The sequence below is a fragment of the Hemitrygon akajei genome, chromosome 24, assembly GCF_048418815.1.
Source record: "Hemitrygon akajei chromosome 24, sHemAka1.3, whole genome shotgun sequence".
Taxonomy (NCBI): Eukaryota; Metazoa; Chordata; class Chondrichthyes; order Myliobatiformes; family Dasyatidae; genus Hemitrygon; species Hemitrygon akajei.
In genome coordinates, this window is record NC_133147.1 from 22,374,847 (window position 1) to 22,519,025 (window position 144,179).

At 43.1% G+C, this 144,179-nt stretch overlaps 1 protein-coding gene across 4 annotated transcripts; it reads right to left on the minus strand.

Annotated features, from left to right (window-relative positions):
• Positions 1–41,368: 41,368 nt before the first annotated feature.
• Positions 41,369–120,648, minus strand: LOC140715958 (scavenger receptor cysteine-rich domain-containing protein DMBT1-like). 4 transcript variants are annotated; one of them, XM_073028560.1, is made up of 15 exons: positions 120,550–120,648; positions 119,536–119,647; positions 113,059–113,094; positions 99,329–99,643; positions 76,710–77,024; positions 71,264–71,578; positions 69,260–69,574; positions 67,185–67,499; positions 65,181–65,495; positions 63,108–63,422; positions 61,035–61,349; positions 58,962–59,276; positions 56,675–56,989; positions 52,697–53,011; positions 41,369–42,304 (listed from the first exon to the last, which is right to left on the minus strand). In XM_073028560.1, exons 2-15 carry the CDS (start codon positions 119,564–119,566, stop codon positions 42,150–42,152), a joined length of 3,687 nt encoding a protein of 1,228 aa, XP_072884661.1. In that variant the 5' UTR covers positions 119,567–119,647; positions 120,550–120,648; the 3' UTR covers positions 41,369–42,149. The 4 variants fall into 4 exon arrangements, with proteins under 4 accessions (XP_072884661.1, XP_072884662.1, XP_072884663.1 ...); XM_073028561.1 differs by lacking the exon at positions 99,329–99,643; XM_073028562.1 differs by lacking the exon at positions 56,675–56,989.
• Positions 120,649–144,179: the final 23,531 nt, after the last annotated feature.

Consider the following 144,179-nt stretch of genomic DNA (forward strand, 5'->3'; position numbering starts at 1 on the left):
CACTGATAAAGTTGGTGCCAAGAGTTCTGCAGTGGAGAAAAGTGAATGGAATGAATAGTTTCAAACGCCGAAATAATTTTTAATACTTCTCGCGCCATGTTTATATGTTTTCAATAATTTCAATAGAAACAATTGATCAGGTTGTAACTGAAATTAGATGATTCTAAAATCTGGGTAGAATTTACATCGTACTTAATAATCTGCGAAAATAAATGTGCTCAGATATTAGATGAAAATAATTTAAGTGCTACTGACGACCGCGATTTTTCTTCTCAATTTGGTCGGAATGATCAATAAGCAAAATTAGTTCAGTATAGGCACTGACCAATGGTTTGTTTTGCAGTGGCAGCACAGTGCAATACATAAAAACTACTACAGATTACAATAGGAAATATATGATGAAATTCACTTTAAAAAGAAGTGTAAAATAGAAAAATATTAGAGGAAATAATTAATTGTGCGTCCATTGTCCGCTAAAATATCTGGTGACGGACATCATGAAACGTTGCGAAATCGTTGAATATTTATTTTCATGCTCCTGTCGTTCCACTTGCTGCTATGTCAGAAGAGAGACTGGGTGTGGGAGTGTCCCAAATAATGATGCAACCTTTTTGAAACATCGCCTTTTGAAGGTGTTCTCAATGCTACGAATGATAGTGCCCATGAAAGAGCTCGCTAGGGTTGCAACCATTGGCAACTATTTCTAATCCTCTGCAGTGGCTCCTTCATACAAAACGGTGATGCAAACATTTAAAATGTTCTCCACACTCAACGTCATTTGCATTATTGCAAGCAATTGTGTAACAAGTAACCTATGCCCATCATAATTTTATATACCTCTATCAAATCTCCGCTGATTCTGCAACGTTCCAGGGAATAAAGTCCTAACCTATTCAACCTTTCTCTGTAACTCAGTTTCTCAAGTCCCGGCAACATCCTTGTAAACCTTCTTTGCACTATTTCAAACATATTAATATCCTTCATGTAATCCGGTGACCAAAACTGAACACAATATTCCAAATTCCGCCTCACCAGTGCCTTATACAACCTGACTATAACATTCCAACTCATATACTCAATACTTTGATATGTAAAGGCGAATGTACCAAAAACTCTCTTTACTACGCTATCTACCTGTGACGCCACTTTTAGGGAATTTTTTTAACTGTATTCCTAGATCCCTCTTTTCTACTGCACTCCTCAGTGCCCTACCATTTACCTTGTATGCTCTATCTTGGTTTTTCCTTCCAAAGTGCTTGTCTGTATTAGACTCCATCTGCCAGTTTTTCAGCCCATTTTTTCACCTGGTCCAGACCCCTCTGCAAGCTTTGAAAACCTTCCTCACTGTCCACTACACCTCCCATCTTTGTATCATCAATCATTGTTGTTGATAGCGGAGCACAGATCAATGCCTTTCTCAATGGTGTTAAGGAGATGATGGCTGAGATCATTATGATCCTCTGTGTCGATATCACTCGCAATTTATCCTGGTCCTGTCAGTAGACGTTATGGCCGGGAAAGTGCACAAAATTCTCTATTGCATCAAATGACTAAGATAAATTCGTGTGTAACTTTAATTACCGATCCGCCCAATTCTTTACAGGTGTTTTACACCATAGAAAACATTCCTCATTACTCACTACATAGTGTGGGAATTCATCTGCACAAGACCGCAGAAAAATGCAGCGACTTCTGAACTTATACCAGTCTATCGGGGAAAACAGACTCCATTAAGTGGACTCTATCTAAAATTCCAACTACCAACATAATCATGGGCCACTGAGAACCATTTATTCTGTATTTTCATATATTCCATCCGACCGATGATATCAAAGCTAGAGAAAACGTATGGCAGACTAAAGGAAGCTGCTATGGTAGTGGTTTAAGGTTGTTGATCGGGGTTCTAATATCCTATAGACGAACGCTTGCTCGCTTAAGTTAGCAATACATGGCCTTGAACTTTATTTGTCAGTCCGCACTGCATTTACTTTCGATCTGTTACACTTTATTATGCATTTATTTTCTGATTTCCCTTCTTTGCTACAACGGTGTACGTGTGTATGGAATGCAACATCTCCATAGTATTTACCAGTTATAAATTGTTCTATCATCATTTCCCCTGTCCGTTAACAGAAAAACATATGCAAGAATATTATCTTCTAATGCTAATAAGCCTGTGGTACTTTCGTCTGATTGCACTCGCCGTCCAGAAATGATGACTTCATACATATGGCATGGTCCGGTCCGGAGACCGCATTCGGAGTCTTGATCTGGTCCGCGGACTCAGGACTCCGGGTCTTGCAGCCGTCCCTCCCGTCACCCTTAAGCCAATTAGGATCGCCTTGGTTTAATGAGGCACACCTGTTGCTTATTCAGCTGGCAGGTGTTTATAAGGGGTCCTGGGACAGAGCCTGGGTGGGGAGGGGGAGGAGGAGGGGGTCGGGGTCGGGGTCGGGGTCGGGGTCGGGGTCGTCCTGGTCCTGGTCCTGCTCTGGACCTGATACCCTGCTCGGAACCTGTTTGCCCTGGTTACCGGTTTGTCCCGTATGCGCTGATCCCGCTGCTCCGTCCGGTTCGCCTAGCTTGCGCAGGTCGCCCTGTTTCTGCGCTCCTACCCGTGCGTCATGTTTGTCCTGCTTGCGCTGTTCGCCCGGTCTCGTTCTGTTCCTCCCGGCTTGGAGTTCCCACCGCTCACCTACTAGTTCTGCCAGTCCGTTCCCATCGTCACCCTGGTCCTAATTCCCTTTTGTTCCCTTGCCCCGTCGGGCAGGTCAGACCAGATTGCCGGTGCCTGACGGGGGACTCTGACCCTTTCCCTGTCCCTCGCTTCCGACGGGTGGTACCTCGCAGCTGCCCAGGTTTCCCGCGTTTCGCCCAGGCCTCAGTGTCCATGCCTTGGAGGCGGCCCTGCCAAGGAGTCATGCGACCCGCCCATGAACTCCAAGACCCTGCCTCGCCATGAACTGCAAGACCCTGTCTCGCCATGAACTACGGGATCCCGCCTCGCATACCTGAACCCCAGCGTTACCCCTGCACGCCACGTCCCCCTAGCACGCCACGGTCTCCCCATCTTCATCTATCCTCTAGTTATTCCTGTCCTGCCCCTAGTACTTCAGTGCCTGCGTCCTGCACTTGGGTCCATTCCATGTCCCCCTGTGACATGCAGGAGTAAGAGCCTCTCTCTGTATTAGAAATATTGCTTAAGACGATCGAGGCCATATGATCAGACGATCCAACATCTACTGATCGCAACAATGCATTTCCTTTGTAGAACAAGAAACTGTAGGCGCTGTTTTGGCTAGCGACGAAACACGTAATGGCAGTTGTTTCTCCTTTCATATACACACCGGATTGGCGCTCGAAGTACAGACTAGCCGTTAGCCTTATTCCTGAAACAAATTAATATAATTTGTACAAAAATTTGTTGCAATATCTAAGAGCACTCCATCACATCTCAGAGGCCATCTGTGCATCTGCAGTCCCCAACCATTACCAGAAATGAAATTATTAAGCATAACCTCCAACATGTCTGTAACACCAGACAAGTGCGAGAGGAACATGGACTGTATTTCCTCGGCCCCAAGATCATTCTCACGACTGATACTGCCCTTTCAACGGCATTGTATTAATTTATCTAGCACACAGAACTACTGCTCAATTGAAGTATCGAGTAGCATATCTTCGGAGTGTAAGTGGGAACAGAAGTAACTGGGATAACCCACGAGATGAAAGCGAGAACGAGGAAAAGCTAACAATTAGCACTCGAAAATTGGAAAAGATGGTGGACTGTTGAATTGTACATCCGCAGTTCAAGTCACTGTTATACATGCAACGCATCATAACAGTTACTAATCTGCTCATGTCATAGAATGGAGAGGTTTTGGTAATTGACTGCAGAATGCAGCTGTCATATTATTTTGAATACTTGTTTTACAAGCGGGCGTTAGGAGCGGACCCGAGTGCAAGACACAGACACTGAGAGAGTTTCAACTGAAGTGTGTTTATTGAAAATTACTAGGAAGGCCAGGAATGAGGACAAAATGTCAATATGGACGTAAACGCTGGATAACAAACCGGTAAAACCTGGACCTGACTTGCACACGGACTTAACTTGGACTCAGGACATGGATCTTGACTCGGACTCGGGACTTGGATCTCGATTTGACTTGGAACTCGGACTTGACATGACTTGACTTATAACTCGGACTTGACTTGGCTTGAATTGAAACTCGGACTAGACCTGACTTGACTTGGAAGTCGGACTTCACTTGACTTGGAACTCGGACTTGGATGGACTGGAATACAGACCTGGACAATGAAGAAACAGAATACCCAACTCAGAGCAGCGGCACACAGCCGGCAGCTCAGCATGACACGAAAACGACTGAATTCGCTGAGCAACCACAGGCACCGAAGCAACTTAGAGTCCGCGATTCTCAGCGGCTCGGATGATACTCCAGACTTTTCGGCAGCCAGGAGCCTGAATCCGCCGGCCTGGCTTCCGGTAACAGGTTTTTGTTGACTGGCTTCTGGTGACGAGCTTCTTATTGTGAGTTTCGGATGACGGTCCAGCAAAAGAATAGCTGAATCCCGACAAAATCAAACCCTGAAGTGCAAGACCATCCAGACCAGCAAGGACTGCTACCGCTACCCACTGTACGCTAGGACCATTCCAGTTTGGAACATCCTGCCGCTACACATTAAATCTGCCGCTGATGGTAAAACTTTCAAGTCGCTGCTCTTAACCATCACAATTTAAATTACAACTGCATGCATGAGGGACTGCACGAATGGACAAGACAAGACAAGACAATCAAGGTGCCCAACAGAACACGGGGAAAATGAAATTACCGGAATGTGGAGTACACAGACCGGACCGGGAACTGGAATGCAGTTCCATGGACCGGACCTTGACAATGTGCCCTCTATGTGAACGGAAAGCAATTCATTACGTTGATCCAAAAACAATGAATGCAAAGTAGAAGTCGAGAGTTGGCAATTCGCTTCAGTTCGTGTAAGATACAATAAAATTAATTCATTCATTTTTCAGCTCAAGCTAGCGATGCCTGAAGCAAGGGCATAGCCAAACTCATTCATTTCTCAATCGCTAAAATATCAGTGTTTAGGCCTAAATGTTTAACTGTGTTATATAGTGACAGGGATGATACCTGTTATCTATATAAATATTGGGACCATGCATATCCTAGTCATAGTCCATGGTCTTTCAATTTCCTCTTTTACTCCATAATATTTCTGGTCTTTAACTTATTTATTACTATATGTTACATGACTCTACTGTGTTAATTACTGTAAATCTAAGAAATTCTCGTACCTAGATTCTACATACCTGAAGCTAGACCTTGCCATTAGTTTTAACTGCTACTTTAGGACGAGCGCAGAATGTACGAAATTAATAATGTCACTGCACACCTGCAGAGTGTTGTATACACAGCTAAGCACATTACGCAAACCAGCCTTCGACCCATGGACTCTGCCTGAAGTTCTTGCTGCCTTGGTAAAGCAACTCCCAGTATCAAAGAACGCATTCTCTTTTGACCCCTCCTATCAAACTGAAAATGCAATATCACAAGTCACATAAATCAAGGCTGAAAGGGTGTCTAGATCCCGCAGTTACAAGACTATCGAGCTCTTCGTTAGTACATGAAATGTAGACTTTTCTCCTCACAGAATACAACAATCTAGACTTACAACTTAATGTCTGTCTTTACTGCATTTGCGCTGGAACTGTAATACTTTATCCTGTATATTGTTACTATTTTCGCCTATTCTACCTCGATGAACTGCTATATTGAAATGAACTCCATGGAAAATATTCAAAACATTTTTGACAGAACGTAGTGTATGTGACGGAAGGAAACCAGTTCACTAATTTACCAAATTTTGCAATATATAGTTTTGTGTCGTGTTGTATTGTATGCGTTAAGCAGCACGGCATATTCAAAAGTTCATTCCAAAAGAAAGACATACTCTGGATTTTCGTGGCGTCACTAGGGAAAGACGTTATCCAACGTCCCTATAATTGCTGATCGTATAAACACGAATAATATTCTTCAGTTCTGTTGTTTACCACCGTGAATGAATTATTAAAATGTTGTTCTGTCATGTTTCTGGTTTTTTCTTCAAATTTCCAACGTAGGAGCCATTGGAGATGGTCATAGCCGTGAAGGCTCGGAGCATGGCAGGTAATATTGACTTCTTCTCTTTCCAGATATATCAGATAATTAGGGTTGAGCGAGAGTGTGGGAGGTGGTGGGCGATCTGAAATAATAAAAACACCACTGATGAAATTTGTGCAGTCATAATAAGCCCAAAGTGCGTACAATTAAAAGGAACAGTGTCTTCATTTGCATATATTTTTGATAGATGCACTGCTATACTACGTTGACAATGGGAATGTGAAGCAGAGTTGAAGTGGGTGGCAATCGGGAGATCCTGTCTGTTGTGCCGAACGGAGCGCTGGTGCTCGACGAAGCGATCCCCCAATCTGCGTTGTGTCTCACCAATGGAGAGGAGGCCGCACTGGGCAACCGGATGCAATAGAAGACCCCAACAGACTCACAAGTGAAGTGTTGCCTCACCTGGAAAGACTGTTTGGGGCCCTGAGTGGTGGTAAGAGAAGAGGTTTAGGGACAAGTGTAGCACTTACCCTTGTAGGGATAAGTGCCAGGTGGGTGATCCGTGGAGAGGGACGTGTGGACCAGTGAGTCACGGAGGGAACGATTCCTGTGGAAGGCGGAGAGGGGTAGAGAGGGAAAAATGTGATTCGCGGTGGGGTTCTGATTAAGGTAGCAGAATTTGCGAAGCATAACGTGCTGCATCCGGAGGCTGGTGGGGTGGTAGGTGAAGTCAAGCGGAACGCGGTCCCTGGTGTGGTGACGGGAATATAGGGTATGCGCCGAAGTGCAGGAAATAGAGGAGATGAGGGTGAGGGCACCATCTCCCGGTTTCCACCCACTTCAATCTGCTTCACCTTCCCATTCAGATATGTCCATACATTGGCTCCCTCTGCTGCCATGATGGGGCTAAACTCAGGTTGGAGGAGCAACATCTCATATACTGTCTGGGTGGTCTCCAGCACTTTGGAATAAACATTGAATTTTCCAACTTCCAGTGATTCCCTCCCCTCCCTTCTCTCATCCCAGTTTCACTCTGCTTCCTCTTCCAGCTGCCTATCACCTCCTTCATGGTTCCGCCTTCTACTACCCATAGTGCTTTCCCCTTACATCCCTTCTTCACCTTTCCTGCCTATCCCTTCACTGATTCTCCCCCTTCACCCCTTGACCATTCCTCTTACTGGTTTTTCACCTGGCACCTACCAGCCTTTTCCTTCCCACCCTCCCCCCACCTTCTTTATATGACCTCTGCCCCTTCCCTCTTCAGTCGTGACGAAGGGTCTCGGCACGAAACGCTGACTGCTCGTTTCCACGGATGCTGGCCGACCTGCTGAGTTCCTCCAGCGTGTTCTGCGTGTTGCTTGGACGCTAGCATCTGCAGAGAATTTTGCATATCTGATAAAGGCTGCCTTCTTATTCTCGTTCTTGTCCATACTATTCTTGACGTGAGCTGTTGAGTCAGGATAACCGACAGCAGTGATGATGGAGCATATTACTACGTCATATTCTGCAATTCATCACTGCTGAAGCTCAGGAATTAAATCACGCATTAGATATAATGCGAATCCTAGATGAAGACAGGACAATGTAGATTACAACGATAAGATTTCATAATACGACAGTGAAAATAAGCTCATCAGCGCCTTTACGTCCTGAGAAAGCTGAAGAAATTTGGCCTATCCACTAATTTTTATAGGTGCACCGTAGAAAGCATTCTTTTAGGGTGCATCACGACCAGATATGGAAGTTGTCCTGTCCAAGATCGGAAGAAGCTGCAGAAGATCGTGAACATTGTCCAACACATCCCACAAACCAATATTCCATCCTTGGACTCATTTACACCGCACGCTGTCGGAGCAGTGCTGCCAGGATAATCAAGGACACGACCCACCCAGACAATACACTTTTTGTCCCTCTTCCCTCCGGGAGAAGGTTCAGGAGCTTGAAGATTCTTACGGCCAGATTTGGAAACAGCATCTTTACAACTGTGATAAGACTGCTGAACAGATCCTGCCCCGGATCTGGGCCGTACCTTCCAAATATCCGGACCTGACTTGCACTACCTTACTTTCACTTTTCTGTTTTCCAATTATGATTTATAATTTAAATTTTTATTATATTTACTTCGATTTGTACTTCAAGAACGCGAAGAGCAGAATCAGATATCGCTGTGATGATTGTACGCTCTAGTATCAATTGTTTGGTGACAATAAAAGTAAAGTAAAATAGAAGCATGTGTGTAGTGTTTACGTTATATTAAATTAATAATTTAACAATAGATACTGATCATCCTTACATACTGAAGGTTCATAATCGCAATATACTTTACCGTGCATGACAATTCCAATCGTCATCACTCCGACAACAGAAAACTGTTATTGTAATTGTTTATTGAAATCACTGTAATCGTTCCACAACATTTCAGAAATTTGCATATTTACAGAGTTACTAAATTCTACGGAGAAGATATAGCAACTGAAATTGCCCTTATTTCATCACTTTCCCCTGTTATTTCAAACGAACCAACGGTCTTTGGTTCGAGTGCTGAGCAGACCAATTAAAGTGTACATGCGCAAGTACTGCGAAGAGCTTTTAAAACCAACTCACCATAAAAGAGGGGTGAGTCTAGCGGAGTCTGGTAGCTCACCGTGGGAGCAGTCGTCGTTGAAGTGCTCTGAGTCAGACTGGTAAGACGTGCTCTACAAGGCCTCAGCGAGAACAGTCGCAAGTAAGGTGAATGGGTAAGTCCATTGCTTGTTTCTTATTTCATTTTCCTTATTTACTTCTTGAGAGAATAGGGGATATTTCCGCAGAACCAGTTTTCTGTTCTGGTTGTCCAGAAGACCACTAGCCTCTCCAATGGCCCCGTTTGCACCTCCTTAGATACCGTGCTGAGGAACTGGAGGTAGAGCTCGATGACCTTCGGCTTGCAAGGGAAAGTGAAGAGGTGGTCGATAGCAGCTACAGGGAGATAGTCAGTCGAATGCTATAACAGGCAAATAAATAGGTGACTGTCAAGAGAGCGAAGAGAAAACTTCAAATAATTGAGAAACCCCTGCGGCCGTATCCTCCAGCAGTAAGTACTGCAGATTGTGTACTGTTTAGAGGGGGTGGGGTGCAAACTGCCTCGAGATTGCAATGCAGAAGTGCCCGTGGTACCGAGGCTGGCCTTGTGGCTAGGAAGGGTAGGGAATTAAAAACGATGACAACAGTAATAAGGGTTCAATAGCTTGGGGACAAATAGGCAATTCAGTGGGAGGAAAAGAAAAACAGAGCTGGTAATTTTCCTCACACGTGCTAGGGTCTGCGATGTTTCTCAACGCACCCAAAATACCTAGAAAAGACAGGGTGAGCAGGCAGAAGTCGTGGTTCATATTGATACCAAAGGCATTGGTAGAAACAGGGTGGAGGTCCTGAAAGCATAACACAGGCAGTTAGGAAGGAAGCTGAGAAGCAGGACCTCAACGGTAGTCATCTCGGGATTCCTCTCTGTACCATTCGACAATGAGGTTAGAAAGCGACTTATTTGGCTGACAATCTCGTGGCTGAAGCATTCCGGCAGTGTGCAGGGGTTCACATCAATACTTGATAATTGGGACCACTTCTGGGACACGTGTGAGCTGTACAAAAGGGGTGCGCTGCACATAAATCGGCGGGGGATGGGAGGGAAGTATTCTTGCGGGCAGGTTTACTGGAGCTGTTGGGAGTGGTTTAAACTATTATGGCAGGGGGACTGAAACCAGTGTGGTAAAGCTGATGATGAATCAGCATGTTTACAACTAGATGATGGGTATAACATGAATGTAAGGAAGTACAAAACAATAATTAGGTGTAAATGCAGACAAAACAAAGAGTTAAATGGTGCCACGCAGGAAAGATTCAAAAGGGTGAAGAATGCAGTCCTGAAAGTGCTGTATTTCAATGCGCATAGCAGATGGGTTGGTATGACGTTGTAGGTATCACTGAGTCGTGGCTGAAAGAAGGTCATAGTATCCATTATATCCTGTCATACTTTGCCATCAAAGGGTATAATCTGCATTGAAAGGGCAGTCTAGAAGACATAGGTGGTGGTGTGGTTCTTTTGGTAAGAGATGGATATACATCTTCAGAAAGAAGTGACATAGGGTCAGAGATGGTTGAATCTTTGTAGGTGAAGTTAGGGAGCTGCACAGATCAAAAAAAGAAAAAAAATGCGTATGATATATAGGCCTGCAAATATTAGTCATGATGTGAGGTTGAGTTTGGGATGAGGGAACGTAAATGGCTTATAATAACGTTAATGTCACAATTGTAATAATGGACTTCCAAAATGCAAGACGATTGGGAAAATCAGGTCGGTGTCGAATCGCACGAAGGGGTACTCGCGGAATGCCTACGAAATGGATTGTTAGTCACCTTGTGCTTCCGCCTACTCGGGAAAAGGGTATCTTGGATGGGATGTTATGCAATAGCCCAGCTCTTATTAGGGAGATTGATGTAGAAGAATATTTCGGAGGCCGTGATCTTAATATTATTAAATTCATATTGCAATTTGTGAGGGAAAAGTACAAATCACATGTATCAGTGTCGCAATGAATAAGGGGAATTACAAAAACATGAGAGATGAGCATGCCCAACTGGATTGGAGGGTTGGAGTGCCAAGGAGCAAGATTGGTATTTCAAAGGAAAAAGCTCGAGGCACTCTCAAAGGTCTTAAGGTGGATGTCACTACACCAGATGGTCTACATTCTATGTTCTGAGAGAAGTCCTGTAGAAATGTATGGTAGTGCATTTTGGTAACCGGAACAGTAGTGCGGAGTATATTCTAAATAGGGAAAATATTCAAAGATCAGAAAGGCTCTGAGGTCCACGTGCAGGACTCCACGAAAGTTAATTTACAGATTGAATCTGTAGTAAAGAAGGAAAATTCAATGTTTGCATTTATTTCAAGGGGAATATAACGTAAAATCAACGAGATAACGCTGAAGACGCAGAAAAGAAACTCGGATGGTAGTTTGCCTGCCAAGTGCCAGGGTCCGGGACGTTTCTGATTGCGTCCAAGGTATCCTGCGGTGGGAGGGAGAACAGCCTGAGGTCGTGGTACATATTGCTACCAATGACACAGGTAGGAAAAGGGACGTTGTCCTGAAAGAAGACTACAGGGAGTTGGGAAGGAATTTGAAAAGCAGGACCTCAAAGGTAGTAATCTCCGGATTACTGCTGGTGCCACGCGACAGTGAGAATAGGAATAGAATGAGGTGAGGATAAATGAAGGCTGAGGGATTGGAGCAGGGGGCAGGGATTCCGATTTCTGGATCATTGGGACCTCTTTTGGGGCGGGTGTGACCCGTACAAAAAGAACGGGTTGCACTTGAATCGCAGGGAGAGCAATATCCTGGCGGGCAGGTTTGATGGAGCTGTTGGGGAGGGTTTAAACTAGTTTGGCAGGAGGTTGGGAATCAGAATCTGAATGCAGGGATTAATCTAGAAGGACAAGGGCCTGATGTTAAGTGTTCTGAGTTGATGAGGAAAGACAGGCAGGGGACAGAACATAACTGTAGACAGTTAAAGGGTTTGAAATATGTCTATTTCAATGCTAGGAATATTAGGAACAAGGAGGATGAACTTAGAACATGGATTAGTACGTGGAATTACGATGTTGTGACCGTTACAGAAACTTGGCTGGAGGAAGCGCGGGATTGGATGATGCAGGTCCTGGGGATCAGGTGTTTTAAAAGAAACAGGATGGTAGGTAGAAAAGGGGGGAGTGGCATTGCTGGTCAGGGATAATATCACGGCTTTAGAAAGGAAGTGTCCACAGTCTGCAGAAGGAGTGTCCACGGAATCAGTCTGGGTGGAAGTCAGAAATAGGAAGGGATCAATCACTGTGCTGGGAGTAGTCTATAGGCCCCCAAGTAGCACTCTGGACACCGAGGAGCAGATAAGCAGATAAACAGGCAGATTTTAGAATGGTGCATAAATACATGGTAGTAGTTCTGGGTGATTTCAACTTCCCTCATTTTGATTGGTACCTCCTGTGTGCAAGGGGGATAGATGGGTCTGAATTTGCCAGGTGTGTTCAAGAAGGATTCCTGACACAGTATGTGGACCGGCCGACGAGAGGAGAGGCTATACCGGATCTAGTTCTGGATAATGAACCTGGTCAGGTGACTGACCTCTTGGTGGGGGAACATTTTGGTGAGAGTGACCTCAACTCCCTTAGCTTCAGCATAGCTACGGAAAGGGATTAAATCAGACAAAATGGTAAAATGCTTAACTGGGGAAGGGCTAACTTTGAAGGGATGAGGCAGGAACTAGCGAGAGTAAACTGGAAACAAATGTTCAAAGGGGAAAGCACCGAAGTAATGTGGGAGATGTTTAGGGACCACTTGTGCTGGGTTCAGGATAGGTTTGTCCCACTGAGGCAAGGAAAAAATGGTAGGAAAAGGGAACCGTGGCTGACGAAACATGTGAGGCAACTCGTCAAGAGGGAAAAAGCAAACATATGTTAGATATAAGAAGCAGGAAGTAGGAGGGGCTCATGAGAAAGATAGGATTGCCAGGAAAGAGCTAAAGAAAGGACTTAGGTGAGCTCGAGAGGGGCATGAGAAGGCCGTGGCATGTAAAATTAAGGAGAACCCCAAAGTGTTCGATGCGTATGTGAAGAATAGGAGGATGACGAGAACGAAGTTGGGACCGTTAAAGGATAAAGAGGGCAACATGTGCCTGGAAGCGGAGGAGGTTGGGGAGCTCCTAAATGAATACTTTGCTACAGTAGTCACAAGTGAAAAGGATTTAGATCAGGATGAGGTCGAAGTAGAGTGGGCCAGTGTGCTGGACAATGTGGAGTGTAAGGAAGAAGAAGTGCTGGATCTTCTTCAAAAAATTAAGATTGATAAATCCCCAGAGCCGGATATGATACACACCAGGTTGTTGTGGGAATTGAGAAAAGAGATCGCAGGAGCATTAGGTATGATCGTTGAATCCTCTTTGGCTGTAGGGGAAGTGCCGAAGGACTGAGGAATGACAAATGTAGTTCCCTTGTTTAAAAAAAGGTAATAGGGAGAATCCTGGGAACTATGGACCGGCGAGTCTTACGTCGGTGGCATGCAAACTGCTGGAAAGAATTCTTAAGGATAGGATCTACGAGCATTTGGAGAAGAACAGTCTACTCATGGATAGCCAACATGGCTTTGTGAAGGGAAGATCGTGCCTCACGAACCTGATAGAATTTTTTGAAGATGTGACAAAAGCAATTGATGAGGCTAAGGCAGTGGATGTGGTCTACATGGACTTCAGCAAAGCATTTGACAAGATCCCTCATGAGAGACTCATCCGGAAAGTTATGAGGCATAGGATCAGTGGAACCTTGGCTGTTTGGATAAAGAAAATGGCTTAAAAGAAGAAAGCAGAGGGTAGTTGTGGAAGGAAACTATTCTGACTAGAGGTCGGTGACTAGTGGTGTACCGCAGGGATCTGTCCTGGGACCCCTGCTATTTGTGATTTTTATAAATGATCTGGATGTAGATGCGGACGGATGGTGAGTAAGTTTGCGGATGACACGGAGATTGGAGGAGTTTTGGATGGAGCTGTAGCTGGTCAGAGTTTAGAAGAGGATATAGACAGGCTGCAGAGTTGGGCAGAAAAATGGCAGATGGAGTTTAATTCGGACAAGTGTGAGGTGATGCATTTTGGAAGGACAAACCGGAAGACTGAGTACAGGATTAATGGTCAGTTACTTAATAGTGTGAATGAACAAAGGGGCCTTAGGGTTCAAATCCATGCATCCCTCAAGGTCGCTGCACAGGTTGATAGGGTGTTAAGAAGGCCTATGGGACGTTAGGCTTCATTAACAGGGTGATTGAGTTCAGGAGTAAGAGTTCATGTTGCAACTCTACAAATCTCTGGTTTGACCGCATTTAGAGTATTGTGTTCAATTCTGGTCACCTCATTATAGGAAGGATTTGTAAGCTTTGGAGAGGGTGCAGAGGAGATTTATCAGGATGTTGCCTGGTTTGGAGAACAAGTCATATGAAGCAAGATAGACAGAGCTGGGACTTTTTTCTTTGGAGCGTAGAAAAATTAGTGAGGATTGATGGAGGTCTACAAGATTATGAGAGGCATAGATAGGGTGGTTAGATAGTATCTGTTTCCCAGGGCAGCCATAGCAAACATTAGAGCGCATATGTACAAAATTTAGGGAGGGATTTTTAGAGGAGACATCAGGGGTAAGTTTTTTAAAAAAGAGATGTAAGGAGGATTTTTTTAAAAATATAGCCAGCGAGTGGACCCCTGTTGAATTCTTTCTCACAGTCTGCGGTGGATGACAAGTCCGTGGTATATTTAAGGTGCATGTTGATGCTTTCAAGGCAGGTATATGGGGTTGAGTGTGTTTCGGAATCAGCCATGTTAGAATGGCGGAGGAGACTCGATGTGATGAATTCTACTCCTATATATTATACTTGTGTGGTTTTATGGACGTTTTGTTGGCTGTCAGCCAGTCCCAGGCTATAACCGAGCTCCGACAATGGGCAATCGAACAGCTTCCGTATGCACTATATAAGATTCACAGAATCGTCTTTACCCCGAAGAAACCATTGTGTTAACATTTCATGCAGTTGTTTTGTTTAGAAAATACTCTCTTTAGAATAAACATACTTCATCACTCTGGAGATTATACCTGATGATTTTCCAATCACTGGAGATGGCTTGATGGAATACAACGCTAAAAAGTGGATGTCTTACTAACCTCCGACACTTATTCGAATGTGATTGCTGATGGAAGAACGTATCAGTCGACCCGACTCCATTATCAGAAAGACACAAGCGTACTCTCCTTCGCTGTCAGCATTGACAGATGCTGTGGACCATCGGACGGAGATATTTATAAGGAGGGCCGCGTATGCAGGTCCCAAATTATTATCACATATCTCACGCATCCATCCAACAGTCTCTTTAAAATTCTCCATCAGGCAGGAGACTCCAACAAATGAAGGAAAGAACGGTTAGGATAGCAATAAAACTTCCTCCGTCAGGCTATTAAGCTTCTGAACTCCCTGCTGGATCTTATCCCAAGTATCTCTTGCTGATTTGTACTGTACCATACACTATTTAATTTATGCAGTTTACTTTGTTTATCTGTGCGTAATTCATTTGTATGGTGATATCCAACCTTGCCTACTGTTACAGACTCAGCAACAATAAATATATGAGTGAGGCAGGGTTTTTTATGACAAATAAAACATCTATTAAACACTGAAAAACAAACCCCCAAAAGTAAACAAACCACTAACGTAACCGAAAATCAGCTGTTGTGCAGCAGCTGAAACAGTTCTTAAAGTGAAGTTGCAAAAACAGTTCTTCAAAGTAGGGCTGCAAAACTTCAAAATGCTTACAGTCCATTAAAGGAGAGACATTTTCAGACGATTTAAATTCTCTTTCACGTCGTGTCGTTGCGATTCCCAGCCGAACTATACTTTTCCCACGGAGAATTTACGAAGATGGAAAATGAAATGGCTTAAAGGCACTGACCTCTCCTTGACAAAACTGTTCCCAATCCTTTCTGCTATTTCGCAGGGATTAACACAGGGACAGCCAACGAATTCCTTTCGAATGACGATCAAACAAGGTCGAACCTGTTTCACCGTCGAAATTGATTTTCCTCGATCTTTTAACTCCCGAACTCCGATCTTCTCTCTCCACTGATTTTTAACTAGCAGTATTATAAAGAAACTGCTGGCAATGACTTTTTAAACTTTAGGCATTAGATAAAACTCCATCTTTCAACTAAACTGCTTCGTAATATTGGACCACGCAGTGGCATGAAGTCGAAATGGCAAATCCAGCCACGAACTGCCCCTCCTCACAGGGAGGGTTCCTCCTTTTATACCCTGTAAATAAAACCTGTCACATGACCTCTACTGGCGGGAAAATAACGTCACTTCACCATCACAAGAACACTACCTTAAGTCCATTCTAGCTTCAACACCACTGTCACGTGTCACGGGTACGTAACACTACCTGCGTGTGAAGAGTTGTATGCCTGAAAAGTACTTCGCATGTCAATGGCTTAATTTATCGAAGGGTAATGCATCCTTTCTGACTAGGAAAGAGTCGGTTGGTTTCACTGAGTGTACACCAGGCTACATAAGAACAGTGGCGACATTAAACCTGATTCTGATTCTGGCTCTGGCTCGAGATCTGCAGCTGACCGTTACTGTTATTCGAACTACTTGGCTCGCTGAAGAACGTACCCAGCAACATGATACCGGGGTCCAAAAGGATACAAACCTTCTTTATAATTTGATAAGTGGGTAACAGTCAGGAGATAAGGGCAAGAAGCAGATTCTAGAGTGTACTCCTGTGGTTTCCCCCTTACAATAAGTACTCCTGTTTGAGTAGTGTTCGGGGGGACGTCCTACCTAGGGGAAGTTACAGTGTTCGCGCCCTGGCACAGAGTCTGTCCTGTGGCTCAGAAGGGTAGGGAAAGGAAGAGGATGGCAACAGTGATGGGAACTCTATAGTTGGGGGGTCTTAAAAGCGATTCTATGGATGCAGGAAAGAAACGAGGATAGTAGTTTGCCCCCCAGGTGCCAGTGTACGGGTTGATCCTGTTCGCCTCCAAGATACTTTAATGTAGGAAGGAGAACAGCCAGAATTCATGGTACATATTACTACCAACGACATATGTAGGAAAAAGGAGGAGGTCCTCACAACAGACTACAGGGAATTAGGAAGGGAGATGAGAAGTAATACCTCAAAGGTGGTAATCTCGGGATTACTGTCTGTGCCACGTGACAGTGAGTATAGGAATAGAATGAGGTGGAAGATAAATGCCTGTCTGAGGGAGCGGGGGCAGTGATTCAGATTTGTGGATCATTAAGAACTCTTCCTGGGCAGATATGACCTGTACAAAAGGGATGGGTTGCACTTGAATCCCAAGGCGACCAACATCCTGGCGAGGTGGTCTGCTAAGGGTTTTGAGGAGAAATTAAACTAGAGTTACTGGGGAATGGGAACCGAACTAAAGTGACAGAGAAATGGGAGATTGGCTCACAAATAGAGAAAGCTTTGAGACATTGCGAGAGGGAGGAAAGGCAGGCGATAGAGAAGGGACACGATCAGACCGCTGGTTTGAAATGTGTCTACTATAATGCGAGAGGTATTATGAATAAAGCGGTAGAGCTTAAAGTATGGATCAGCACTTGGAGCCATTACAGAGACTTGGATAGTGCAGGGGCAGGAAAGGCTACTACAATTGCCAGGCTTTAGATGTTTCAGAAAAAAAAGGAAGAGGGGGGCAATAGAGTTGGGGGCGTGGCACGATAGATCAGAGTTAGTGTCACGGTTGGAGAAAAGGAGAAAGTCTTGGAGGGGTTGCCTACGGAGTCACTGCGGGTGAGAGATAGGAATAGATCAGGATCAATAACTCTGCTGGGTGTTTTTATTACATATAGTGACAGGGATATCGGGGAGCAGATAGAAAGACAGATTCTGGAAAGGTGTAATAATAACAGAGTTGTTGTGGGAGATTTTAATTCCCCAAATATTGATTGGCATATCCCGAGAGTGAGGGGATTAGATGGGTTGGAGTTTGTCAGGTGTGTTCAGGTAGGTTTCTTGACACAATAAGTAGATAAGCCTAGAAGGAGAGAGGCTGTGCTTGATATGGTATTGGGAAACGAACCTGGTCAGGCGTCAGGTCTCTCAGTAGGAGATCATTTTGCAGATATTGGTCACAGTTCTATACCCGTTACGATAGCATTGGAGGGAAGTGAACAGATAAGTTAGGAAACAGTTTAATTGGATTAAGTGGAAATATGAGGCTATCAGGCAGGAACCTGGAATTATACATTGGAAACAGATATTCTCAGAAAAACGTATGGAAAAAACGTGACAAATGTTCAGGGCATATTTTCATGGGATTCTGCACAGGTACGTTCCAATGAGACAGGGAAAGGATGGTAGCATACAGGAACCGTGGTGTACAAAGTCTGTTGTAAATCTAGTAAAGAAGAAAAGAAGAACATACAAAAGGTTCAAAAGAACTAGGTAATGGTAGAGATCTGGAAGATTATAAGATTAGCAAAAGGAGTTTAAGAATCAAATTAAGTGAGCCAGAAGGAGCCATGAGAAGGCATTGACGGATAGGATTAAGGAAAACCCCAAGGCATTCTACAAGTATATGAAGAGCAAGAGGATAAGACGTGGAAGAATAGGACCAATCAAGTGTGACAGTGGAAAAGTGTTGGTGGAAACGGGGAAGAGAGCAGAGGTACTTAATGAATACTTTGCTTCAGTATTCACTGCAGAAAATGTCCTTGGCGATTGTACAGATGACATGCAGTGGACTATAAAGCTTAGGCGTCACAATATTAAGGAACAGGATGTGCTGGAGCTTACAGATATCATCAAGTTGTATAAGTCACCCGAACCGGACGGGATGTACCGCAGGCTACTGTGGGAAGCGAGGGAGCATTTGCTGAGCCTCTGGCGATGATCTTTGCATCATCAATAAGGACGGGAGAGGTTCCAGTGGATTGGTGGGTTGCGGATGTTGTCCCCTTATTCAAGAAATGGAGTAGGTATAGCCCAGGAAATTACAGACCTGTGAGACTTACTTTAGAGGTTGGCAAGTTGATGGGGAAGGCCCTGAGAGGCAGAATTTATGAACATTTGTAGAGGCACAATATGATTGGGAATAGTCAGCATGGCTTTGTGAAAGGAAGATCGTGCCTTACGAGCCTGATTGAATTTTTTGAGGATGTGACTAAACACATTGTTGATGGTAGAGCCCTACATGTAGTGTGTATGGATTTTAGCAAGATTTTGATAAGTTTCCCCTGGCAAGGCTTATTGAGATACTAAGGAGGCTTAGGATCCAAGGGGACATTGCTTTGTGTATCCTGCACTGGCTTACCCACAGAAATTAAAGAGTGTTCTAGACGGGCCATATTTTACATGGAGGCTGGTGACCAGTGGTGTGCCTCAAAATCTGTTCTGGGACCTCTGCTCGTTGTGATTTTTATAAATTTCCTGGATGAGAAAGTGGAGGGATGGGTTACTAAATACGCTGGTGACACAAAGGTTGGGGATGTTGTAGACAGTTTGGGGCGCTGTCAGAGGTTACAGGGGGACATTGATAGGACGCAAATCTGGGCAGAGAAGTAGCAGATTGATTTCAACCTGGAGAATTGTGAGGTGGTTCACTTTGGTAGGTCAAATATGATGTCAGAATATAGTATTAATGGTTCGACTCTTGGCAGTGTGGAGGATCTGAGGGATCTTGGGGTCCAAGTCCGTCGGATAATCAGAGTGCTGCGCAGTTTGACTGTGTGGTTAAGACAGTATTCGGTCCATTTGATGTCATAAATCATGGGCTGAGTTTAAGAGCCGAGAGGTAATGTTGCACCTATTTAGGACCATGGGCAGACGCCAGTTAGTGTATTGTCCTCATTACATGAAGGACGTGGAAAACAAATAAAGGGTGCAGAGGAGATTTTCAGGGCCGTTGCCTGGATTGGGGAGCATGCCTTATGAGAATAGCTTGAGTGAACTTTGCCTTTTCTCCTTGGAGCGTCGGGGGATGAGTGCTGCCTTGATAGAAGTGTACAAGATAATGAGAGGCATTGATCGTGTGGATAGATAGACGTTTTTTCCAAGGGCTGAAACGTCTAGTATGACAGTACATAGTTTTAAGGTGCTTGGAAGGAGGCATAGATTTTATGTAACGAGTAAGATTTTATGCAGAGAGTGGTGAGTGTCTGGAATGGGCTGCCGGCTTAGAAAAATAGAGGGTTATGGGTAAGCCTTGGTAGTTTTAAGTTTACGGCAGATTCGGCACAGTTTTGCGGGCTGAAGGCCTGTATTGTGCTGTAGGTTTTCCATGATTCTATGATTCTATAATAAATTAACGTGTCGTTGGTCACTACTGTTGTTGATGATTGGCATGGGGATCTTGAATAATTAGATTCGCCAAATGGAATTATGGTTTATAACCGTGAATCACAGTGATCGATGCTCCAGTAACGTATGTCGAGTAGGCGGGTCTCTTAACAATTCATGGCTGAGGAGAAGATTCTGAAAAGACAATAACGTAGGTATGTTTTTCGTGGATAAACTTTCTAAAATATAAACAACTTAAATACGCGAAGTTTTGTTGCTGCTGTTGTATTAAAATACCGCATCAAAGTTCGTCCAGTTTTTCCTGCCGTTGATTACTGCTGGGACTATGATTCGCCACCTCACATGTATAGAACTTTTTCAAATTTACCGATATCGCACCTAATTTTCGCAAGCTTTTCGGGAAGAAACGGGCTGCTTTAATCGTAATTGCAATCACTTATTGAGCACAGTACAGATCCTCTGAAAGAATAACACCGAAAAGTTTAAACTTCCTGACACGCTCGACTTCTGATGAGGACTGTTTTTGGACCTTCGATTTCATCCTCCTAAAGTTAATAATCAGCTGTTTGGTCTTGCTGACTTTGAGTTGTGTTGTTTTTCTGGTATCACTCACCAGGATTTCCACCTCCCTATTCATTACCTATGATTCCACGAACGATGTTACTGTCGTCAGTAAACATATATATATATATGACTTCATAACTGTGCTTAACCTCATATTCATAAGTATATATTTATTTTTATTTAATTCCCAGTGTCTTGAATTAAAGCTCCTTCAGAAGGGAACTTCTGGTCCAAAGTCATAGCTCCCTGAAAATAACAACACTGGTTGACAGAGTGCCAAAGAAGGAAAAAAAAACACTACCTCCGTTTATTGGCCGAGGAGATGAGTTTAAAAGTTATATAATCATGTTGTACTGTCATAAATCTCTAGGGAGACTGTATCCGGTATATTCCATTCAGCTAGTATAGGAAGGCTGGGGAGATTTTGCGATGGCTGGGGTATAGCTGCAGCAGATGCTTACCAGAAAGCTGCCTGGATTTAAGGGCATGTACTGTCAGAGAGAATGGAAAACACTGCGTTGTTTTCTCAGGAGCGGCGGAGATTCAGGTGAGATCCCGTAGCTATTTATAAAAGTATTTATAAAGCATAAAGAGAACAGACATCCAGTGTCTTCTTGTGGAGTTTTGAAATATCCAATATCAGAGGGCTTGCAATTAAGGCGAGACGAGGAAGATTATAAGCAGATGTGTGGGGTCAGGTCTTTGCGCAGAGACTTTTGGATACTGAAATATGCTGCATGGTGGTCGAGACAGCGAATGAAGCAAATACGACAGAGGCGTTCGAAAGCCTTTAGGATTAGCACTTAACAGTGTAGGAAATGAAAAGATATGAATATTCTGTATGCTAAAGGAAATTGTTTTGTTGAGTATTTGCTAACTAACTGAACTAGTCCGGTGGAACTCTGTTCTTGGTGCTGTATTAGACTGTGATCAATGTTCTAATACTACCAATCAGTCCATAAAAGAGCATGACAGAAATAAACCGAGAAACTAACCTGTGACTATAACACGAGCAGGTTAGCTCTAAGGAGAACGTATCCATCAACCAGATATTTGTGTCAGCAGAACGCAGGCGTAGACGCCGACTATGTTTTTGCTCACAAATTTTCATGATATAAGTGACATCTCGTCGGTATTCTTGGTGTTCACTGCTGTCGATGAGCGGGGCGCTGTCTATCGTTAACTGAAGCAGCCCAATTTCAACGGGATGTTCTGCAACGCACGTTATGTTGATTGTTTCCCCTGGCACATAGACCGCATGATCAGGACTGTTGTAGATTTTGGGTCCAGAGGGAGGATCTGAAACGAAAGATGTGCAGAAGTATTTTCATGAGTGCCCGTTCAAACGTGCGAAAAAAAGCATTCTCCCTCATCTGCTGCTGTATTAATTAATTAGTCGAAACACAGGTTTAGACTACATGTTCAAGTACCTACTGAACAAACAGCTGAAATTGAATTCAGCGATGCTTTAATCAGGAGTTGACGAAACATCGCTTTCCCTTTGCTCTTATGCATGCTGTGCATGGTGTCACGTGTAGACCACAGTGCAACTTTTTTTGCATTGAAGGTGAAAGTTCAAGGTGAATGTATATTTACTTAAAAACGCGTCAATATTGCTGTTTATACCCTGACTGTTATTTTCTACAAACATTTACAACAAAAACAAGGAACACAAGAAAGAGACGTTGCACAGAAAGGAAACCGTGTAGAAAGGAAATACTTAAAAGATGAGTTGTAAAGAGGGCTGATCGTGAGTCTGTACGTCGTTACATTCGTTCAGATTTGTGCCCATTACTCTTAACTACGCCATTAAAAGAGACATATGACTTTTGGGTAAAATCATCCGGAACCTGTTGATATGTGATCTATTCATAAATAGTTGTAAGTAAACAGTGAATTGAACGTAATTACGGAGTAAATTACCAGGCCAATTCCAGAGGTTTGCAGATTTGACTCTCTTTTTCGTGGAATTCAGAAGAATAAAGGGGACTTTGCGTTTAACGTTGAGTGGCCAGGAATATTTCTGTCTCGCAGGAAAATAACCTCTGCAAATCTCTGCATACATGGCTGGTAGTGACTTGTTCGTTAAATATTATAAACTGATCATAGATACATGATTGAAAAGTCGGAGGTCTGAGAACTTTGGGAGCTGAATGTGGAAACAGGCTTAAGGAAAGGATACAAGAAGCCTGACAGTATACAAATCTTATAAGGATATGACCTTGTAGCCTACGCCTGCTAGTATTTTCTTCAATTTCTGTGTGCTCCTCCTGTTTTTATTTTCCCATTGTGTCGCAGCTTTATAATAATCTTGTGAGAGCGCATTGGAAGTATTGGACTCAGTTGTTTTGGGTTTTGGTTCGGCAGGATTTTTCTCTCTCCTGTACACGCTAAGCTCAGAAGACAGTCATCTCCAGCTCTAAAATCAATGATTCATTCCCTGCTCTCGCATTTTCCTCAAAGCGTTCTTCGTACATTTTGCTCTGGTTCGGTGCAACATGAAATTTTCAGTCGGCGATGGTGCTGACGATGATGGTTTCTAAAGAGATGGAAAATCTAACAATCAGGGTCCACGAAAGCCTTACTATCCCTAGGATATTACATAAAATTACACGAAAGGGTAAAGTAGTAAATGTAATAAAACGTTCTCAATGTTAGAGTGTACATGGGGAAGATGTGTACAGAAAACATTTAACAACGGCAGGTTGGCTGGGCTGTTGTATTACCGGTTGTCATGTCGCTTTTGCTCTGATAACCTACTAGGGATCAATAATACCCAGCTGACCTGTGATCATTTTTTAAATAGATTGGCTTGCGAAGGAACGCAGTCATCGACCTGAGACCTGAGAAAGAGGTGTGGTTTTAGTTAGTTATTTAGTTCGCCTAAATAATTGTCGACTACGTGCGTCATAGGTTATACAGCTAGAACGAAGAAATGTTCAGCACTGGTGATGACATTCGGCGCATCATGCGCTGCACTCTTGATGTCCAATTATAGTAAAAGTCTTCCTTCTATTTATCGGTCATACCCTTCAAATCACTTTAAAGCCATCTCCTGAGCTAAACATATCTAGCATCTACTATATCTTCTAATAATCCATTCCAGGGACATACCACAAGTTACATTCTATCTCTCATATTCCACAAGAAACTGATATTTCCTTATCAATAGCCCAGGGAGTTTTCGGAATTTTTCACTTAAAACGTCAATGTTCGTTATGCTTATCTTCATATAAATTAGGAAACACGCTGCAACCTCCATATCGATTTGGCTTATCAACACTGACAAGGCAGGAACTTAATTAGAGCCATAAAATATCGACAGTGCTCCACTGAACAGACAGTTGGATTTTGGTTATCGCTGTACCTTTAGAATCATTTCCAAACTGCATCGTATTAAATGCGCTGATTTCTTTATCTCTTGCGAAATATTACAGTCCCGATGTGTTTGATTGACCTGCGACAAGTAGGCTAATAGGATGGCTGGAAGGCGAATGTATCCATTGACCTGAGACTTGAGTCATCGTGACGCACGTGTAGTTGCCTGGTGTGGAATTGCTCACGTGCCGAATGTGGGAAGTGAAGTCCCCTTGGTACCCGGTGCTGCTTATGAGAGTGACGGAGTCTTTTGACAACTGAAACTGGCCAAGAGCCTTAGGTCGCGCAGCCGTGCAATTGATAGTTACCGATTCTCCTGTCATATACACTGGGAACTCCGGAGTCAGTGAGATTTTGGGCTGAGGCGGAAGATCTGCAATGGTAAGTTCAAAGCGAATATTTACATAGATTCTTATGACGAAGGCAAATCATGCAATAACATAATTTAAATCCGCATAAACAGTCCTAAGCCTGAAGACAAAAGCTGGAGAGTTGGAAATGCGTTTAGAAGAAATCCAGAAAATCCTCAGACCGACAGAAAAGACCATCAAATCTACAACGACCAGATCCCTAGGAGAGCATGGATCGTCTAAGATGCGCTTCACCTGGGGAACATTTTAAAGACTGAACAAAGACAAGTACTCTGGCGAGCTGCTGTCATCAGTCTACGAAGCAATAGGGGTGACAGTTTATCCAGAAGAATAAGAAACACAATGCTACGCCACAATGTTATACGAATAAGTGTCAACTTCCATCTACCTAAACGCAATCAGCAGTTTACTTGATAGCGATAAAATTACCGCACGCAGGCGTTCGTTTCACTCATACTTCATCATATAATAATAGCGCCACCTATAATCAGGCTGCTATTTCCATGTTGCATTGGCTTTACGGTGAAGTGCATAAAGGAAAACGCATTAACATCTCTTCAATGAACAGATAGGTGTGTTGAAGATATCGTAGTACCATTATTGTATATCTCGTTAATGTACAACGTGCTATTTGTTGATCACAGGCTAAATAATACAGTTGCAATGCGTCTGAATGACCTGCGACAAGTACGCTTCAGGAGAGCTGGAAGGGGAATGTATTCCTCGACCGGAGTCCTGCGACATCATGACACACATGTAGTTGCCTGTATTGGACTTCCTCAGGTGCCGAATATTACAGGTGACCTCCGTTTGGTAAACACTGCTGTAAACAATGCAGCTGAGATTGATGGATTGCCCTCGCACATGCTCTGGGAACCCTGGCGTCAATGAGATTTACGTTTGACGTGGAAGATGTTAAGTTAAATGTTACAATAAACATTTTACATGAATCGAGGTTTACATAAACGCCAAGTATATTACAACGTATTTGAACTCCTACAATTGTAAAATAAGTACTGATAAACATAGTATCACGGTCGACTATTTTGCAACTAATTCACAATTAACATGCATATCAACAAATTTACTGGTTTAGTTGCTGTAGATAAAAATAATATAACTACGGTCTGTCGTTCCATATGTGCAGAATGTCATTAGGGGACGTAGTAACAGGAGGACGCTAAATTCTATAAACACAACTGAAACATTAATTGTAGATTTTAGGGGACTTTCTACAGATGTTTAAAAATAGAATGTATCTCTGGGTAACTTTCGGTTTGGAGAGGTAAAATCAGTTTGCAAGATGGAGTTTTTGATTCAGTGTTTCATAAATTGTACAGCAAGAACTTAGAAGAGTACGGCGTTGTTAAGACAATTCAGCACGTAATGCTGTTCCTCTTGATCTGTGTTCATAGAAATTGTCCGGTTCTTGTTTGTTGCCCAATTACCTTGTAGACATGTTTCTATCTAAAATCTCCTAACTCTGGTAACACAGTCCTGGCAGCTACCAAGCTTTCCATCTCTAACATTCAATCTCTCACATTCTATCAGACCGGAAAGTTATCGGAATTTTTCACGCAAACATCATCGACTATTTTGCTTTTCTACCGTAAGTTGGCATCAGGCTAATGCTTTCGCATTGTGTTGGTTGAGTGAGACGAAAAAGTGAGGAAGTGTATAAAGGCCGTAAATTATTATGGGTTTTCCAACGAACGGGACGAAGAGTTTTATCTATCTATCTATCTACCTATCTATCTATCTATCTATCTATCTATCTATCTATCTATCTATCTATCTATCTATCTATCTATCTATCTATCTATCTATCTATCTATCTATCTATCTGTTAATTAGTTTCTTGGTTTACTGTCATATAGCTAGGAATAGGCCTAACAGGACTTCGAGCTACGCCGCCGAACAACTCCCGATTTAATCTCAGCCTAATCACGGGACAATTTCAAATAACTAATTGACCTACCAACTGGTTCGATTTTGGACTGCCGATAAAGCGGAGCTCCCGGAGGGAACACATGCAGTCATGGGGAGAATTTAAAACTCCTAAAGATCCATTATGGGTATTCTTCTTCCTTGCCATTTTTGCCACATCACGATGATATTAAATGCGCCGATTTGTTTACCTTATACTATATGCTACATTCTCGGTATGTCAAACTGACCTGTGACAAGTACGCTCATTGGAGAGCTGGCAGGTGAATGGATTCAGAGACCGTAGATCTGCGAGATCATGACGCACGTATAGTTGCCTGCTTTGGACTGGCTCAGGTTTACAATATCATAGGTGAACTGCCTTTGGTTTGTTGTGTTGTTGATGAGAGTGACGGAGTCTTTTATCAACTGAAACTGACTAACTGTATCAGGGCGTGAAGCAGTGCAGACAATAGTGATGCATTCACCTTGCACATACACCGATTATTCCGGAGTAATGGAGATTTTCGGTTGAGGCGGAAGCTCTGAAACATAACATCACGGGAAACATTAACAGCAATCGTAATGTTAAAAGGTAAATACGAAATAACACAATTTAACTCTCCCAACTGTAAAATAAATGGTTATAAACATAACGTCGAGCCACATTGCTCTGCAGTTAATTCTCAGTCTCCATATATCTAACTAAATTCAAGATTTGTACTTATTGTGGACAAAAAAAGTATACTTCATGTAAGGGTAACAGTTTCATTCCTGCTCAAGATTGACAACTCTATTTCGAAAGAATTAACATCTGACAGTTATTGACTATATAAAATACTGGAAAGAATAAAACAAAGGAATGCCTATGCTGTAATATGCGGGAATTAATAGTGTTTGGAAGAACACAGCTGTATCTGTCGAGAGAAAAAAAATGTTTGATTTGCAACTGGACTGGATTTGCTTCTTTCATATACACAGTGATATATGATCAACTTTCAATAAATGGGAACCGTATTATTAGCACATAACATGTATAGAACCATGATAAATGATGGGGGGGGGGAGAAATAAGTACAGCCCAACATTATTGACTTATTGTAGTGTTCCAATTCAATGGACAAGATTCACATTTTGCCTCGGCATATTTATCAATAAGTAATTGACGGAATTATTGATCGGTTTTCTCCTCAGTTGTAATGCGTGCACTCGTTGCTGTCCTTTGGAGAAATCTTCTTACGACACACATCCAACAGCGCCAGCTTCCGCGTTTAGGCTCCCCGGAGTATGGAAAGCTTGCGCTGCGTCTTCAGTGATTTAATGAAAGTGTTTATTGCTGTTTGGTTCTCGATCTAGTTTGATACCGTGTCTCGATTCTTGCTTCGGATACTACAGCATCTGGGTTTAAGCCATCCTCGTCGAGGACGCTCGGCAGAAATCCAAACTTTATCAGGACCTGGAACTGCAGCATGTGGTGAAGTACTATCGCAGCAAGAAAACAAAGTAAGCCTTTTTGAATTTGTGGTTGCGTAATGTTGAAACCGACATTTCCTTTTCGGCTGCCATCCTGGATGGAAATGCTGCTTTGCTAAAGGGTAATAATTACTCTGTAGAATATTTAGAAAATAGAATTATGACAACAAACTAATCACTCATATTACTAATAGAAATTCGTCACAAACTGACGAGTGGCATTAGCAGTGGTTATCGTGTTTATACCTCTGTTGTACTTGCAACAGGACAATTTTGAAGGAAACTGCGGACAATTACAGGTCCCTACATTCATCGAAAAATTGCAGGCAGAATGTGATATTGGATAACAAGACCTTGAGGCTTTAGGAAGGATCTAGTAAGCTTAACACCTGAACATCAGATTACAAAACTATGAATGATGCTGTCAAGGAACCTTTTTAGGTACCAGTGGTAAAATCCTCAGAGTTCGTAGATCGTTGTAGGGGAAAAGGTCTGGATATAATTGACTTACGGAAAGGAGGTACCGCAGTTGTATTGCTGGACTGTGGTCCAGTGTGCATCAGTTGACAATGTTGAAGGAAAACACAAAATAAATGCTTGAATATTCTTTCATTGGGGCAACTTTGGTGCAAGCCAATGAATGCAAATTACGCCTTCTGCATCCGGAATCTGTAAGACCACGCGTGTATTAATGGACAGAAATCGATTACAAATGAGATTCGGCAAATCCATCAGCATCAGATTAAAAAAAAATGCATCACGTAGTCACTTATCAACAATGCCAAGTTAACTCCAGAGAGCAGAAAATGTTTGGTGTCATTCATTTTCCGCCGAGTATGACAGCTGACAATAATCATGAAATCATGATGCTGACATGTACAACGCGTCATTAGGCGTTATGAGCACATGAACATTACAGTGGTTCTCTGAACACGAGTTTTCGGTTCTTTAACTTGAGACCGTAGCTTACGTCCATGTTTGTTCTTCGTCAACAATGATCGGCTACGCCTTATGGGCTGTGACATGACCAGTTATTCTTTTTTTGTGAACTGCACATTCGTTCCATTCCTTTGTTGCGGCCATAACGTTTCGGCAAATATGTGTTCCAGCCACCAGCAGGGCGAGAATGAAAGCTGAGACTGATCACCAACACACGTGCACCGTTGACTGTTAGTCTTCACACTGACTGTTAACCCTGTACTAAAAAGTGCAGACAACTGCACTCGAATTCAACCATCAGAGATCAGGGGTTATAATTGCGAATTACCAGCCATCATTTGGCGTCCAGGGTTACGTGTATAAGGCAAAAGAATAGCTTCCGAAAGGACAATATGTTAACCATGACTGAATGGCGAAGCAGGCACGATGGCCCCAGTGGCCCTATTCTTTTCATGTACCTTGAGGCGCTATGATCTAAGATAGTAACCAACAGCCTTCTGTTGAGTGTACGAGGTAGAATGCAGCGTTTAGTGTTTATAGTATTTTTCCAATAGTTATGATTAAATTTAACTCCAGAATACGGAACCACATATTATGAATAAGTTTACATCTAATATTTTGTTTGATTTTTTGTTTGTATTCTTGTTGTTGCCAACTATTATTGTTATTGTTCTTCAGATTTACGATATCGTCCCAACACGATGTCCTCTAATAAAATCCAAACATTACCTTTTCAGAAGGCCAGTAATTTGGGGCATTTGCTGAAGTGTCATTTAGTTCAGAAAGTAGCAATAATAATTGGTAAAAAGTAAACATATCTAAATCGAGTATTAAACGCTTTCTTAGTTCTCCTTTAACAAATGGAAAAGCGTCATAAAATAATATGCGTTATTCAGCTGCAAATATTTCGTCAGTGTTCAGCACTAGGCTAGTGATTTGCCAACTTAACTATACAAACCCCAAGTTGAAAGTAAATATAAATAAGTATCTGACAGAAAGTTTATGCTTGACATGCCTTTCATTTTTTTTTATTTTCTGGAGCAAGCATTTCAGGATGATTCTAGAGGCTGCAACTCTATACGCCAACGAATGAGACATTCCTGTTAACGAAAGACACTTGCCAGCATATTAATCAATATTAAACTAACAAATCTTGAATTCAGCACCACTATCAATATTCGGTATATAAAAAAAGACTCTGTTGGGCCTACAAAGTCATTCTATACCTAGCGGAAGTCAGAAAATATGGAGTATTCGATGTTAACTGTAGCCAGAATGAAGTACCAAAAATGTCCATCGTTCTATATTTGCTTTCGCACAGTTCTCATTCGCATCTATTCCGTGACAGCAATTATTAATCCCCATACTGCGAAAGAGCATTCCAAAAGGGAGGATACATTTCCATCTCAGGTAACATCATGTATCCAGATATTCCCGCTGCCTTCCACGAAGTGTGATATCCCGAGGGCTACTGCGCAGAAGGGACAGCCGAAACGATTGCAGGCATAGAAAAAATACACCACAGACGTAAGCCCTTCCGCCAGTTCGTGCCCTGTAATTTAAGCTGCCTCGTCCTATCGACCTGCACAGGAACCACAGCTCACCGTACATCAAGCATCTGTAAACCTATTCAAACTTCTCATAGATTTTGAAAGCGAGTTCACGTGCACCACTTCAATTCCTTCCCTCCCCCCCAAATTCCCCTTAAAGATTTCATATTTCACTCAGAATCAATTACCTCTAGTTTTAGTCCTACCCAGACTGTGAAAATAGCCTGCTTGCATTAAACCTACGTACAGCCCTCATAATTTTCTATACTTCTCCAATAAATGTCCTCGCTAACTACTATGCTCCAGGAATAGAATCCTAACCTATTAAGTCTTCCCTTAAACTCCGGTCCTCTAGTAGTCCCAGCAAAATCTTTGTAAATTGTCTTTTCACGTTTCCAAACGAATGCATATCTTTCGTGAATGTAAGAAACCAAAGCTATACACAATGCAGCAAATTAGGCCTCACCAGAAATTTATAAAACTTCACCATAACTACTTCTGTATTCAGTGCGTTGATTTATGAAGAACAATGTGCTATAATCTTCCTTTGTGACCCTATCTAATTCTGGCGTTAAATTTAATGAATGATGGATCTGTATTCCGAGATTCATTCGTTGTAAAACTCTCCACAGTAATCTGCTGTCCACTTTCTAAGACCTGTAAAGAAAGGTTCAACGAAGTGCAAGATATGATAAACCTGTAGTGGTGAGTATGTTGGTAGACAAATCAACACGTACAAAAGCTGGATGAACTCAGCAGGTAGGACAGCATCCGTTGACTGCACATTTCAACGGCTGCAGCCCGACCTGCTGAGTTCATCCAGCTTTTGTGCGTGTTGCTTTGACCACAGCATCTGCAGTGTACTTTGTGTTGGTGGACAAGATACTCAGAGGCAGAATTTATCAGAATTTGGAGAGACATGATCTGATTATAGATCGTCATCATGACTTTGTCAAAGGCTGGTTAGGCCTTACGAGGCTAACTGAATTCTTTGACGATGTAGCAGAACAATTGTGATGAAGGTAGTGCAGTGGGTGTGGCGCATATGGATTTTAGTAAGGCATGTGATCAGGTTCCCCATGAGAGGCTCAGTCAGAAAGTAATGAGGCAAGCGAACCAAGAAGTCCTTGCTTCGTGGATCTAGAATTGGTTTGCCCACAGAAGAGAAAGGGTGATTGTACATGGGTCTTATTCTGCATGGAGGACGGTGAGCAGTCGTGATTCTTTGGGATATGTTCCGGGACCCATCCTCACTGTGATTTTTATAAATGACCTGAATGAGGAAGTGGAATGGTGGGTTAGTACGTTTGCTGATAATACACAGTTGGGGGTGTTGCCGAAAGTCTAGTGCGTTGCTGAGAGTTACAACGTGACATCGATAAGATGCAGAACTGGGCTGAAGATTAATAAATGGAGCTCAGATATGTGACAAGTGGTTCTTTTGGGTAGGTCAAATTTGAAGACCGTATATAGCATTAAAGGTAAGACTCTTAGAAGTGTGGAGGATCAGCGAGATCTTAGGGTCCATGTCCATGACATTCAAAGCTGCTGCACAGGTTGACTGTGGTGTTAAGAAGGCGTATGGTGTGTTGGCCTTCATGAACCGTGGGTTTGAATTCAGGAGCCGTGCGCTAATGTTTACAGCTATGTGAGACCTTAGTTAGACCTCAATTTGGAGTACTATGCTCATGAAAAGGATGTGGATACTACAGAGAAAGTGCAGAGGAGATTTATGAGGATCGTGCCTGGATTCGGAGCATGCCTTATGAGAATAGGTTGAGTGAACATTGCCTTTTGTTCCTTGTGCGACACGAGGGGCATTGTTTTAGGATGCTTGGAAAAAGGTACAAGGGGGATTTCAGAGGCCTGTTTTTCACACAGAATGTGGTTGGTGCGTGCAATGCACTGCCAGTGAAGTAGGGAGATGCGGATAAAATAGGGTCTTTTAAGAGACGTTTAGATAGGTACATGGACCTTAGAAACACAGAGGGCTATGCAGTAGGGAAATTCTGGGGCGTTTCTAGAGTAGCTTACATGGTCGGTACAACGTTCTGGGCCAAAGGGCCTATAATCTGCTGTAGATATTTATATTTCAATGTATATGCTTCCATCTAGCAATTGTCTGCATTAAATGCAATCTGCTCATTTTCAGCCTATTTCTCCAGGATTTTTGGATCACGCAGCAGGCTCTGATTGTCATCCTCACCAGGCACAGGCTTCAACTCAAAGTGGAAATGATTTCCTGATGGGCTCTTGGTCATCCCAAATCCCAATGTTTATCTAATTTGCTACCTCATCGTGAATGCCGAGCGACTGAATCTTCGTGACAGACTTCCATTGCTGAATCTTTTTCAAATACTTGCTAATGTTCATGTAGACAGCACCCACTCGTTTGCATTTATCGACTTTGCTGTTAATTTCCTCGAGAAACTCTATACGTTTGGTGAGGCACGGTCTACAACGCAAGAAACCGTGATGACTATCCATAATCAGTCCACGTCTATTCAAAGGTTTATATATAATGACATACCTATCTGTATATCTTTTCTGCCTTGCCCGAAGCGTGCACTTGCTATTGCTGCAGCGACAGTGGGGCAGCCCAACTGTCTGCAAACAACCTTGGCGTCGTCTGTTCCCGATCCATCGTCGCACACCGTTCCCCATTGTGAATTGTACCGCACATCCACTCTCCCTGAACAACGATCGCTGCCGACTACCAGCCTTACCTCGGATTCTGGAATGACATTCAAAGAAGAAATTACTCTGTGACGCAGAGGTACCTGTACTTTTCAGAGTGACGCTTACAGCTGAATTCAGTTCCATGTTTCTAACACTAACACAACATCTGAATGTTTGCTCAAGTGGAGCCAGCATTGCTGGAGCGGTAATTGTTGGCCTAGGCCAGCACTGAGAGTGGTATTATTGCAGAATCGGAAGAGGGAGAGTCGTGTGCGCGTAAGGAGCACTCAGTAGTCAGACGGATGGAAAATAAAATTCAGTTGATGTAAAAGGGACACACGGGTGGTCCTTTCCCTCGCTGGGCTAGTGTAATTCAAAATTCCGATTGCGTACATAGCATTTTGGAGAGCGAGTGGGACGAGACAGCTGTGTTGATACTGTTACGATACGGCAACAATGAATATAGAATTTAGACAGGACTGTTTAATAAACAAATAAACATTTCTTTAAACTTTGCTAAATTAATAATGAGAAATAGTGAAACGGCTAACTTAACCGGAAGTTAAATGTTATTACGTGCAGAGCGTGGAACTGTCGACATGATATTTGCTGCAGGCCAACTCCAGGAAAAATGTCACGAGCAGCATAACGACCTCGTTATGACCTTCGTCGATCTGACCATGACATTTGATACGGGCAGCGGAGATGGCTTATGGAAGATAATGGAGAAGTTTGGCTGCCCTAGCTGGTTCACCACGATTGTTCGGCAGATCCACGATGGCATGTTGGTGAAAGCTTTGGATGATGGTGACGAGACAGAAGCCTTCCCAATGACGAATGGTGTGAAGCAAGGATGCGTTCTCGCCCCTACACTCTTTAGCATGGTCTTCTCTGTTATGCCGACTGATGCCTTCCGCGATTGTCAGGATGGTATACACATCAGATACAGGACTGGCGGTGGGCTATTCAACCTCCGGCGTCTACAGGCTGTTACAAAGGTAAAGGTGACCGTCGTCAGAGACCTCTTATTCGCTGAAGATTGCGCCCGCAACGCCAACACAGAGCAGAAGATGCCGCAAGAAATGGACTGCCCCTCACGAGCCTGTGACAACTTCGGACTTACAATCAGCACCAAAAAGACCGAAGTTATGTACCAGCCTGCACACGGAATGCCCTACCAGGAACCCCACATCACAGTAAAGGGGCAGAAGCTACTGGCAGTCGAAAGTTTTACATATCTGGGCAGTCCTCTATCACGAGCGTTGAACATAGATTCAGAGATCAGCAACAGAATTGCCAAAGCCAGTGCCGTCTTTGGGAGACACCGTGAGAAAGTATGGGAGCGGAGAGGACTCACCCTTACCACCAAGCTGAAGGTCTACCGAGGAGTGGTTCTCACCACCCTCCTCTATGCCAGCTAGACCTGGACTGTCTACAGCAGACACGCTAAACAGCTCAATCACTTCCATTTGAGCTGCCTCCACAGACTTCACCACATACGATGGCAGGACAAAGTCCCAGACACGGAGGTCCTGGAGCGGGCTAGCACCCACAGCGTCTACACCCTCCTACAGAAAGCCCAAGCCAGATGGGCTGGCCATGTCGTCAGGATGTCTGACAGTCGACTACCAAAACTGCTATTGTTTGGAGAGCTGAGCCAGGGCAAGCGCTCAGTTGGAGGGCAGAACAAAATGTTTCAAAGACAGCCTCAAAGTGTCCCTCAAAGACCTCAACATCAATCCCAGTAGCTGGGAATCGCTTGCTCTGGACCACCCAACCTGGTGGAGCAGGACCACTAAAGGAGTGTATGCAGCAGAAATCAGACTCACCACAGAGGCTCTGAGGAAACGCGCTGCGCGCAAGGCTCGAGCTACCTCCACTTCCACTGCAGCACCTACCCTCATGTGTCCTATATGTGGGTGAGCTTTCAGGGCCCAGATTGGCCTCACCAGTCACCTCCGGACCCACAGTCACAAACCCTCCACCTGACAGAAGTTGTGGTCGTCTTCGACTCCGAAGGACGTACAACAACAACAACATTATCATTTAGCACTTTACAAACTAATATACAGTAGGAGTGTTACAGATGTTAAATTCCCACTCCATTAAAAAATTACACTGTACATTCAACATCCAGATAGACAGTCAGCAATCACATTATCTTTGCCTTTAATATGAGTTATCAAAATATTATATTCTTGTATCATCAAACTTTTGTTCCTATATTGGAGTTTGATTTTGTCATAAGGTGGGCGTTGGTAAAGGACCCCAATGCAAGACACAGACACTGACGTACTAGCGAGGGGACTAGGTGTATCAGGAAACCAAGGAAAGTGGGGAAGAAACGAGGAACTAGGAACTGGAAACGAGGAAGTAGGAACCTGGACAAGGACTCCGAGCCAGAGACTGGACTGGGATCCGGAACCTGGGTCTTGACTCAGGATTTGACTCCGGACCCAGGCGAGGACTGCACGTGGGAAAGCAACAGGACTGGACGTGGGAGCAGGACGTGGGACTCAAGAGCTGGACGAGAACAGGAAGCTCAGACTTTGACGAGGACATGAAGCTCAGACTTGGTCTTGATCGAAGAAGAGCAGGATTGCAGAGCCTAGGTCGTGGAAGAACAAAGCAGAAGCGGGGAGAGGCATATCGGGACAGAGGCACTGAACCTGGACGAGACCAGGACTCAGGGCCTAGGCTACGGCTTGGACTTGGACACGGACTGGAACCTCCTCGGAGCCTTGGCCACGGAAAGGAACCCCCACGGAGCCTTGGACTTCAGTACAGGAACAGTGAGCCTTAGACTGGTACTCTGGAACACTGAGTTTGGACTGGTGCACAGGAACACAGCAGAGAACCGGAACCCATCCTTGGGAACAGGAAGTAGGGCCGGGGCTTTACACAGAGTCAAGACCCCTCCTTGGGGACAGGACATACGGCCGGGACTCATATACGGACACTAAACACAGGAAACCAAAGAGACAGCTCCAAGCTCAACGATAGATAGTACCTTCTGATGACATGGCAAGGCTCCAGTCTCACTCCGGAGGCTGAACTTGACGGCGATACAGGCGAGGACGCAGGCGAAGTTGCCGGCCAGGCTTCAGGCGTGTGTAGCTGGCAAGGCTGTAGGCGTGGGTAGCAGGCAGTGCTTCAGGCCAGGCTTCAGAGAGAAGAAACAGAACAGTCCAGCCTCAGGGTAACGGCAAAGACGGTCTGACTTACCTAACGGAGGCAAGGACAGGAAGGGACAGATCCCACCGTAGTGTAACGGCAAGAACGGCCTGACTTACCCCACAGAGGCTAGGACAGGATACCAACGAAGCGAACCAGCCACCCCACTCGAACCCAGACCCACCTATATTCCAACCTCAACCTGAGAATCAGGCGCCTGTGATTAATCCCAACTGAAATATCGGACAGCCAGAAGACGCAGAGTCCGGATTCCACGGAACAGAGTGAACCAGAATGCGGTCTTCATGGACCAGACCATGACAGACTTATTTCCTTAAACACTTTCCTTAACCGAGCCGCCCGGACCTACAACATAACGAAGGTAAGTCTCAGTGGCATGGCCGAATACACTTTCAGCTAAGTTAATAGTTAAGTTAGTTTTGGAAAGCCTTCTAAATAGTTACTCCACCGCAGTAACATGTGCTTCCCAAGTATCATTTCCTGTGACTAAATCGTCAATATAGGCATCTCCAACATTTACATCATGTGAAGCTACTGTGGTTCTTTTAGGAACGTCTAGAAATTAATCCCTATATTTAAAAATTAATTGCTTCAACTGCTGCTTCTGCTGTGGCTGTGACTGAGCTAATTTCTCACCACCATTTTCCAGAATTGTTGAGTTTGGTAATCTGGCAGAAATAATATTGGATTCAGAGCGAATTTCTGATGAATCACCAATTAATTTCACAGTGAGATAAGACTCATTATTATTGACCACAACAGTCATAGTAGAAAACTGTTTCTCATAATATGGATTTATCATATTTATTATGCTCCGCATTCATATTTTCAGAGGAAACATACCTCTCAAAACACACAGATTTATTGTAGGCAAATTGCACGTACGTTTGTCCCACGGATTTCTTCAAATTTCGGGATCTTTCTCTGTAAGCTTCTGGAAGCAGTTCATATGCTTTCAGTGAATGCCGTTTCACAATATCATAATCAAGCGCTTGCCCAGCAGTTAAAGCTGTATAAAATTGGTGTGGCTTGCCTTTAATTACACTTTGTAACATAACTGGCCATTTCTATTTCGGCCACTCTGAAATCTGAGCAGCATTTTCGAAATGTTGGAAATATTTATCCACTTCTATTTCATTAAATGGAGAAGCTAACATAATTTCTCGACTAGCACCTGAACCTGGAACCAGAGGACTGATTCTCGGACCTTAATTTCGCCATCGCAGGTTCAAATTCCTTATGTTATTTGCAGCTTCTAACCGACTTAGTTGCAAGTCAGCTTCCAATTGTTATTGTTTTAACTTAGCTTCTATTCTAAACTTTTCTAACCCTACCTGTTCCAGGTGTAACTGGATTGCTGCTTCGGCATGTAGAAGACAGTGAGGAGATCGTCCATCGGAGCATCTGGGAAATAGTCTCAACTAATGTGCAGGAGCTTAAAAACTGTCTGACTATAACTGAAAGTGTCAAAGCCGGATCGAGCCATTGCAATAGCGCGAAGTACCTCGAATACAATGAACCCATAAATCAAGCGATACTTCATCAAACTTCACTCTTTGTTCATAGCATGATATGGGGAAATTACAGACTAATCAAGGAGCCAGTGCGGGAATTACACCCTGATTTACAATTCTACACTTTTTTTAAAACATTAATCACAGGAAACCTTACAATTACGCGAGTTCAGACATTTTTAGAATAGTTTCGATGACATGTTAAAGTACAATTAGATGTAAACTCATTATTGGTTAGTTAATTATTTTTGCCAGAGCTATCCTGGATACAACGCTAGTTCCCTATATTGGCACCTCCCCTCGACTCTTACCCCTTCTCTGAAACATTCTGTCCCACATTTGGTTATACCATGAGATACCTCTTCAATCATTCTATACCCATATTTGGTTGTGCTTCGCACTTTTAGAGATCAACGTCACCTGTTGCTGGGTAGAGTTTATTTGTGACTACTCATCAACATAAAGTACCTATATGACAATGGATCATAAGCCAATCATTTCCCACAATCCATTCCTCATTTACCTATCCCTCTACCTAACTTTACCTCTTCCTTCATCATTCCTCTTTTATCATTCCATGATACCCAAATAAACGGGGATCGAAAAGGGCATCATCATCATCAGCCTTACCGTGAAAGTTCTGCTGCCTGTATTTAAGCAGGTCATCATCACAGAACACACAACAATTATTACAAAGAAACCAATCAGCCCCTATAGTAGATAACACCCCCCCCCCCAAGATACTCCTAGCAAACATCCTAACCAACTCTCTCCTGTCTTAAAACCTTGCCTGAAGTCATCCAGCTGTTTCTTAATAGACTGGATGACATGGGTTACATTGTAGGACTCATCTGTAACATTTGTCTCCGACTATGGCGCAGTCCCCTCCATGCTGGGCCGGCTTATAATCCACAGCATACCTGGTTTGCTGTGCATAAAGTCGTAACTCCAACAATTCTGTTAACAGCTTCCAGGCCTTCCACCGTACTGTTTCCCAATGCCATTATCCCACATTTAAGGTCGTTACGGATCTTTGCAGCTATGACTCCTGCCGAACCCCCGAGAGAGAGAGCACACAGAAGCCCAGAGACCAGATTAACAGGATTCCTCCAGTCAGCACCGAATTACTTATACACAGCCCTGGCTGTCAGTCGTCGTCGAACGTTATTTTTCTGTGGGTAGAGAACTGAAAGTGGTGCAATTGTCCCTGCCGCAAAGAGGGTAGGTGGGGTGGTGTTTGCCGTACTATAGGTGCCGCTAAACAGGAACACATATCCTGTCTTGGCCCCTTAGCAAGAGTTCTCACGGATTCATTTTTGATCATACCATGAATTCTCCTCAAAGATACAGGGAGGTGCATTCAAAAGTCTCTGAACCAGCTGACACATGCGTCCCATTACAATATCCATATACATACCGAACTCACCAATTGAGGGGCACACATTATTCCTCGATACTTAAGCAAGAGAATATTCCCTTCTCTATCTTACATCGGCTGTTCAATCACTGTTACTCCAGGCAAAGTATTTCCCGGGGTACCCTGGCGAGGACACATCCCCATCCCTTCCCTGTGAAACAGAGGGAATAAACTCTGGTACCCACTCTCGCTTGTCCCCTGTTCCACGCCGTTCGTAGGTCTCCACACCTCAGGGGATCTGGCATTGTCGGCACCTGTGCTATTTTCTCAGTACAACGTCTGTTAGTCCCTTTACGAAGCTTTAAATCTATTCCTTTACATTCTGTCCATGATCTATCCTTCACTATTATGTTATCCTTCCCACAGAATGGCCCCGACCTGTTAGCTACAAACACTACTTCTAAAGATTGTACCAAAAGGTAGCATGCAGTACGGTTACTGTGCAGGCGTTTATGTGCTTGATAAAAACAAGTTGTCCTCTGAGGAATCAGTTGCAACGCACAATAAAGAAACGAGTCCACAAATGGTTAATTGCGGCCAGGGATCCATTTTTTACAGTCACTGAGCTGTACTTTTACTGCGTCAGTGTCTGCAGTAATGTCTGGAACGGTCCTTTCCACCGGGGTCCACGTTTGAGAAGCTCCCAATTCCTGAACAGTACCGAAACTCCAATTTTTAGCACCGGCCACTCCGTTTCTGGCCGTCCGGAATCCTAAAGAGTATTCTTTACCTGGGAGTGGAGAAACTTTAGAGAGGATGTTAATTGTCGAAAGTAGTTCTGCAATTCGTCCCCCATGACATTAAGGTCAATTTGGGCGGGAGGCTGCATGTCATAATCACATGAGATCCTTCTAGGACGCCCGTAAGCAATTTCGGCTGCAGATACCCGGGTAGTGGAATGTGGAGTAATTTTCATATGGTATAAAGCTAATGGAAGGACCTTCAGCCAGCTCAGTCCGGTTTCGCACATTGAGTTCGTCAGCTTATATATCTGGAGTATGCCAGAGGCCTGTGGACACCGAATACGCACATCCGTGTGTCTTACAGAGTTATTTCTCTGAATCAGGGGCGTTCCGCTAGAGTTTCAGAACTATAGTCCTATCTGGGGTGCCCTGCTTAAGGCCAATCGCTCTGCGGTGGCAACTATAATAGTCGCCGTATGCGCAGCCTGCTTGGCTGGCAAGTCGGCCCTGTTGTTCCCCTGAGTCACTGCCGATTCGTCTGTGAGGTCTGCCGAACGTCTAATAGTGGCCAGTTGCTCGGTGAGGAGTGTAGCCTGGAGGAGTTTCTTTACATACATGGCATTCTGGATGGGGCACCCGGAGGAGGTGACGAACCCAAGCTGTGCCCAGACTTGATCAAAATCATGGGAAACTCCAAATGCGTAGCAAGAGTCTTTATAAAGTTTGGCCCTTTTGTCCTTGAGTAAAATGTAGGCGCGAACGAGAGCAAAAGTTTCTGCTTATGGGCAGAGACTGGAGGCTGGACAGCGCCACTTTCAAGCGTCTGTTCGTGGCCGACAATGGAGTAACCGCAGAGGCGTTCCATGGTCTCACAGACTGTGGAACTGCCGTTCATGTAAAGGGTAAGTTGTGCCTTGAAACAGGTACATTGAGAGGTCGGAGCTGTGGTGAAGTGAGAAAATGGTTCTGGAACAGGCAGTCATGAGAACGCTCAGTCAACTCAACGGGGGTCGTCTCTAAAAACGTAGCGGGGTTCATGGCATTACAGTAGGCAAAGGTGAGGAGTGGGTTTCTTAGTAATGCTATTTGATAGAGACTCATTCTGGCTTGAATAAGATGTTGTGTTTGGTGGGAGGTCAGAAAGGCTGCAATAGCGTGGGACGAATACACTGTACCCGGCTGCTGGAGAGTGATGTTGGAAGCAGCCGTAACTAGGGAGTAAATGACCGGGAGCATCTGTTAGCAGGGGGGTAATCCGTGCGCTACAGGGTCTAACTTGGTGGAATAACAGGCAACAGATCGACGCTTGTCCCCATGAGCCTGAGTGAGAATTTCAGTGGCGTAGCCTTCGAAAACATTCACAAAAAGCTAGATCGGACGGTCATGGAGTGGGCGGCCGAGAGCGGGCCTACTCCAGAGCGTTTGCTTCAATTTTGCAAAGGCCTGTTACTGTTGCTCAGTTAGAGGCAAAGGCCCCTTAAGTGTACTGGAAGCCAGATGGCTCAAATATCTAGTATACCGAGCAACAATATTAATCCACTGTCTACAAAAGTTAACCGGGCCAAGGGAAGCACGCATGGCTTTCGGCGTCAAAGCCGGATCTACCCAATGCAATGGCGCAAATTACCATGAACTCAATAAAACCATGAAACAAGTGGTACTTCATCAAATTTCACACTTTATTCATAATATGCTGTGGGGAAATTACAGACAAATCAAGTTGCCCGTCTGGGCATTCCAACCCGACTTACAATTCTACAGTTTTTATAACATTAGTCTCAAGAAATATTACAATTACGCGAGTTCAGACAATGTTAGAATAGTTTCGATCACATGTTAATGTACAATTAGATGTAAAATAATTATTGGTTAGTTTACATGTATTTTTGCCAAAGCTATCTTGGAGCAACGCTAGTTACCTATATTGGCACCTCCCAACGACGACACTTCACCCTTCTCTCGAAACATCCTGTCCCATTTTTGATTATGTCTTGAGATACCTCTTCAATCATTCTATACCCATATTTGGTTATGCTTTGCACTTTTAGAGAACAATGCCTAATACGTCACATGTTGCTGGGTAGAGTTTCTTTCTGACTGCTCAGCAACATAAAGTAACTATAAGACAATTGATCATAAGCCAATCATGTCTCCCAATCCATCCCCCTATTTACGTATCCCTCTACTTAACTTTACCTCTCCATCATCATTCCCCCCTTTTATCATTCCATGATAGCCAAATAAACGGGGGTCGAAAAATGCATCGTCATCAGCCTCTCCCTGAAAATTCTACAGCCAGTATTTAGGCAGGTCATCATCACACAACACACAACAACTATTACAAAGAAAACAATCAGCCCATGTAGTAGATTAGCCCCCGCATTCCAAGGTCCTCCTAGCAACCATCCTAACCAAATCTCTCCTGTCTTAAGACCTTGTACTTTAACTGCCGTCGGTGTCTGCAGTAGTATTTGGAACGGTCCTTTCCAGCGGGATCCAAGTTTGAGAAGCTCCCAATCCCTGATCAGCACCGAATCTCCAATTGTTAGCTCCGGCCCCTCCGTTACTTGCCCTCCGGAATTTAGGGTATTCTTTACCTGTGAGTGGGGAAATTTTAGAGAGGATGTTAATTGGCGATAGTAGTTCTGAAATTCGTCACACCACAACATTAAGGTCAATTTGCGCGGGAGGTTGCATGTCAGCATCCCATGGGGACCTTCCAGGACGCCCGTAAACAATTTCGGCTGCAGCTACCCCTGTAGTGGAATGTGGGGTAATCCTCATATGGTATAAAGCTAATGGAAGTACATTCAGCCAGCTCAGTCCGGTTTCGCATATAAATTTAGTCAGCTTATATTTCAGTGTGTCGTTAGCCTGTTCCACTATCCCTGCAGCCCTGGGGTGGTAGGCACAATGGAACTGCTTTTGGAATAGCTCTTTATTTATTTTCCCCACAAAATGAGGGCCATTGGCCGAACATCATTCTGGGTACCCCGAATCTTGGTATTATTTCTGTAAGCAACAACCTTACCACCGTGGAGGCTTTATTATTGGTGGTCGGAAAGACTTCAATCTATCTACTGAAGACAACAACAATCACTCTACAGTATTTACAACAGTATACATGCGGTAGCTCAGTAAAATCAAGCTGCATGCATTCAAAAGGACCACTTGGAAAGGGGGTATTTCCTGAGCCGCAGTTTACTCCCTTTCCCTCATTTGTCTTTTGGCAAATCAAACAGGCTTGTATTTTTGCTGTGGCAGCATCCTCCAGTCTTGTGGCTCACCATGTATGGAGCAAATTATTATTCATTCCCTTCTTGCCAAGGTGGGTATCCGTATACAGGCAATCAATAAGCAGCGGTAAAAAAGAATCAGGAATACATCCTTGGCCAACTGGTGTATGCCAGAGGTCTGTGGACACCGAATACGCACATCCGTGTGTCTTACAGAGTTGTTACTCTGAATCAGGGGCGTCCCGCTGGAGTTTCAGAACTATAACCCTGTCTGGAGTGCCCGGCGCCCGTAACGATTTAGTCGTGCTTAAGGCCAATCGCTCTGCAGTGGCAACTACAATAGTCGCAGCCTGCGCAGCCTGCGTGGCTGGTAAGTCGGCCCTGTTGTTCCCTTGAGTCACTGCAGATTCGTCTGAGGTGAGCCGAACTTTTAATAATGGCCAGTTGCTCGGTGAGGAGTATAACCTAGAGTAGTTTCTTTACATAAAATGGCTTTCTGGATGGGGGTCCCGGAAGAGGTGAGAAACCCACGCTGTGCTCAGAGTTGTCCAGAATCATGGGCCACACCAAATGCGTGGCGAGAGCTTGCATAAACGTTGGCCCTTTTGTCCTAGGCTAAAATGCAGGCGCGAGTGAGAGCAAAAGGTTCTGCTTTTGGGCAGAGTCTGGGGGATGGAGAGCGCCACCTTCAAGCGTGTGGTCGTCGCCGACCACGGCGTATCCGCAGAGGCGTTCCCCAGTCAACTGCCATCTATGTAAAGGATAAGTTGTGCCATTGGAACAGGTGCATTGAGACGTCAGGGCGTGGTGAAGTGAGAAAATGGTTCCGGAGCAGGTAGTCATGAGGAGGCTCAGTCAACACAATGGGGGTCGTCTCTAAAAACTTAACGAGGTTGATGGCAGTACAGTCAACAAAGGTCAGGAGTGGGTCATATAGTAATGCTATTTCATAGCGACTCAGTCTGGCTTGAATAAGATGTTGGGTTTGGTGGGAGGTCAGCAAGGCTGCAATAGCGTGGGACGAATACACTGTACAGATGATGTGATGTTGGAAGCAGCCGGAACTAGGGAGTAAATGGCCGGGAGCATCTGCGAGCTAATCTCTGCGCTACGGCATCTAACTTGGTGGAATAGTAGGCAACAGGTCTACCCTCTTCCCCATGAGCCTGAGTGAAAACTGCAGTGGCGCAGCCTTCGAAAACATTCACAAAAAGATGGAACGGACGGTCATAGAGTGGGCGGCCGGGAGCAGGCACCCTCGAGAGCGATTGCTTCAATTCCGTAAAGGCCCGTTTCTGTTGCTCAGTTAGTTCCCGATGCCCTTTAAGTGTACTAGAAGCCAGAGGCTCAAATGTCTAGTATACACAGCAACATCGGTAATACACTGTTTATAAATTTTACCAGACCAAGGAAAGCACACATGGCTTTCGACGTAGTGGGCGGGGTGGGGGGGGGGTGTGGGAGGTCGCGAGGGTCAAGGTCACCCTTTCAGGACTTGGTGCATTTCAGTTGCTCTCGAAAGGGTTCCCAGAAATCTCACTTGCCGTTGGGCTCTCCGTACCATGTGGGGATTAATCACGTAACCTTACGAGTGCAGCCATTCAGAAGTGCATTGGTGTCCTGCTCATTTGTTGCTTCTGACAGGCTGGCCAGTGGGAGGTCGTCTACGTACTGAATTACCGTAAGCCCCCGGGAAATTGTAAATCTCTCAGCTGCCTATGCAAAATCTGCGACAGAATGGTGGGAGAGTGCACAGACCCTCGGGGTAACCGAATCCAAATGTTCTGCTGACCTTGAAAGGTAAATGCAAAAAGGTACTGCGAATCAGGAACCAGGGGAATCGCAAAAATGCATGCTGCGATCTACTATGTTAAAGACCTGGGTGTTCGATGGGATGCTGCTTATAATCGGAGCGGGATTAGGGACTACGGGATGTATGGGCTGCACAATTTCATTAATCTTACGGAGATCCTGCACTAGCCGCCAATGTGGCCTTCCCGGCTACGGATCCAGCAAGATACGAGTATTGCAAGGGGATTGGCACGAGACTAGAATGCGCTGCTTGTAGAAGGATTCTGTGAGATGGGTTATGTCTTCAAACACCTCCTTCTTGAAAGGATATTGAGATGTAGATGGCAACTGAGTCCCTTCCCGAACATCTATTTTTAACGGAGGGACCGAGCTGACAGTGACCTCCATTTTGGAGACAGCCCAAAGATCCTGTACAGTTTCATCAGTTGACATGTGGCTAGGGTGATGGTGCTGAAGCCAGCCCAGGACACTGAAGGGTTGTTGGTAAAAGGTGAGTGTCATATAAAACATAACAATCTGTGGCATGTCTACCACTGCTAGATTAGCCTCTCCTAGTTTGTTGGGCAAAAAGCCCAACTCCATGGGTCGGTGTCCCTCCGTGACGGTGAGGGTCACGTGGGGTGAGACCAATCCCGATTGGTGCCATAATTCCACGGGAACCTCAACCAGCAGAGCCGAGCCCTCCTTTCCTTCCACAATACCGTAAACAGTCACAGGAACAGAATCCCCAAGATAAGGAGAGTAAATAGCCTCCAATTACCGTGAATTGCTCGAGGAGTAATATGCTAGATTCACACGGGTATCAGGAGGTGCTTGCTCATAAGATAATAGGTCGTCCCCTGCAATATCATGGGACTACCACTCGAGTGAGTGGTTGACCCGAAAACCTTCCGGGAATCAGAAATACCGACATCTAAGCACTGGATGCGGAGGTGCAAGGCGCATAAAAGATCTCGGCCGGCTAGATTGAACCCAATGTCCGGGGTCATAGCATTGGCGTACCGCGCCTTGCCGTTCCCTGTAAGATACCTGCAGGGGAATGGTGAGCGAGTAGGATTTTTCCTTTCCTACCAGGCCACTTAATTTTACCAAGTAATCGGACAGAGCAAAGCTATGCTGAGTAAAACAAGAAACCTCTAGGGTTGATGCAGTGGCACTGGTGTCCACCATAAAGGGTATGATGGCCCTTCTACGGGCAGACTGATAATCGGCTGCTCTTCGGGGTGGCATTTAAGAGCAGGGAACTGTCGCTGCCCTCCTTCTGCGCCCCTATTTTCACCGGCTAGTCAGGAGGCAAAGTGATTGTCGGCAGTAAAGTGCTGGCGCATGCCTGGCTGCCTTGATTGATGTTGGCGTTGGGGGCAGTCACACAGCCTCTGACCAGCCGCACCGCGTCCATAGCACCCGGTAAGACTAACATATCTCAGGGCGGGTGGCTGCTGAGTAGGTTGGGAGCAGCGGTACCTTGGTCCTGGGTAGCCCCCACAGGTACCTCGACAAGGGTGGGGCATGTGGTAGTCCGCGGGCCGAAACCTGAGGCCCATTCGGGGAAGTTATATTCCCATATCCATACGGGTCCACCCATCCGGACTCCGTTTGGTATCCTACACTGTGTGACTCCCTTTATGGTGGCGCGGCAGGACGCGGCATTTCTTGCTTTAGTCTGGTTGGCCTGGAATCCCTACTATGATTCCAGAAATTCTCAACTGCCCTTTTCATCTGTTGTTTATTCTTACCATGCCAATCCATAGCATTAATTGTCATAGCCTTGTGCAGATCCTCGCGGAGACACTGCAATATCATCGTGTTAAACTGGCGCGAGGCATTACGGGCAATATAAGCAGCATCCCCTGCATAGGTTGCATGGACATTGCAAAAGTGAGCCCAGAAATCGCTGCCGTCTTACCCCGCCTTAGGGTAGCACTCAATGGCCTTTGTAATGTCTGTCTGCCGCCGAATCATATTCACCTGATTTCCTGACTGTGGAACAACCTGCTCGAACGCCTGCCAATCTGCATGATTTCCTAATGCCTCCAGCCATAGTTCCTGTTCACTAGTGGTGAGGGTCATGCAACACAAACTAAGGAGATCCCGAAGGGGTTGCCTGGAACGTTCGGATTGTACCAATCATAGAGTCAATAAATCCCTCAGGTTCATTTTTTCCTATTTGGAGCCTGATTCATTATCATACACATCTCTGGGGGCTTCCAGGTAGTACAGACATTTATCGTTGGCTGCTGACCCGCTTGTCCTGCATTAGGATTAGGTAGAGTGCGCATAGGAAATTGCCTACGATGAGGTCTATTGGTGGCAGGGGCTTGTCGGAGTCCTCAGAGGCATCACTACACGTGCCTGAATCTTACTCCGTATCTGCCTCAGGATCCACGAGGGGTCCATCGCCTACAAGAAAGTTTTGTCTTCCCCTACTCTGGCGCCTGTTATCCTGCCTTTGCCGAATTGTCCCCTAGTTCGGGTGACTATCGGGCTTGAGGAGGGCGTATTCTGTGGTTGGGCGGCGTTAGCTTCATATGGGAGTGGCAGTGCTGTGGGTTGGGTTCGCCAGGCTTCCTCCTCCTCAGGCTCATTATCGTCAAACAGAATGAACAGTCCAGACAAGTCAAGAGGTACCTCAGTTTTTCCTTTGCCGGCTTCACCTTTATCTTGTCGCCTGTACTTAACCGCCTATCTTTCGTCTCCCTATCCTGTTTTACCTTATTCTTGTCATAATCCTCACACAGTCCTTTTAATGTCGCCCACCATTTCATATTTCCATCATTGTCATATACAATAATCCCTGTTCGACGTGCATTGTACTCCCAACTACTTTGCTTAGATTTGTTATTTATTTCTTCGGCCGTTTTTCTCCAATTGGACATTAAAACCTCCCATTTTTGTCCATCATTACATTTCCAAATTGCTTCTTCTGCGTTTAGACATTTTTCCAAGTCCCAGGTCCCACCCATAGGCCAAATTTCACTACACAATTTCAGATTCAGGCTCCGGAAATCATTTTCTCTCTCCGGGTCATCTTTACATAGTTTAAGTAATGGCGTCACGAGTGAATCTGCAGATGCTGGAAATAAATAAAAACACAAAATGCTGTCAGAACTCAGCAGGCCAGACAGCATCTATCGGAGTAGGTAGTGACGACGTTTTGGGCCGAAACCCTTCATCAGGAGTAATGGCGTGTTATGTACAAACTTATCTAATGTTTGCCCCATACTTCCCAATAAAGTGGGTCAGCCGCCTCCTTTTCTCACATATACTTCAGGGTCCGGACATTCGCGTGGGGGATTTCCCCTCTTAACAACCAGTTTAAGGCTGGATGCTGATACTTCGGAGTGCAGATTTACCACCAGATAACCTATAATACCTCTTCCCCGTTAATCTTTTGCCGTGTCTCCCTGCATCCACTTCAAGATCCTGGCCTTCGCCTGGGGGATTTCCCCTCTCAACAACCGGTCTAAGGCAGGATGCTGAGACAGGCAAATTATTGTAAGCCTACCCCAAAACATATTTACAATATAAGTATAGACTGAAGGGGAGAGCCTCTTCTCTGTGTTTGGCCAAGCTTCTGTTCTGTCCTGCGCTGGTCAATTTATTGTGCTACACACCCCGGCCCCCACGTCAATTAAGATGCTCACCAGCTTCAAACGTAATAAGTCACTGCCAATAACCGAATGCCCAATTCGCCGCGATGCACCCAAAGAAAAATGTAATAGATCACTGATGATGATCCACTTCCCCATTCTTCAGCACTCACATACTTTAATACTCACAATACCTCGTAAACTTTAATACTCGCAATAATCACTATAACTAGTCGGGTCCTGTATCGACCTAAATCCGCTGACCTGTGGCAATATGGCGATCCTGAACTCAGGTTTCAGAAGGAGTCCGTCAGAGAATTATCCGCCAGACGAAGGGGTCGCCGAGGTGGACAATTACTGAGAGAAAGCAAGGTAAATCTTTCCTCGTAGACCCAATCCGTCTCAGGTCACTGCCACCTAGCAATCACTGACCCAGTCACACGGGAATACGTCGTCTTGGACTCCTGGCTGGCTCGCCAAATTGTCAAAGGCGGATCAACCCGACGCAACAGCGCAAGGTACCACGAACCCAATACAACCATAAAAGAAGCGATACTTCATCAAACTTCACTCATCATTCATCTCATGCTATGGGGATATTACAGACTGATCAAGGAGCCAGTTTGAGCATTCCACCCCGACAGACAATTCTACACTTTTTATAACATTAATCGCAGGAAACCTTACAATTACGCGAGTTCAGGCAATTTTAGAATGGATTCAATCACATCTTAATATACAATTAGATATAAAATCATTATTGGTTAGATATAATTATTTTTGCCAAAACAATCCAGGATACAACGCTAGTTCCCTACATTGGCACCTACCCCTGACGCTTCCCCCTTCTCTCGAACGTCCTGTCCCATATTTGGTTATAACTTGAGATACCCCTTTAAACATTCTATACCCATATTAATTGATGCTTAGCACTTTTAGAGAACAATGTCAAGTATGTCACCTGTTGTTGGGTGGAGTTTCTTGCTGACTGCTCAGCAACATAAAGTGCATATAAGACAATTGATCATAAGCCAATCATTGTCCCCCAATCAATCCCGCTATTTACCTATCCCTCTACTTAAGTTTACTTCACTCTTCATCAGAAGAACTGGATGCTGAATAGGCATTCAGCTCAGAGCAGCTCTTGGGTAATTCCCCTGAATAATAACTGTATCATTTGTGACACTGTGTTCACAAAACCTCGTAGGGGAATGCCATGGAGAGCACGTGAGTCGACTGAGCATAGGGCCTTCTTGCAGAAACGGAAGAGGGAGGGTTGGGTGCGGGAAAGAGGGTGTATTCAATCGTCAGACAGATAGAAAATAAAATTCTGTTGATATAAACAGGACACAAAGGTGGTCTTTTCCATCCCACGTGCTGGGGTAATGGACAATTTCGATTGCGTCCATAGCATTTTGGAGAGTGTGCAGGCGCAAGCAGTGTGTTGGTACAAAGTGTCCGCAGAATGGATTTAAAAGATTTAACGCAGTGACGCAGGGAATTGCGCATTATGGCAAGTGGCATGCCTCAGTGTGAGTAGAAGCAGAATGATTTCTCTGGCTGAGAGTTTGGAGCAGGGAGGGCATTGCTTCAGATTCTTGGATCATTGGAATCTCTTCTGCGGGCCGTTTGAACTATACAGAAGCGAAGAGTTGCAGCATAAGGACCACTATACTCGCGCAGTCGTTTCTACCAGCTATTGGAGGAGAGATTAAACGAATGTTGCGGGGGGGGGGGGGGGTAGAAATCGAAGGGAATGGGCTCAGCATAAGGCAGATGACGAACAAGCAAAGATAGGATGCAGTCACACTGATAGGGGTCAGGCTGATCGAAATAAACTGCTGCCAGCAGAGTGCATATCAGTGCATTGGGGACGCAGAAACAAAAAAGCGTCTCAATACTGCTCTCAAAGTCCTATAAAGTATATGAAACGAGTGTGCTCACACATTATCACTCATACAGAGACAGATGCCAGGGAATACCACAGTTCTGCTCTCCCTCCACGGGAATGTTACAGGTACTCACGCTAACTACAGTCAATAGTATCGTAACTCCAATCACATGCGGCGCTGTAGAATCACCTACAATATTTACTGCACATGCGTCCTATGTCAGCCAGAGAATGTAGTCATATGAAGGGTTGTTGTGCTCGAGCTGGTCGATGAAATTTGCCACTGTATGCTATCATGTGGGGATCATTACATACATTCACAACATTTTACTCACAGCTACTGGAAGTGGCTGGCCGAATTATTCAAAGGTAAACTCTTAATTATTCCCAATAGAGAGAAAGAAGGAAGAAATATATTTTTAGTTCTATGTCTATCTTCTGTACAATTCACTCCCGCATCCTGTCCGAGACCGCAGTTATGACTACCCCACCCTGGGAAAGAACATTCCCCAAGGGCGGATTCATTTCCTTTGCATGCAGCATCATCCATTCAGATCTTGCCACTGCCTTGCCCGAAGTGTGCACTCGCCATTGCCGCTGCTCCAGAGGGGCAGACCAACTGTCTGCAGACAACGTTGGCATCGTCAGTTCCCCATTGTGAATTGTACCGCACTTCCACTCTCCCTGAACAACAATCGCTGCAGCCTACCAGCCTAATCTCGGGCTCTAGAATGACATTCAAATAAGAAATTACTCTGTGACGCAGAGGTACCTGTATGTTTCAGAGTATCGCTTCCAGTTGAGTACATTTCCACGTTCCTGACTATATTACAGCATGTGAGTGTTTGCTCAAGCGGAGCCACCATTGCTGGAACGCTGATTGGTGGCATAGGCCGAAAGTGAGAGTGGTATTGTTATGCGCTGGCTGAAAGGAGTCTTCAACACGGAAGAGGACCTGACTCTGGGTAAGTTGACAGTTCTACCTACTGTAGTTTAAAGGACCCTTGCGTGTTATTCACGTCGATGTTAGAGTCAAGCAGCCACACGGGCAACTAACTGCATGAGCGTAATGTGCATCCAGCTGCAGCAAATCCAACGACAGCAACATCTGCAGGACCTTCAGCATGCAGGAAATGTGGCGATCGTCCATCGGAGGTTTTGGGTAATATCCGCAACTGATGAGCAGGAGCCTGCAAACTGCCTAACTGTCACTGGAAGGAACATGATGGTGAATAGGATTTCAGCTCAGAGCAGCTCTTGGGTAATTCCTCTGAATAATAACTTAGCATTTTGGACACTGATTTCCAGATAACCTCTTAGGGGAATGCCATGGAGACCATGTGTGTCGCACTGAGTATGGGGCCGTGTTGCATAACCATAAGTGTTAGAGTTGGGTTTGGGTTAGAAGGTGCACTCAACAGTCAGTTGGACGAAAATAAAATACTGTTGATGTGAAAGGGACACATGGGTGCTATTTTTCCCTCCCTTGTACTAGGGTAACGGACAATTTAGATCATGTCCATAGCATTTTGGAGAGCGTGCGGGAGCAGGCAGATATGTTGGTACAAAGAGTTTCCGCAGAATTGATTTTAAAAGCTTGACAGAAGGCTGAGACACAGGGAATTGAGCATTTCTGTCAAGCTTCAGTGTGGGTAAAAACAGAATAATTCGGCAGATAAATGTGTTGCTGAGAATTTGGAGCAAGGGTTAATGCTTCAACTCATCGGATCATTGGTATCTCTTCTGCGGGACGTATGACCTATGCAAAATCGAGGGGATGCAGCTGAAGACGATGGGGACCACTATACTCTCGCCCTGGTTTCAATCGTCTATTGAGGAGAGTTTAAACGAATGCTGCAGGGGGGTAGAAACCGAAGATAATGGACTCAGATGATGCTTGGGCAGATGATGCACAAGCAAAGATAGTGTGCAGTCAGACTGAGAGGAGGGCAGTCAGATGATCGAAACAAACTGCTGCCAGCAGAGTGCATATCAGTGCATTAGGGACATAGAATCAAAGAGCGTCTCAATACCGTTCTCAATCTCCTAAAAAGTATAAAAATAGAGTGTACTGACATATTATCAATCCTACAGAGAATTGTATCAGTGAATCCCACGTATTACTCTCCCTCCACATGATTGTTACAAGTTGTCACGCTAACAAAAATACCAGCCAATAGTACTGTAACTCAAATCAGATGCGGTCCAGTATAATCAACTACAATATTAATTGCACACCCGTCTTACGTCAGCGAGAGAATGCAGTCATATGACGGGATATTGTCTTCTAACAGGTCAAAGATATTTGCCTCTGTATGCTATTATGTGAGGATCAGTACATAAATTCAGATAGTTTTACTCACAGCAACTGCCAGTGTCTGGCCTAATCATTTAAAGATAAAATCTTCATTATTCCCAATAGAGAGAAAGGAACATAAATGTTTTTAGTTCAATGCCTACCTCCTGTACAAAACACTCCCGCATCCTCACTGTGACTGCAGTCATGACTACCCCATCCTCGGAAGGAACATTCCTCAAGGGCGGATTCAGTTCCTTTGCATGCAACATCATCCATCCAGATCTTCCCGCTGCCTTGCCCGAAGCGTGCAGTCCCGGTTGCTATTCCGCGAGAGGGGCAGCCCAACTGTCTGCAGACAACCTTGGCGTCCTCATCATCCCACAAATCGTCGCATACCGTTCCCCATTGTGAATTGTGCAACACCTCCACTCTCCCCAAACAACGATCGTTGCCGCCTACCAGCCTTATCTCGTGCTCTGGAATGACATTCAAAGAAGAAATTACTCAGTGACGCAGAAGTACCTCTATTTTTCAGACGATCGCTTACAGCTGAGTTCGTTTCCACGATCCTGACCATAACACAGCATGCGTATGTTTGCACAAGCGGAGCCACCATTGCTGGAGCGGTGATTAGTGGCATAGGCCAGTCGTAAGAGCGGCATTGTTATGCGTTGGTTGAAGGTAGTCTTCGACATGGAAGAGGACCTGGCTCTGGGTAACTTGAGAAGGATATTTACTGCAACTTAATGGCCCTTTGCGTGCTATTCACGTCGGACATTGGAGTCATGGAGCTTCACAGGCAACGACATGAGCTTGAGGTGCATCCAGCTGAGCTACTAAGAGTCTATATTACTGACCGAGAGCAGCAGCTGCAGGACCCTCATCATGTACGGAATAGATTGGAGATATTCCATCGAAGCTTCTGTGAAGTAGCCTCAACTAATGTGCAGGAGCCTGAAAACTCCCTGACTGTCACTTGAAGCAAATGGATGGTGAAAAGTCATTCAGCTCAGAGCAGCTGCTGAGTTATTCCCCGGAATAATAATTATATCGTTTTGGACACTGTTTTCCACATAACCTCTTAGGGGAATGCCACGGAGTCCTCGTGTGTCACACTGAGTATGGGGCCCTGTTGCAGAAACGGAATTATGAGAGTCGGGTGCTTGTGAGAAGGGGCACTCAATCGTCAGACGAATCGAAAATAAAATTCTATTCATGTGAAAGGGACACACGCGTGGTCTTTTCCATCCCAGGTTCCGTGTAATGGCAAATTCCGATCGCGACCATAAGATTTTGGAGACGGTGCGGGAACGGGAAGATGGGTTGGTAGAAGGGACATTCCGCAGAATGGATTTAATGAGCTGGAAAGAAGACTGAGATGCAGGGATTTGAACATTACTGCCAGTGGCATGTGTCGTAGTGGGTAGAAACGGAGTGATATGGCAGATAATTGCGTGGCTGAGAATTTGGAGAAGAGGGGCAGTGCTTCAGCTTCTTGGATCAATGTGATCCCTTCTGGGAGCCGTTTGACCTATACAAAAGCGAAGAGTTGCAGCTGAAACCAATTAACCAATTGTCACGCGCATTGGATTCTTCAAACTATTGGGGAGAGTTTAAACGAACGTTGCAAGGAGGTAGAAACCAAAGAGAAACGGCTCAGGATAGGGCAGATGATGAATGAGCACTGATAGCGTGCAGTCAGACTGAGAGGAGGGCAGGCAGATGATCCAAACTGCTGCTGGCAGAGTGCATATCAGAGGATTAGGGACGCAGAATCAAAAAGCGTCTCAATACGGTTCTCAAATTTCTGTAAAGTACAAGAATAGAGTGTGCGTACACATGATCACTTCTACAAAGAAAGATATCAGTGAATACCACAGTTCTGCTCTCCCCACACAGGAACGTTGCAAGTTGTCACTCTAACAGCGGTCCATATACCTGTCAATAGTATCGTAACAGGAACACGTCATACGTCAGCGAGTTAACGTAGTCGTATGACGGGTTATTATGCTCGAACAGGTCGCTGAATTTAGCCCCTGTATGCCATCGTGTGTGGATCAGTACATATATTCACGTCGTTTTGCTCACAGCAAATGCAAGTGGCTGGCCTAATTATTGAAACATAAAATTCTCGTTATTCCCAATAGAAAGAAAAAAGGAACAAAGATGCTTTTAGTTCTGTGCCTATCATGTGTACAGTTCACTCCAGCGGCCTCTCCGTGATCGCAGTGATGAGTACCCCACCCTGGGAAGGAACATTCCCAAAGTGTGGATTCATTTCCATTACATGTAACACCATCCATCCTGATGTCCCCGCTGCCTTGCACGAAGTGTGCACTCGCTATTGCCACTGCGCCAGAGGGGCAGCCCAACTGTCTGCAGATAACCTTGGCATCGTCAGTTCCCCATCCATTGTCGCATACGGTTCCCCATTTTGAATTGTACAGCAACTCCACTCTCCCTGAACAACGATCGGTGCCACCTACCAACCTTATCTCGGGCTCTGGAATGACATTCAAAGAAGAAATTATTTTGTGACGCAGAGGTACCTGTGTTGCTCAGTGGCATTCACATCTGAATGCAATTCCACGTTCCTGACCATAACACAGCATGTGATTTTTTGCGCAAGTGGAGCCAACATTGCTGTCACGTTGATTGTTGGCATAGGCCAGTAGTGAGAGTGGTATTTTTATGCGTTGTCTGAAAGGAATCTTCGACAAGGACGAGGACCTGGTTCTGGGTAATTTGACAGGCCTAATTACTGTAGTTTAAAGGCCCCTTGCTTGTTCTTCACGTCGATGTTAGCGTCATGGGGCCACACGAGGGTGAGGTGCATTAAGCTGCATCTGCTAGAGGACACTAGTACTGATCGTGAGGAACAGCTGCGGGACATTAGGCATGTCGGGGACAGTGAGGAGATCGTCCTTTGGAGGTTCTGGGAAATAGACTCAATTAAAGTGCAGGAGCCTAAACACTGCCTGTCCCTTGAAGGAACTGGATATTGAATATGCATTCAACTAAGAGCAGCTCTTGGGAAATTCCATGAATAAAATCAATATCATTTTGGACACTGTTTTCCAGATGACCTCATAGGTTAATGGCACGAAGAACACTTGTGTCGCAATGAGTACGGTGCCGTTTTGTAGAACTGAAGGAATGTGAGTCGGGTGCGGGTGAGAAGGGGCACTCAATAGTCAGACTGATCGAAAATAAAATTCTGTTGATATAAAAGGGACACACGTGTGGTCTTTTCCCTCCCAGGTGCTAGGGTAATGGACCATTCGGATCCCGTCCATAGCATTCTGGAGAGCATGTGTGAGTATGCAAATGTGTTGCTACAAAGAGTTTCCGCAGAAAGGATTAAAAAAGCTTGACAGACGGCTGAGATGAAGGTAATTGAGCAATACCGACAGTGCCATGCGTCAGTGTGGGTAGAAACAGAATGACATGGCAGATAAATGTGTGGCTGAGTCTTTGGAGAAATAGTTTCCTGGATCATTGGGTTGTCTTCTGCGGGCCGTTTGACCTACAGAACAGCAAAGGGTTAGAGCTGAAGCCCATGTTGACTACAATACTCGTGTACAGTTTTCTGGCAGCTTTTGGGGAGAGTTTAATGCAATGTTGCGGGGGATCGAAACAAAATGCTTCCAGCATTGTGCATATCGGTGCATTCGGGTCGAAAAATCTAAAGGTGTCTCAATATTGTTCTCAAAGTCTTGTAAAGATTAAGGATAGAGTGTGCTCACACATTCTTACCCCTACAGACACAGATGTCAGTGAATGCCACAGTTCTGTTCTCCCTCCACAGGAATGTAACAAGTTGTCTCTCTAACTGCATTCCCTATAGCAGTCAATAGCATCATAAATCAAATCGCATGCGGTGGAGTAGAATCACCTACAATATTTACTGCACATGCTTCTTACGTCAGCGAGAGAATGTAGTCACATGAATGTCTATTGTGCTATAACAACTCGATGAAATTCGCCCCTCTATGCTATCATGTGTGGATCAGTGCATAAATTCACTGCGTTTTTCTCACAGCAACTGCAAGAGGCTGGCCTAATTATAAAAAGACAAAAATGTGTTATTCCCAATAGAGGGAAAGAAGGAACAAAGATGTTTTTAGTTCTATGCCTACCTTCTGTACAGTTCACTCCCGCATCCTCACCGTGACCGCAGTTATGACTACCCCACCCTCGGAAGGAACATTCGGAAATGGCGGATTCATTTCCATTGCATGCAACATCATCCATCCAGATCTCTCCGCTGCCTTGCCCGAAGTGTACACTCGCTATTGCCGCTGCGCCAGAGGGGCAGCCCAACTGTCTGCAGACAACCTTGGCGTCGTCAGTCCCCCATCCATCGTCGCATACCGTTCCCCATTGTGAATTGTACCACACCTCCACTCTCCCTGAGCAACGGTTCCTGCCGCCTACCAGCCTTATCTCGGGCTCTGGAATGAAATTCAAAGAAGTAATTACTCTGTGACGCAGAGGTAGTTGTATTTTTGGAGTGTCGCTTACAGCTGAGTAGATTTCCACGTTCCTGACCATAACACATGTGAACATTTGCTCAAGTGGAACCACCATTTCTGTAGCAGTGATTGTTGGCATAGTCTAGTCGTGTGAGTGGCATTCTTAGGCGTTGTCTGAAAAGGGTTTTCGACACGAAAGGGGACCTGATCTGCGGAACTTGTCACCTGGCTCTGGGTAACTTGTCAGGGCTATGTACTGTAGTTTATAGGTCTCTTGAGTGTTACTCCCGTCGATGTTAGAGTCATGCAGCCACACGGGCAACTATATAAGCGTAAGCTGCATCGAGCTGCAGCTACCAGAAGACTGTATTACGGATCGATAGCAACAGCTGCACGACCTTCGGCATGTAGAAGACAGTGAGGAGATCGTCCGTCGCAAGTTCGGGAAATAGTCTCAAATAAGGTGCAGGAGCCTGGAAACTGCCTGACTGACACTGGAAGGAACTGGATGGCGAGCAGGAATTCAGCTCAGTATTCCCGAGTAATCCCCTGAATAATAACTTATAAATTCGGACTCTGATTTCCAGATAACCATGTAGGGAATCCCACGGAGACCACGTGTGTCGCGCTGAGTATGGGGCCGTGTTGCGGAAACGAAGGAGTTAAGAGTCGGATGCGGGTTTGAAGGAGTACTGAATAGTCAGACAGACCGAAAAAGGAGTCTTGGACACGGAAGAGGAACTGACTCCGGGTAACTTAACAGGGCTATTTACTGCAGTTTAAAGGTCCCTTGCGTGTTATTCACGTCGATGTTAGAGTCATGGGGTCACACGGGAAACTATATGAGTGTGAGGTTCATCCAGCTGTAGATACCAGAAGACTGTATTACGGAACGACAGCAACAGCTGCAGGACCTTCGACATGTAGGGGACAGTGAGGAGATCGTCCATCGGAGGTTCTGGGAAATAGCTGCAACTAAAGGGCAGGAGTCTGAAGCCTGCCTGAGTATCACTGGAAGGATATGGATGATATATAGGCATTCAGCTCAGAGCAGCTCTTGGGTAATTTCCCAGAATAATCACTGTATCATTTGTGACACTGCTTTCCGGAAAACCTCTTCGGTGAATGCCACTGAGATCACGTGAGTCTGACTGACTGTGGGCCTTTCTTGCAGACACGGAAGCTGGAGTGTCGCGTGCGGGTAACAAGGGGTTACTCAATAGTCAGACGGATCAAAAATAAAATTCTGTTGATGTGAAAGGGACACAGGTGTTGTCTTTCCTCTCCCTGGTGCAAAGATAATGTACTCTTCCGACAGGGTCCATAGCATTTTGGAGAGCGTACGCCAGCAGACAGATGTGTTGGTACAAAGAATGGATTTAAAAAGCCAGAAAGAAGGGTGAGACGCAGGGAATTGATCATTATTGCCAGTGGCATGCGTCAGTATGGGTAGAAACAAAATGATTTGGCAGATAAATGAGTGGCTGAGAATTTGGAGCAGAGGGGCAGTGCTTCGGCTTATTGCATAATAGGGATCTTTACATGGTGCTGTTCGGCGTATACAAAAACCAAGGGTTGCAACTGAAACCGATTAGTACCAATATTCTCGGCACTGGTTTTTACCAGCTATTGAGGAGAGTTTACAGGAATGTTGCAGGGCGGTAGAAACCTGAGAGAATGAGCTCAGGACAGAGCAGATGATGTACGAGCAAAGATAACGTGCAGTCAGTCTTAAGACAGCGAGAGAATGTAGTTATATGAAGGATTATTGTGGTCTAACATCTCGATGAAATTTTCCGCTGTGTGCTATCATGTGAGGAACATTGCATAAATTCACATCTTTTTACTCACAGCAACTGCAAGTGACTGGCCTGACTATTACAAGATAAAATCTCCGTTATTACCAATAGAGAGAAAGAAGGAACTTAGATGTTTTTAGTTCTATGCCTACCTTCTGTACAATTCACTCCTGCATCCTCTCCGTGACCGCAATTATGAATACCCCACCCTCGGAAGGAACATTCCCAAAGGGCGGATTCATTTCCATTGCATGTAACATCATCCATCCAGATGGTCCCGCTACCTTGCCCGAAGTGTGCACTTGCTATTGCTGCTGCGCCAGAGGGGCAGCCCAACTGTCTGCAGACAACCTTGGCGTCGTCAGTTCCCCATTCATCGTCGCATACCGATCCCCATTCAGAATTGCGCCGCACCTCCACTCTCCCTGAACAACGATCGCTGCCGCCTACCAGCCTTATCTCGGGTTCTGCAATGACATTCAAAGAAAAAATAATCTGTGAAGCTGAGGTACCTGTATTTTTCAGAAGATTACTGCTGAGCACATTTCAACGATACTGACCATAACAGAGCATGTGCATGTTTGCTAAAGCGTAGCCACCATTGCCGGACCGGCCATTGTTGGCATAGGACGGTAGTGCGGGTGGATTGTTGTGCGAGGGCTGAAAGGAATCTTCGACAAGAGACAGGTCCTAGCTCTGTGTAAATTGACATGGCTAGTGACTGCAGTTTAAAAGGCCTTTGCGTGTTATTGACGTCCGCTGTAGGAGTTATCGAGCCCCATGGGCAGCTACATGAGCGCAATGAGCATCCAGCTGCAGCTACCAGAAGTCTGTATTAGATCGAGAACAGCAGCTGCAGGAGCTTTGGCATGCAGGCGACCGTTAGGAGATTGTCCATAGCTGGTTCTAGGAAGTAACAACAACTAAAGTCCAGGAGGTTGAAAACTGCCTGATCTTCACTGGAAGGAACTGAATGTTGTATAGGCATTCAGCTCAGAGCATCTCTTGGGTAATTATCCCGAATAATAACTAGATCGTTTTGGACACTGTTTTCCACTTAGCCTCTAAGTGAAATGCAACTGAGATCTCGTGTTTCGCACGGAATATGAGGCCGTGGTGCAGATACGAAGTTGCGCGAGTCTGGGTTTTGTGAGAAGGGGCGCTCAGTAGTCAGACGAATCGAAAATAAAATTTTGTTGATGTGAAAGGGACACACGATTGGTCTTTACCCTCCCTGGTGCCAGAGTAATGGCTGATTCCGATTGCGACCACAGCATTTTGGAGACGCTGCAGGAGAGGAAAGATGTGTTGGTACAAGAGACATTCCGCAGAATGGATTTAAAGATCTCGACAGAAGGCTGACACTCAAGCAATTGAGCATTACTACGAGTGGCACGTATCGCGGTCGGTGGAAAAAGAATGATTTGGCAATTAAATGTGTGGCTGAGAATTTGGAGCAGAGGGGCAGTGCTTCACCTTCTTGGATCATTGGGACCTCCTCTAGGGGCCGCATGACCTAAACAAGAGCGAAGGATTTCAGCTGGTGCCGATTAAGACCGACATTCTCCCGCATTGGTTTCTTCCAACTTTTGTGGAGAGTTTATGCGTGCACGGGGTGCACGGGGATAGAAACTGAAGAGAATGGGCACCGTATAGGGCGGATGATAAACGAGCAAGGATAGCGTGCAGTCAGGCTTTTAGGAGGGCAGCAGATGATCGAAACAAACTGCTGCCAGCAGAGTGCATATCAGTGCTTTGAGGACGCAGAATCAAAAAGCGTTTCAATGCTGCTCTCAAAGTCCTATAAAGTATATTAAACGTGTGTACTCACACATTATCACTCCTACAGAGACAGACGTCAGTGAATATTTATGTCTTGCTCTGTCTCCACAGGAATGTTACAAGTTGTCACATTAACATTAGTCCATATAGCAATCAGGAGTATCGTAACCCACATCGGATGCGGTGCAGTGGAATCACCTACAATAGTTACTGCACACACGTCTTAAGACAGCGAGAGAATGTAGTTATATGAAGGATTATTGTGGTCTAACATCTCGATGAAATTTTCCGCTGTATGCTATCATGTGAGGAACATTGCATAAATTCACATCTTTTTACTCACAGCAACTGCAAGTGACTGGCCTGACTATTACAAGATAAAATCTCCGTTATTACCAATAGTGAGAAAGAAGGAACTTAGATGTTTTTAGTTCTATGCCTACCTTCTGTACAATTCACTCCTGCATCCTCTCCGTGACCGCAATTATGAATACCCCACCCTCGGAAGGAACATTCCCAAAGGGCGGATTCATTTCCATTGCATGTAACATCATCCATCCAGATGGTCCCGCTGCCTTGCCCGAAGTGTGCACTTGTTATTGCTGCTGCGCCAGAGGGGCAGCCCAACTGTCTGCAGACAACCTTGGCGTCGTCAGTTCCCCATTCATCGTCGCATACCGTTCCCCATTCAGAATTGTGCCGCACCTCCACTCTCCCTGAACAACGATCGCTGCCTCCTACCAGCCTTACCTCGGGCTCTGCAATGACATTCAAAGAAAAAATAATCTCTGAAGCTCAGGTACCTGTATTTTTCAGAAGATTACAGCTGAGCACATTTCAACGATACTGACCATAACACAGCATGTGAATGTTTGCTAAAGCGTAGCCACCATTGCCGGACCGGCCATTGTTGGCATAGGACGGTAGTGCGGGTGGATTGTTGTGCGAGGGCTGAAAGGAATCTTCGACAAGAGACAGGTCCTAGCTCTGTGTAAATTGACATGACTAGTGACTGCAGTTTAAAAGGCCTTTGCGTGTTATTGACGTCCGATGTAGGAGTTATCGAGCACCATGGGCAGCTACATGAGCGCAATGAGCATCCAGCTTCAGCTACCAGAAGTCTGTATTAGATCGAGAACAGCAGCTGCAAGAGCTTTGGCATGCAGGCGACCGTTAGGAGATTGTCCATAGCTGGTTCTAGGAAGTAACAACAACTAAAGTCCAGGAGGTTGAAAACTGCCTGATCTTCACTGGAAGGAACTGAATGTTGTATAGGCATTCAGCTCAGAGCAGCTCTTGGGTAATTATCCAGAATAATAACTAGATCGTTTTGGACACAGTTTTCCACTTAGCCTCTCAGTGAAATGCAACTGAGATCTCGTGTTTCGCACGGAATATGAGGCCGTGGTGCAGATACGAAGTTGCGCGAGTCTGGTTTTTGTGAGAAGGGGCGCTCAGTAGTCAGACGAATCGAAAATAAAATTTTGTTGATGTGAAAGGGACACACGAATGGTCTTTACCCTCCCTGGTGCCACAGTAATGGCTGATTCCGATTGCGACCACAGCATTTTGGAGACGCTGCAGGAGAGGAAAGATGTGTTGGTACAAGAGACATTCCGCAGAATGGATTTAAAGATCTCGACAGAAGGCTGACACTCAAGCAATTGAGCATTACTACGAGTGGCACGTATCGCGGTCGGTGGAAAAAGAATGATTTGGCAATTAAATGTGTGGCTGCGAATTTGGAGCAGAGGGGCAGTGCTTCAGCTTCTTGGATCATTGGGATCTCCTCTAGGGGCCGCATGACCTAAACAAGAGCGAAGGATTTCAGCTGGTGCCGATTAAGACCGACATTCTCCCGCATTGGTTTCTTCCAACTTTTGTGGAGAGTTTATGCGTGCACGGGGTGCACGGGGATAGAAACTGAAGAGAATGGGCACCGTATAGGGCGGATGATAAACGAGCAAGGATAGCGTGCAGTCAGGCTTTTAGGAGGGCAGCAGATGATCGAAACAAACTGCTGCCAGCAGAGTGCATATCAGTGCTTTGAGGACGCAGAATCAAAAAGCGTTTCAATGCTGCTCTCAAAGTCCTATAAAGTATATTAAACGTGTGTACTCACACATTATCACTCCTACAGAGACAGACGTCAGTGAATATTTATGTCTTGCTCTGTCTCCACAGGAATGTTACAAGTTGTCACATTAACATTAGTCCATATAGCAATCAGGAGTATCGTAACCCACATCGGATGCGGTGCAGTGGAATCATCTACAATAGTTACTGCACACACGTCTTAAGACAGCGAGAGAATGTAGTTATATGAAGGATTATTGTGGTCTAACATCTCGATGAAATTTTCCGCTGTATGCTATCATGTGAGGAACATTGCATAAATTCACATCTTTTTACTCACAGCAACTGCAAGTGACTGGCCTGACTATTACAAGATAAAATCTCCGTTATTACCAATAGTGAGAAAGAAGGAACTTAGATGTTTTTAGTTCTATGCCTACCTTCTGTACAATTCACTCCTGCATCCTCTCCGTGACCGCAATTATGAATACCCCACCCTCGGAAGGAACATTCCCAAAGGGCGGATTCATTTCCATTGCATGTAACATCATCCATCCAGATGGTCCCGCTGCCTTGCCCGAAGTGTGCACTTGCTATTGCTGCTGCGCCAGAGGGGCAGCCCAACTGTCTGCAGACAACCTTGGCGTCGTCAGTTCCCCATTCATCGTCGCATACCGTTCCCCATTCAGAATTGTGCCGCACCTCCACTCTCCCTGAACAACGATCGCTGCCTCCTACCAGCCTTACCTCGGGCTCTGCAATGACATTCAAAGAAAAAATAATCTGTGAAGCTGAGGTACCTGTATTTTTCAGAAGATTACAGCTGAGCACATTTCAACGATACTGACCATAACACAGCATGTGAATGTTTGCTAAAGCGTAGCCACCATTGCCGGACCGGCCATTGTTGGCATAGGACGGTAGTGCGGGTGGATTGTTGTGCGAGGGCTGAAAGGAATCTTCGACAAGAGACAGGTCCTAGCTCTGTGTAAATTGACATGACTAGTGACTGCAGTTTAAAAGGCCTTTGCGTGTTATTGACGTCCGATGTAGGAGTTATCGAGCAACATGGGCAGCTACATGAGCGCAATGAGCATCCAGCTTCAGCTACCAGAAGTCTGTATTAGATCGAGAACAGCAGCTGCAGGAGCTTTGGCATGCAGGCGACCGTTAGGAGATTGTCCATAGCTGGTTCTAGGAAGTAACAACAACTAAAGTCCAGGAGGTTGAAAACTGCCTGATCTTCACTGGAAGGAACTGAATGTTGTATAGGCATTCAGCTCAGAGCAGCTCTTGGGTAATTATCCCGAATAATAACTAGATCGTTTTGGACACTGTTTTCCACTTAGCCTCTAAGTGAAATGCAACTGAGATCTCGTATTTCGCATGGAATATGAGGCCGTGGTGCAGTTACGAAGTTGCGCGAGTCTGGTTTTTGTGAGAAGGGGCGCTCAGTAGTCAGACGAATCGAAAATAAAATTTTGTTGATGTGAAAGGGACACACGAATGGTCTTTACCCTCCCTGGTGCCACAGTAATGGCTGATTCCGATTGCGACCACAGCATTTTCGAGACGCTGCAGGAGAGGAAAGATGTGTTGGTACAAGAGACATTCCGCAGAATGGATTTAAAGATCTCGACAGAAGGCTGACACTCAGGCAATTGAGCATTACTACGAGTGGCACGTATCGCGGTCGGTAGAAAAAGAATGATTTGGCAATTAAATGTGTGGCTGCGAATTTGGAGCAGAGGGGCAGTGCTTCAGCTTCTTGGATCATTAGGATCTCCTCTAGGGGCCGCATGACCTAAACAAGAGCGAAGGATTTCAGCTGGTGCCGATTAAGACCGACTTTCTCCCGCATTGGTTTCTTCCAACTGTTGTGGAGAGTTTAAGCGTGCACGGGGTGCACGGGGATAGAAACTGAAGAGAATGGGCACCGTATAGGGCGGATGATAAACGAGCAAGGAAAGCGTGCAGTCAGGCTTTTAGGAGGGCAGCAGATGATCGAAACAAACTGCTGCCAGCAGTGTGCATATCAGTGCTTTGAGGACGCAGAATCAAAAAGCGTTTCAATGCTGCTCTCAAATTCCTATAAAGTATATTAAACGTGTGTACTCACACATTATCACTCCTACAGAGACCGACGTCAGTGAAAATTTATGTTTTGCTCTGTCTCCACAGGAATGTTACAAGTTGTCACATTAACATTAGTCCATATAGCAATCAGTTGTATCGTAACCCACATCGGATGTGGTGCAGTGAAATCACCTACAATATTTACTGCACACACGTCTTAAGACAGCGAGAGAATGTAGTTATATGAAGGATTATTGTCGTCTAACATCTCGATGAAATTTGCCCCTGTATGCTATCATGTGAGGAACATTGCATAAATTCACATCTTGTTTCTCACAGCAACTGCAAGTGACTGGCCTGACTATTACAAGATAAAATCTCCGTTATTACCAATAGAAAGAAAGAAGGAACTTAGATGTTTTTAGTTCTATGCCTACCTTCTGTGCAACTCACTCCCGCATCCTCTCCGTGCCCGCAGTTATGCGTACCCCACCCTTGGAAGGAACATTCCCCTATGGCGAATTCATTTCCATTGCATGCAACATCATCCATCCAGATACTCCCGCTGCCTTCCCCGAAGTGTGCACTCGCCAATGCTGCTGCGCCAGAGGGGCAGCCCAACTGTCTGCAAACAACCTTGGCGTCGTCAGTTCCCCATTCATCGTCGCATACTGTTCCCCATTCTGAATTGTGCCGCACCTCCACTCTCCCTGAACAGCGATCGGTGCCGCCTATCAGCCTTATCTCGGGCTCTGGAATGACATTCAAAGAAGAAATTATACTGTGACGCAGAGATACCTGTATTTTTCAGAGTGTCGCTTACAGCTGAGTTGATTTCCACAGTCCTGACCATAACACAGCACGTGAATGTTTGCACCAGATGAGCCAAGTTTGCTTGAGCGGTAATTCTGGGCATGGACCAGTAGTGAGAGTGGCATTGTTATGCACTGGCTGAAAGGAGACTTCGACACGGAAGAACACCTGTTTCAGGCGAACTTGACAGGACTCTTTTCTCAAATAGTCGAAGACTGAAATAGTCAATAGTCAAAAACTGCTACTCAAAGGCTGTATTACGGATCGAGAGCATCAGATGCAGGACCTTCTCAATGTAGGGGACAGTGAGGAGATCGTCCATCGGAGGTTCTGGGAAGTAGCCTCAACTAAAGTGCAGGAGCCTGAAAACTGCCTGACTGTCACTGGAAGGAAATGGATGGTGAATAGGCATTCAGCTCAGAGCAGCTGTTGGGTCATTCCGCTCAATAATAAGTACATCATTTTGAACACTGTTTTCCAGATAACCTCCTAGGGGAACGCAACGGAGACCACGTGTGTCTCACTGTGTATGGAGCCGTGTTGCAGAAAGGACAGACTGAGAGTCAATGCGGGTGAGAAGGGGCTCTCAATACTCAGACGGATCGAAAATAAAATTCTGCTGATACGAAAGTGACACACGGGTAGTCTTTTCCCTCCAAGTTGCCAGGGTATTAGAAGATTCAGACTACGTCCACAGCATTTTCTAGAGCGTGCGGGAGCAGGCAGGTGTGTTGGTCCAAGGAGTATCCGCAGAATGGATTTAAAAAGCTAGACAAAATGCCGAGATACAGGTAATTGTGCATTACTGCCAGTGGCACGCGTCAGTGTGGGTAGAAACAGAATGACTAATCAGATAAATGTGTGGCTGAGAATTTGGAGCAGTGGGTCAGTGCTACAGTTTCATGGATCATTGGGATCACTTCTGGGGACCGTTTGACCTATACAAAAGCGAAGGGATTCAGCTGAAGCCGATTAGGACCAATACTTTCGCGCACCTGTTTCTTCTATCTACTGGGGAGAGTTTAAACGAATGTTGCAGAGGGGTAGAAACAAGAGAAAATTGGCTCAGGATAGGGCAGATGATAAACGAGCAAAGATAGCGTGCAGTCAGATTGTTACGAGGGCAGGCTGATTATCGAACCAAGCAGTTGCCAGCAGAGTGCATATCAGTGCATTAGGGACGCGGAAATAAAAAAAGTGTTTCAATGTTGTTATAAAGTATAATAACAGAGTGTGCTCACACATTCTCACCCCTACAGCCATAGATGTCAGTGAATACCACAGTTCTATTCTCCCTCCACAGGGATGTAACAAGTTGTCACTCTCTGAAGTCCATATACCAGTCAATACTATCGTAACCCACATCGCATGCGGTGCAGTAGAATCACCTACAATATTTACTGCAGACACGTCATACGCCAGCGGGAGAATATAGTCCTATGAAGGGATATTGTGCTTTAACCGTTCGATGAATTCTGCCATGTTATCATGTGTGGATCAGTATATAAATTCACGTCGGTTTACTCACAGCAAATGCAAGTGGTTGGCCTAATTATTAAAAGATAATATCTTCGTGATTCCCAACAGAGAGAAAGGAGAGAAAACGTTGTTTTTATTTCTATGCCTACCTTCTGTGCAACTCACTCCCGCATCCTCTCCGTGACCGCAGTTATGAGCACCCCACCCTCGGAAGGAACATTCCCCAAGGGCGGATTCATTTCCATTGCATGTAACATCATCCATCCAGATTCTCCCGCTGCCTTGCCCGAAGTGTGCACTTTCTATTGCTGCTGCGCCAGAGGGGCAGCCCAACTGTCTGCAGACAACCTTGGCGTCGTCAGTTCCCCATCCATCGTCGCATACCGTTCCCCATTGTGAATTGTACCGCACCTCCACTCTCCCTGAACAACCATCGCTGCCGCCTACCAGCCTTATCGCGGGCTCTGCAATGACATTGAAAAAAAAACAATAATCTGTGAAGCTGAGGTACCTGTATTTTTCAGAAGATTACAGCTGAGCACATTTCAGCGATACTGACCATAACACAGCATGTGAATGTTTGCTAAAGCGTAGCCACCATTGCCGGACCGGCCATTGTTGGCATAGGACGGTAGTGCGGGTGGATTGTTGTGCGAGGGCTGAAAGGAATCTTCGACAAGAGACAGGTCCTAGCTCTGTGTAAATTGACATGGCTAGTGACTGCAGTTTAAAAGGCCTTTGCGTGTTATTGACGTCCGATGTAGGAGTTATCGAGCACCATGGGCAGCTACATGAGCGCAATGAGCATCCAGCTGCAGCTACCAGAAGTATGTATTAGATCGAGAACAGCAGCTGCAGGAGCTTTGGCATGCAGGCGACCGTTAGGAGATTGTCCATAGCTGGTTCTAGGAAGTAACAACAACTAAAGTCCAGGAGGTTGAAAACTGTCTGATCTTCACTGGAAGGAACTGAATGTTGTATAGGCATTCAGCTCAGAGCAGCTCTTGGGTAATTATCCCGAATAATAACTAGATCGTTTTGGACACTGTTTTCCACTTAGACTCTAAGTGAAATGCAACTGAGATCTCGTATTTCGCATGGAATATGAGGCCGTGGTGCAGTTACGAAGTTGCGCGAGTCTGGTTTTTGTGAGAAGGGGCGCTCAGTAGTCAGACGAATCGAAAATAAAATTTTGTTGATGTGAAAGGGACACACGAATGGTCTTTACCCTCCCTGGTGCCACAGTAATGGCTGATTCCGATTGCGACCACAGCATTTTCGAGACGCTGCAGGAGAGGAAAGATGTGTTGGTACAAGAGACATTCCGCAGAATGGATTTAAAGATCTCGACAGAAGGCTGACACTCAGGCAATTGAGCATTACTACGAGTGGCACGTATCGCGGTCGGTAGAAAAAGAATGATTTGGCAATTAAATGTGTGGCTGCGAATTTGGAGCAGAGGGGCAGTGCTTCAGCTTCTTGGATCATTGGGATCTCCTCTAGGGGCCGCATGACCTAAACAAGAGCGAAGGATTTCAGCTGGTGCCGATTAAGACCGACTTTCTCCCGCATTGGTTTCTTCCAACTGTTGTGGAGAGTTTAAGCGTGCACGGGGTGCACGGGGATAGAAACTGAAGAGAATGGGCACCGTATAGGGCGGATGATAAACGAGCAAGGAAAGCGTGCAGTCAGGCTTTTAGGAGGGCAGCAGATGATCGAAACAAACTGCTGCCAGCAGTGTGCATATCAGTGCTTTGAGGACGCAGAATCAAAAAGCGTTTCAATGCTGCTCTCAAATTCCTATAAAGTATATTAAACGTGTGTACTCACACATTATCATTCCTACAGAGACCGACGTCAGTGAAAATTTATGTTTTGCTCTGTCTCCACAGGAATGTTACAAGTTGTCACATTAACATTAGTCCATATAGCAATCAGTTGTATCGTAACCCACATCGGATGTGGTGCAGTGAAATCACCTACAATATTTACTGCACACACGTCTTAAGACAGCGAGAGAATGTAGTTATATGAAGGATTATTGTGGTCTAACATCTCGATGAAATTTGCCCCTGTATGCTATCATGTGAGGAACATTGCATAAATTCACATCTTGTTTCTCACAGCAACTGCAAGTGACTGGCCTGACTATTACAAGATAAAATCTCCGTTATTACCAATAGAAAGAAAGAAGGAACTTAGATGTTTTTAGTTCTATGCCTACCTTCTGTGCAACTCACTCCCGCATCCTCTCCGTGCCCGCAGTTATGCGTACCCCACCCTTGGAAGGAACATTCCCCTATGGCGAATTCATTTCCATTGCATGCAACATCATCCATCCAGATACTCCCGCTGCCTTCCCCGAAGTGTGCACTCGCCAATGCTGCTGCGCCAGAGGGGCAGCCCAACTGTCTGCAAACAACCTTGGCGTCGTCAGTTCCCCATTCATCGTCGCATACTGTTCCCCATTCTGAATTGTGCCGCACCTCCACTCTCCCTGAACAGCGATCGGTGCCGCCTATCAGCCTTATCTCGGGCTCTGGAATGACATTCAAAGAAGAAATTATACTGTGACGCAGAGATACCTGTATTTTTCAGAGTGTCGCTTACAGCTGAGTTGATTTCCACAGTCCTGACCATAACACAGCACGTGAATGTTTGCACCAGATGAGCCAAGTTTGCTTGAGCGGTAATTCTGGGCATGGACCAGTAGTGAGAGTGGCATTGTTATGCACTGGCTGAAAGGAGACTTCGACACGGAAGAACACCTGTTTCAGGCGAACTTGACAGGACTCTTTTCTCAAATAGTCGAAGACTGAAATAGTCAATAGTCAAAGACTGCTACTCAAAGGCTGTATTACGGATCGAGAGCATCAGATGCAGGACCTTCTCAATGTAGGGGACAGTGAGGAGATCGTCCATCGGAGGTTCTGGGAAGTAGCCTCAACTAAAGTGCAGGAGCCTGAAAACTGCCTGACTGTCACTGGAAGGAAATGGATGGTGAATAGGCATTCAGCTCAGAGCAGCTGTTGGGTCATTCCGCTCAATAATAAGTACATCATTTTGAACACTGTTTTCCAGATAACCTCCTAGGGGAACGCAACGGAGACCACGTGTGTCGCACTGTGTATGGAGCCGTGTTGCAGAAAGGACCGACTGAAAGTCAATGCGGGTGAGAAGGGGCTCTCAATACTCAGACGGATCGAAAATAAAATTCTGCTGATGCGAAAGTGACACACGGGTAGTCTTTTCCCTCTCAGTTGCCAGGGTATTAGACGATTCAGACTACGTCCACAGCATTTTCTAGAGCGTGCGGGAGCAGGCAGGTGTGTTGGTCCAAGGAGTATCCGCAGAATGGATTTAAAAAGCTAGACAAAATGCCGAGATACAGGTAATTGTGCATTACTGCCAGTGGCACGCGTCAGTGTGGGTAGAAACAGAATGACTAATCAGATAAATGTGTGGCTGAGAATTTGGAGCAGTGGGTCAGTGCTACAGTTTCATGGATCATTGGGATCTCTTCTGGGGACCGTTTGACCTATACAAAAGCGAAGGGATTCAGCTGAAGCCGATTAGGACCAATACTTTCGCGCACTTGTTTCTTCTATCTACTGGGGAGAGTTTAAACGAATGTTGCAGAGGGGTAGAAACAAGAGAAAATTGGCTCAGGATAGGGCAGATGATAAACGAGCAAAGATAGCGTGCAGTCAGATTGTTACGAGGGCAGGCTGATTATCGAACCAAGCAGTTGCCAGCAGAGTGCATATCAGTGCATTAGGGACGCGGAAATAAAAAAAGTGTTTCAATGTTGTTATAAAGTATAATAACAGAGTGTGCTCACACATTCTCACCCCTACAGCCATAGATGTCAGTGAATACCACAGTTCTATTCTCCCTCCACAGGGATGTAACAAGTTGTCACTCTCTGAAGTCCATATACCAGTCAATACTATCGTAACCCACATCGCATGCGGTGCAGTAGAATCACCTACAATATTTACTGCAGACACGTCATACGCCAGCGGGAGAATATAGTCCTATGAAGGGATATTGTGCTTTAACCGTTCGATGAATTCTGCCATGTTATCATGTGTGGATCAGTATATAAATTCACGTCGGTTTACTCACAGCAAATGCAAGTGGTTGGCCTAATTATTAAAAGATAATATCTTCGTGATTCCCAACAGAGAGAAAGGAGAGAAAACGTTGTTTTTATTTCTATGCCTACCTTCTGTGCAACTCACTCCCGCATCCTCTCCGTGACCGCAGTTATGAGCACTCCACCCTCGGAAGGAACATTCCCCAAGGGCGGGTTCATTTCCGTTGCATGCAACATCATCCATCCAGATATTCCCGCTGCCTTCCCCGAAGTGTGCACTCGCTTTTGCTGTGGCGCCAGAGGGGCAACTCAACTGTCTGCAGACAACCTTGGCGTCGTCTGTTCCCCATTCATCGTCGCATATCGTTCCCCATTGTGAATTGTGCCGCACCTCCACTCTCCCTGAACAACGATCGCTGCCGCCTACCAGCCTTATTTCGGGCCCTGGAATGACGTTCAAATAAGAAATTACTCTATGATGCAGAGGTACCTGTATTTTTCAGAGGGTTGCTTACAGATGAGTTTAATTCCACAGTCCTGACCATAATATTAGTCAAGCGGAGCCACCATTGCTGGAGTGGTGATTGTTGGCATAGGCCAGTAGTGAGAGTGGCATTGTTATGCCTTGGCTGAAAGGAGTCATCGACACGGAAAAGTACCTGGCTCTGGGAAACTTAACAGGGCTATTTACTGTAGTTTAAAAGGCCTTTGCGTGTTATTCATGTCAGATGTTAGAGTTTTGGATCTCCACTGGCAACTAAATGTGCCTGAGGTGCATCCAAATGCAGCTACTGGAATTTCGTCCTACAGATCGGGAGCAGCATCTGCATGACCATCGTTTTCTACGGGAGTTTAAAGAGACCTTCTGTCGGAGGTTCTGGGAAGAAGTCCAACCTATGATGGAGGTAGCCTGAAACCGGAGTGACTGTCAGTGTGAAGATATTGGCTAGTGAATAGGCATTCAGTTTAGAGCAGCACTTTGGTTACTGCCCTGAATAATAAATATATCTTTTTGATTTTTTTTAGATAAGCTCCCAGGGAATCCCACGGGGGCCAGGTGGATCGCATTAAGCATGGATCCGTGATGCAGAAGAGAACGAGGGTGAGTTGGGAGAGTTTGAAATGAGGGACTCCGTAGTCAGAAGGATCGAAAAACATTCTGTTGACATGAACGTAACATAAGCACGGACTGTTGCCTCCCAGGTGCTAGAATAAGGGACGACTCCGATAGCGTCCACAGCGTTATGGATGGGGAGGAAGAAATCCAGATGTGATGTATGTGTGGAATGACAATATCTGTAAAGTTTGCTGTTCATGAGTGTTTATTCAGTAATGTTTTATTCGACTGGTTGTTTTATCATAGGCTCAGAGAAATCCCTGGCACAACAGCAGGCCCTTCCTCCCATCTAGTCTCTACTGAAATATTCAAACTCTCTCCTCCATGCGAGTACAACATCTGGATCATTGCCACCCACACCCCAAACATCCCTGCACCTATCCAAACCTCTCTTAAACGTTGAAGTCGAAATCGCTCGCAGAACTTCAGTTTGCAGGATGACCCACACTCTCAAGACTTTCTGAGTGACGACATTTCCCCTCAAGATCCCCATTAACATTTTAACGTTCATTCCGAACTCATGACCTCTATTTGTCGCCCCATCCAACCTGCAAAACGAGCTTGTTTGCAATAACCCTACCTATACTTCTCATAATTGTGTAAAGGGAAGTAGAAGAAGAAAAAGGAAGTTCTTAACTCGGAGTGGAGTCATCGGTAAGCCGTCATGACGCCGGTTTTTTAGCAGGCTTTCTTATTTTTATGAGGCCGTGTTGCTAGCTCGACGCTAGCCCAACACTTATGGAAAGCGTGCAAGGGCACGGCTGGATTCGAACTCGGGAACCTTCGCTCCGAGGTCCGGCGTTGATGCCACTACGCCACGAGCCGGCAAAACCTAAAACTTCATCAAATTTCCTTTGTTGCGTAGTGGAGCGTATATTGACAAAATACATTATGGTCTGGGAAGGGGCACCGGTGTCCATACATTCCTAAAAAAACTTGTGTATATGGCCAAATACATCAAGAATAAAGCCCTTCTCTCTACTGAGCACATCAACACTTCGTGTTGTTGCAGAAAAACAACATCCATCGCCAGGCAATCCCATAACCCAGGTCCAGCACTCTTCTTGCTGAAGGTATAAGAGCCTCAAGACTCACAGCATTACGTTCAGGACAGGTATTACTCCTGAACGATGAGGCTCTCGAACCAAAGGGTACAATCACTCAACTTCACTTGCCCCTTCACTGAACTATGCCCACACCTGCGGAAACGATTTCAAGGACTCCTCATCCCAACTTTTCGGTATTGATTATGTATTTATCTCATTGTAGTTTGTTTCTTTTTATTTTCTCAGTTCAAGCTGGTAAATCTTAAGGTACGGCCATAGCCAAGTACATTCGTTTCACAAACAGGGGTAACCTACAGATGCTGGAAATCCAATGCAACACACAGGAATTGCTGGCGGTAATTCTATGGAAATGCGTGATCCTTCGACGTGTCGGATCCTGACCCCTCAACACACTGATTTCGTTATCAAAGAAACTTCCAGACTATTTTAGTGGTGTTTACTAGCGTAAATTTGACTGAGATTTATATAAATATTGCTGTGCATTACCAACTGTTTTATGGAGTTGTCCAGTGTCGTTTGGATGACATTAGCTGCACTATGTTAATTAGTTCTACTTTTTTTTCTTTGCTCAAGCTCACTGATTATGAGAACCTGACCATCTTTAGATGAACCTCAGCAGAAGATGCCAAGGATAATAACTACCCTTACATCAGCCAAATGTTTGGAGTGAAAGGCTACGGGGAGAGAACAGGTTGCAGTTCAGAGGGATATTAACTCAACTATTTTGAATAGGTGCAGCAGTTCCGATTGCCCCACAGGTGAACGTTTTCTGTTATCTCTTACGGACTTATGCTCTACGAAAGTTGTCGCAAACTAAGTCGCACGACCCCAAGGTTAATGGTAAGGCTCCATGGCATTAATAGAAGAAGAGTATCTAAGATAATATCCACTTGAATCCCGCTGAGTGAATGAGGCAGAATTTAGCTTTTTGTGTCTCTATTGACCACGACGTAATTTTAATTCCGGGACATGGAATGACAATTCTGGACGTGATTGCTCCTAAGCTTTTGTTGATTAGATATTTGCATTAACGAGAAGGTGTACATATACACTTAACAAAGTAGCCATTTATCACAGACGGGACCCAAGCTGTAAAAATAGCGGGAAAGCTTTCCACTACCATCACTCTGCGCACCGCTGCCCCACAAGGCTGTGTACTCAGCCCCCTGCTGTACTCACTGTACACCCATGATTGTGTAGCCAATTTACCATCGAACTCAATATATATGTTTGCTGATGTCACCACAATTGTAGGCCGTATCTTGGATAATGATGAGTTTGAGTACAGAGAGGAAATTAAGAACCTGGTGGCATGGTGCGAAGACAATAACCTATCCCTCAACGTCAGCAAGACGAAGGAATTGGTTGTTGACTTCAGAAGGAGAGGCGGACCGCACAACCCCAACTACATCAGTGGTGCGCAGGTGGAACACGTTGACAGCTTTAAGTTCCTCAGGGTTAATATCACAAATGACCTGACTTGGTCTAACCAAGCAGAGTCCACTGCCAAGAAGGCCCACCAGCGCCTTTACTTCCTGAGAAAGCTGAAGAAATTTGGCCTGTCCCCTAAATCCCTCACTAATTTTTCTAGGTGCACTGTAGAAAGCATTCTTCTAGGGTCCATCACAGCCTGGTATGGAAGTTGTACTGTCCAAGTCCGGAAGGAGCTGCAGAAGATCATGAACATAGCCCAGCACATCACACAAACCAATCTTCCATCCTTGCACTCACTGTACACCGCACGCTGTCGGAGCAGTGCTGCCAGGATAATCACGGACACGACCCACCGAGCCAACACACTTTTTGTCCCTGTTCCCTCCGGGAGAAGGTTCAGGAGCATGAAGATTCCCACGGCCAGATTTGGGAAAAGCTTCTTCCCAACTGTGATAAGACTGCTGAACGGATCCTGACCCGGATCTGGGCCGTACCTTCCAAGTATCTCTACCTGACTTGCACTACCTTTCTATCCCTTTTCTATTTTTAAATTATGATTTATAATTTAAAATTTTATTACATTTACTTCGATTTGTACTTCAGGGAGCGCGAAGCGCAGAATCAAACATCGCTGTGATGATTCTACGCTATATTATCAATTGTTTGGTTACAATAAAGCACAGTAAAGTAAAGTTATCTGGTTGCTGCCGGTGCCACGTGGTCTTGTGGAAGACAATAGTCCTGGTGCAGGTCGATAGAAGAAGGTAGCTTAAATGTTTTCCGCATGGAGCAGATTGGCCGAAGGACCTGTTCCTCTTCTGTTCTTTTCTCTGAATCTATGCCTAAGGTTCTGCTGTTCTAGAATCTCAACATAGGAAAGCGATTGCACAATTTCGTGCAGGATTAGCGCTACAGATCAGCCTGAAAGTTTAACTTCCATTTGTCCATCACCTGAAAATACTCTGAAGATAAACTTATTTTACCCTTTCTAGGCTCACACACACAGCAGAACAAGATCCTTCTGTAAATCTTGAAAGCCGCCCTCGCTGTCAAAAACATTATTTGTTTTGTTGCGTCTGTAAACTTGTTGTCTAATCTCACTCAGATAATTGATCTCAATCATACGGTGTATACATTAGTATTAGTTGCAAATCCTGTAGTATATTAGCCAATGTGCACTTCAAAGTGGCGCAATATGATATTTCTGCTTATGCCTCTCCCAGTGATCGGTATACTTTCAGTTATAAACTGTTGGTTCACAGCTGTGAAAGTAGTTTATTTTAATCATTCACTTCTATGAATTGCAGCAGTGGACATTGTTGGTGCCCTTTGAAGAAATCTAGTCCTTGCCGATCTTCAGGACTAGTAATTTCAGAAGCGTTCTGAAGTATAGAATTGTGGTGAAAAGGTATATTACTTATTAGGGTATCTCTCAATTGTGGCATTGGTTTATATTCTGTTGAGAATGTAAATAGAAATAAGCATCTCCATCCTTCTGGAGCTGAATAATCACTAAGTATGCATTTTGGCAAAATGTTATAAATTTTGCTTAAATATCCGTCATTTTGCACTGCGACACGTGACAACATTAACCGATTTTTTTTCACAAGAGGACCTACTGATCTATGTGCTCTTCCGTGACAAGTCTAGGCTTCAACAAATCTGTACCTTTATTTATGACTATGATTATGTTTCAGAGAGAGGGATTATGTCTTTACCACGTTCTTACAGATTCCGAATTTTTTAAAAAAAACTTAGTAAAGGGATTTGTTCGGGGACACTTCCAAAATAATGATCGCAGAAATGTAAGAAACCTTCTCACAGGGAAGCCGAGGAAAGTGGTTGAATTTGTTAACAAAACTAACGTTGAATAATTACGGTTAACCATCATCATTATGTATGAGTTTGCTACTTAATTTAACATATTTTTCTTCAGTTAAATGTTAGTAAGGCATACCTGATTGGCAAGTAACACCTGCATCTTCGCTATGTGAGCAATCATGAACGCCCCATCCCCGGAAGCGGCAATCAGACAGGTCAGTCTCAGAACCTATGCAGGCAACGTTGTCCATCCAAATTTGCCCCAGGCCAGTCCTGAAGGCTGCTGATCCAATCGCAGCGGCATGCGAACCACAGCCAAGTTGACGGCAAACAACCTCTGCATCTACTGTCTCCCAATCGTCGTCGCAAACCGTACCCCATTGGCTATTGTGCAGAACCTCCACTCTCCCGGAACAGCGATTGCTCCCACCTATCAGTCTCACTTTAGGTGCTAAAATTAAATATAAAGACACCGTTAATCGTGGCAGTCGTTCTTTTGTTCAGTTTATATCTATCTCATATAATTATTTCGAAATAGAGCTCAGAACAGACCACTTTACCCCATCGATCCAGGCAATCCGTCTGCCTAATACTGGCCTAATTACAGGACAATTTGCAATGGGCAATCTACCTAGTAACTCGCATGGTTTTCGACTTGGAACAAACCGCACCAATCGGAGAGTCTGCATGGTAATGGGAAGAATGTACAAACTTCATGCAGACAGCGGCAGGATTGAACTCAGAATACCGGCACGCCCACAGCTGTAAATGTTTTGCTCTAACGGATACGCTACCATCGTGTATCTTCTTTCTGTTTTTTCCTTCTGCAATTGAAAAGTTAAGGGAAAATATCTTCACATTTGAACACACATTTAATGAAATAATTCATTAAATTTCTCCCCGTAGATTGCCTCCAGCTCTGAAGATGGCTCATTTCCAATGCTCTTTGGAAATACTAAATGATGGGAAACACGTTATATGTATAAATCATGCAGAGCTTTCAGGACTGCAGATGGAATAGTAGTCTTATCGACTGATAACTCTCCGGACAAAAGTTGTAGCTCTCACTTAATATTACCGTGGGTGCACTTGTTCAGTTCTACATCTGTCTACACGAAAGCATTGCATTAGACAATTAAGGCACAACATGGTTTTGAAGGTGTAAATTGGAGTAGCTCAAATAAGTGCAAAATGGTTATTGGAAGCAATAATTGTAGATTATTATCTTATACAATTATTATCTCAGATCCGACTAGGAGTTGAGGATGCCATCATCTACCTGCTGAACCATGTCTACGTCCACCTGGACAAGCCGGCGAGAACTGTGAGGGTCATGTTTTTTTGACTTCTCCAGTGCGTTCAACACCATCCGCCCCGCTCTGCTTGGTGGGAAGCTGACAATGATGCAGGTGGATGCTTCCCTGGTGTCATGGATTATTGATTACCTGACTGGCAGACAGCAGTACGTGCGCTTGCAACACTATGTGTCAGACAGAGTGGTCAGCAGCACTGGGGCTCCACAGGGGACTGTCCTGTCTCCCTTTCTCTTCACCATCTACAACTCCGACTTCAACTACTGCACAGAGTACTGCCATCTTCAGAAGTTTTCTGATGACTCTGCCATAGTCGGATGCATCAGCAAGGGATATGAGGCTGAGTACAGAGCTACGGTGGGAAACTTTGTCACATGGTGTGAGCAGAATTATCTGCAGCTTAATGTGAAAAAGACTAAGGAGCTGGTGGTAGACCTGAGCAGGGCTAAAGAACCGGTGACCCCTGTTTCCATGCAAGGGTTCAGTGTGGACATGGTGGAGGATTACAAATACCTGGGGATACGAATTGACAATAAACTGGACTGGTCAAAGAACACTGAGGCTGTCTACAAGAAGGGTCAGAGCCGTCTCTATTTCCTGAGGAGACTGAGGTCCTTTAACATCTGCCGGACGATGCTGAGGATGTTCTACGAGTGTGTGGTGGCCGGTGCTATCATGTTTGCTGTTGTGTGCTGGGGCAGCAGGCTCAGACACCAACAGAATCAACAAACTCATTCGTAAGGCCAATGATGTTGTGGCGGTGGAACTAGACTCTCTGACGGTGGTGTCTGAAAAGATGATGCTGTCCAGGTTGCATGCCATCTTGGACAATGTCTCCCATCCACTCCATAATGTACTGGTTAGGCACAGGAGTACATTCAGCCAGAGACTCATTCCACCGAGATGCAACAGTGAGCGTCATAGGAAATAATTCCTGCCTGTGGCCATCAAACCTTACAACTCCCTCCTCGGAGTGTCAGACACCCTGAGCCAGTAGGCTGGTCCTGGACTAATTTCCACTTGGCATAATTTACTCATTATTATTTAATTATTTATGGTTTTATATTGCTATATTTCTACACTATTCTTGGTTGGTGCAACTAGAACGAACCCCAATTTCCCTGGGGATCAATAAAGAATGTCTACCTGTCTGTCTGTAGAAAAGGTCAACTTGACCTTTGAAAACCTCTCAGCCTTTTCATCATGCTGAGCCATTTGCCCTTTCAGCCCCAATCTCCTTGCTTACCTTCATATTGCTTCATGTCTTAAGTAATCAACAATCTATCAATCTCTGCCTTAAATATACTCGATGTCTTGGCTTTCACAGCTGCCCTTGGCAACGCATCCCACAGATTTGCCACACACTGGGATCTTATTCCCTCCATTTAAATTTCCCAAAATAATGTAGCAATATAAATATTAGTGTGGTTCACCGCTCGCCATATATATTATAGATGTCGTCGCGCAGATGAAAGGTGACTAGAGTATGAAAAAGGATGTAACCAACTTTGACGAGACACTTGAAAATATAAATAACTTTCAATAGAGGGCTTGGCAAAAATGTTGACAATGTACTCAAGTATGTTCCGACAGCGAGGCCAAGAGAGCTCAACTCCGCCAGAAGCTAACGCGATAGTTTGTTTGTTTGCTTGTTTCGTAGCGGGACTAATACTTCCACACACGAAAACTAATTTGAAGAATCATCGATCTGCATGTCAGCGCAGAAACATGCTCTCCTATCCCAGTCCATGCGGGCCAATTCGATTCAGTCTTTCCTTATACGTTATGTCCTCTTGACCCGGCTATATCCTTGCAAATTTTATCTGTACTTTTTCAACGTTATTTACATCTTTCTTGTACGCGGGTAACTAAAACCACACCAATTCTCCAAATTCGGCCTCCTCAAGACAGGTACAATTTCAACATACATCTTCTCTCAACTTCCCATTCCTGTACTGAATATATTGATTTGAGAAGGCTAATGTTTCGTTTTTTTTTCTTCAGCAACTCACACACTGCTGTCGTCACTTTGATCGAATTGTGAATCAGTATTTCCAGCTCCCTTTATTCTTCCACAGTCCTTATTTCCCCCTTCCATTTCCAGCCCATTTGTCAGCTGATGCAGAATTCTCTGCATGCCATGATAAGCTTCTTCGCTGTTCATTACACCACAAACCTAGATGGCAGCGGCACATTTGCTGATCCACCTAACCATAGTAACGTCCAGGTTGTTGAAACAGATGTCAATAGCGGGCACAGCACAGATTCCTGCGACACAGCACTAGTCACAGTATTCCAGTCAGTCAGCCATCTAATATCACTCTATTGCTTCTTTCAAAAAGCCAATATCTGTCTCTTCTTGAATGCCAAGCGACTGAATCGTCTACACCAACCTCCTGTTACGTACCCATGACGCGTGACAGTGGTACCCTTGTCACGTGACTGGGGTTGAAGCTATACTGGACTTGAGGTAATGGTCTTGTGATGGTGGAGTGACGTCATTTTCCCGCCAGTGGAGATCATGTGACAGGTTGTTTTTACAGGGTATAAGAGGGGGACCCCTTCCTGTGAGGATGGGCAGTTTGTGGCTGGATTTGCCATGTTGCCTTCATGCCACTGCGTGATTTAATATTATGACGCAGTTTAGTTGAAAGATGAAGTTTTATCTAATGCCTAAAGTTTAAAAGGTCATTTCCAGCAGTTTCTTTACAATACTGCTAATTGAGAATCAGTGGAGAGTGAAGATCGGAGTTCGGGAGTTAAAGATCGAGGAGAATCGATTTCGACGGTGAAATGGGTTCGACCTTGTTTGATCCTTATTCGGAAGGATTTCGTTGAATATTCTCGTGTTAATCCCTGGGAAATACCAGAAAGGATTGAGAATGGTGGTAAAGGAAAGGTCAGTGCCTTTAAGCCGTTTCGTTCCGTAAATATTTCGTGGGAAAAGTTCGACTTTGGGGAACCGAATCAAAACGACGTGAAAGAGAATTTAAATCGTCTTTAAAAGTCTCTCCTTTTAAATGGACTGTGAGCATTTTGAACTTTTGGCAATACTACTTTGAAGAACTGTTTTTGCAACATCGCTTTAAGGACTGTAAGCTTCGTCGCTTTAAGGACTGTAAGCTTCATTGCTTTAAGAACTGTAAGCTTCATTGCTTACGAACTGTTTAAGCTGCCGCACAGCAGCTGATTTCCGGTTACATTAGTGATTTGTTTACTTTTGGGGGGTTTGTTTTCAGTGTTTAATAAACGTGTTATTTGTTATAAAAACCCTTGTCTAACTCATATATTTGTTGTTGCCTGAATCCGTAACATAAATATGGGGGCTGCGTCCGGATTGGATCATTTGAGTTTAAATGCCTGTTGACTTTTGAATCGGTGTTTTGGAAACGGGGAATACTCGATTCTTTTGTTTGATTGGCTTGTGAGTAGTATTCGGCAACGATGAATATTGATGAGTTTCTGGCTTCGGCAGGCGTGGAGTTGTTAGCGAAGGCGAAGAAAACTGAGGTGATTGAGATAGCTAGTAAATTGCAACTTAAAGGTATATTGCAGACTACATCAAAGGCTGTAATACCGAGAAAAATCGCGTCACACTTTGTGGATTCGGGTGTTTTTGATTAATCGATTTTAGAGTCGTTTCCAATAAGTAATATAGAGATGCAGTTGCAAATTGAACAAATGAAGTTGGAACAAAGTAAAGCAGAATTGGAGCGTTGGAAGTTAGAAGCTGTTCAGAAAAAGAGGAAATTTGATTATGCAATGGAGGAACTAAGGTCTGGGAATCAGTCTTCTGGTTCTAAAAAGCCGTTTGTTGCTGGTCAAGAAATTAAATTGGTCCCTCCATTGAGTGAAACAGAGGTGGAAAGATATTTCCAACATTTTGATACTATTGCTCAGATGTCAGAGTGGCCGAAAGATAAATGGTCAGTGTTGTTACAGAGGGAAATTAGAGGTAAAGCACAACGTTTACACAGCTTTAACTGCTGCACAAGCACTTGATTATGATATTGTGAAAATGCATCATCTAAAAGCATACGAATTAGTCCCAGAAGCGTATAGAGAAAGATTCCGAAGTTTGAAGAAGTCTGTGGAAAAGACTTATGTGGAATTTGCCTATGTTAAAGCTGTGTGTTTTGAGAGATGCGTTTCTTCTAAAAATGTAAATGGGGACTATGATACATTGAAAGAGCTGATTTTAATGGAGGAATTTAAAAGAAGCATTCCTGTTGAAGTAAGGACCTACTTAAATGAGAGGGATACTGATAAATTGCAGGACTGTGCTAGATTAGCTGATGAGTATGTTTCAATCCATAAGAATAAATTTCCTCAGGGCAGAGTTTTTAAGAGGAAAAATAACATGGAGACTCAAGGTAAATCAGAAATTAAATCAGATGTTAATGAGAAAGGTAAGGACGAAGGAAAACCTGTGAAGGAAAGACAGTTTGGTCTTATTTGTAACTATTGTAAGAAACCTGGCCATGTAATAGCTAACTGTTTCAGATTGAAAAAGAAAGAGAAGGAAGCAGTTCCAGATGCTTGTGTGCAACATACTGAAGCACCTGTAAAATTACAGGGTTTGTTAAACACAAATAAGGCTTTGTTAGAGTCTGACCAAGTTAAAAAGGGATATGATCATTTTATAACTGAAGGGTTTGTATCCTTGAAAGAAGGATCTACTCTGGTGCCAATAAAAATCCTTAGGGATACTGGAGCTTCTCAATCACTGATGTTAGACAGTGTATTGAAGTTTAATGAAGAGTCTGATACTGGTGAGGTAAATTACATAAGAGGTGTTGGGAGTGATTTTATGCCTGTACATTTACATAAAGTAAATTTAAAGTCAGGGTTAGTTACAGGATTTGTTAAAGTAGGATTACAGCATAGCTTACCTGTGAAGGGTATTTCTTTATTGTTAGGTAATGACTTGGCAGGTGGACAAGTTTTTCCTGAAGTGCATTTGACAATGGAGTCTAAGGAACCAGAGATGAATTCTAACACAGATTCTTCCTGTGCTGTGACTAGAGCTATGGCTAAAAAGATTGATGTGCAGAATGAGGTTGTTATTCAGGACTGTTCAACTCAGGATTCGAATTTTGAGGATGTGTCAGAGACTTTCTTACCTTCGTTGTTTGAACAAGATTCTTGGAGTAAGTCTGACTATGAAGATTTATCTCCGTCTCGGAAGGAGATGATAGCAGAGCAGAATAGAGACCCTGAGATTATAAAATAAAGGGAACAAGTTTTATTAGATTGTGAAATTGAGAAGGTGCCAGTAGGATATTACTTGGAAAAAGGAGTGTTGATGAGGAAATGGAGGTCACCTACAATTCCTGCAAGTGAGGAATGGAATGTTGTTTACCAGGTAGTTGTCCCTAAAGTTTATCGAAATGAGATTTTGACTTTAGCTCATAGTGTGCCTTTAGGTGGATATCAAGGGGTAAGGAAAACTGTGGACAAGATTTTAAAACATTTTTATTGGCCTGGTCTAAGAAAAGATGTGACGATGTTTTGTAAAACGTGCCATACTTGTCAAATTGTGGGTAAACCAAATCAAGTTACACCAGTAGCTCTATTACAACCTATTCCAGCATTTGGTGAACCGTTTTCTAAAGTTATTGTAGATTGTGTTGGTCCATTACCAAAGACAAGAACTGGTTATCAGTATTTGTTGACTATCATGTGTACTTCGTCTAGGTTTCCAGAGGCAGTACCACTTAGGAACATAAAAGCTAAAACTGTGACAAAGGCTCTTATAAAATTCGTTACTTATTTTGGATAGCCTCAGGAAATACAAACTGATCAAGGCAGTAATTTTATGTCTGGATTGTTTCAACAGATAGTTTATAAATTGGGAGCTAAGCAAATCACTTCGTCTGCATACCATCCAGAATCGCAAGGTGCCTTGGAGAGGTTTCATTCTACCCTCAAGAATATGATTAGGACATATTGTGTGGAAAATGTAAGTGATTGGGATGAGGGTATAAACCTCCTTTTATTTGCAGTAAGGGAATCGGTACAGGATTCTTTGGGTTTCAGTCCATTTGAACTTGTGTTTGGACATAGAGTTAGAGGACCTTTAGCTTTATTAAAAGAACAGTGGATTAGTTAGGAAATACACACTAATTTGTTGGACTATGTTTTGAAATTTAAGGACAGGTTACATAAAACTTGTAGTTTAGCCAAGGAAAATTTAAAGTTGGCTCAGGAGAAAATGAAAACTTGGTATGATAAGGAAGCTAGGATGAGGATGTTTAAGCCTGGAGATAAGATGTTGGTTCTTTTCCCAGTGCAGACAAATCCTTTACAAGCTAGATTTCATGGTCCTTATGAAATTGTGTCTAAAATCAATGATGTGCATTACGTGATAAAAACTCCAGATCGTAGAAGGTCAACACAACTTTGCCATATAAATATGATAAAACCATATTTTGGGAAACAATCTGATACTGTGACTGTTGTGGTTAGTGAGAATGAGTTTGATTTAACTAGGAACATGATAGATGATTCATCTGACTTTCATTCTAAATCCAACATTGTTTCTGTTAGGTTACCCAATTCAACTATTCTGGAAAATATTGATGAGAAATTAGCACATTTTCAGCTAGAGCAGAAAGAACAGATGGAGGAATTAATTTTTAAATATAAGGATTTGTTTCCAGATGTTCCGAGAAGGACTACTATAGCTTCGCATGATGTAGATGTTGGAGATGCCAAACCTATTAAACAACACCCATATAGGATGAACAGTGAAAAATGTGAACTTGCTGAGAAAGAAATTGAATATATGTTAGAGAATAATATTATTAGACGTTCTAACTCAAATTGGAGTTCACCATGTGTTATGGTGCCAAAACCAGATGGTAGTATTAGGTTTCGTACGGACTATAGGAAGGTGAATGCTGTAACGAAAACAGATGCATATCCAATTCCTAGAGTAGATGATTGTGTAGATAAAGTTGGAAAAGCAAAGTTCCTTACAAAGATTGATTTATTGATAGGGTATTGGTGTGTTCCATTAACGGACAGAGGTAGAGAGATTTCTGCATTTATAACTCCATCTGGGTTATATGAGTATAATGTTCTTCCATTTGGGATGAAGAATGCCCCAGGTACTTTCCAGAGGATGATTAACACTGTGATTCAGGGATTGAAAGATACTAATGCTTATATTGATGATTTAGTGACAGGAAATGATACTTGGGAAGCTCACATTATTGCGGTGGAGAAATTGTTTGAAAGGCTTTCAAAAGCTAACTTAACTATTAATTTAGCTAAGAGTGAATTTGGTCATGCCACTGTGACTTACCTTGGTTATGTTGTGGGTCAAGGTCAGGCAAAGGTTCGGGCAGTTTAGAGATTCCCACTCCAACGGGGAAAAAAATCTCAGAAAATTCTTGGGAATGGTAGGATATTATCGAAAATTTTGTAAGAATTTTGCTAATGTTGCCCTTCCATTAACTAACCTTTTGCAGAAGAATGTGAGTTTGTGTGGACAGTGCCTTGTCAAGAAGCATTTGAAAAATTGAAAACAATGATATGTCAACAACCTGTGCTCAAGGCACCTGACTTTGAAAAACCTTTTTCATTAGCTGTAGATGCTAGTGATGAGGCTGCAGGAGCAGTATTGATGCAAAGAAATGAGGGTGATGAGGATGATCATCCAGTAGCTTACTTTTCAAAGAAATTTAATAAGCATCAAATAAACTATTCGACAATAGCGAAGGAATTGTTATCTCTTGTTTTAGCTTTGGAATATTTTGAGGTATATGTTGGTACAACTCAAAAACTACTTATTGTTTACACTGATCATAATCCGTTAGTTTTTCTGAGTAAGATGAAAAACAAAAACAGAAGATTATTAAATTGGATTTTGATGTTACAAGAGTACAATATTGTGATAACTCATATTAAAGGTAAAGATAATGTGGTTGCTGATGATCTATCTCGATGTTGAATGTACAATGTAATTTTTTTATGGAGTGGTTTTTTTAACAATTGTAACACTCCTACTGTATTGTGAGTTGTAAGATGTTATATGATTGTATTGTATATTGTGTAGGTTATAAAATTTATACATTTGTTTTGCTTGTGAGTAATTGTTAAAATTTTTGTTCTTGTCAGAGCAAAAATGTTTTTTTGGAGGGAGGTGTTACGTACCCGTGATACGCGACAGTGGTACCCTTGTCACGTGACTGGGGTTGAAGCTACACTGGACTTGAGGTAATGGTCTTGTGATGGTGGAGTGACGTCATTTTCCCGCCAGTGGAGATCATGTGACAGGTTTTCTTTTACAGGGTATACGAGGAGGACCCCTTCCTGTGAGGATGGGCAGTTTGTGGCTGGATTTGCCATGTTGCCTTCATGCCACTGCGTGATTTAATGTTATGACGCAGTTTAGTTGAAAGATGAAGTTTTATCTAATGCCTAAAGTTTAAAAGGTCATTGCCAGCAATTTCTTTACAATACTGCTAGTTGAGAATCAGTGGAGAGTGAAGATCGGAGTTCGGGAGTTAAAGTTCGAGGAGAATCGATTTCGACGGTGAAATGGGTTCGACCTTGTTTGATCCTTATTCGGAAGGATTTCGTTGACTATTCTCGTGTTAATCCTTGGGAAATACCAGAAAGGATTGAGAATGGTGGTAAAGGAAAGGTCAGTGCCTCTAACTCGTTTCGTTCCGTAAATTCTTCGTGGGAAAATTTCGACTTTGGGGAACCGAAACAAAACGACGTGAAAGAGAATTTAAATCGTCTTAAAAGTCTCTCCTTTTAAATGGACTCTGAACATTTTGAACTTTTGGCAATAATACTTTGAAGAACTGTTTTTTCAACATCGCTTTAAGGACTGTAAGCTTCATCGCTTTAAGGACTGTAAGCTTCATTGCTTTAAGAACTGTTTAAGCTGCCGCACGGCAGCTGATTTCCGGTAACGTTAGTGATTTGTTTACTTTTGGTGGGTTTGTTTTCAGTGTTTAATAAACGTGTTATTTGTTATAAAAACCCTTGCCTAACTCATAGATTGGTTGTTGCCTGAATCCGTAACACTCCCATGCGCGACACTGTCTAATGCCTTGCTAAAGTCCATGCAGACATTATCCACTGCCTTACTTTCATTTACGTTCCTGGTAACTTCCTCGAAAAACTCTATTAGACTGGTTAGACATGACCTACCACGCACGAAGCCAATCTGCCTATCCTTAATCTGTCTATGTCTTTCCATGTACATATGCATTCGCCCCATTAGAATCCCTTCCTCTAACATCACAGAACAGTTGCACGCAACTGAAACGTCCAAAAGTAAAACACCCGTCCACCTGAAAACCGAAACAAAAGTCCATCCAAAGCAAATTCCAGCTGAACTGAAAGAGGAGAAGTATACCAGCCGGATGGTTTGTTAGTGCTGTCCGGGGTGCGGGAGGGCGGGGATTTAAACTGGAGCTGAGGGCGGTGGAACTGAAGTGGCAGAGCAGATCGTGGAGAGGTTGTTGAAGCAGATGTTTTAAGAGTTCAGTGAATATCAGGAATCAAAACGTTGAGCATGGTGCGACTAATTGCCTGAGCTACCTATATTACATTGCCAGGAAATTTGTAGGAAAGACATGACCACAGGACATGGGTCAACAAAGGGAAGTATGAACGATATTGCAGCGATTAGTTCGACTTGTTTGTTGGACGGGCAGGACTGGCACCTCAATATTCCGGGGTTCAAGTTCTTCAAACGTGACAAAGATTCAGATGTTAAAAAATGCTGGATGTCGTTACAAGTCAGAAAAAACGTCACGGCTGTGCTCAGTCATGGCAGACCAGAAAACTCGCCTAGTGAGGCATTATGGGTGGCACTGAGTAATTAGAAAGTTATGACGACATTAATGGGACTGCATTACAGACCATACAACAGTCTGCGGTATTTAGGGAAATAAAGACGGATAATTCGCAGCCTGGTGCTGGAAATGAAAGGATGTTGTAGTCGGTGATTTTAAATTTCCAGATTTTGACTGGGAATCCCATACCGCAAAAGCACTAGATGGGACAGAATTTGCCAAACGTTTTCAGGAAAGATTCCGTAATCAGTACATAGAACCGCAATGAGAGAATCGGCGATGCTTGAACTGCTATTAGTGAATGAGACTGAGCAGGTGACAGCAGTATGTGTCACGGTACACTTTGTATCTGGTGATCAAAGTGTCGGTAGTTTCAAAGTAACTGTCCAAAAGATAGGTCTGGTCCGCCGGTTGAGATTTTAAATTGATGAAAGGCCATTTTTGATGGTATCAGTAATGGGCTGGGAAGTGTAGTTTCGACATGTTGTTTGGATTGGAAGAACTTCATGTGAGAGAGGGCACAGATTTGATAGAAATGGTGTGCATTCACTCGAGAGACAACCAGCGAGTTTAGACCTCACATTTCAACCGCCAATTATCATCTTTCACTGCTCCCATTTTCCGTTGAAATGAACGTCAAATCTTCATTATCATTATTCACCGATCTCATATAGATGTGAATAATATTTCCACACCAGCTTTAAGACCATAAGGCTTAATGCGAGAATGTGGAATACAATTTGAAAACTGGTCAATCGAGTCAGTTCCACAATTCCATCATGGCCGAAATATTATCCCTGCCAACACCATTCACCTGACTTTGCACCTTAACCTTTTGAGGCCCTGAAAATAAGAATTTAACAACCTTCACTTTAAAAGTATCCAATGATTTGCCCTCCAGTGCTGTCTGTGGTAATTAAATCCAGAAATTCGTTGTCCTCTGGCGAAAGAAATGCCTCTTCTTATCCGTTCAAAATGGAAGTATCCCTATTCCCTCTGGACCTAGACATCTCGACTATAGGGAATATCCTCTTCAAAATATTTTATATAGGTTTTTGAATATTAGACTGGTTTCAACAAGATCATTCTTCGTTCTACTAACCTCCAGCGAGTACAGAGCCAGATCTATCAATCCCGTCTCAGACGGTAGTCTTTTCTTTTTTTTTGGAATCAGATTGCTGAACGCTCTGTTAACATGTTTGAATTAACAACCTGGGTTTGTTTTGTAACGTTTCTTAATTCATCTGATAATACTATAGTAAAATTAGTAATCTGAGATTAGAACTTAGAATAGTAAAGCACATTACAGGCCCTTCGGCCCACAATGTTGTGCCGACCCTCAAACCCTGCCTCCATATAACCCCCAACCTTAAATTCCTCCATATACCTGTCTAGTAGTCTCTTAAATTTCTGCATCTACCACTGACACAGGCAGTGCATTCCACTGACCAACCACTCTCTAAGTGAAAAACCTTCCTCTAATATCCCCCTTGAACTTCCCTCCCCTTACCTTAAAGCCATGCCATCTTGTACTGAGCAGTGGTGCCCTGGGGTAGAGGCGCTGGCTGTCCACTCTGTCTGTTCCTCTTAATATCTTGTACACCTCTATCATGTCTCCTCTCATCCTTCTTCTCTCCAAAGAGTAAAGCCCTAGCTCTCTTAATCTCTGATCATAATCCATACTCTCTAAACCAGGCAGCATCCTGGTAAATCTCCTCTGTACCATTTCCAATGCTTCCACATCCTTCCTTTAGTGAGGGGACCAGAACTGGACACAGTACTGCAAGTGTGGACTAACTAGAGTTTTATAGAGCTGCATTATTACATCGCGTCTCTTAAACTCTATCCCTCGACTTATGGAAGCTATCACCCCATAAGCTTTCTTAACTACCCTATCTACCTGTGAGGCAACTTTCAGGGATCTCTGGTCATGTACCCACAGATCCCTCTGCTCCTTCACACTACCAAGTATCCTTCCATTTAATTTGTACTCTGCCTTGGAAAGTGTCCTTCCAAAGTGTACCAACTCACACTTCTGCGGGTTGAAATCCATCTGCCACTTCTCAGCTCATTTCTGCATCCTATCAATGTTTCTCTGCAATCTTTGACAATCCTCTACACTATCTACAACACCACCAACCTTTGTGGCGTCTGCAAACTTGCCAACCCACCCTTCTACCCCCACATCCAGGTCGTTAATAAAAATCACGAAAAGTAGATGTCCCAGAACAGATCCTTTTGGGACACCACTAGTCACAACCCTCCAATCTGAATGTATTCCCTCTACCACAACCCTCTGCCTTCTGCAGGCAAGCCAATTCTGAATCCACCTGTCCAAACTTCCCTGGATCCCATGCTTTCTGACTTTCTGAATAAGCCTTCCGTGTGGAACCTTGACAAATGCCTTACTAAAATCCATGCAAATGACATCTACTGCACTACCCCCATCTATATGCCTGGTCACCTCCTCAAAGAACTCTATCAGGCTTCTTAGGCACGATCTGCCCTTTACAAAGACATGCCGACTGTCCCTGATCAGACCCTGATTCTCTAAATGCCCATAGATCCGATCTCTAAGAATTTTTTCCAACAGCTTTCCCACCACAGACGTACGGCTCACTGGTCTATAGTTACCTGGACTATCCCTACTAACTTTTTTGAACAAGTGGACAACTTTCGCCTCCCTCCAATCCTCCGGTACCATCCCCGTGGACAACGAGGACATAAAGATCCTAACCAGAGGTTCAACAATCTCTTCCCTCGCCTCGTAGAGCAGCCTAGGGAATATTACGTCAGGCCCCGGGGACTTATCCGTCCTAATGTATTTTAACAACTCCAACACCTCCGCTCCCTTAGTATCAACATGCTCCAGAACATCAACTTCACTCATATTGTCCTCACCGTCATCAAGTTCCCTCTCAATGGTGAATACCGAAGAGAAGTATTCATTGAGGACCTCGCTCTCTTCCACAGCCTCCAGGCACATCTTCCCACCTTTATCTCTGAAGGTCCTACCTTTACTTCTGTCATCCTTTGGTTCTTCACATAATTGAAGAATGCCTTGGGGTTTTCCTTTACCCTACTCGCCAAGGCCTTCTCATGCCCCCTTCTTGCTCTTCTCAGCCCCTTCTTAAGTTCCTTTCTTGCTACCCTATATTCCTCAATAGATCCATCTGCTCCTTGCTTCCTAAGCTTCATGTATCCTGCCTTCCTCCACCAGACTAGATATTCCACTTCACTTGTCACCCATGGTTCCTTCACCCTACCATTCGTTATCTTCCTTACCAGGACAAATGTATCCCTAACATTCTGCAAGAGATCCTTAAACATCAACCACATGTCCATAGTAAATTTCCCTGCAAAAATCATCATCCCAATTCACACCCGGAAGTTCTAGCCTCATCGCCTCATAATCTGCCCTTCCCCAATTAAAAAAAGTACCTGTCCTCTCTGATTCTATCATTTTCCATGATGATACTAAAGGCCAGGGAGCCGTGATCATTTTCCTCCAGATGCTCACCCACTGACAGATCTGTGACCTGACCCGGTTCGTTACCTAATACTAGATCTAGTATGGCATTCCGCCTAGACGGCCTGTCAACATACTGTGACCGGAATCCATCCTGGACACACTTAAACTGTGCCCCATCTAAACCGTTGGAACTAATCAAGTACCAATCAATATTAGGGAAGTTAAAGTCACCCATGATAACAACACTTATTTTTACACCTTTCCAAAATCTACCTCCCAATCTGCTTCTCGGTATCTCTGCTGCTAGCAGGGGGACTATAGAATACCCCCAGCAGTGTAACTGCTCCCTCCCTGTTCCTGACTTCCAACCATACTGACTCAAAAGAAGATCCTGCTACATTACCCACCCTTTCTGCAGCTGTAATAGTATCCCTGACCAGTAATGTTACCCCTCCTCCCCTTTTCCGCCCTCTCTATCCCTTTTAAAGCACTGAAATCCAGGAATACTGAGAATCCATTCCTGCCCTGGTGCAAGCCAAGTCTTCGTAATGAGCACTACATCATAATTCCATTAATGTATGCAAGCTCTCAGTTCATCAACTTTGTTCCTGACGCTTCTTGCATTGAAGTACACACACTTTAGCCCTTCTTCCTTACTACCTTTATACAGCTTATTCTGCTTATCTTTCCTCAAAGCCGCTCTATATGTTAGATCTGGCTTTACGCCATGCGCTTCTTTCACTAGTCTATCGCTGCGGGTCCCATCCCCCTTGCAAATTAGTTTAAACCCTCTCGAACAATGCTAGCAAACCTACCTGAAAGGATATTGCTCCCCCTCGAGTTCAGGTGCAACCCATCCAATCTGTACAGGTCCCACTTTCCCCAGAAGAGATCCCACTGATCCAAAAATCTAAAACCCTGCCCCCTGCACCAACTCCTTAGCCACGCATTCAACTGCCATCTCCTCCAATTCTTACCATCACTATCACGTAACACTGGCAGAAATCCTGAAAATGCCACACTTAAGGTCCTGTTTTTCAGCCTTCTGCCTAGTTCCCGAAACTCACACTTCAGGACCTCATCCCTCTTCCTGCCTATGTCGTTGGTACCAACATGTGTCACTACTTCTGGAAAGCAACGCTGAGGAATTATTTGACAAACATCCCTGATTACTCTCTGCCGAATTTCGAATGGAATATGTCCTCTATGTGTAAATAAATGAAACTGCAAATCTGGGAAATCTTAAACGGAAACCGATAATGCTGCTAATTTTCAGCAATTCATGCAGCTATACTTTAAACGAAAAGGTGTTAACATTTTTAATCTATGACCCTTCAGAGCCTGTGACTTGCAATGCCTTATATATGTGTATTTTGTGTTTTTGTAATAAATGCAAAACAATTATTTCGGCTATGACACGCCCAAGATTACAAACATATTCCTCTGGGTACTTTTTTTTTTAACGAAATTGTAATAACAATTTATCTGAAAACATTTCAAATAAACAACTTGTCTATTACCCAGACAATTTTGATACTCCTCTCAGTTATAATGAAAGTGAATTTGTTTCAGATAGAGTGTACGAGACTTCTGTCCGTCTCCTGAATTGAGTTGTTCACGTAGTATTTTCCATGTTGCCTTACACCTCTCTCTCCGCACTCTCTCACCCTCCCTCTCTCTCTTTCTCTTTCGCTCTCTCTCTCTCTCTCACTCTCTGTCTTTCTGTCTCTTTGTTTTTCTTTCGTAAAGAGCGGAAGTACATTGTATCTATTTCTCCATTAACACACACTTCGCTAAAGATTATATAAGTACCTCTGCTAGGGCCACGGCAATATCCATAGGATCTGAGAGGACATAACAGGCTCTAGGGATTTATGCAACCGATTTGACTCAAGACAGCAGACGCCTCTTCCGTCGGAAATCTGTACAGGTCAATTGAAGCGCTGATGATTTGTCTCCCTTCGATAGACTCTGTGTTCATCTCTCGAGTAAATATAGCTGTAAAAGTCCATTTAAGATTACCCCGTCACATTTGGCTGCACGCATGGATTACCATTCGGCTCTTCCCGTGGACCAATTCTGTACTTTGATATCAGTTTAATCTTAGCATGTTTGTTGAATGCCTTTCGATTCTGCTCCCCTTGCCTGCTAGTACAAACTAATTCCTTATTTTATCCTTCCTGACATTTTTCTGGTGTTCTCTTGCATTTCTTATATTCCATTAGTGCCTCACTTGATCCATCCTACCTATTCCTACTATGGAGAATCTTAATGTTTCTCAACATCTCTTGAAAATCTTAAGACCATAAGACAGAGGAGCGGGATTAGGTCATTCAGACGATCGAGATTGCTCCATTCCATCATGGCTGATACCGGATACACTTGCCTTCTCGCTATATGCTTTGATGTCCTGACCGAAAAGGGAACTATCAAATTCCGCTCTAGATATACCCAGGTGTTCGGCTCCGCCGCAGTCTCTGGCAGTGTATTCCACAGATTCCCAGTTTCTTGGTAAAACAATATCCTTCTACCTGTGTCCTATGTGGTCGCTGCTCAATTTTCTGGCTGCTCAATTTTCCGGCTGTGTCCTCTTTTTCATCATGCCATACGATTGCAAACATCCTTTCCAAATGTATCACATCTAGTCCTTTCAACATTCGCTATTTTTCAATGACGTTACCTCGCTTTCTTCTACATTCCATTGAGTACAGGCCCAAAGCTACCAAACGCTCCTGATATGTTAACTCTTTCAGAGCCGGAATAATCCTTGTGAACCTCCTTTGGTCTCTGTTCAAAGACAAGACATTCTATCTAAGATATGGGACCTCTCAAATCTGGGCCTGATTAGTATCTTATGAAGACTCAGCATTATCTCCTTGCTTTTCTATTCTATTTCCCTTGAAATGAATATCAACTTTGCACTTGACTGCTTTACCACAGACTCAGTTTGTAAATTAACCTTCTGGGAATCTTCCACATGAACTCTAAAGTTCCTCTGCACTTTTGATGTCTGAGCCATCTCCACAATTAGATAATCTCCAGGATCAGATTAAATAATAATCCACATTATTGATCATTTCATGAAAATGTATTATCATTCGTTTCCTAACATTGTATCCCACCAGCCGGATTTTTGCACATTCTTCTGATTTGTCTAAGTCCTGCTGCAATCGCATTGCTTCCTCAGCACTATCCCACCTTCCACTTTTCTTCGTATTATCCATAAACTTTGCCACAAACCACCAATTACATTATCCAATTCATTGGCAAACAATATGAAGAATAGCTGTTCCAATGGTGTCCAGTAAGGAACACCACTATTCACTGGCAGCAAACCAGAAAATGTCCCTTTATTCCCACTGGCTGGCAGCCATTCCTCTATTCCAGTACCTTTCCTGTAACACCATAATCTCAACTAGTTAAGCAGCCTTATTCTTGGCTCCTTAACAAATGGCTTCCGAGAATCCAAGTAAGTTACATCCCCTGCCTCTGATGTGCCTTTTTTGCTTTTTGCTTTCTTGAGAAACTCTAACAGATTTGTCAGACAAAGTTTCCCTTCACAGAAGCCCTGCTCACTTTTATTCATTTAATCATTAGTCTCCAAGTACCCCGAAACCTCATCCAACACTTTCCCAACCAGGGAGGTTAAGCTAACTGGCCGATAATTTCCTGACATTTGTTTGTCTCCCTTCTTAAAGACTGGAGTAACATTTGTAATCGTCCTGTCCTCCGGGATCATGCTGGAATCAATAAATCTTGGCAGTTTATGATAAATGCATCCGTAATCTCTTAAAAAAAAACAAATTCGTAAACCTGCTATCTTCACATATTATATTGAAAGTCCCATAGAATATTTTTTTCACTCAAAATCTTTTGTTGAATAAATCGCACTAGCAAGTACACATTTGCCAGAAAACAATATTTTCCACTCAACATTTTCCACTCCATACCTGCCTTTCTCATACCATGAAAATCGGCCGTTCTTCAAATCAGAACCCGTCGACCAGAACTATCTTTCTCGTATCTTTACCTTTAAAATAACGGCATTATGGTTCCTAAATGCAAAGTGTCCTACCACACAAATCTTTGACACCAGTCCTGTCTTATTTCCACACAGGAGGTCAAGTACCACACAACCACTGCTTAGGACTTCTACGTACAGATTAAGGAAATTTTCTTCAACACAGTTGACAACCACTATCCCAGCTAGATTTAAATTAAAATTTCATACATTTAACGAAAATCCGCAAAGATTTAAGTGAGGGGAGTGACTTTAAAAGTAATCCAAGTGAACGAGCTGCATCAAGAAGCGGTGAGGCCGGTACAATTATAAAGGTGTCCAAATGGCATGTAAAAATCCATTAGGACACCTTTTCGCAACAACAGTTTCAGAGGAGTATGCCGCAAACCCGAGCAGAAAGACCAGCCCAGCTCGGCCAGCATTGACGAGTTTCGCCGAAGGAACTCTTTGCATGTGGTTTCGTCAATTAGTGTGACTGTACGCAATTTATCGACGGAATATAACTCTATTACCTATCACAGCTTGAAAGGTTCTGCAAGCTGCAGAGGAACAGTCAGGTACAGGAAAGCACAGAGATAGAAAAATATTGAAAAAAATATTATTGACATAATGAGATCGAGAACTAACACGGGAGCATCTACACAATGAACTAACAACTCATTTAACCTCGTTTAAAAAGCGATATACAGTTTTGTTTGTTTTTTTTTGGGGGGGGGGGGTCTGGTGTCTTAGCCGTGTGGTCACTCCATCCCATCACTCTATGTGCCCAACATAGCTGACAGACTTCTTGCAGAACTGACACTTGTCCGAGGAAACTATTAACCCTTCAGCTTTCAGGCAGTCAGCACCTTCAGCAGCCTCGCTTCATAATCCTGCGAAGTGGACCTGGACTCTATGAGATTTTCCAGGCACACCAATACCTCAAGCAAGTTCATATCCTCCATTTCGCCACGACACGTTGGAAAGTCGCTGGGGCTCTCGATATGCCCTAGCCATTTTCTCAAAATGGAGGAATCCTAAAGGATATATGAACGCCGTCTTTTCTTTGTCAGCCAAGGAAATATGATAATACGCAATCGTCAAGTCTAGCACACCGAATGACTTTGCACCACTTGTGCATGTCAGCGTGTCCTGACTCTCGGGACAATATACTGCTCGTGGACTCTACGGCTCTTCAGAATCCGATAGTCCATATACATCCTTATCTTACCATTCATCTTCCTGGGCACTACTATTGGAGACGGGTGAGGACTTCTGGATTCAGAGTTGATCAGAGTTAACTTCAGCTTCCACAGCTGCTGCCGACCGTATTTTACCTCTGCAGGCACCAGTTGCAGCGACTTTTATCAGAACGGGGTGCCCTCTATCACCCGTATGATGTGGTGAGGACTCTTCGAACAACCCATATCAAAACATGTCAGTAAAAAAGATATCTTCCAGATTCAACTTCATCTCCATCAACCTCTTCGTTCAAAGCTGAATGACGCGACAGTCAACGTTCCCTTTTTCGGAGAGAGTTTCTCCCCGGCAAGTCTCACAGGAAAACTAGATAATACCATCACCGGAAAGAGATGCAACATCGTCATCTCCTGCCTGAGGGTTACCTCCCTCTCCAAATCGTTCATGCGAATCACTGTGATTCTGTTCACCCGTAAAACAGAGGGCTTCTGCAGTTCGGACCTCACAAGTACCCTAACAGGCAAATATGCCTCCTTCTCGTGGTCTTCTGGAGCCTACTTCTGCTCTTTTGTCTTGTGATCTTGTGACCACAGATCTCCAGCGCATTGAGTGTCGTTAATGGCAAATGCATTAAACACCGGTCATAAAATGAAGCAGAGTAACCCTGGGTCCGGTGGCAAGTATGGCTCTAGCATAAAAACTGGAGCTAGGCACCACTAAAACTTCGAGAATAGGGCTTTTGTTTTGCTTTAAGAAGTTCCTTGATATTGCTGGAAACTTGTTACCCACAAGAGGCCAGGCCGTTCCTTCACTTGATCTGTCCGCTTAGGTAGACAGAAGCTTACCCTCTCAATGTTTTCCCGTCCTTTAGACTCCCGACTGTAGTGTCCCTTTTCACCACAGTTGTATCATAGAATACTGGTCCTTCCACTGCTCGAGGGGCCTCGTTCACTAGCAGCTCCTAATTCTCCCTCTTTTCATCTAAGTATTGGCGAGAGTTCCCATGAGGTTCACAAGAAAAATTTCTGGGAATGAAACTGTCATCATACAAGGAACATCTGATGTTTCTGTATCTGTCCTTGCTGGAATTCAGAAGAATGAGGGGAATCTCACTAGAACCTTCCGAATGTTGAAAGGCCAAGACAGGGTAGGTGCAGAAGGGATCTTTTGCATGCTGGGGCAGTCTAGGACGAGTGTACACAACCTCAGGATGGAGGAGCGTCTATTTAAAAGATGTGAAGCATCTTTTTTGCCAGAGTGCGGTGAATTTTTGGAATTGTGGATGTCAGGTCGTTGGCTGTATTTGTCACAGAGATTGATAGATTTTTAATTGGCCGCGGCATCAAAGGTTACGGGAACAAGGACAGGGAGAGGAAATGAGGAGGGTGGGGACGGGAAGGATCAGCCATGACCGAATTACGGAGCTGCCTCCATGGGTTAATAGCCTAATTCTGCTGTTCTGCCTTATGGTCTTCTGGTCTTATAGTTGATAGACATGGATGTCATGGAATATCTCAGTTTTGTATTTCCTGCACTTGAATATGATAGGGTTTCACGCTAGCAGCAGTAGATACACCAATATCCCAAACGACATTATATGTGCTGCAGTAGAAACAGCTATCAACATTTGCTGCACATGCATTGGATGTAGTTGAATGAAGGGAAACAGTGCTGCAAGTGTCGACGAGGTTTCCCTTTCTATGATATGCCAAAAACCAAACCAGACCAATAGCAGGCACATTCGAAATTGTGGCTCCTTATTTCCGATTTAAAACTGCATCCAGTTAATTGGAACCCTTGGAGTACTAAATTCACATCGTTCCGAGAGTGGGAAATTTGTGGTTTTAATTGGGGCATTATTTGAAAAGATACAGGAGCAGAATTAGGCCACTGGGGCCATCGTTTCTGCTGCGTAATCCTATGACGGCTGACATATTCTCCCTCTGCGCTACATTCTGTTGCGTTATTCCCGTAAACTTTGATGTTAAACTTTGGTTAACTGAAACAGTTATAAGACCTGATGTCTGATGGCTGATTTCGATCGAGGACGTCAACTGTGATGTTGTTATTTGGAAGAGGAATATTGATCATTTCTGAAGACAGCATAGGTACATTTACAATGAACCCAAGTTGATTACTCTCAGCTCCCATTCTCCCAATTGCAACCTCATCTCAAATTATGGACTCACTTTTATCTATGCTTTCACATCCCTGTCATCTTCCTCGGTTCTTTTTTTCAAAATAATTCGCATCTTCCGTGATGTGAAGTAACCAAAACAGCACACAATACTCCAAATTAGCCTCACCAACTTCTTATAAACTTCAACATAACTTCTACTCAGATTCAGATTTGATTTATAAAGGCCTGTGTCCGAAATCTCTCTTTGCAATCTATAAAACTGTGACGCCACTGTCAATGAATAATAGAATTCTACTCCCAGATATATGTGACATAAAGTACTCCACAGGGCCACGCCGTTCACTGTGTAAGACCATCCCTAGATTATCCTATTGAAGTGCAACAGTTCGTAACTGTGTGCATTAATTCCAAGCTGCAATTTTCAGCCCATTTGTCTAGTAGGTCCAGATCCTACTACAAGCTCAGGTAATTAAAATTTACTATCCTGCATGCATATTTATTTCCGGTCATTCCTTATATTTTCTGATACGATGAGGCCAACCATATATGATTCTGAAATCTTCACCTATATGCTCGACCAACTGGGATGCAAACTTTTGCCGAATTAAACATACCAGCAATTAAAGCGACATAGAATAAACGTTAATTATATGCCACATACCTCAGCTTCGTCAACGATTAGCACATAAATTAATTTCGATACGTCCACAACAACTGGTAATAGTTTGTTGAATTATTAACGTATAGAGTCTTCGTTGTTCCCAGTAGGAATGAAGAAGAAGGAAAGATGTTTTTAGTTGTATACCTACCTTCCGTACAGCTCACGCCCGCATCTTCTCCATGACCGCAGTTATTATTCCCCCATCCTCCGAAGGAACAATCCCAAAGGGTGGATTCCTTTCCATTGCACGCAACGTCATCCATCCAGATATTCCCGCTGCCTTGCCCGAAGCGTGCCTCCGTTATTGATGCTGCGACAGAGGGACAGCCCAACTGTCTGCAGACAACCGTGGCGTCATCAGTTCCCCATCCATCGTCGCATACCGTTCCCCATTGTTCATTGTACCGCACCTCAACTCTCCCTGAACAGCGATTGTCGCCGCCTACCAGCCTTATATCATGTTCTGGAATGACATTCAAAGCAAAAATTACTCTGGGACAGGGGCATATATTTACTTTTCAATTTTCTACCTTCCTGGTCATAACACAGTGTATGAATGTTTGTTGATACGGAGCGGCCATTGTTGGAGCAGTCATGGTTAGTAGTAGGCCAATGATTTGTCAGGCTATGGCTCAAAGTAGGATTCGGATCGGCAGAGTAGTTGGCTCAGGGTAAGTTTCTGTTACGTTTCGCTATTTTTTCTTATTGTTACTTTCTTACTTAATTATATTGGTGTACAGGGAGAGTCCCATGAACTTTAAATGCTTGAAGCGCATCCAGCTGCAACGCCTTCACGACCATGTTAGGGATTGAGGTAGCATATAGATGCACTCACTGGAGCTTCTACGGAAGAGTCAACAGCAACAACCAGACTAGTATCAAACACGTCCATACCTGTGACTCCTTGTTCCGGATATAAAATTGAATCCGGATAATTGGAAACCACAGAACGCTCAATTCCCATCAGTCCGACAGCGAGAGACTTGTGGATTTCATCGTTGAGCGAACGATGATAAGGAAATAGGAACTTAATTATACCAGAATGGGCATCAAATCTACTGTGCAATCTGCCATCTATCGGATATTCTCCCTCTGAGATACTGTCTGTTGTCTTCTCCCTGTAATCTTTGACACCATGCTTTGGTTGACGTGAATCAGTTATAAGCCCCGATGTCTGATGATTGAATTAAAATGTGTTTTTTAGACTGCGATGTTCTTCTTTGTCATCAAAGTTTTGAGGTCATTGTCGGTGTCCAAACAGGGAGCCTAACCTATCATTGTCAACTGTGTTAGACTGCTGGTAGTTGGGACGCAAATTTCTCTTCATATCATTGCCTGAAATGGAAGGATAATACGGTTCACAAAAATAATTCGGGGCGTTCCTGATCGTCGTTCAAGAATTGGGAATCTCAACCCAAACTATGGAATCACTTTAATGCATGCTACAACTTATGTTCAGAAAATATTTATTTATTTCTTTATCAATCAGTATTTATGTATAATATTAATAAGAGAGAGAACATAAGAGATAGGAGCAGGAGTAGGCCAATCGGCCCCTCAAGCCTGCTCCGCCATTCAACAAGATCATGGCTGATCCAATCTTAACTCTAGTTAATATTAATATTAACTATTAATATTAACTCTATTAATTAACTCTATTAATATTATAATAACAATATAACAATAAAAAGGTGGTACAATCTCTGGTTTTCTGCAGATTTATATTATTATTGCTGTTAAGTCAAAGTGCCTAATGCTGTTACATGGTGACTTAAGGATGATACTAGTTGCACATGTTGATATTGGGACAAATAATACACTGCTCCTGTTCCAGCGACTCTGAATTTCCTCTTTTAATTCAGCATATTTATGTTCTTTTTCACTTGCTGATTTCTATTATGTTACGTGCCTGTAGAATGACTATGTCTATAAAATAAGCTGTTCATGGGGCTTTATTCAGTAATGTTCCATCTGCATGGTGATTCTATCATAGAGTCATCGAATTCTGTAGCAAAATAACAGGTCGTTACGCCCATCTATTCCCTGCCGACCCATTTAAACCGCCTACACTCATCAAATACAACATCTGAACCATTGCCTTATAGTCTATTCTAGTGGTATTTATGAGGGTAGATTTCCCGGAGAATTACATGAATATTGTTGTGTAGGGCGAATTGTTTCAATGCTATTGTGTAGTGCCTTGGGGATAATGTTCGCTGAATTGCGTTTCTTATTTCTTTTATTTCTTAGCTCAAGTTCACTGATAATTAGTCCAGCTAATTTAAGGATGTATGTCAGCAGAAGATGGCAGGGATGGTAACTGCTTTACTCTCAGCCAAATGTTTTGCGTCAAAGTTTAAGGGGAGATGACGAGTTGCTGATCAGAGTGTCAATAAATCAGCTATAATGAATTGATGGAGAGTCTCGATTGCCCCACTGATGAAACTCCGCTGTTATGTCTTACGGACTTATGGTCTAAGACAGGGGTACCAAACCGAAGCTCCACGGACCACCAGTAATGATAAGGCTCCACGGTTTTAATAAAATGTTAGAAACCCTTTGTCTAAGATCATATTCACATATCTCCCGCTGAGTGAGTGATAGAGAATTTAGCTTTCGGTGCCTTCTTTTCACTACGACTCAATTTTAACTCCGGGACATGGAACCACATTTCGGGACGTGATTACTCTGGACGTAATCAATCTTTTGTAGATTAGCCATTTTCATTAACCAGCAGGTGTGCATGTACGCGTAATGTTGACGCTTAGAAGCCTCGGAAGAGACCTATATGGGAGCATTTTACTGCCCTTTATCTTAGAAGGGCTGTGCTGAATCTGGAGAGGTTTCAAAGGGGCTTATGGAAACGGGTATGTGCGAACAGCCTTTGCGTCATTCAAGCCCGAAGCCCGATTCACCAACGCTAACCGTTCTCCACTATCCTCTGATATTCACCTCCCCTCTTCCCGAGCAACGACGGTTGCCACCTACTAGTCTTACAATTAGACATGAAATGAAAGGAAATGCATATATTTTATCTGTTGCACAAAAAGATTTCGTGTGTGATTTTCTTGCCGTCTCGTTTTCTTCCATATTATGGCCATAATATCACTTTGAATATGTACTTCAAACATCGGCAGGCAACCCAAGGATATCTGGAAGTGATCATTTCAGTTCTGCTGCACCTATGCTGTCGCACTTACGAAAAGACGCAATTCTAGCAGATTGATTACAATTATCCTCAAATGATCTCCGTTGGTTCAATAAATGGCATGCATTAGTATTCTTTTCACGTGAGCCACAGTATTATATCTAAACGTCCCATTGAGTGATAACACTAATTGAAGAATACAGTTTCGGCGCCACCATTCCATACTCGCAAGGATTTCCATGTAAGGTAATCTCATTTGCCCACCTTTGGCGCATATCCCTCCAAAGCTCGCCCGTTCATGTAACCGTCCATCTGTATCTTACTGTAGATAATATGCCCATTTGAATCGCGTCATCTGGAAGCTCATTGCATGTACTGACCAATCTCTGGGAGAAAGTAGTCCTCACATTACTGTCAAGGTTGCTTTTACCAACTACTGGAAATGCCATCACCGGAAGATAGGGTCATGGAGACAGCTTTTAGCACAAAAGTGTTGATAAATCAATGTATTGAGTACAGGAGACAGGATATTAAGTTGAAGTTGTATAATACGTTGGCGAGGCCTAATTTGGAGTTAATGTGCAGTCTTAGTCACCAATTGACTAGAAAGATGTAAATAAGATTCGAGTCCAGAGAAAATTTGCAAGGATGGTGCCGTGTCTGAAGGACGTCTGTGATAAGGAAATATTATAAGGAAATAAGGATGGGGATGTATGGAGGGGTACGGGCCGTGTGCAAGTCAGCGGGACTAGGCAGAAAAATGATTCGGCACAGCAAGGAAGGGTAAAAGGCCTGTTTCAGTGCTGTATTGTTCTATGGTTCAATGGTTCTATTGAATAGGTTAGGACTGTATTCCACAGAACGTAGAAATTTGAGAGGATTTTTGACAGAGCTAATATTATGCGGAATTCGTGGATAGCAGACGTGTGGAAAGCAATAGCCCTGGTGCAGGTCGATGAAAGTAGGAAGCTTTAATGTTTTTGACATGGACTAGATGGGCAAAAAGGCCTGATTATGTGTTGTTATTTTCGACTACTCTGTGCCCTAATGCTCCGCTGTTCTAGAATCTCAATACAGGAAAGCGACTGCGCAATTCCGCGCAGGCATAGGGCTACAGAGCACAATAAAAATATAACCATTTTCCTTCTCCTCAAAATAATCTGAACATAAACTTCTTTAACCATTTCTAGGCCCCCACACACAGCAGATCAAGATTCTATTCTATGTTCTATGTTCTATGTTTAAGATCTTTCTGTGAATCTTGAAAGCATCGGTTTTGCTGTATCTGGGAAGGTTCTTCTGCAATCCCACTTAGATAATTGATCATACGGTATATGCATTGGTAATAGTTCCAATTTCCGTAGTATTTTAGCCAATCTGCTCCTTGCAGTGGTGCAATACACCATTCTTTCTTATAAGTGCCCTAGTGAACTGTATACTTTCAGTTACTACCTATTGATACATTGCTGTGGAAGTAATTTATTTTATTAATTTACTGTTATGAATTGCAGCAATGGTCATTGTTGTTACCCGTAGGGGAAATAGAGGCCGTGCCGACCTTCTGGGCCTGTACTTTCTGAAGCGTTCTGAAGTATAAAAGTGTGGTGAAAGGGTGCATTACTTATCAGGAAATATCTGATGTACCTCAGTTTTAAAGAAATATTTGATGAATGTTTTTCATTAAATTTCTCCCCGAGATTGCTCATTCCGTTTGCTCTTTAGAAGCAGGTATTACGTATGTGTATTATAAATGCTGTGCCTTGAGGACTACAGGTGAAACATTGACCATACCAACTGATAACTCTTGCGACAATTGTTCTATTTCTCATTTGATGTTTCCGTCGGTGCATTTATTTGATGCTCGATCCTTCTATACGAAAGCATTGCATTAAACAATTAGGGTACAACATGATTTTGAAGGTGTAAATTGGAGTGGCTCAAATAAGTGCAATAAGGTTCTTGGAATCAACAGGTACAGTGTGAGCAAAGAACTGAAGGACATTAATAAGGAGAGGTCTTGACTGTATTAAAACTCAACTTGACCCATCGAGACTACTCTGCTTTTTCATCATGGCTGATCCATTTACCCACTTAGCCTCAATCTCCTGTCTTATCACCGTATTTCATGTTCTGACTAATTCAGAATCTATCAACCTCTGCCTTAAATATATCAAATGAATTGGTCTTCACAGCTGCCTTTTGCGACGAGTCCCACATATGTACCACACACTGGGATATAATTCTCTCCATTTAATTTTCCCTCCCAAAAGAGAAGCTATGGAATTATTAGTGTGGTTCACCGATCAGATGTCATCGCGCATATGAAAAAGAGGTGACCATTCTTTGACGAAGCTTTAACAATAAAAGTGAAAATATAAGTAATGCTTAATAGATGACTTGGTAGAATTGTTGAAATTGTACTCATTTTATGTTCCGATAGCGTGGACAAGAGGGCTCAATTCTTCCAGAAACCAACATGTTAGGGTTTTTTTTTTGTTCTTTGTGTTCCTTGGTTTGTTTGTTCTCTCGCGAGACAAACTCTTACACAGACAAAACCGGATTTTAAATGTCAAGAGGCATCGAGGTACAGCTCAGAAACAAGCTCTTCGGTCCATGTAGTCCATGTCGAAACATTTCATCAATCGGCCTGCGCCGGAACCATAGCCATTATCAAATATATTGTTCATGTACCTATACAATTTTCGCTTAAAAGCTGAAATCGAGCTCGCATGCACCACTTGTCTGGCAGCTCATTTCACACCGATGTCCCACTAAGTGAAGAATTTGCCTATCATGTTTCACTTAAGTTTTCACCTTTTTCCCTTTACTAATGACCTCTGGTTGGTTTCCCTCCCAACCTCGGATTGCATGTACCCTCTCTATACCCCTCATGTTTGTGTATACATCTATCAAATTTTCTCATAATCTTCTACATTCTAAGGAATGTAGGCCCATCAAATTCAATATTTCATTATACCTTAGGTCCTCCAGACGCGGATGTGCCCTTGTAAAGTTTATTTGTACTCCTTCAACCTTATTTCCATCTTTCCTGTTCGCAGGTAATGAACACCGCGCCAACTATTCCAAATTAGGCCTCCCCAAGACATATACAACTTCACCATATCACCCAGACTCCTGTCCTGAATACACTGATATGTAAAGGCTAATCTGCCAAACCTTTTCTTTACGACAGGACCAAGCTGTGTCGCCTCTTGCAACGAATTATGTACCTGTTTTCGCATATCCCTTTATTTTGCCACAATCAATATTGCTCTATGCAATTATCAGCGCATTTTTGCAGCTGTTTAAGTTCCCTCTGCAAGCCAGATAGCCTTCCTTGCTGTCCACTACACACCAAAAGTTGTTGTCATCCGCAAATTTGCCTATCCAGTTAATCACATTATCGCCCACATGGTATAGATGACAACAACGGATCCAGCACAGATCCCTGCGACGCAGCACTAGTCACAGGACTCTACTCAGAGAGGAAATAAAATCTAATGCTAGTCTCTTGCTTCTCTCACAAAGCCAATACCTAATGTAATTTATCGCGGCATCTTGAATACCAAGCGACTGAATCCTTTTGAACAATCTCCCATGCGTGACCCTGTCACATGCCTTGCTAAAGTCCATGAAGACACCATCTACTGCCTCAACTTCAACCACTTTCCTGATGTCGTCCTTAGAAAACGATATATGCTTAGGCCACGCTGCCTATCCTTAATCAGTCTATGTCTTTCCAAATATTTATGAATCTGGCCCCTTGGAATACTTTCCAATAACTTTACGCAACTGTTGCACGCATCCGGAACATCCAGAAATAAAACGCTTATCCGCATGAAATCAGAAACGAAACTCCATCCAAAGAAAATTCTAGCTGAATTGAAAGCGGACAAGTGGTGGCGTGCGGGGCTTTAAAATAGAGCTCAACGGGGTGGAAACTGAAGTAGCAGAACAGTTCATGCTGAGTAATTACAAAGTACACTGCAGATGCTGTGGGCCGAGACCTGACGAACGTTGATTGCTCATTTGAATGGATGCTGCCCGACCTGCTGAGTTCATCCAGCAGGTGGGGAGGTTGTTGAGACAGATGTTGCTAAGACCTCAGTCAATGTCAGGTAAGAAAACGATAAGCACTGTGCGATAATTCCTTAAGCTGCGTATATTTCAGTGCCAGCAAAATCCTATGAAAGATTGATGACCACAGGACATGGATCAACAAACGGATGATATTGTAGACATTACGTCGACGTGTCTGCTGAAAAGGGCAGGACTGGCACCCCAATATTCCTCGGATTCCTTGCCTTAACGGTACAAATCTTTAGGGGTTAAAGAAAGAGGGCTGTCATCGAAAATATTCACGACAGTACTCTGTCAAGACAGAACATGGCACTCGTTTAGTGAGGCATTATGGAATGTACCAAGTAATAAAAAATGTATGACGACATGACTGGGACTGTATTGCAGGCCACACAACAGTCCGAGTGATTTAAGGGAATAAACTTGTAGACATCACAGACTGTTAGGAAAAATATAAGTTTGTTATAGGTTCAATTTAATGTTCCAGAAATGTATACAATATGCATCCTGAAATAGTAGACAGAGGTATGTGCCGTGGTACACTTTGTATCCAGTGATCAAAATGTTATTATCTTCAAAGTAAATGAGCAAACGATAGCTCCGGTCTGAGGGATGAGATTCTAATTTCAAGGAAGTCCAATTTTACTGCTATCGTTATTGGTCTGGCAAAGGTGTATTTTAGGTGGAAGGCCTTCAAAAGTTGCACTTTGAGAGTGTAAAGCTTGTATTTGTCTTTCAGAATAAAGGGTAACGATAACCGGTGCTGGAAACCATGATTTTCAAGCGATATTGAGGCTCTGGCTAAGACAGCAAAGCAGGTGCATTGCAGGCATAAGTAAGAATAACAGATGTTTATATATGATACGAAATGAAAGAGAACGCTTTCAAACGAATCGGGAGGGCTAAAAGAAGACAGAGCGAAGCAGAATCCTGAGCAATTTTACAGATACGTTAATAGCAAGAGAATTGCAAAGGAAAAATGTGTTCTACTGGAAGATCAGAAATGTTTTCGACGCATGGAATCAAAGAAGATGGGGAAGATCTTAATTTGTGTTTTTCATCCTTATTTACTTAGGAGTTGGATTTAGAGTATTTAGAAAAGAGGCACAATTACATCAATCTCATGGCGGCTATACAGATGACAGAGTAGAAGGTGTTTGGTGTCCTGAGGCAAATTAGGTTGGATAAATCCCCAGAACATGACACAAGGCAAATGTAGAAAATGTTGGGGCTCTAGCAAGGATATCTGAGTAATCCTTAGCGACATGTGATGTAGCGGAACATTGAAAGAAATACATTTTTTCCCGTTGTTTATGAAACACTCTCAACATTAACCAGGAACTTAATAATCAATGATGTTGACATCAGTAGTGGGAATGTTATTGGAAAGTATTGTGTAGGACGAGATACACACGTATTTCGGTAGACATGGAAAGATGAACGACTGACTTCTCATCTTTTTTGCCGGTCGTGACGAAGGGTCTCAAGCACGGTAAGTTTCACACAGTGAACGGTAGGCAGTAGGGAATCAAGGAATGCAGGTCCATCATTCATTAAAGTTGGCAGCACAGGCTGATGGCGTCGAAATGAAAGCTTTCAGCAGATTGTCCTTCATAAATTAAAGTACCGAGAACAGCAGCTAGGATGTTACGTTCAAGTTGTATAAGACACTGGAGAGGCCTAATTTGGAGAACTGGTTCCCTACCTACAGAAAACCAGTGAATAATATTAAAAGACAACAGAGAAAATTCACAAGTAAGCCGTCGGAAATGGAGGATCTTTCTCATAAGGAATGATGGAATAGCTTCGGAGTTTTTTTTTAATTTTGAACGTAGTAAATTGGAAAGAGATTTGATAGAGGTATAGAACATATAAGGTATAAGTAGGACAAATGCAAGCAGAGCATTTCCCATTGTAGGCTGGGTGGGACTACGACGAGAGGTCATGGGTTAAATGTAAAAGGTGAAATGTTTAAAACTTCTTTCTTCAGAGGGTTGTGAGAGTGTCAAACGAGCTGCCTGCGCAAGTGGTGCATTTATGCTCGACTGCAGCGCTTAATAGAAGTTTGGATATGTACATAGATAGTAGATGTATAGAAGGTTATAGATACTGTGCATGTCAATGGGAATAGGCAGTTCTATTGGTTCTGCACGCACTAGTTGGACCGAAGGGTCTGTTCACGTGCTATACATTTCGGTGACTCTTGGACACTATGACACAGGCACGCATCGCTAGACGTCTGGTCAGAAAGTGAACAACTTGGGCTGATATTGAAGCGTGAGCTAAGGAAAGTTAAATAGAGAGATATCAAAGATTAAGAGGGATGCTTTCATTTCAGGATGTGTGACTAACCGGGAAGTGCCTCCGAGATTTCTACTGGAGCACAGACAATCCCTGTCCACATCCCTAAGGCGTCTCAGACGGCTCAGGAAGGAAATATCAGTGTCAGTGTGAGCTATAAATAGGATGATATGATTCTGCCAGATATAATTTGCCTAGATCCCACTTTTTTAGATATTTACAGATTACAAACTTTTTAAACACTGGGCTTCCTACCCTCACGAATCTAGATTTTATGAGTATTTTGGAAAAAGATATAGATTTCAATTTTTTTCAGAAAGGTGTAATAGCAACTATTTACAATATAATTATGAAAATACGTTCCGATGTATCTTATAAAAGTAAGAATAATTGGGAAAAGGAACTTAAGTTTACTTTACCAATTGAAAGATGGGAAAAAAATTCTTCAATTAGTTAATTCATCCTCTACATGTTCCAAACATTCGTTGATACAGTTTAAAGTTGTGCACAGGGCCCATATGTCCAAGGATAAATTAGCTCGTAATTATTCTCATATAAATCCTATATCTGACAGATGTCATTCTGAGATAGCCTCTCCAACTCGTATGTTTAGGTCATGTCCGTCTTTGAAAAAATAATGGAAAGATATCTTCGATATTATTTCAACGGAATTGAGTATTGATTTACAGCCTCACCCTATTACCGCAATTTTTGGTTTACCAATGATAGAGTCAATTCATTTAACTCCTTCAGCTCGTTGGATGATTGCATACCTTACAGTAATGGCTAAAAGATCTATTTTGTTGAACTGGAAATAGATTAATGCCCCTACCATATTTCATTGGTTGTCTCAAACTATGTTATTTTTAAAGTTGGAAAAATTAGAAGTGTTATATATGATCCTTCTATTAAATTTGTAATGACTCGGAGGACACTTATTCAATATTTTCATATGATGTAATCTGACATTTTCCAAACCTATTTCTCTTTTTCTTTCTTCTTTTTTTGGTTTTATACATGTAGAGAGGATCGGAGTTGATGACACTTATTTTTTTTTTCTTTTATAAGATAACCGAACTACAACATCTCGCACTTGTCTGCATTAAATTCCACCTGCCATTTGCTTAGCCCATTTTTTACATGTGTTCCAGATGCATATCTGAGAAGTCTTCCTCCAGTTAGAGAGGCAACAGTCTCTGGTTTCTCACACATTATAATTGTCTAATCCAATTTACTATCTCATTTTGAATACAAGGCGACTGAACCTTTTTGACTAATCTCCCATGCGGGACCTTTTCAACATTCTTACTAAAGTCCAAATCTTGTTTGCAGCAACATTCCAAGTAACTTCCTCAAAAAACTCTGTAAGATTCGTTTGGAAGGAACTTCGCAGCATAAAGCGATGTTGGCTCTAATTAATCATTCCTTGTCTATCCAAATACTCATATATCTGGACCTGTAGAATACCAGCCAATAACTCTCCTACTACTGATATCAGGCTCACTGGCCTATAAATTCCTGATTTCTTTATAGTGTTTTTCGTAAACAGCGGAAGAACTTTCTCTCCAATCCTCCGGCGCCACACCTGTCGCTAAGGACGATTTAAGTATCTGCTAGAACCACTGCAATATCCGTGCTTATCTCCCACACGATCCGAGGAAACACGTTATCAGGCTCTTCAGATTTATCCACCCGAATATGACTCAAGACAGCAAACATCGCCTCCACTATAATTTGTATAAGTCCCATGATCTCGCTGCTAATTTGTTACATTTCTATAAAGACTGTGTTCGTCTCCCAAGTAAATAAAGTCAAAAACAGATTCAGATCACCCTATATCATTTGGCTTCATGCATGGATTACCAATCTGATATTCTCATGGATCAATTTTTCCCCTTGGTATCCGTTTGCTCTTATATTTGTTGAATGTCTTTGAATTCTCCTCTCGTTCTCTGGAGGTGTAAACTCATTTCTTCCTTTAGCCTTCCTGAATTCTTACTGAAATGCTTTCCTGCATTTCTTATATTTGATAAGTGCCTCCATTGTTCCTTTCTGCCTATACCTGCTATGCAGAAGTCTCATACTCCTCAAGATCTCTTGAAAATCATAAGACCGTAAGACATGGGAGCGGAATTAAGCCATTCAGACGATCGAGCCTGCGCTATTCCATCATGGATGATCACGGATGCCACTCAACCTCATATAAATCACCCTCGCCATATCCTTTTCAGCCCTGACTGATCAGGGAACTATCTGCTTCCGCCTTATATATACCCACAGACTTGGCCTCAGCTGCAGTCTGTGACAGAACAGTCCATAGATACACAGCACTCTGAATTTTTTTAAAAAAAATCATTCTTACCTCTTTTCTATCAGCTCGCTGAACAAATTTGTAGTTGTGCTCTATCGTTCAAAATAATCCCACAAATGGAAGCATCCTCTCCACATCCACACTGTCTAGTGCTTTCAACATTCGCTTTCTTCTACATTCCAGCGAGTACAATCCTAAATCTACTAAATATTCCTGATACGTTAAACCCTTCAGTCCTGGAAGCATTCTCGAGAACCTCATCTGGACTCTCTCCAAAAACCACATTATATCTGAGACATAGAGCCTCTCCAAGTGCGGCCTGATTAGTGTCTTATGAAGCCTCCGCATTATCTCCTTGCTTTTCTATTTTATCCCCCTCGAAATAAATGTCAACTTGGCATTTGCCTTCTTCACCATAGACTCAACCTGTAAAGTAACCTTCTGGGAGTTTTACACAAGAACTTCTAAGTCCATCTGCACCTCTGATATTTGATCATTCTCCACGGTTAAATAATAACCCACAATATGGTTCCATTCATCAAAATGTATTATCGACTCATTCCCAAACCTGTATTCCACCAACGACATTTTTGCACAATCAACAAAATTTTCTGTCCAGCTGCAATCAATTTGCTTCCTCAGCAGTACCTACCCTTCCACTTCGTATCATCCTCAAGCTTTGCCACAAAGCGATCAAATCCATTATCAAATTCATCGAAAAACGATCTGTAAAGTGGCTGACTCCATGCAGAGGAAAACCGTGGGTCACTGGCAGCAAACCAGAAATGTCCCCTTAATATCAATTTGCTGCCTGCTGGCTGTCAGCCATTGCTCTATTCTTGCTAGTATTGTTCATGTAACGCCATAACCTTTTAATTAATTAAGCAGCCTTGTATGTCTCCTTATCAAATGTCTTCTGAAAATCCAAGTAAATGACATCCACTTCCTCTCCTTTTTCCATCCTGCTTGTTACTTCCTCAAAACACTCTAATAGATATGTCAGCTAAAACTTTCCTTCACAGAAACTATGATTACTGTGAGTTATTTTTCACTGGTCTCCAAGAACCCCGAAAACTCAACCTCCATAACAGCTCCAACACATCCCCAAACACTGAGATTAATCTAACTGGCCAATAATTTCCTTTCTTCTGCCTTCCTCCCTTCTTCAACAGCGGAGTGAATCCACTCCTCTGGGAACATGCCAGTGTCAAGTGATTCCTGAAAGATCATGACCAATGCATCCATAATATCTTAAAAATAGCATGTTTCATAGAGCTGCTATCTTTACCTGTAAACTTGAAATGTCCATGTATATAATTGTTGACTCTCAAAAACTCATACTTGAAGAACTCCCACTTACCAAGTATACATTTGCAAGAAAACAGCTTTCCAAATTCACATCTGTCATTCTATCCTTGCTGTTACCATGAAAATGTATCTTTCTTGAATTTAGAAACTTAAAGCGTGCAGCAGAACTATCTTTCTTGCATATTTACTTGGAATGTAATGGTATTATGGTCACTCGATCCAAAGTGTTCCACCACACATGCTTCTCACACCGGTTTTGTCTTATACCCACACAGAAAGTCAAGTTCCGCACATTCTCTCGTTTTGACTTCTACGTACTGATTAAGGAAATGTTCGTGAACACAGTTGACAAACTCTATCTTAGCTAGATTTAAATTAGGAATGCATAGATTTAACGCGAAGGTGGAATGATTTAAGGTGATGGGAGTGTATTCAAAAAGGACTCCACTCCTTAAAAGGACTCTGTCTTGTAAATAGCCGTTTGGACACGTTCTTCGATAGGACACTTTCAAATTAATATGGATAAAACCAGAGCAGAAGGGACGAACCCAGTCCAGCCGGCATTAACGAGTAAGGCCAAAGGAATGGTTTGCTTTTTGTTTTCGACTTTTTGTATGACTGCAAGCAACTTATAGTCCAAAAATAGCTCTATTAGCACACAGATACAAAATTACTGGAAAAAAGTTTATATATTATATATAATATTATTTTCGAAAAGAAAATCACTAACCTTGCGAACGAACAGTCTGTTGAACCTTTAGAAGCACTGAAACAAGAGGTAGAAAATAAGATTTTTCTTTGCAAAAGCAACAACTGAAATGCATTCTTAATTAATTCCACATTGGAAACAAGGAACAAGGAAGGTTTTTTTTCTTTCTTTATTATATTTGTATCCCAAATCATGCTTCAACTTACCAGCAGTTCAATCACATCTCTAGAGAAGAAACACAGTTAACTCTTCACGTCTTAGATCTCACGGTAGAAGTAGCAGGAAACAGAAGAAAGATCTGGAAGGGCCTAATTCGCGCTGTAACGCTAAATAAACAAATACCATCTCAAGCTTGAATTTTTTTTCTTGGAGTGGAGTTACTGTCAGTCTGATAGACTGACAATGTTCAACTACTCTGCAATGCGCAACTCCCACCTAAATTTGCCAAGGCTCTTATTCGATCTCGTCACTCTCTAACTGCTATCACTCAGTGACCTGATAACTTTGGCTGAGCTTCATTCCCATTGATACCCTTCTGTTGCTTTATTAGAGCCATTTGATTCAGCAGACCCCTGTTGTCACACTTTCTGTTCTGTTGCTGCTGATGATGGTGGTGATGATGATGATAATAATGATAATGATGATGATTACAATTATAGTACTAATTATTAAGTGTATCCGACTAACAGCATGTTTAACGCTTTTCGAGTATTTCAAATAACTATTTCTCCAATTATATATGGTATGATGAAGTAGTTTGGACCACAGCCTCATTCAGGCGGGAACGAAATCAATGTCGGACAAATAGAGCAAAGCAACAATATTATAATGTTAATTGAAGTTATTGGGATGATTAGATGTGCAGTGAAATACTGTGTGAATTAGAAAGCAGTGTCGTTGCCAATAGTATAAATGTTCCGACTTGCGTGATGAAAGCCAATAGATGTTGAATACCATACACTTTATTTCCACATTTAAGCAGATCAGTAGGACAAGGCTGATCCGTGATATATATCGAGTCTACTTAGATCAAAACAAGTTTGCTATCGAAGATGTACATGTATATGCACAATTGCATATTTGTCTGCTTGTCTCTTTGTTTATTTAATTAATTATCGAGTTATTTATTATTCATTAACATATATAAATCCATGTATTTATGTATATATTTATTTATTCCTCTGCTTGTTTATTTATTCATTCGTTTATTTATTATTTTTTATTTCTTTGTTCATTCATTCAATTGCCTGTTTATGGGATTGCTTATTTTTTTTCTTCGTTTACTTATTTACCTCCTACCTTATTTGATTATCTATTCTATTGAAATAAATACTGAATTCAAGATTGTGGCACTTGTAAATGACAGCCACATATCAACGAGTAAATAGCATTGGTTGTTGCGAAATATGCAGCAATTGGAATTGAAACCAGTTACATGTTCGCTGCGCGTTCCTGATGGTCACATAGCCTATGTACGCTTGACAAGAACACGTACTCGGTATTTGCGAATAACAGACAAAGAGTGGATTCGAGGACCATTACAGAAGATCTGTGAAAAGACATGGATTTCCTAAAGTATATCTTATTGCCAAGATGAAGCACATTCACTTTTCAAACTGATCGTTGAATGGACATATCAATTAAATAAGCATTGCAAAGAAACTGATACGAATGTGAGCATATCCAAAAGTGAAAACACCAAAATATAATTCATGTTGTCTCTTTATGCTGGTATTGATGTCCCATTAAGCAAACCAAAGTCATGGAGTAATCGAAAAATACTCTAAAGGAACAGCCCTTTCGGTCTATCGAATTAATTCCGAAACCATTTACACTGCCTACTACTTGCTCCGGGACCTTTGCTTTCATATAACTAAAGGCCATGTCCCTATATAAACTTTACTTAAACGTTAAAATCGAGCTCGCACGGGCCACCTGTGCTGGAAGTTCATTCCATACGTTCATGACTCTCTGAAAGAAGCAGTTTCCCCACCCATGTTCCCCTAAAAATTCTCACTATTCAACTTTAAACCATTAAGTCTGTTTGTACTCCACCCATCTACTATGAAAAAATAACAAGTTCGCAATTACCCTAGCTAATCACCTCATTATTTCAAATATCCAATGAATCTTATACGTTCTGAAGTATACAGTCCTAACCTATTCAATCTTTCCTTGTAAAATCCGGCTGGTTTCCTTGGCTGCATAAGTCAAGGGAATACAATCACCGATCCCGGCAAAACCAGATTGAGACGGTTGTCCTACCTACCCCAAACTCCAGTTTGTGTGGATGCTGTGTAATTTGCTACCCTGTTACAACTCGGTACCAAGAAATAGCAAGCGATTGAAGGAAATATGTGTATGAATCTTAACTATAGGGTTTGTAAAGAAATGAAAAATTCAAAAATTGTGTATTATAATTAAAGAGCCAAATGTGCACGAGTTAGAGATCACTTCTTCCAAAAGTAATATTCACCTCAGTCGACTGCGGCACTCATTCTGCGGGAAACTCGGCTTCCGTGTCGGCAAGCTCGCCTACATTCTTTTCCAACCGAAAAGTATGGACAGCTCACGACTTCGCCCTTACCGGGGTCACAATAGAACTAGGCAGATCCACTGCCGTTACGTTAGCGCTAGTCTGAACTAAAACAGAGTTTGCCCGCCATTTTTACAAACCTCCGCTCCATGATCGGAACATTTCCTGATGCTGGAAAAAAATCTTTGCGACTGCGAATGTCTACCCCACTAAATGCCCACGATTTCTTGCCGGTAACCCCGTGGAATCGCACCATCGCTCAACCCCACAGCTTCCATAGCCACGAATCTTAATCACTGTCCCAGACAATAGTTTAACGCAGGCTGTAACTCGCAACCAACTGGATTAATTCTCAGGGCGATCACACAGAATCCAAGTAAATCGATCTAGGACGATAACCTCACAAATGAAATCCCACTGATTTCCTAAGATGTGTAAGTCTGGGGAAGTCACTCTCCAGTCCCGCCAAACCAGTGTGACTGAGACAGCTTGTCTACCCTTAAATCGATGTGATCGTAGATGCTTTGTAATTTGCTACCCGTTTACAACTCAGTGCACAGAAATCACAGACAACACACTGCATCTGATTAAAGGCAATATATTTATGAATCGTAACTAAAGAGTTAATAGTGAATAAGAATACAATAAAAGGGTACATTATAATTAACCAGTCAGTTGGGGCAAGTTGGAGCTCAACTCTTCCAAATCTCATAGTCACCGCTCCTCAGTCGACTGCGTCACCTTCCGCGGTATCGAATCAGCACCACCCTACCCCCACCGTGTCGAAGCCTCCGACTGGTTCTATCTAACATCTTCCCTCTTCATTTCCCGCCGAACAAAGAAGCCAGTTCAAGTTCCAAAGCACCCATTATCTCTAATCATAAAGTAAACACTGCTTCTACAGAGAGACCATTACGGAAGCAGTGAAACCTTCCCCAGGATGTTGCACCTGTAACTGCGGTCCTTCAGAACCGGCAACATCCTTGCAGATTGTTCGTGTCCTCATTCTACCTTGCTTACATCTCTCCTGTAGGTAGGTGACCAGAATTGCTCACAATTCTCCAAATTAGGCCTTACCAACATTTTATACAACCTCAACAACACATCCCATTATCTATATCCAATACTTTGATTTATGAAGTGTTAAAATGCGAACAACTGTGTTTACGACTCTATCTACATATGACGTCTCTTTCAAAGAAGTATGTACCTCTATTTCAGATCCCTTTGGTATACCACATTCCCCAGTGCCCTTCTGTTTAACTCTGTTAGACCGACCCTGATGACGTTACCGATGAACGGGGACAGTTGTGCGTGCGTGTGAGGAAACGCAACGTCTATATTGCAGAGAAGACGTTTATTTTGTACGTCTCAATTCACTGGAGAATCTGGAAATTATAATTGCAGAGTGTTAACTCTGCGAGTAAAGGGGGGTGATCTTGAAAACTCCTGAGTGAATTTGTAGCATTTGTAGCATCCTAGTCAATTAATGGATGTAACCAGCCGATCAGATTATGCTGCATTTATCAATGGATGTTTTATGCAGTGAAATTCATCTAGCAAGTCGGAATGAGAATCATAAAATTCATAAGCTCTGAGGAACTCAACCAGAAAACAGTGTGCGACGTCATTTGTTTTCACTTAACTGTATGCTCTACCTCTCCCTACACACTGCTGGCAAGATTAAAGAGGTGTGTTTAAAAGACTTCTAGATTTGTGCACTGGAGCACATCCATGACAAAAAGGCGCAAGCTTCGCAAAGAAATGTTTTTTGATAGTCAGCAGCTGCGGAAATATGCTGACAGGGTATGGTTGATATTAGAATAAGGTTTTTCGGAAGTTGCAGGGCGGGATTTGTGTTGAAATTGCTTTCTTAGCAATCAGCTGAGGTCAGTTTCAAACTTCTGCAACGATCGAAGAGAACGGGGTCCTGGAAACAGAATTCCAGGAAACGTGAATATACAATGTGTGCTGACATGACTGCTTTTAAGAAAGTTGCTTACTCTATGTGTAGAGTCTGCAAAAATACTTCCCAGTATCATTAATTCTTCTGATATTCCTTCCACATATTTCTGCTGTGTAATTTGCTACCCGTTTACAACTCAGTGCAAAGAAATCACAGACAGCACACTGCATCTGATTAAAGGAATTTTATTTATGAATCTTAACTAAACAGTTAATAGTGAAAAAGAATACAAAAAAGGGTACATTATAATTAACCAGTCAGTTGGGGCAAGTTGGAGCTCAACTTTTCCAAATGTAATAGTCACCGCTCCTCAGTCAACTGGCTCACATTCCGCGGTATCGAATCAGCTGAACCCTACCCCCACCGTGTCGAAACCTACGACCGGTTCTATCTAACATCTTCCCTCTTCATTTCCCGCCGAACAAAGAAGCCAGTTCAAGTTCCAAAGCACCCATTATCTCTAATCATAAAGTAAACACTGCTTCTACAGAGAGACCATTATGGAAGCAGTGAAACCTTCCCCAGGATGTTGCACCTGTAACTGCAGTCCTTCAGAACCGGCAACATCCTTGTAGATTGTTCGTGTCCTCATTCTACCTTGCTTACATCTCTCCTGAAGGTAGGTGACCAAAATTGCTCACAATTCTCCAAATTAGTCCTCATGATCATTTTATAGAACATCAACAACACTTCCCATTGTCCATATCCAATACTTTGATTTATGAAGTGTTAAAATGCGAACAACTGTGTTTACGACTCTATCTACATATGACGTCACTTTCAAAGAAGTATGTACCTCTATTTCCAGATCCCTTTGGTCTACCACATTCTCCACTGCCCTACTGTTTAACTCTGTTGGACCTAACCTGACGACATTACCGATGAATGGGAACAGTTGTGCGTGTGTGTGAGGACGGGGTCCTAGAAACAGAATTCCAAGAAACGTCAATATACCAAGTGTGCTGACATGACTGTTTTTAAGAAAGCTGCTTAATCTATGTGTTGAGTCTGCAAAAAGACTTCCCAGTATCATGAATTCTTCTGATATTCCTTTCACATATTTCCTCTTGTTTCAAAATGGGGAACATATATGTGCAATGTTTTGTTTCAGTTGGGAACTATGCCTTCCTACCTATAGTACGACGTTAGTCGTTGAAATAACTTTGAAATTATTATTATTAATAAGAATAATAACAACACAACAATATTAATAAAATATATCGTATTAGTACAGGCCGTTTTCTTTTCTTCAGATTGGTTGTTTTTCACTCATCGTTTGTGTGTAGAACTACAAATATGTAGAAATACAAATTTATTCAACTGTGAACGCCCGCAAGATAAGGAATCACAGGGAATATATGGCGGTGTATACGTTCTTTCAAAATAAATTTGCATTGAGCGTTGAATTTTTCCTGTGAACTGAATTAATATGTAACGTTTCCAGCTAACCTAGATATAATTGTGTTCCTAATTGATGAAATCGCAATCTCCACTTGTCCACCCTACATTGAGAGGCTCCCAGGTATGACATGCGACGCAGTACCTCCATTCTATGCGTTTTTAAGAATGATTTCGATGGACATATAAAGTGAATGAGTGTTTTCAATGATGAAAATATCAAAAAATAAGATCACCCTTGTGAAAGTAACCAAACCAGGTCAACTCGACTTGACGAGTAAGTTTGCAGAAAGTATGTGGAAAAATACAAATATGACATTGTTTTAAATGATCTGTTGAAACAAGCAGATATGAACTCCAGGGTTTGAAGACACTGACATTAATGAAAAGTTATATCCGGATTTCAGCTAAAACATGAGGTACAAGCGAAATATTGAACATAAATGTTTGAATTTTAGTCTGGGCTTCAGTTCAGACAAACAGATTTTCTTCCATTCCGCTGCCATTAGACACATTAACCTGCTTCTTACTGCTGTTAATGCGGTAGCCTGCCACAATTCATTGAAGGGATTGTTTGACAAAGAATCATTTCACTTACCTAAGGTGAGTATCGTTAACAAGTAAGTCATGTTTCGGTGTCCACAAGTTTCTGAACTCAGGAAATTGCTTCCCTCTCCTTTATAAACAGTCAGGAGATCAGCAAGAGGAATCTAGAGAAACAAATGAAGTATCATTTCAAAAGCAGTAAACGTGTTGCAAAAAATCTGTACTGCTGGCAGTGACTCATATTATTGTAAGTGTTTAATTTTAGCACTAAACGTGTTTTTTTTAACGCACCAATTGTGCAGTTGGGTCTATAGCTATTTCCACAATTTCCTTCCCTCCGTTCTCCACGTTTTAATCAACCTACCTCTTTCCAATTTTTCATTCGGAACACAACTTTCACTTATTTGGACAGGCTATTTCTCCGTAATGTTTTCAATTAACATGAAGGATTCTACTCAAACCTTAATCTTTCGTTTACCTCTTCAAGTGCTGCTTGACACATACATTTCCCCTTGCGTTACTTGTAATCCAGTACTCTCGGTTTCAACATCCGCAATCCTTTGCGTCTGCCCTATTTTTATATTAACATTTCTATTGAAGTATACAATATCGTCTGACCTGATTCTCCGTAGCGGCTCTCCAATTAATAATGATTTCCTTACTTCTTTCACTCACTCAATCTTCCCCAAAGCACGATCAAGCCCTCCCAGTGGTCTAGCCTGCACGTGTATAGTCACTGAATTAAAGAATATCGAAACAAATCCTTCGGTCTAACTCGTCCATGCTGACGAAGATGCATGGAAAAACAGACAAAAAGAAACGAACCCCAGGCATTGAAGACACTGACATTAATTAATAGTTATGTTCAGATTTTAGCTAAAACATGATGTTCAAACTAAATAGAATAGAGCATAAATATCTGAATTTTAGTCGGAGCTTCAGTTCGGGCAAAGAGATATTTTTCCCCCCATTCCCCTGCCATAAGACACTGTAACCTACTTCTTACTGCTGTTAATGCGGTAACCTGCATTGAAGGTATTGTTTGACAGTGAATCAATTCACTTACCTAAGGCGAGTAGTGTTACAAGTAAATCATGTTTTGCTGTCCACAAGATACTGAACTCAGGAAATTGCTTCCCCCTCCTTTATCTAAAGTCAGTAGATCAGAAACAGGAACTTAGAGAAACAAATGAAGTATCATTTCAAAAAGAGTAAAGTGTTGCAAAATATTTCAACTGCTGGCAATGACTCATATTCTTGTATGTGTTTAATTATAGCCCTAAAACTAGTGTGTTTTTTTTCTCTTTGCCGCACCAAATGTGTAGTTGGGTCTATTGCTATCTCCAGAATTTCCTTCCCTCCGATCTCCACGTTCGAATACACCGCACCTGACCGAGGTCAACCTACCTCTTTCCAATTTTTCTTTCGGAACACACCGAAATAAGCCTGTCACTTATTTGGACAGGCTATTTCTCCGTAATGTTTTCAATTAACATGAAGGACTCAACTCAAACCTTAATCTTTCATTGACCTCTTCAAATGCTGCTTGACACATACATTTCCCCTTGCGTTACGATCAAGCTTGCGTTACCCAGAGCACGATCAAGCTATTTCAGTGGTCAAGTCTGCGCGTGTAGAGTCACAGTGTTAATGAGTATCGGAACAATTCCTTCGGCCTAACTCGTCCATGCTGACGAAGATGCACGGAAAACAGACGAAGCACATCGAGCCTTTCGTTCTAACTCTAGTCTTCACATGCGTAGCCTTCTTCTCATGAACCTCTTTAGTAACCTCCTCCAAAAACTCTACAGGTTTGATTAGGAATGATCTACCACGCAGGAGCGACAATATGTTAGCTACTCTCAATCATGCCTGGCAACACAAATAATGACATACACTGCAAGTTAAAATTCTTTCCGATAATTCACCCAGGACTGATGCCGTGCACATCGGCCTGTAAGTTCTCTGTTTATTTTCAGAGAATCTACTTAACAACGGACCATTAGCTATCTTCCAATCCTCCGTCACCTCACACGAGCTTGCCATTTTAAATAAGCATTCCAATTGCATGGCTATTGGAGTACAAGGAATGACACATCAACAGAGAGTCAGTGGAGAGGTGTTCGCAGCTTTTCGATAGATGGATTGTTTACCTTGACATTTTAGTCGCCCAGAAAGTGTGCATTGGGGTCCTGTTCATCTTGCTCGCTGTGTTGCGCTCTTTGTTGAAAGTTAATCTATGAGAAAGCTCATGGATGATAAGTTGATGAGAATAATAGGAGAGGAAGAGAGAGAGAGAGAGAGAGAGAGAGAGAGAGAGAGAGAGAGAGAGAGAGAGAGGCAGAGAAAAAGACAGACAGAAAGCGTAATTTATCGTAATTTAATAACACAATTCGATCTACGTAGGGACATTGTGTATAACAGCACAGAACCAGGCCGTTCGACAGTGTGTGTCCCTTATCCCTCACAACCATTTCTATTTAATTTATCTATCTCATTTTACCTTAAATTCTCCTACTGCACCTTCACCTGTTCTTCTGGAATCTCGGGAAAAGTTACAGGTCAATTTCTTTTTCTGTAATTTATTTTTTATTGAAGTTTATTTTTTTCAGTATGAATCAAATTGTTCCAACTTATGATTAACGGATGTTGTTATCTTCTACATTTCGTTTAAATGCTCATTGCAATTTCCATTCATACATTTAAAGTTAGGCTCTCCTGTGATAACCATTTACTGGTAAGGGCCTTCTTACCAGCCATCATCAGTATATTAATTAAATATTAATCTCTTTTCAATCATTCTTGAGGTATATACCCAAAATATATGATATATTAGCAGATACATACAAATGGCTAAGGACAAAGTAAAATTCATTTTTTTTTAATGTCAATGGGCTGTTGAATCCGATCAAACGCAGTAACATTCTATCAAAAATGAAAAAAAGAGCAAGCCCATGTAGTATATTTACAGGAAACTCACTTAAGTGATAATGAGTATGAAAAATTACAGAGAGTGGGCTTCACTAATTTTTTTTTTCTCATATAAATCAGGACACAGAAAAGGAGTTGCTATTCTCATCTCAAGCAAGCTAAATTTTGAAAAAGTATTAGAAATGGGAGATAAGGAGTGCGGATACATTCTGATATGGGGGGATATTGAAGGAAATCCAGTTACTTTATTAAATATATACGCACCCTCAGGAAGTGATATTAGTTTCTTCCAGAAAAATACTAATAATATGGTAACAGAAACAGAACATCTCTATATATGTGGGGGAGACTTAAATTTACAATTACTATCAAGGTTAGACTTTTCCAATAGAAAAAAACCCCTTATGAAACAAAGTCCTTACATAAGAGCGTTGGCACTCTTTTTGAGGATATTGGTCTAATTGATATATGGAGAGACATTTTCCACAACAGAGGGGATTACACTCGTTAGTCTGCAAGTATATATACAAGAATGGACTATTTCATAACATTTGGAAAAGGTAAACACAATATAATAACCTGTGGAATTGGGACAATAGATGTAAGTGACCATGCACCTATATATTTATCTGTTGATTTTGACCTACAACCAAAGAATAGTATGTGGAAACTAAATTCAAGTAAACTCAATGATCCCTATTTTAAGGAACAAAATATAAAGGAAATTGGTCTTTACTTAGAATTCAATCATAATGGAGACGTTTCACCTCCCATTCTATGGGATACTCTGAACGCTGACTTAAGAGGGAAAATTATAGCGATATTTTCATATAAGAAAAAAATAAGGAATAAAACATTAGAGGAATTACAAAATAAGTTGTAGGAACTAGAAAGAAAAAAAACACAAATTGAGTTTGGCACAGGATAAACTAGAGGACATTTTCAAAAAAATTAGGAATGAAATTAATAGTTTGGATACACAGGAAATTAGAAAAAAAATGTTTCAGAAACAGAGACACTATGAAAGTGAATCTAAATCTGTGAAAACACTGGCGTAGAAACTGAAAAAAAGATAGCAGAAAATACAATTCATAGAGTTGGGGATCCAAAGACAAAAGTGATAACGGAATAAGCTAAGTGAAATTCAAGAAGCAATTGAAATGTTTCACAAAACTCTATATTCCAAAGTTCCAGGGAGAAGCATAACCCAGATTGACACCTTCCTGAATTCTTTAGAGTTACCCACTTTAATCGAAGAACAACATAGAACGATGACTTCTGACATAACTGAAGCTGAACTAAAAACTGCAATTAGTAGGCTAAATTAAGCAAGTCACCAGGATCAGATGGATATACGATAGAGTGCCATAAAGAATTTAGAAATTAGTTAATTGCTGTTTTACTCCCCACACTGAACTGGGCTCTAAGAAAGGCACAAATGCCACCCAACTGGAAGGAGGCGATAACCTTGGCTATAACAAAAGACGACAAGGATAAAATGGAATGTGGGTCATTTAGTTCAATATCTGTTCTTAATGTGGATTATAGAATATTTACCTCCATCACGGCCATACGATTAGAAGAGTTTCTACACACACTGATACATAATGATCAGACAGGTTTTAGACAACAACGCCAAACGCAAGACAATGTACGAAGGACTTTTCACTTTATGGATCATTTAATGAAATGAAAGCAATAGTAATAAGCGTGGACGCTTAAAGGCATTTTATTCGGTTAATTGGAATTTTCTTTACCAAGTTTTACATAGATTTGGTCCACATGACAAAATTATTAAAAGTATACAGGCACTATATGACAATCTTACTGCTTGGATTAAAATCAACGGATATTTATCTAATAGTTTTACCCTAGAAAGAGCAACGAGATAGGGTTGTGCATAGTCACCACTACTCTCCGCATTATATCTGGAACCATTAGCTCAATGCATCAGACAAAATGAAGATATAAGGGGAATTACTATTAAAGGAACAGAGCATAAATTGGCCTGTTACGCGGATGACATATTCATCTATCTAGGGCAACCAACATACTCTTTACCTAAATTGATGCAATCCTTTGAGCAATATGGCCTATTATCAGAATACAAGATCAACATAGATAAAACCTAACTACTTTCATATAACTATAGCCTACCAAGAGAAATTGAAAGTAGATATCTTTGGGCATGGCAAACAGAGTCTGTCAAATATTTGGGCATCATCATGCCAAAAGATTTGGCAAAATTATCAGAATGCAATTATCAGCCTATATTTAAAAATAAGGAAGATATAACAAGACGGAACCTAATCCCTTTTCTTGGGCTCGGTTCAAGGATCAAATCTATTAAATGAATATATTGCCCACACTGCTATTTCTCTTTCAGACCCTACCAGTAGAGAATAAAAAAATCAATTTAATGAATGGAGCAAGATTCTATCAAGATATATATGGCAAGGTAATAGGCCTAGAGTTCGCCTCGAAACTTTGCAATCAGCCAAGGAAAGTGGGGATGGGGCCTACCTTCTCTTAGAGATTATTATTTTGCAGCACAGTTGAGAGCTGTGATATGCTGGTGTAACCCATCATATGACGCTCAATGGAAAAACATTAACATTGCTTTCCTCGCCATACACCAACGCTGCAAATCAACGATGAGAACTCCCAAGTCACTCAATGCCTAAATTTTTTGAATTTTCTCTACATTTATAAAACAGTCTATAGACAATAGACAATAGGTGCAGAAGTAGACCATTCGGCCCTTCGAGCCTGCACCGCCATTCTGAGATCATTGCTGATCATCTACTATCAATACCCGGTCCCTGCCTTGTCCCCATATCGCTTGATTACCCTATCCATAAGATACCTACCTAGCTCCTTATTGAAAGCATACAGAGAATTGGCCTCCACTGCCTTCTAAAGCACTGCACTCCACACCCCCACAACTCTCTGGGAGAAGAAGTTTTTCCTTAACTCTGTCCTAAATGACCAATCCCTTATTCTTAAACCATGCCCTCTGGTACTGGACTCTCCCAGCATCTGGAACATATTTCCTGCCTCTATCTTGTCCAATCCCTTAATAATCTTATAGGTTGCAATCAGATTCCCGCTCAATCTCCTTAATTCCAGCGTGTACAAGCCCAGTCTCTCCAACCTCTCTGCGTCAGACAGTCCGGACATCCCAGGAAATAACCTTGTGAATCTACGTTGCACTTCCTCTACAACCAGGATGTCCTTCCTTAACCCTGGAGACCAAAACTGTACACAATACTGCAGTTGTGGTCTCACCAGGGCCCTGTAGAAATGCAAAAGGATTTCCTTGCTCTTGTACTCAATTCTCTTTGTAATAAAGGCCAACATTCCATTAGCCTTATTCACTGCCTGCTGCACTTGCTAATTCACCTTCAGTGACTGATGAACATGAACTCCTAGATCTCTTTGTATTTCTCCCTTAACTATCTCTACACCGTTCAGATAATAATCTGCCTTCCTGTTCTTACTCCCAAAGTGGATAACCTCACACTTCTTCAAATTAAACGTCATCTGCCAAGTATCTGCCCACTCACCCAGCCTATCCAAGTCACCCTGAATTCTCCTAACATCCTCATCACATGTCACACTGCCACCCAGCTTAGTATCAATAGCAAACTTGCTGATGTTATTCTCAATGCCTTCATCTAAATCGTTGACGTAAATTGTAAACAGCTGTGGTCCCAATACCGAGCCCTGTGGCACTACACTAATCACCACCTGCCATTTCGAGAAACACCCATTCACCGCTACACTTTGCTTTCTATCTGCCAACCAGTTTTCTATCCATGTCAATGTCTTCCCCCCAATGCCATGAGCTCTGATTTTACCCACCAATCTCTTATGTGGGACCTGATCAAATGCCTTTTGAAAATCGAGGTACACTACATCCACTGGATCTCCCTTGTCTAACTTCCTGGTTACATCCTCGGAAAACTCCAATAGATTAGTCAAGCATGATTTGCCCTTGGTAAATCCATGCTGGCTCGGCCCAATCCTATCACTGCTATCTAGATATGCCACTATTTCATCTTTAATAATGGACTCTAGCATCTTCCCCACTACTGATGTTAGGCTGACAGGACGATAGTTCTCTGTTTTCTCCCTCCCTCCTTTCTTAAAAAGTGGGATAACATTAGCCATTCTCCAATCCTTAGGAACTGATCCTGAATCTAATGAACATTGGAAAATGATTATCAATGCATCCGCAATTTCCAGAGCCACCTCCTTTAGTACCTTAGGATGCAGACCATCTGGACCTGGGGATTTGTTAGCCTTCAGTCCCATCAGTCTACTCATCACCGTTTCTTTCCTAATGTCAATCTGTTTCATTTCCTCTGTTACCCTATGTCCTTGGCCCATCCACACATCTGGGAGTTTGCTTGTGTCTTCCCTAGTGAAGACAGATCTAAAGTACTTACTAAATTCTTCTGCCATTTCTCTGTTTCCAATAACAATTTCACCCAATTAATTCTTCAAGGGCCCAACATTGTTCTTAACTATCTTCTTTCTCTTCACATACCTAAGAAAGCTTTTGCTATCTTCCTTTATATTCCTGGCTAGCTTGCGTTCGAATCTCATTTTTTCTCCCCGTATTGCCTTTTTAGTTAAGTTCTGTTGAACCTTAAAAATTTCCCAATCATCTGTCTTCCCACTCACCTTAGCTCTGTCATACTTCTTTTTTTTTAATGCTATGCAATCCCTGACTTCCTTTGTCAACCACTGTGGCCCCTTTCCCCCCTTTGAATCCTTCCTCCTCCGGGGGATGAACTGATTTTGCACCTTGTGCATTATTCCCAAGAATACCTGCCATTGCTATTCCACTGTCTTTTCTGCTAGGATATCTGTCCATTTAACTTTGGCCAGCTCCTCCCTCATGGCTCCATAGTCTCCTTTGTTCAACTGCAACACTGACACCTCCGATCTCTCTTTATCCTTCTCAAATTGCAGATAAAAACCTACCTCCCAATGGCTCCTTTATTTCAAGATCGCTTATCAAATCCTGTTCATTACAGAACACTAAATCCAGAATAGCCTTGTCCCTGGTCGGCTGTCGTACAAGCTGCTCCAAGAATGCATCCCGTAGACACTCTACAAACTCCCTATCCTGGGGTCCAGCACCAACCTGATTCTCCCAGTTCACCTGCATGTTGAAATCCCCCATAACTACTGCGATATTAACTTTGCTACATGCCAATGTTAACTCCCTATTCAACTTGCACCCAATATCCATGCTACTGTTTGGGGGCATGTAGACAATACCCATTAGGGTATTTTTGCCCTTACTGTCCCTCAGTTCTATCCACACAGATTCCACTTCCCCTGATCTTTGTCCCCCCTTGCAAAGGACTGAATCTCATTCCTCATCAACAGGGCCACCCCGCCCCCTCTGCCCACATTTCTGTCCCTCCGATAGCACGTATACCGTTGTACATTCATTACCCAGGTCTGATATCCCTGCAGCCATGTCTCCGTTATCCCAACAACATCATAGTTACCCATTCGCACCTGAGCTTCAAGCTCATTCGCCTTATTTCTGACACTTCGTGCATTCAGATATAAATTTTTTAGCCCATTTCTTCTCTCTCTGTTTAAACCGCTGCCTATTGTGCTTAACCCAGCTCCCCGAACTCCCATCGGGCTATACGCCCCTTGAATTTTGTTGTCCTTCCTAAATTTATTTATTCTTTCTGCACATTTAACTCCATGTCTCGTCAGACTATACCTCTGGACATGTGTCCTCCTTATCACTTGTTCCTCCTCACCTTTCTCTACTACACACTTAATATTCCGGAACCGTGTAGTCCCCACCTGTCCTTTAATCTTCATCTCGCTGTCCTCTCTCACATTCTGGATCCCTTCCCCCTGCAAATTTATTTTAACCCCCCCCCCCACCCCACCCCGAGCAGCACTAGCAAACTTTCCTGCAAGAATGTTCGTACCGCTCCAGTTCAGGTGTAAACCGTCCCGTCGGAACAGATCCCTCCTTCCCTGGAACAAAGCCCAACTATCTAAAAACCTGAAGCCCCCACTCCTGTACCATCCTCTCAGCCAGGTATTAATCTGTATAAATCTTCTTTTCCTTGCCTCACTCACACGTGGCACAAGTAGCAATCCTGAGATTGTTACCCTGGAGGTCCTGCCCATCAGCTTCGCACCTAACTACCTGAACTCAGTGCGCAGGACCCCCTCACTCATCCTACCCACGTCGTTGGTCCCTACATGGACCACAACATCTAGGTTCTTGTCCTCCCTCTCGAGAATAACCGGCACCCGATCTGAGATGTCCCGGACCCCGGCACCAGGCAGGGAAAATACCATCCGAGACTCCCGATCTTTCCCACAAAATCTCCTATCTGCCCCCCTGACTATAGAATCCCCTGTCACTACCGCTCTCTTCTCTTCCCTCCTCCCCTTCCTATTCGAGGGTCCAACCTCAGTGCCAGAGACAGGACCACTGCAATTTGTTCCTGGTAGGTCATCCCCACCAACAGTATCCAAAACGGTATACTTATTGTTGATGGGAACTGCTACTCCCCCTGCCTCTCTTTTATGTTTTATGTTTTCTAACAACTTCCATGACCATACCCGTCCTGACACATAATTCCATCTGCCACTCATGTTCCAGTCTCCTAATCTTTCTAAGTATTTTTGCAGCCTTTTCTAATTCCCCAAAAGTACATGCACCGCCACTATTTTCGTAATTCCAGCGAACCTGGCAACGAAACCATTAGAACTGTCATCCAAGTAATTAACGTATAACATGAAAAGAAGGAGTCGCAACACAGACCCCTATGGAACAGCACTAGTCACCGTTAGCTAACCAGAAAAAACTCCCTTTAATCCCACACTTTGTCTGGTGACATGCAGCCAGTGCTCTAAGCATCCTAGCATCTTATCCGTCATACCATGAGCTCTTAAACTGTTAAGCAGAATCATGTGTGGAAAAATCGATCGATTCTTCTTCCCCTATCCTTCCTGTTATTTATTCTAAGAATTCCAACGGATTGGTCAGGCAAGATTTTCCCCTGAGGAAAAGTGCTGACTCTGGCCTATTTTAACATGTACCTCGAAGTACCCCGAAATCATATCAATAACAAGTGATCTCAACACCTTCCCAGTCCAGCTAATCTGCAATTTCCCTTATTAAGTTTCTCATTTTTGTTCAAGAATGAGGTGACATTTGCAATTTGGCAGTCCTCGGGAGCCATGCTAGAAACCACTGAAAGATCATTATTAGTGAGTCTCTAATCTCTTCATTTGCTTCTTTCAGAAGCCTGGGATTAGCCTACCAGGTGCAGGTGACTTACCTATCTTCAGATCGTCCGATTTCTCAAGAACCTTCTCCGAAATAATGGCATCTTCACGGACTCCACTAGACCCCTCCCTCCCCCAACCCCCCCCCCCCCCCCCAAGTCCTCGACACTCTCGAACTTCTGGTTAACAGAATCTTCCGCATTGAAGACTTATATAGTTCGTCCGCCATTTGCTTCTCCCTAATTATTTCCTTTCCAGCATCATTTTCCTTTGCTTTACACTTTATATGTCTGAAAAAATATATGGTACACGCTTTAATATAATTGGCTAGATTACATTTGTATACCATCTATTCTTTCTTTATGATTTTTTATTTGTCTTCTGTTCGTGTTTGAAAGATTCCCAATCGTCTAACATTCCACTACTTTGTTCTCTATTATATCCCCTATCTCTGGCTTTCATGTTTGTTTTGACTTCTCCTGTCAGGCACTGTGTTGTTATCCTCCCTTTAGAATGCTTGTTCTTCTTTGGGTTGTATCTGTTCTGCTCCTTCGAAAATGCTCCTAGAGAGTCATGCCATTGCTGATCTTCCGTCATTCTTGCTAACGTTATTCTTCCTAATATTCTTACTAATTTATGGCCAGCTCCTGTCTCATGCCTGTGTAATTCTGTTTTCTCCACTGTGATACCGATGTATCTGACTACAGCTTCTACATCGCAAATTGCAACGTAAATACTATCATATTGTGATCGCTGGCCCCTAATAAGTCATTCACCTTCAGTTCTCTAACTGATTTCAGTTCATGGCACAACACTCAATCCAGAATAACTGATTCCCTAGTGGGTTCAACGACCAGCTGTTTCAAAAGGCCATTTCAAAAGCATTCTAGAAATTCCCCTTTCTGGGATCCTGTACCAGTCTGATTTTCCAAATCAACCTGGATATTGAAATTCGATATCAATAGAATAACATTACCCTTTTGACATGCAGTTTCTATCTCCCGATAGAAAACATCTTCACTTCCATTTTGGAGTCTGTATATAACTCTCATGATGGTCTTTATAAGTTATTTCACTCTCTGCACAACGAATCTACACTCCACCCTTCTGCCACCTCTTTACATTTATTTGATTTTCATCTGTTACCCAAAAGAGTCACACGGCCTTCCTGCCGATACTATCGATACAATATGTACACTTCGATGTTAAGCTCCCAGGTTTAGTATTTTTCCACCGTGATTCAGTGATGCCACAGTGTCATATATGCCAATCTGTAGCTACCTTATTCTAAGCTCCATTTGCATTCAAATATATTACCTTCAGTCCTGTATTGCCCCTTTGGATTTTGTCCCCCTTGTACATTACAAGTCATTCAGTTGACCGCAATTTTGCCCTATCGTCAGCTTCTCATGGCCACCATTACCACTACACACCAATTACCACATCATCAACACATTTCCTTGACCACCATCCCAAGGAAAAAATAGTTTAACACCTCCCTTACAGATCGACCAAACCTGCTGAAAGAGATTTTGATACACACCTTGTTCATTTATAACAGGTACAGTTTGAATAGGTCGTACATTCTTCAGAAGAGATCTCAATGATTCACAAATGTGAAAACCTGAACCCTGCGCCAGTTTTGCAGCCATGCAACCATCTGCTAAATCAACCTATTCTTGACCTCACTGCAGTATGGCACATGCAATTATCAGAGAATTGTTTTTTCTTCTTCGGCTGTCCATCGATTTTCGATGATGGCTGAGGCCTGGACAAGGTTGTAAGGAAGACCTGCAGTTTCCCATGCTACAAGTCTCCCCTTTCCACGCCACCGACGTTGTACAGGGGAAGGGCATTAGGACTCATACAACTTGGCACCGGTGTCATGGCAGAGCAATATGTGGTTAAGTGCCTTGCTCAAGGAAACAACAATCTGCCTCAGCTAAGGCTGGAAATAGCGACCTTCAGATTAGTAGACCATACGGCTGTATTTAGAAAACAGGCGATGTATGTACTTTGAGGGAAGTAGAAAGGCTGCAAAAAAGAATTAGAGAGATTAGGGGACTGGAAAATGTGTGGCAGATGTAATTACGTGTCTGAACGTGTGTACTAGTCCAGAGGTCCTATTTTTGAAATTTTACCTTACTCTCTAAAATCTCAAATCTAAAAATGACAGTAAATCTAATAAAGTGGCCGCTAAGTGTAGATATATACCACGTATATTATTGAACGCAAAATATTATAGCACTGTAATCAGTCTCTCTGCCCACGATCTGTATGACGAACATAATGTCAAATTAAACATATCTCTGTAGCCTGCATAAGCCGCCGAATTCGATGACGGAGTAGATTGGTTTGCGAACGATATGGAGCTATGTGGAGCGGAAGGTTATGTTTAGGAAGTAGAGAGGCTACAAAAGTACAGACAGATTTGGAAATTGGGCAAACAAATGGCAGATGGAATAGTTTGCCGGCAAGTACATGGTAATGCACATTGACAGAAAAAAGTGGGGCTATTTTCTCAATGCAGAGAAAATTCAACAATCTGAGGCGCAAAGAAATAGGGAGTCCTCGTGCATGATTCCCTGAAAGTTAGTTCACAGATTGTGTAGTGATGAGGAAGATAATTTCAGTGTTAGCATTCAAGAGGACTAGAACATAAAAACAAGCATTTACGTTAACAATAGATAAAGTACAGATAAGGCCTCACTCGAAGATTTGTGTGCACTTTTGGGCCCCTTATTTCAGAAAGGCAATGCTGACTCAAATCGTTTCAAATGAAGTTCATGAAAGTAATTCCAGGATTGAAACGATTATTCAATGAAGTGTGTTTGATGGTTCAATGCTTGTACTGACAGGATTTCGGAAGTACAAGGGGTGACACCATTGAAATCTATCTATTGTTGAAAAGCCTCGATAGAGTGGATGTGGAGAGGATGTTTCGTAGGGTAGTGTAATCTAAGACCTGCGGACACAGCCGCAGAATAGAGGAACGTCCTTTTCGAACGGAGATGAACAGGAATTAATTTCGACAGCAAGTGGTTGACTCTGTGGAAGCCAAGTCTTTGGGAATATTTAAGGATAAAGTTGATAGATTCTTGATTAATCAGATCATGAAGGGATTCGGGGAGAAGGTAGGGGATAAGGACTGAGCAGGAGAACGGACATGCTATGATGAAATGGTGGTGTAGCCACGGTGGGCCAAATGCCGTAATTCTGCTCCTGTGTCTCATGGTCTTACGATTTTATATTCTTCCGTTCTCTGGTTGTTCATCGTCATGTTTAAACTCCTCTGTGTAATGGGATGACTAAAAGTACACATAAAACTACACACAATACTCGAAGTGCAGCCCAGCAAACACAGCCCAGCTTGGTAGTAAGTAAAGGAGTATATGTTAGATATACAGGGAAGTCTGATAGAATAACCACTGTGTATAGATTTTGCACAATTATTCCTCAAATTATTAAGTCAGCAAAATATGACAAGGAAGAGCAATTATTCAAATTTGCGTGTGCTGTTTGTCAGTCGGTGACCCAAAATAACACGGGTGCTGTGTTTTTTAATACAAATATGGAAGTGAAACCACTAAAAATTTCAACGAGCAGTTCCGTGTTCTGTAGTGCTGATTCCAGCAAAAGTATGTTGATCTACGTTCCCGTACAACAGTGCCATTTTCGGTCAAGAATGATATACATGTCCTCCTCTTTGATTGCACCATGATCTTCCCCCATGAAGAAAGTTTAAACTCGTATTAAACTGCTGACGAGAATTTGACATTAAAATTATGTCAAAGTCCATTCTCTTAACGTACACGTATTTAGATAAAGTCGTAGAACAACGGAAAGAAAAAAAACAAAATCAACCTTACTTAGAGCAGCACCCTTCCATCTATTTCCCTTTTTTCTGCACGGAAATAAAGTAGAAATACAATTTTTCGCCTGTTCCTAAGTACTGCCGAATGGCATCTCTGTTGGAAAATTCGTATTTTGCGCAGTTTTCATATATTTGTTAATTTAGTTACATCTCTCTGAATTAAATTCTCAGTTTCGACGTTAATTGTGATAACCAGAAACACCCCGGGCAATAAATGATGAAAGCCAACCTCAATAAGTTCTCCACTGTAAGAACGAATGAATATCGGCGAGGCTTAGGACTTCGGGACAGAATGTGTGTGTGTGTGTGTGTGTGTGTGTGTGTGTGTGTGTGTGTGTGTGTGTGTGTGTGTGTGTGTGTGTGTGTGTGTGTGTGTGTGTGTGTGTGTGTGTGTGTGTGTGTGTGTGTGTGTGTGTGTGTGTGTGTGTGTGTGTGTTTACACATATATATTATATATAAATACATACACATATACATATCAACGACTCAAAACCTCATGTCAGTAGTGCTTTTTATATATTTACCTTCTAATCCATCTATCTATCATCTGTCTATCAGCTATTTATCTGTCTATCCATTGTTATTTATGTACGCATATGTGACGCAGAGCATATATATATATATATAATTGAAAGTAAGCTTCGCTCAGTCTCGCCTGTTCTCACAGCATTGAGCAATTAAAATCAGTGGCCACTTTATTAGATGTAAGAGGTGCTTCATAAAGTGGCCAAGTGCTGTATGTCTGTGTATCCGAGGTCTTCTGCTGCTGTAACTCATTCACGTCAACATGTGACTTGATGTGCGGTCAGAAATGCCCAGCGCATCTGTGTTCATTTCTCAACATTCAGAACATTTACAGCAGCAGATGCGTAAAGAACGCGTGGAAAATCATCGGGGACACTAATCAACCATCCATAAACTGTTTCATCTTCTCATCGGGCAAATGGTACAGCAGCATTAAAGCCAGGACGAGAAACCTATGGGAAAGGACAGCTTCGTTTTACAAGCCATTAGACATATAAATTCACATATCTGTGCATTGCAAGGGAAGCATAACGGAAAGATATTTATCCTTTACATTGTGGGATGGATGTAATACTTACATAAATTCAATTCAATTCAATTCAATTCAGCACACCACACTTGTAACGCTAGTTTATTTGAGTTGATCACTTTAGATCAGCTTGAACCAGGCTGGCCATTCTTCTCGGCCCTCGCTCATTAAGAAAGCGATCTCGCCTACATAGGTTTTTTTAAAAATATATATATATTTCTTCCTGTGTTCTGTAAACTCTGACGACAGTTCTGCGTGAAGGGCAGAGGAGATCTGCGATTTCTGAGATATTCAAACCTCGCAGTTTGGAACCAATGATAATTTCACAGTCAAACTTTATTTCCTCGACATTCTGATGTTTGGTCTGAACAACAGCTGAACCTTTTGACCATGATATAAACATTGAGTTAGGATAAACATTCAGGATAAGGTTCATTGATGGCGCCCCTCTATCTGGAGAAGAGTAAGCTGTCGAGAGTTTGATTAAACTATATTAAGGAAGAAGCGTTCTACACGAAGTGGATGGTAAGAAACTGCCTCCATTACACTCCTCGTGAACTAAGTAAAAAGAACAGTATAGACTTGAGATAATTGGGAAGAAGCTTCCGGAGGGCACTGAGGGAACATTTTTTTCACCTAAAGAGATATAAATATTTAAACTCTCCTCCCTGGGAGAGCCAGGGAGCTCTGTGTTCACAGTGCTGTTCATGATGAACTCTCAGTGGTCTTCGGATGCAGCGGATTCTTCCCATACTTTGAACACCAAACAGTCAAATACTGTCCGTTCAAGTTAGGGGAAAAGTCTTCATCCGTGATTATGATCACAATTCGGATACCACCAGTTACTATCTATAGTCAAGAACGGAAGGTAATAATGATTCTGTCTCCAAACAGAAAAATACTTCATCCCGACACATTTCAAATCATTGTCTCTGCCTCCTACAAGGCTCGTTTCAGGAAAGCCATAGCAATTAAGACCACCATAAAACCAGAAACTCCAGAGATCGCAACATACATAGCCACAGTTATGCTAAGATAAGAAATGCCTTCTGATCCATACCCAGACCGTATATCTGACACTCGGAATAATTCACGTCCTTCTGCTACCTACAAACAGAGAGACACTAAAGAGGAAAGCTCCAGAATTAGGACCACAAGGATGTGGGTATTTGAGTTTGCAGAGTGGCTACGGGATTGTTTCGAGTCAGTGTTCACGGATTCCTTTGACGATCTGAAATAATACACCATGGATGTTCCGAATTCTATTAAAGCAGCTCTGGAGCAGTGTGTCCCCGCAAAAACTGAGTCATCCATAATAAAAAAGGCATAGTTCTAGCATGAGACCCGAAATCTGTTGAGATCTAGCGAGGAGGCATATAAGTTTCGTCAATAAAGTTACAAGATATCCAGGTACTATCTATAGAAAACCATGTCACAGACGAACTTGACGTCACAGACCATATCTGAATCAAGGAAGGATGCTCGATAGTTTTGGCAGAGATTGAATACTACCGATAAATCAAGCAACATAGTATACAACATTGTTTCGTTTCCAGATGAGCTCAGTGCCCACTATGCTGGGTTTTGGCCATCAGAATATGGAGGAAACATTCCAAGCTTCAAAACCCCCGGTAATCCTACGGTTTGTCTCTGAATCCCGCCTCTAAACAGCCTTCGGGTGGGTGAACCCAGGAAAGCATCCGACCTAGATGGAGTACGTGGCCAAGTTAACGACCTCTGCTGATTAACAGGCTGGTGTGTTCACTGAGATATTTAACCTCTCGCTTCGGCAGTATGTGGTGCCCAGCTTCCTCAAGCAGGCTTCAGTTATAGCCGAGTTCACGAAGAGCATGGTAACCTACCTGAATGTCAAGCGACCAGTAGAACTTATATACAGAATCCTAGAATATCTAGATAGAAAAGATGTATATAACAGGATGCTTATTTTCAATTATAGTTAAGCATTGAATCTCAACATCCTCTTTAAACTAATGTATAAGTTCCAAAGCCTTAACATCAAAACCTCCTTCACTAATTGGATCCTAGATTTGCTCACTTACAGACGCAAGTCAATTCACCTTTGCACCAACATCTCCTCCCCGATTTCTATTAGCACAGGTGTATCACAAGGCCTTGAGCTTAGTACCCTTCTCTGTTTGGTTAACATTTAATGACGATATGACTTTGTAAAGTTCGAAATCAGTATTTAACTTTTTTGATGACACCACTGTCGAAAGACGAATAAAACCTGGATGTGAAACAGCATATAGGAGAAGACTAAAAATCTGGCAAAGTTTTGTCATAATAACAGCCTCTTACTCCATGTTATCAAGACGAGAGAGCTGATTATCGACTTCAGGAGATATAGACGAAAATTCTATGAGCCAGTCCACATCGGAGGATCAGTTGTAGAGAGGGTTAGCAACGTTAAGTTAGAGGTAGGTATTATTTCGTAGGAGCTATCCTCGGCCCAGCAAGTAGGTACAATTACAAGTAAAGAATGGCAGCACCTAATTCCCGAGGAGATTGCGGAGATTCAGCATGACATCTAAAATGTTGACAGTCTTTTATAGATGTGTTGTGAAGGGTATATTAATTGCCTACATCACAACCAAGCACCAATACACATCAAAGGAAAATCCTCCTAGAAGTACTTTAGCGGTGCAATCCATCGCTTGTAAACCCCTCCCAAGTATTGAGCACATCTATATAAAATGCTGCCATTTAAAGCATCATTCATTATCAGGGCCTCCTCTGGATGTTGTTATTCAGAAGAAGGAACAAGAGCCTGGCGACTCACACAGCCAATGTTCCATCAATGAAATGTTCCCAGAACCAATGGACTCACTTTCCGGGACCTCATTTCATCTTCTCGATATTTTTATTATTATTATTATTATTATTATTATTATTATTATTATTATTATTATTATTATTATTATTATTATTATAGTTAGGATGCGAGTACGCAGGCAATGGGCAAAATAACCCTCTTGTGTTTGTGGATCTCGTACTGTAGATGCAGTATCACTTCACCATGCCACTTTGTTTTAGGCCTACATTGCCATCATCTCAGTCCCAGACTTGCCTTTATTGGGATCTTCTTCCTCGTTAACCTCCATTCTGAAGTTTAAGTTAAAATGGTGGAGTTATTGTTTATGGATAGTGTTTTGGATTTGTTTTTTTTTTGTAGGGACTGGATGCTGTGATCTGGGGGTTAGGCTGAGGTGTGTGGCTGGGTAGTGGGGTCACGGGATCTTGCCATGGTGGGAGGGTTAGGATTATAGTACCCAAACCGATGTGTGGTGGAGTGAACTTGGATCCCTGGTGGAGAGAGGGCTCAGGTTTATGGGGGTGCATAGGATGGGTGATGTTCAGGGATACAGCTGAGGAATGTTTGTGCAGGCTTCCCCATGGGGGGTGGGGGGTGTGGGAAGAAAAGGAGCATGGGGTCCAGCGTTGAGTAGGCCCCCTAGGGGTGTGTGGCCGGGGTCCACTGGGGTGCCGTCCAATTTAGTTTGGGTATGTGGTCTTTTGGACATTAGGATTAGGTTGGGAGGGTAGGGTTGAGGAGGTTCCGCTTGGCGGCGGAAGGTATAACTGGTGGTGCAGGGTGAGTTTGGTCCCCTGGTGAGAAGAGGACCAGTGTTTATGGGGTGTGAAGATGTTAGGTTTCAGGGCAGGGTCATGTGTTGGGGATGCATCCTACGCTATGGGGGGAAGCTGGAAGGGTGGGGCGAGTGCTGTATCTGGATCAAACTGGTCGTTACGAGTCTATTCTTCCTAGTGGTTATCCCTTGTAGGGTTATAATTTCTGACTTTATCCCTCTCTATTCCATTGAGGTGTTTCTATTTGGGGAATTAGGTTCTGTTTTGGGGCCTAGTTGTTAGGCTCTATTTCCAAAGTAAGAAGTCCCTTTCCTATTTAATGGCTACCTGTCTTAATTTTGTTTCTGGGTGGGTGACTGAAGGGGGTCCTCCTTTTCCTCCCTACTCTTATTTTCTAAACTTTTTTTTAATTATTGGGTGCCGTGTTGGCCCTCTGGTGTGTATATTTTATTCTACTGGCCTAGCTTTTTAGGCCTCGCTTAGGCCGTGTGGGGAATACGTCTGTAGTGTTTCAATCCATTGCCTCTCTGCTCTTTTTCTTTGGACATTTGACCAGTTTATGTTAGTTTCCAGGCCCAGGATTGCTAAGGAGTACGTTCCATGCTCCTGGAAGTGCCTACTAACTGGTCTGTTTTGGTTACCTCTCCTGAATATTACTCAGATGTCCTGTGAGTCTGGTTCTGAAGCTGTTGCCTGTCTCCCCTATGTATATAATATGGCATTTTTTGCACTGGATTGCTTATACTACATTCTTTTGTTCACAAGTTATCCTCTGCTCTATCTCGGCCCACTTTCCTGTAGCTCTGTTGTGTATGCATTTTGGAATTCTTAGGTAGATGCATGCCCTGCAGTTTCCCACCCCGCAGTTTGGCGCTGCTCGTGCTTGGGTACTGACTAGTATGTCTTTCAGATTTCTGCCCCTTTTGAAGGCTGAGACAATGGTGTATTGTCCCAGTATCCATCCCTTCTTCTTTTAGTTCTTCAAAGTGTGTTTTGGCAGTCCCATGGATATGTACTGCCATCCCACTGTATCCAGTTATCAAGGACAGTTTCTGTGTTGTGTTGTTCTGTGGCTGGGGATTTGTGATACTTTTTAAAAAGTCAGATTTGATGTGTCTAAGTCTCCTTCTGCTGTAGTCCCTGTGTCTAAGTGCAGAGAAGAGGATAGAAGTGGCCTGGTGGAAGTTCTCTGCCCTGGTGCAAATGCGGTGAAACCGGGTCAGTTGTTCTTTGACAATACCTGTGGAGGTGTGTTTGGGATGGTGGCTCCCAGTGTGTAGGAGGGTTTTAAAGAATACTTTGGTAGCCAGTTTTTGGTTGCTGTTTTCTGGTGCTAGTTTAAATACCATAGTGTCCAGGATGTCAATTTTCTCCCTATTTGTTGTGGCCTTAACCTTAATGGATGTATGATGTGTGTTTAGGATTTGAATAAATTCCTCTAATTCTGCCTCTGAGTGTGTCCACACTCCCCAGATGTCATCCAGGTATCTATAGAGACACATGGGTTTTTTGGGGTACTTTGGATAGACTGTTTCCTCCCACTTTGCCATGTATATATTGGCATAGGCTGGAGCAAACTTCTTTCCCATTGCTGTGCACTTGATCTATAAGTAGAATTCATCATTGAATTCAAAGTCATTTTTAGTCAGGCTGAGGTGAAGGAGTTCAAGCAAGGCCTCATCTGGTCTGTCTGGCTGACGGTTCCTCCATAGGTTATCCCTCACAGTGTCTATACCCCTTTCCATTTCAATATTGGTGTACAGACTTTCAATGTCCATGGTGACATTGTATGGCCTCAAGGGGCACTGACATAGAATTGACTATCCGGACAAAGTGGTATGCGTCCTTGATGTAGCTGGAGTGTTTCTGCAATAGTGTGTTAAGGAAGGCATCAATAAACTCTGCTATCCTGTATGACTCACTGCTGCAGTCTGATACGATGGGCCTGCCAGGTGGTATTTCCCCCAGAACAGTCCATGAGTCTGGGTTCTTGTGTATTTTAGGGAGGATATAGAACCTTCTTGCCCGTGGCTGTATCCCTACCAGGTACTCCACTTGCTTCTCTCGAGGTAGCTAGTCCTTTCCAGTTCTTGTAAAATGTTCTTAATTTCTGTGTGTGTTTTCCAGTATATGGGTTCCTTTAGTTTAGTGTAGTGCTCCGTGTTGTTTAATTGTCTGTGTGCCTCAAATAGGTATTGCTGTTTGTCCATGGTAACTATTCTGCTCCCTTTATCCACTGGTTTAATAGCAACATCCATGTTTTCCCTCAGCTCTTTCAGGGCTGCTCTCTCTTTCCTAGTTAGATTAGGCTTATCCTGTACTTCTCTCTCCCTCTCTATTATCTCATCCAGTGTGCTCTCAAACCGCTTCTGACCTGTACCTTTCTTGGGCAACCAGTCTGAGGGAGGGGTGAAAGGGGTCTTTCTATGTTCTGACTCACCGAAAAAGTCGATGAGTACCAATCTCCTATAGAACTTAGGCATGTCCTTCTCAATTTGCTCCTTATGGAGTTTTGCAGTCGGTACAAAAGTCTGTTCAGAACTTTTTGCTGGATTTCTGTAAGGGTGAACGTATGGGAGAGGTTCACTATGGTCTGTCAAGTCGTGGACCCTGCCTCTCTCGGCTTTATCTACACTCTAGTTTAAAGACTGCATACACTCTTGACTATTGTCTGGGCTGTGCTCTCTGTCCAATGGATATGGTCTGTTTCTACCTTAAACTGCCTCGCCGGGATTGCAGAGATATAATTCTTAGTTCTAATAACTTCGTTTATTTGCCCCACGGCTGCTTGTTCTTCCTTTGTCAAACTGTGGCTAAAGTTTAATTCTGGCACCCAGATACTGGCATGGAAAAATTTAAGACTGGCGATTCTTATTAGTTGCTGAATCTGCTTAGTAGCTGTTGTTGGTTTATGGGACCTGTTGTTTATTCCAAAGGAAAGGATAACCTTCTAGTTTCTAGCTGTGGTTCTAACTTTTCGAGGATAGCAGTTGCATGGATGAATTTGGCTCCCGGAAAGCTGTCCAATTGAGCATCCTTATTAGGGCATCCTTTGATCCTGCAAATGTTAGAGTCCCCTATCATTAGTATAGGTTTAAGGGGCCTTAGTTCCCAAGTTACATTTTTCTGTTTAGAGTTAGGTTGCCTCGTTATTTGATCCCCCCCCCCCGCCCCCGGCTGCTGCAAATGGGGCTTACCTGTCCTCTTGTCTGTCCCCTGTCCTGCGACTCTCGGGCTGTGTAGTTCCCTGGGGTGGAAGACTTGCTCGGTCCTTGTGCACTGATTCCCCTTGTCTGTCTGCCCATTCGTACGGGTGTGGGGTGGGGTGCTGATTCTCCGGAGTCCTGAGTCGTGGGGATGGCGGGCTGAGGCTCCTGTGCTCCTAGGTTAGACTTCGTATTCTCAAAGGCGCTCGTGGGTGGGGAGGGGCGCACCCGGCTTCTTCTCTGTTTCTGCGGCAGGGGCATCGGCGTCGTGAGCGTTAATGAGCTTTAGCGCCTTCTGGTGGACGATGCTGGTACTTCCACTGCACTTGCTGCCTTGCAGGCGTGCTGGTCCAAAAATGTCCCGCAGCACTACCACTGGACTCAGGCTTGGTTGTTTACTCGATGCCGATAGACGAGGTGCAGCCTGGGCGGTCTCTCCCCGGGGCTCGAGTGTGACACAGCCCGGTCATGGCTAACCCAGAAGCCGTCTCTGGAGGTCGTGGGTCTGTTCCCCTCCACTCCCTGGGATGCAGCTTCTGTGGTCAGTGGGGAAGCGCGGGGTCCCTCGTTGGTTCGGTCCCCAACGGCCTGCCGTTCTGGCACAGGTCCCGAGACCAGATCGAAAATATGTTTCTAGGCCACCTCCAATTTGATTTGAAATTTGTCCTTTAAATTTCGTTTGTTCCAGATTACGGCTTTGGCGACCGTTTCTTGTAAGCGATCAGTCAGATTCGATTCAATAAATTTTAGTTCCAATTCTTGCAGGCTACATTAGTAATGCCCAATTAAAATTCGTCTTGTTTCTTTAGCCCAAGCGTCCGTATTCGCAACAATTTTACGAAGCGTTTCTTGAGAAGGTTTCGCAGGCCTAATAAATTTGGTCAGTCTGTTCGCCTGGCAATGTGATCCCTTTCGGTGGCCTGATCTGTTGTTCCAGGACTCTCAGGTGGTGCAGAGTCTGGATTATTTTATAAATTAATCTAGCCGTGTTTGAAAAGGGATCTCTCGGGATACCGGGGTTCCGATCTCTCCTCTCTCTCCAATTACTCCTGCTTCTATCTCTCCAATTACTCCTCCACATCGTTAAAGTAAGACAATAATGTTCTTACCGCTTGTTCTGCGTCTTGGGTTCAGTGATTTCGGCTGTAGCGAATTGCCTTTAATAAAGCGTATTTCCCAACTGGGAGAGCCCCTTCAGTTTCGCTATCTTGTGGCTTCGTCAGAAAATTCACACAACCAATGTCTCACAACCAATGGACTCACTTTCCAGAACTTCTCATTTCATCTTCGCAATATTTTTTTATTATTATTTTTATTATTATCATCATCATAATTATGATGATGATGATTATTATTAGGGTTAGGGTTAGGATTATCACTAAACACATTATCATTGCTGTTGTTGTTATTATTATTGTTATTATTACCATCATCATTTCTTCTTTTTTTGTATTCGCACAGTCATTTCTCTTCTGAACTGTGGGTGAATGCCCTTTCTGGGTGGCCATTCATTGATTTTGTCATAGTAATTATTCTACAGATTTGTTTAGCATGCCTACAGGAAATTGATCTCAAGGTTATATATGCCGTCTTATGTGTAATTTGATAACATCATTTACTTTCTACTTTGAACTTTATAACGTAATAGCTAGACCACGCTTCCAGTAATGTGATCAGGTCTGGGTCCTGTATAGAAACATACAAAACGTACAGCAAAATACAGGCCTTTCGGTCCACAAAGTTGTGCCGAACATGTCCCTACCTTAGAAATTACTAGGCTTACCGATAGCCCTTTATTTTGCTAAGCACCATGTACCTATCTAAAAGTCTCTTGGAAAAAAAAACATCGTATTCGCCTCCATCACCTTTGCCGGCATCCCATTCCACGCACTCGCCACTCTCTAAGTAAAAAAACTTATCCCTGACATCTCCTCTGTACCTACGTCCCAGCAGCTTAAACCTTTGTCCTCTTGTGGCAACCATTTCAGCCTGGGAAAAAGCCTCCGACTATCCACTTTAGGAGATCTAGGCCTCATATGGAGCCAGTGATCATTAATGGAGAATGTGTGGAGCAGGTTAAGACCTACAAGTATCTGGGAGTACAGTTAGACGAGTAGCTAGACTGGACTGCCAACACAGATGCCTTGTGCAGGAAGGCACAGAGTCGACTGTACTTCCTTAGAAGGTTGGCGTCATTCAATGTCTGTAGTGAGATGCTGAAGATGTTCTATAGGTCAGTTGTGGAGAGCGCCCTCTTCTTTGTGGTGGCGTGTTGGGGAGGAAGCATTAAGAAGAGGGACGCCTCACGTCTTAATAAGCTGGTAAGGAAGGCGGGCTCTGTCGTGGGCAAAGTACTGGAGAGTTTAACATCGGTAGCTGAGCGAAGGGCGCTGAGTAGGCTACGGTCAATTATGGAAAACTCTGAACATCCTCTACATAGCACCATCCAGAGACAGAGAAGCAGTTTCAGCGACAGGTTACTATCGATGCAATGCTCCTCAGACAGGATGAAGAGGTCAATACTCCCCAATGCCATTAGGCTTTACAATTCTACCGCCAGGACTTAAGAACTTTTTAAAAGCTATTATTAATGCTTTTTGAGATAGTGATTTAGATGCATATCATATTTTTTACTGAGTTAAGTATTGTATGTAATTAGTTTTGCTACAACAAGTGTATGGGACATTGGAAAAAAAGTTGAATTTCCCCATGGGGATGAATAAAGTATCTATCTA

Coding starts and splice junctions, on each gene's coding strand:
- LOC140715958 (XM_073028560.1), bottom strand. CDS start 119,566: ATGACTTACTTGTTAACGATACTCACCTTAG. Junction 77,025..99,328: donor GGGCGTGAGCTGTACGGAAG/GTAGGTATACAA, acceptor ATTTAATTTTAG/CACCTAAAGTGAGACTGATA. Junction 65,496..67,184: donor GGGAGTGAGTTGCACAGAAG/GTAGGCATAGAA, acceptor ATGTCATTCCAG/AGCCCGAGATAAGGCTGATA.